Raw genomic sequence first — 144,179 nt, 5'->3', positions numbered from 1 at the left:
TCAAGAAAGGACTGTATATTCGAAAGGCTGAAGGTGATATAACGTGGCTACAAGGGGTGCCTCAAATCATCGGTCTACCTTGTGTTTAGCTCAGCGTGAATTTTTTTTTTTTTTAATAAAATGCAATGCAATGCAATGCAATGACCATATGCAAGGAAAGAAATACTCATTTTATTAAAATGGAAAAGGTAATGACAAGCTCATGAAGTAAATCTAAGGAAAATGATAGAAAGTGTCTATGCTAGACTTATTAAGGGAAAGGGGAAAACAAGAAAGAAATAATAAATCATGAAAATCCTATAATCGAAGTGCCTTGTGCCTTGTCTCATTATTACTCGGTCTTCTTGCTGGCTGGAAGGAATTGAAGCTTGTTTGCATCAATAAGATCTTGAATGAGGTTTTGAAACCTGTAACATTCATCTGTAGTATGACCATTTCCTCGATGGTACTTGCAATAAGATTTGGGATTCCATCTCGAAGATCGCTTTTCTGGTGTGGGATCTTCAGTGAGACCAATAGGCTTGATTAAACCCCGATCGTAGAGACAATCGAAAGCAACATCATAGGATATTCCAATAGGTGTGAACTCTCTTTTGGGTTTCTTGGCATTTGAAGCATCTTTATCAAGGGCCCAGATTACATCGGCATCGATGTTATTAATGTAGTTGATATGGGAAGAAGCGGAAGAAGGATTGTCGTTCTTCCTGCTCTTTCCATTGTAGCCGTTGTGGTTAGCCTTCAAGAGGTCATCTTCAATGTTAATGCCTATGTCATAGATAGGCTTGAAGGTGCTTAAAGGTTGAATTTTAGGTGCTTATAATACTTGTCTTGAAGGTTTTTTATGAAAATTCTTATAGAGTCTTTTTCATATGGGGCCTTGATCATCTTAGCAGAAACTTCCTTCCACCTATTATAAAATTCGGTGAAGCCTTCATTGTCTTTTTGCTTAAGGATTTCAAGCTCTCTATAGTCAATCTCTACTTGTATGTTGCACATGTACCTGCCAATGAAAGTATGCGTAATACCATTCCAAGTAACCATTTTCTCATAGTCCATAGAAAAGAACCATAGTTGACATACTGGTTCCAAGGAAAGAGAGAAAAGTGAGGGGAAGGCTTTCTTATCAACCCCCTTGATTCCCATGATTGTTTCAAAAGCTCTCAGGCGGGAGTAGGGGTTATCTGTGGGTTTGAAAATAGGAATGTCAGTAGCTGAGAACTTGTGCGGAAGAAGTTCTTTAACCAGTGAGATTCCCTTGGTACTCATATCAAGATACTTATAACTATTGGAAACTTGGCTTAGCGTCTATTCAAGGCGTTTGATTGTCTCAGGTGAAACTTTTTTATTAGGATTTTCAACTTTCTCCATTCGAATGGTGAGCCCTTTGACCATCTCGGCGAGATTTTCCATGGTCTTTTGAAGTTTGTCAACATCTTCCTACTTGGCTGTCATTGGTTACTTCCTCCTTCGAACCATGTTCCTAAAGAAGATCTCTTGAATGTAGGAGTTGTCTCAATCTAATCGACCCTATTTCCTTGATCAAACACTGTAGAAAGGGAAATCGTGGACACTTATTGTCAATTACTTGACTCAAACTCGATTCAACATGCATAGTTGTGGAAAGATCATAGTGTATGAGGGGAAAGCATGTGAATGTGGAAAGTGTCTAAGAAGGAAGGTGTATATTCATGGTAAGGTATGTGATGTATGAAAAGTTATGTAAGGAAAATTATGTATTTGTGGAAAGACATGAAAATTTCCGAGAATAGGATTGACCCTCAACTCGAATGACGGAAAAGATGACTTATGCATGGACCTAAGACATGGTCATGGTGTGAAGAAAGTATGTACAAAGTGTGTGCAAAGACTCTTGTCATGACCATGTGACTAGAAATGTGGTTAAAACTCATACAAGACCAGGGAAAGACCATATACTGTCATTAAACTGGTTAATCGTAACAGTGGAACTCGATGCGAAGACTCGGAAAGAAGTAGCCAAACCATCGCATGGCGTTGGTTCCAACGCAAAACGACAATATTGTCGCAGCGCGTTGGTAGTTGATGTCAAGCGTCAAAGATTAAAATGGCGCGCCAAAACTGGAACGTCACCGCAATCTGTTTTCAGCCATTCTTTCGAAGGTTTAAGCCTATAGTCTTCTAGGTCGAGCATATTTTAATTAACCAAATTAATTAAGAAAAGTCCTTTGGTTAGTAAATACAAGTCATATGTACAAGAATCAAGTTAAGACAAAGGTTATTTTAATCATAAACAAGCTATGCACAAGTAAGATATGCACAAGTAGTCAAATAGTGACACCGTGATGCAATGAGTTTGCCACCTAACCATGGCTCTAGTTCTCTAAGGTCAAGGATTTTGGTGTCCAGGAAGGTCCATGGTTAAGAGTCCAGATGCATCGCGCGGAAGCCTTACCTTAGAAGGGTTGGCACGATGGACGGGACCCCGCGAGTTAAACTCAACTCCATGGTTTGGTGAATTCAACAAACTTAGATGCACCCATTATTGCATGGAGCGTTTATTAGGGTGGAAGGAGCGTGAATTCCCAAGGGATAAAACCATATAAAAAAAACACATATGGGTTTAGAAAAGTCGGAAAAACTTAATCAGGAAGTAAAATCGTCGAGACATTACTATAATCAGGCAAAACACGAATACTGAATTATGGCGCAATATCGCTGGACGGCAGGGTCCAACTAACGGCGACACCATTGTTGCGATGCAATAGTGCTGTCGTGCGGCGTTGGTCACTGATGCCTCGCGATGGTTCTGACGCTCTGAGGAATTTCAATCTTCAACAATTTTTCTAAATTTTCGTAGCATCTTTTCGATTTTAGTTGTGAAAAATATTCCCAGCCTTTCCTACGTGTATGTCCTATGTTTTGATGCATTACAGATGGTCTTTCCAATGCGTACCTTTTTTTGCTTATGCTACAATGTTAATCAAAATTACGCACATGAATATCTAGAATCTTTCAAGTCTCATCCACTCATTCTAAATCAATTGCTAAAATAGATTAAGAATCAATTTAGAAATCCTCCCTAGTGGAGACGCCAAAAACTTTAGGGAATTTTTCAACCCTCGCCCTACATGTGGTTCATGCTTTTAGGCATGACGACGTTCCAAGGAAAGGAAGCTAGAGAAAAAGAGTCGTCAACAAGTTTTAGGAACTTGTAGATCGTTCACGGGAGTGAAGATTACACCCTATTCACGATCACGAAGATCGCTAACTACATAGTGGTCCAGAACCATGACTGGATGTTCGGGGATGATGGTACGCATCCAACCTAAAAGAGATACTAGAAATCAAAATCAACATCCAAAACATGATACTAAGAATTAAAGTAACATTGTAAACATGATTTCTACTCCAAAATCAAAGAATAATAATAAGGGTGATTGAATTACTTACTTTGATGCCTCAACCTTCTTGCTATCAAAACAATACACACGTTATTAAATCAAAGAAAGTTAAAATCAATAAAGTAAATAAATCAAAAATGAATTTACATAGAGATTTGGGACCAAACCCTCAGGACTATCAACCTTTCACGTCGAGGTCGAAGGCAACGTCGAGGATGGCTTAGAGTATTCGAATCTCGCGAAGGAGGTATTATGGATGATTTAGATGTATCAAGGATGTGTTTAGGCTAAGAACATGGATGATAGATAAGATTGATGATGATTGGAGCTAGATGGTTGTAGCTTATAATTGATGGTTTCTACCCGTTTTAAAAGCAGGGAAAACGACCTCTATTTATAAGGAAAAAAGAGAGTATGGACGATCAGACAATATCATAATTTGGAACGTAATAGAACTGGTTTTGACGTGAAGCGAAAGAATTGTCGCGCCCCGCTGAATTCTACCGCGCCGCGACAGGCCTATCGCTATGCGATGGTCCTTACGTGGCGCGATGGCTCTAAAAGATAATCTATTTTATTCGAAGTTTTGTTTCCGATGGGTTTTCTACGCAAAGTATATCTGAACGTAGATGAATTTGTATAGAACAAGGATTATCAAAAAGAGAAGTTTTATTTGATCTCAAACTCTTTGATCTTTATCTTTTCGGAAAGGATAAACTAAAACCTTCTAGAAACTTCTAAAAGAGTCCTAATTGATTTAGGATTAGGAGTATGACATTTGGACCCTCATATAATCATTGGTTCGTTGGTAAGGTGGACCTAGGCTCGGTTTGGGCTCGGTTTAGTATTTTGGCCATAAGTTATTCATTTTAAGTCGAATTTGGGCTTATAATATATCATTAGAAAGCTCTTTTTAAGCCCCATACAACTAAGCAACAATTGGAATAGAATTATGGATCAAAATAATCTATTTTGGACGTTTTTATGACTTGGACACGAAACGAATTATTTTTAAGGACACGAAATGGATGAAATGGTCTAGACTTAAGGAAACTTCACGAGACTCTTCAACTCTTTATCGAACTCGTTAATCAAAGACGTGAAAGATACTCATCACTGAGTTTGGTTTTTGGGGAGTCACAATCAGGTGTCTAATAAATATTATTTTCCGGATTTTTGTACTTAACAATTTCAATAGCGTTACAACTAATTTTGGCTTTGATATTATCTAAGGTATTTTATTTAATTTATTTAGCAATGATAAACTTGATTTATTTACCAAAATTAATTTTTTTCTTAATTAAATTATGATTTTCGTAGGAATTAATTAATTAAAAAAAACATATTTTATAAAAATCAGTAGCTGGCCGAAAAACTTGGGAAAAAATATTATTATTATTATTATTATTATTATTATTATTATTATTATTATTATGTGATTTTTATCTTATTTTTAACTTAACATTAAACCTTCTTCATTATCTTATTCTTATTCCTATCTTCCTCCTTCCAATCCTCTAATCAAATGAACTTTTATCTAATTTTTCTACTCATCTTTTATACCCAACCACTAAGCTAGACTTAATTTGATTCAAGTACTTTCACAAACCCCAAAACTTATCATATTTTCTAGTACTCATACCATACCTTAAGCTCTATCCTTTCTACCCTCTAAACACTATAAATAGACCCTTAATCCTCCACCCACACCAAAATCAGAATTTGCTCCTCTCTTATTCACCCAAAACACACGACCTTTTCCCCTTCCTTCTCTTCTTCCTTCTTCTGTTTTCCTTCCTGCTTTCTTTTCTCCTTGCTGCCCACCGAACAACCACCACTGTCGCCACCTGCAAGCACCACTACCGCCTTCGCTGCTGCCTTGCCCCCCCTTCGCCTACTGCTACCAGGTGCTACACAACTTTCCTTCCCCTTTCACCCTCTTTGCCGCATGCACCTTGTTTTATAAAAAAAATAAAATTAAAAAAATAATAAATAATCCTCTCTTTCTCTTTTATTAATAATATTATGATTACTTGTATCAATTTCCGGTACTAACAATACTATTATGATACTAAGATTGTTATTTTGATACTAAAATAATTTGTTATTTAAAAATAAACAAGATTTGTTCTTATAAAGGTTAATTATATTTAGGTAGTTCATGCACAAGTAGAATGGTGTTTATGGTTTTGTGTTTATTTTGTTAACCTTATATTAATTAAGGTTATTTTAATTGTATAGGAGGAGTCCCTCGATCGTGGCCTGGACAAGCGTAGTAGTCGTACCTTAATTATATTTCTCGTGACCAAGGTACGTATAGGTGGCTAGGTCCTTGATACAAGTTTTGAATGCATGTTTTGGTGAATGTTTATTTTAATAATTGTTTAAAAAAATGTTGCGTATGAAAGATTTGAGTTAATGATTTTTGTGATGAGTTAAAAATATAATTTTATGACTTAAATGTTTGATCTTTAAAAGTGTTGATTAATTTAATAAAAGTTGTTTATGAATCAATTGATTCAAGCTATTGAATTAAAGGAATTAATTTAAAATTTGTAGCTTATTATGGGCCTGAGTATTTAATATTTATTGTCCCTCTACCCGGGATTGGTTAAGTAGAACCATAAACTTTGTATGATCTAGTCTTTCCTCGAGTATAGTTTAACTTGTTTGGAGGGTGTGCACACTTATGTTAGGAAAATTGGTTTTGGAAATATGTCTTAAAATGGAAAGTTCATAAATTTGGAAAGCTATTGATTTGGAAAGTTTCTACTAATAGATATTACTATACTTGGAAGGTTTAATTTTGGAATAAATTTGAAAAGTCTAATTTTGAAAAGTGATGAATATTGATAAAGTTACATTTTGGCATGTTTAAATAAAACTTAAAATCTCAAAAGCATGTTTGCCTAATAAAAGTATTTACATGCCTTATACTTATATGTACTTAGCGTTTTTGCTAACCCGTATTTCTTTTTGTTTTGATTTGCCCTGTATACCATTATTGGTAAGCAATCTTAATTTCAGGCGTGGAGTTAATCGTGCGCATGCTTAAGTTTGGATTGGGATCATCTAGTTAGGAGTTAATTTATATATGAGTTAGACATGTTTTCATTGGAGTATTTCGGAACAATTATTATGGTTATTCTCATTATTTTTAATTAAAGTTTGTTAATTTTTGCTGCCATTTTGAGTAGTTAAATAAGCTTTACGTTTTCACGTGCCGGTAATACGCTCAAGTCTATATCTACGGTATCTGTATATATATAAATATAGTATTTACGTAGAGGGAGATTTGAGGATGTATTAATCTTAACGAAAAAACATCATATTTTATGAAGGGAAACTTTCCAAGACCCAACTAAAAGTAAAACCTCATTCGAAACTCCTACTATTACAATTCGATCTTTACCTCAAGAATGGAAACTTGTTTAGCTTGTCCCTTAGTTCCTAACCGAAACCCAGTAGGAACTAACCGTAACTTTCTCAATCTGAATCTCATATTCAAATCCCCACCTACTCTCTACAGTCTCTCAATTATAGTAAAGTGAACATTCTCGAATTCTCGCAGCCCAAGAACCAAATACATCAAAATGAGTACGTTACTATAATTCTAATACAAGTATGGAAAGCAAGACGACGTGAAACCCGAAATTAATATGAATAGCTTGATAACTTACTCAAAACTGCTCTCTAGGTTAAAAACAAAAAACATAGAAGTTTCTTATTTATAGAGAAAACATTAGCAGCTTCCTATGTTAAAAATAGAAAGATAAGCATAGAAAGATATCAATAAAATCAATTTCACATAAACATAATTTACAAATTTTCATATGTGGATGGCCACACCATGTGGTCAGGGTTACTTATTCTGAAGTTACTAATTTAGGGGTTACTCGGTCGGTTAGAGGTTAGTCTGTCAGGGGTTGCTTATTCAGGGGTTACTCGATCGGTCAGAGGTTACTTTCACACAGAAAACGCGTTAACCGACTAACTAACCCCAGAATAAGTAATCCTTAACCGACTGAGTGACCGGCCACCCAGAAAAAGCACGGAGCTTATTTTTTTTGCTCAAAATAAACCAAGAAAACAGATTTTGACACCCCTACTACTGCCCTTTTCTTAATCATTTTTTAATTTCTTAACAAACTCCACTTATACATTATTTAACAAATATAACTCAATTACATAATACTTTGTAACATTCACAATGTTGCATTAAAAAAAACAAAGGGAGTTCATTTTTGCTTTGGAAGTATAAATACTGTATTCCGTATAAGTTCATTTTTGCTTAGGAAGTATAAAAAGAACAATTTTGTAACCTTCACCTTCTGTCGTTCAATAAATATGTTCATCTGGGCCATGGACCGCATGGTACGGCCGTGTAACAGATTAGTCAAGATTTAAACATGGATCTTGTTTTGATGGGTTTATGGACCAATTAATGGACCCTCAATGATTAATTTGATAATATTTGTAGCCCAATTAAGAAATTGCTGGATTGGATTAGGCCCAAATTCAATCTAAATTTGATTGAATAATCGAATAATTCAAACTTAATGTTTCTAGTTCCGATTTGGTGTAGGGCAAAATCCAAGTGAACCCAGCACTTTCTTAGTGAAGTGGAAGAGATGGTATATGGTCAATGATGGTAGAAGGGGTTAATTAGGTAGTGAATGTTGATTGGGAGGATACAAGATTGACTAAGGCCATGTTCTTTTGAGCTGCTCTGATCTACTACTCTGTTCAAATCTGCTCTGCTCTGCCTGTTCAAATTTGTTCTGCTCTGTTTTAAAATAATAATAATAATAATAATAATAAATGGGTTTAAAAACATAATAATAATAATTATTAATTATTAATATTAATAATAATTAATATTTAATAATAATAATTAATAATTCACAATATAAAGAATTATAATTTAATAATAATATTAATAACAATTTCTAATATTTACCGATCATAATAATAACACTTAATAGTTTTTTTAGGGAATAGTAATACTTAATATTTTATTTTTTTTGAGTAGCAATACTTAATATATAATAATAATAATACTAAATACATAATTTTATTTTATAATAATAACTAATGATATAAAAAGAATAAAAAAGCTGCAAAAAAATTGAAAAACTGTCACCCTTTCATTGGTACATCTTTCGTTGTTTGGGGCTTCAATCCTCGAAGGTACCCTATGCTTTTTTCTTTATTTTTTTATTTTTATTTTTTTATTTTCTAATTAGTGTACATCATTTACATCTGGCCTTATTGATGACCATGATCAACTCTAAAGAACAGGGTCTAAGAGTTCAATTTCAGTCAGATAGAAGCCTAAAAGCCCACAAACTAGAGCCCACAATGAGGTTTCATCCTAAACTCAATGGGTAATAGGAGGAGTAGCTCGTTTGAGTTTCAAATGAAAAGCCCTATGCTTTCTTTTTTAATATGCGGCAAACACTACTCACACTTGCACCTAATAAGTTATATTCACAAAGCAAAATTGAAAAAACTCCGATTTTAAAAATGTATTGATTATATGCATGCATTTTCATTAACCAACTTAGCAATAATTACTATAGAGCTAATTAAATCTTTGTATGCATGTCTCTATGAATTGCAAATAAGTACATGTTTTAATAAGAACTAAGTAAAGATCAATGTATCAACGGGCTTGATTTCATGCCTTCATCCCCAATTTGTAGATGGTTTTGGACCATATAGAGTCAATAGTCTCTAAGGGGTGCAACTTTAATGGGTCAATTCATATTGTCTTCGAACTTGTCTTGATCTAAATTGTGGTTGTCTTTGTCCTTTTATTATAATGATCATTAACACGCCTTACAAAGTTACAAGGTCCATTATAGATTTGTTGGGAGCTTACTTTGCAACTTGTCCTTATTAATTACATCATGTCAAATCCGCAAATTCTGCTAATTAAGTATATTCACATAATCTGAGATAAGCTAACTCATCGACACCTACAGAACCTTAAGCTAAAATGAGAACAAAGAATTAATCTGGACACTTAGATCTACATAATCGGATGACCAAGATTTTTCTCGTTCTCATTAATGACATGTTTGTAATATTGCAACTTCTCAAAATTCTAAATTTTCTCGTTCCCTCATTAATGAACGAAAATTATGTAAACCTTTATATTATTTTCCATTTTATTTATAAAAGATGGAGTATTTGATAGTTTTTTACTTAATGCTACTATTTGAAATGTGTTTTGTTCATCAAAACTTAAACAAAATCATCTACTACTATAAAGTTTTGTACAAAAATGTTTTTACTTCAAAAAAATACGATTAACTTTACTGGTTATTTGCACTTCAAGTAATAATTTCAAAACAATCCAATAAATTGGTTCCCAGGCGAGTTCTCATTTACTCATTACCAGGTCTCATTATACGGTTTATACCCCATTCCATAACATATCATTATTATCAAAACAAAATAAATAATAAAAAAAATTAGAGAGTAGAAATATTTATATCCGTAAACTACTATAAATAAAAACTAGGTCTAAATGCAATAATCCAAAAGAAAATAAAATAATGACGATATTAGGAGTTTAGGACATATATACATGCCAATATTTGATTTTTGAAAATCATATCCGATCGGACTCAAATTTTCAAAATCGAATTTTAATTCGTATTGGACCCAATCAAATCGAATATCAAGATGACGAATAAAAAAAAAGGTTTAGATTTGATACCCTATATTTTCTACCAAGTCAAAAGTCTAATGGACTTGTTTTTTATGCAAACTACTATTTTGCATTGCACTTGACCATTATATTTTCCACGAACTCTCCGATGTGGTTCCATCATAATTAAACACTTCGTATTATTGTAATTGTTAAATACTCTTTGAGTTTTTTTTTTTCTTCGAATATTCAAATATGTATGCTACTGTATATAAGTTCCCACAAAAATCAGATTATCATTCATTAAAAAAAACACACAAACATATAAAAAATAATTCTAAAAATATCAATACCATCAAATTTCAATCTCACCTAATTTCTTTATTTCTTTTAATACATATTATAACAATCCCAATAACCATCCACGGCCCTATATTATTTCTTATGAATTCATTAGTCGAAGTAGGTCAATTAAATAGTGCAAAAGTTAACCCTTTTGTTTCCGATCATTCGTCAAATTGTTCTTTTGTTTTTAGATAATCGTTTCTACATTCACTTGCTATTTAACTTTTTACTTGTTATTGTTATTCTACTCAATGGATGGAACAGCGGCCGCAACTCGGACGACAACCACGGCAATACGCCGTCGGTTTCCGAGAATGTTTGCGGTGCTAGTACTGATGATGATTGTGATAATGAGCGTGAACACTTAATTATTGACATCGAATCGTACGGTGAAGATAGTTATGAAGATTATTCTTGTGGTTCTGATGATGATGTCGACAGTGATAATGGATCCGATGGTTACGACGAGGATGATGACGACGACAGTGATAATGGATGGAGGGAAGAATGGATTAGGGACAACGTGATGAACTACTAATAAAATTGGGATACGTACATGTAGGAGTATTTTTTTAGTAGGAGTATTTTTTTTTTTAGTTCTTTGTATACATATACTAATTTTTGCATCATTAATTTTTTTTAATATTTTGTAAATCTTTGCTGGCTAGGTTGCTAGCTATCAGATCTCTTTGTTTGTCATTTGGAACTAATGAAGTATTTTACTACCTACATTGTATGGTACATCTTTACTAGACATTTATATTAATTTTTTATGACTTTGAATTCATATTAGACTCTGTACTAAAATGACCCCCAAAATCTAAAACAAGTAATTTTATGATTAGAAATAATGACATGCAAACCGATACATTTTTTAGCACACAAAGCAAGACATTTATAGTAATATTTTGCCACTTTTTTACTCCCAAACTCTTAACCAAACAATTATTTCAACCCGTAAATCGAGGAATTCTATAAAAGTCCTTTCTCATGAAGTCGACCTCTAAAAAAGTCCTTTCTAACAAATTTTCGTTCTTCATTTCACCTCAATATTCATATTGGACCATAAACACTTAGACATAGATAGAACACTTGGAAACTTCATATTAGACCAAAATTATGAAAATTCTTCAAAAAATAGCAGGGACTAGTATCTGTGTTGATTGTGTAGTAGGAGTGTAAAAAACTTACCCGATCCGAAAGGTTTACCTAAATCCGAGCTGCTTTCGAACTAGTTGGACCCGGGTATTTTTTATCCGAATTCGATCTGGAGTCGATCCGACGTTATCTCGAAACCGATTCCACCCGATAATTTATGATCTAAACCCAACTTGGAATCGACTCATATTTAATCTGAAACCAATAAGACCCGATAATATAAAATTCGAATTCGATCTAGCCCGAAACGAAATCTACCTGAAACCATTTAGACCCGAAATATACCTCTTTTTACCCAACCTTTAATTACCCGATTTGAAACTTCCCATGACCCAATTAAAACCGACTCGAAATAAAGAGTGGTGCGGCAAAGCAATTAGAGTGTTTGAATGGAGACAACATTATACAGACGGTACAATGATGGATATATTAGTCCATGATTTTAGTATTCTTATGTCAAACAATCTTAAATTATCATTATACCATAATATATATATATATATATATATATATATATATATATATATATATATATATATATTTCAACTTAATTTTCTCTTATCTGAATTTATTTTAACTTAATTTTCTCTTATCTGAATTTATATAAACAACTCTGAATTTATAAACATATCTGAATTTATCTGAACTCATATCAATCTGAACCTATCTTAATTTATTTGAAATTCTGAATTATAAGAAATAATTTGAACTTATATTAATTTATCTGAACTTATCCGAATTTATCTGAAATTAAATTATCTAAACTTATCTTAATTTATCATAAATTATTTGAACTAATAATATTTCAAAAATTATCTAAACTTTTCTGAAGGTATCCGAAATTACCCAAATTTATCTGAATTTATTTGAACCAATTTGAATTTGTCTTAACTAATCTGAATTTGTATAAACCTATCTAAAATTATATGATATTATCTGAACTTATAGTCTTGATATAAGAGAAAATAAGATGAATTGAACAAACCCTTATCTGAACATACTTTAACTTATTAGACCTTATTATAGCTTATTTTAGTTATAATTTATTTAAATTCGGATAACCTTTATGAACCTTATTAAAACTTATTTTAGTTATACGTCAAACTCAAGTAACATAATGTGTCCTTACTAAATAAGGTGTTAGAATTATTATGAAACCAACGTAAAATAAATGTGTTGCAATTATTACGAAATGAAGAGGTATAACTTCATTAAGAAATTCAAACATTACTAAAATTTGAAAATCTTGTATTCTTAATCACGATTTAGATGCTAATATAATAAACAATCTTAATACTTCTAATAATCAAGTTGTCAATGAATTGACGACGATAAATAGCCGCAAAGACGGCGATAAATGCAAAACGGTAAGGAAAAAGATATTTTACAATGATGCGATAATCACCGATCAAGGCGATAAATAGTCATTTTCAGTAATAATTTGAGTTGTCAATCTTATAACAATTCTAATAAGCCAATATGAAACTTAATTAAATGAAACCCAAAACACTATGTATGAATGAAAAACTCCAATAACAAAAATGACATGACATGTATTCTAATGTAGCTAAAACGACTTAAACTTAGATGGATCTGAATTCAAATTAGTCGACTCAAAACCAAAACTAAAGTAATTTTAACTAAGAATGAGCTAATAATCGAAGTAACTAGATTCAAATTTTAATCGAAATTGAATTGATTTGAACCGAAATCTAATTAAATTCAAAATGACCCGTTCCAAAGTCAAATAAATCTATATTGACCCAAATAAACCCGATAAAGTCCAAAGCCAAGTTCATCTTAACTCGATATGACTCGACCCGAATTTGACTTGACCTAAGTTTGATTTGTATCCGACCATGCTTGAAGTCAACTTTAACCCGAATCTAACTAAGCTTAACCCGATTTAATTTGGTTTGTTAGATTAATATAACCCATCCCGATCCGTCGTGGATCAACCCAAACTCCATCTAGGTACCCGATTTGACACCTCTACCGTGTAGGACATGAATATCTGAGTTCAAGTAAAATATACTCTGTATAAGGGTATAAGGGGAATCGATTAAAAAAAATAACAAAAAAAATATTGTTCAACCATCACTGCAGTCCAAGTAATTATCTTGTTAAGCATAGCTTAGGCCCTGTTCTTTTGAGCTTCTAGGCACAGCAGAGCAAAACAACGCAAGGCAAGGCAGGGCGCACAGCAGATTTCAGCAAAGCAGGGCAAATTATTGTTGTTATCACATTATTTTATTATTATTATTATTATTTGATTTCTTTTTTTTAAATTAAATATTATTTATTATTATCAATTAATATTATATATTAATTATTATTATTATTATAAAATATTAATTATTATTATCTTTAAATATTAGTTATTATTATTAAATATTAACAGTTATTATTATTATTTTATTAAATATTAATTATTATTATTAATAATTATTATTTTTAAGCAGTATTATCATTAAATATTAGTTAATATTATCAATTAATTATTATTATTATAAAATATTGATTATTATTATCTATAAATATTAGTTATTATTACTAAATATTAATAATTATTATTATTTTTATTAAATATTAATTATAATTAATTATTTTTAAGGAGCAGATCAGATCAGATTTCAGCAGACTAGGGCAGGGCAACAGGGCAAAGCAGAACAGCTCAGCTCAAAAGAACAGGGCCTTAGTTTATTTTGACCAAGCCAATGATGCCTTAACTTTGAATTAAACAACAAAACAGCCTAACCCCCGAGAAACAAAACACAGCTGATTTGAGGGGGTTGGGGGAGTGGATGCATCAATGACCGAAAGAGGCATAGACCTAGAGTCAGCTAATGATGCCAGCTAGATGACAATGCATGCTAACATAGGCTTTGGTCGTGATAGTACCCTTGGTAGATGAGGGCTCTAATGATGGCTTAGCAGGCTAACAACAATCACGCGACAAGAGTGCACATATATTAGCCAGTTATTTCAAACCCATGTCCAAGTCCTAATCAATTGATTAATAAATTATGCAAGGAAGAGGAAGACAAGGATGTATTATCCAACAAAAAAATGACTATAACTCTTGAAAGATTTGAATTACGAGATATACATTGCAAATTCATTAATAACTAAACATCATCCACAAAATCCGATTGGTAACACAAAACAGATATGCAACAGGGATAACTACATTGCTTGACAACACACACTAACCAAGACCTGCTGTTGAATCTTTCCGAGGTGAATCGGCCTTAATCCGAGGCGGCCGCACTATACGATCAATGAGTCCATATTCAAGAGCCTCCTGAGCATTAAAACGCTTCACCCGACTTAAATCTTGGTGAACCTGCACAGGGCAAGCAACACGCTTTTCAGAAAGATAACAGAAATCATACAGCAGGATGTGCACTCGGTCATTGTTGTGGTCTTTCATATATCATCTGTAAAAACAGGTAAATTAAGAAGAAGTTGGTGTACCTTCTCTACTGGTTGACCTGTGTTTTTAGCCAACTCACTGTAGAGATAATCTCTGACCCGAAGAAGTTCATCAGCTTCATTACGGATGTCATCAGCCTGCAAAACGACAAATGTAAGCAGCAAAAGGGTATACCACTTGTCCCTTGGAAAGAACACCTTCAAAATAAATATGATGCAGGTATACCTGGCCACGAGCAGTCCCAGCAGGAGATTGCAGTGCAATTCTTGAAAGAGGCATTGCAAAACGTTGACCCTGAATTAATTTTAGGGATAGTTACAAATCACTAGATCATGTTTGAGCAACAAAAAACGTTTGATAGTATATCGCATATAAATAGGAATACAGGGCCTTCTCAGATTCTGTGAGGTCTTCAGAACAGCTGCAAGACCAGTTCTTTTAAATCATGAATTTTCTGAGTTGGAAAATTAACATATGATGCTTGAACATTAATATATTCTGAATTTCAGATTGAAGGAAAAAAAAAAATTCAGATGGAAGGAAAAAAAAAAAGAAACCGAATTGATTCATTGCCATACATTAGATGATCCTGCATCATGATAAAGATAAAAGGTTACAATTGTCTAAACAGGAGGAACAGAAAATTATTACCTTCTCTCCAGCTGTTAGGAGAAATCCTGCAAGATTATAGGCATAACCAACACAGTGCGTGCCAATAGGACTTTTTAAGCTCGCGATTGTATCATAAATTGCCAAGCTTGGTGTTAGCTGCAACAAGCACCCACCGAACTCAAAATGAGTGAGACGTCAAACCCAATAACTATATATTTAAACAACCAGTTCTATATATTTGGCAAGAACAAAACTCACATCCCCACCAGGACCATTGATGTACATATAAAGTCTCTTGCCATCATCAATACTGTCCAGATACAACATGGTTGCCAGTATTTGGTTGCTGAATTCTTCATCTATATGTTGCCCAATGAATATGACACGCTCACGGTACTGTAAATAAAAGGATACAGGTAAATAATAGAGAACTGGAAACAATGATATTTATTACAAAAGCTTTTCTTTCCATTTTACTACCTGGGAAACCTATGGTACAATTCTCATACATACATATGATTAGTACAAATTTTGTGATGGATACATGTACTCTCTCTGTCTTCAGATAACAATTTCACCCAAAAATCTTGTCCTGAGTCCAATTTCACCTTTATTTGTTATTGAACTACCTAGTTATAAACCAAACCCCCACTATCTTCTTTTCTTATTCAATTTTAATCAATCAAACCCAGTTATCTCAATTTTTATTCACCCCCTAAAAATGTGTGCAAAAGACTGACATTACTTGATTGGGGATGCAAATTCTATCATCACAAATGATGAAAGATATACTAGAATAGTCAAGAAATATCAGACCTAAGTAACAAAACTTCTGAATGGTGAAATGATGAGATGCAACACACATTACACAACACAAATCATTCTTCCTAACTTCTTTAACACAAGAGAAACCCTTAAGTTATAGGAATAAAGTGAAGTTCTGAAGACATACAAGGGCATTCCATAAATCCACCCATTGCCAACTTCCCTCACCAGGGGTTCTATAAGGTACTCTGGGTGTTCCAATAGGCATCATATTGACCCTTCCTCGTGTTGGTTTAGTATTACACCTGAAACAAAAATATAAATATGTCTCATGACTCTCATCCTATAAACAAAGGGTATTAACACATAACTCTTCATGACATTACTATAATATTGATACAAATAAGATAGCACAATTAATCTAATCGTCATGGGGGATAAGCAAGCGATAAACTTTTGCAATACTTTTAATTCATTTAAGATAATGGTAACATGTACAAGTTTCTTTTTGTCCTTTAATAAGAGTCTCATTTCACTACAAGATTTAGTACCTATCTTTACTTAACTAAAAGATCTTGTCCCTTTTTACCTCATTTCACTATAAGAATTTGTCCTTGTTTAAATTCTCATTTCTCTTCTATTTGTATACGTTTATCCACCTTTAATCAACCAAGCCCCATTTTCTTCTTGGTTTCTTCACGCTTCACCTTCAATCAACTAAACCCACAATCTTATTTTCTATACACCTTTACTAAATATATGCTCAAATTGAACGAATGGGGTTTATATTTAGAAGCGGAGTGAGTAATTCACATATATGGATTACTACATTACACGAATGAGGTTTATACATAAAGGTGGACTAAGTATTTCACATGTATCATATCAAGTAATCCATCCAAACCTTTGTATCATATCATGTAATCCATCCAAACTTTTGGATATAGGACTTTGAAAAGTACATCCAAAGTTCGAACAACATTGTTAAGTACGCTGGGTATTGCAACACAGCAATTAATTTTACACGTCAAACAGAAGCGAATTTCCCACAAAACATCACAATGTGATCCTCATTGATGAACAATTCAAAACAATCCAATCTATTGTACTCTACCAATTGCATTTGTAATGTCATTACTATCCCAAAAGCACAAATTAGCAACCATATCGATTGGTGATACATATAGTAATAAATTTACGCAATCTTTCCAATCGGTTACATCAAATTTGCAAAATAGGTGAATAAATTAATTTGCTAAATTTTCGACAAAAAAAGCAAAAAAGAAGGGGAAATTACGTGTAATGTAGACTCTTGTGAACTTTGTCATAGAAATCAACCGTCAAATTAGGTCTGGCACTTCCAAAAAGACCTGAAACACAATTTCATCGATTATAAATAAAAAAAATTCCACAGAAATTAAATTCATTGATATAAATTACAAAAAAGAAGCTGAAATTTGGAGGAATTACTTGAAGATTGGGGCTTTAATCCAATAAAAACTCTGGTTGCGCAACTATAATTGCAAAAATTGAAGAGTTACAGTAAAAAAATAAATAAAATTGAAAAAAGAGGAGAGAGAAAAAGAGGAGAGACCTGAGAGGATGGGGAGAAACGGAAGCTCTAGCATGGAGGCAGGACGTAGAACCAGTGGATTGAAGAGATACTGCCAATGCCATTGATACCAAATTGAGCAACAGATTTTAGTGGAGAGAGAAAATGAACTAAATGAGAGAGCATAAAAGTGTGAAGATATTCAGGATGTGATTTTGATGTTGGGCTTCAACGCTTCATAGCCCAAATATTGCAAAGTTTTTTTTTTTTTTTTTTTTTTTTTTTAACATTCAAAGCAAAAGCTCAAACAGTTTGTCCTTTTTTTTTTTCTTTTTTTTCTTTCCTCATTTGATTTTTCATGGTTTACGACACGCGTCTTAAAATGTATATATCTCTATTTTCATATGCGTGAAAATTATAATAACTTGATATGTTATTAAAATAGACTAGACGAATCCAACAAAATCTCGCATGACTATATTAATGAAAATGTATGGTCAAAGTTTTTTAAAATCTTACCCAAATCTTATCAATGGGGAAAAATTAGAGACGAAGGGAGTAACATTTATAAATTTCTTATTCGCTCTCCACATTCTATTTGATCACTAGTTTGTTTAAGTATAAAATTATACTTTGTATGTTGTAAAGAAAGGCTCCCATTTAAAAAATTAACTTACCATTGTTAATGAAAATCTTTAAAAAAAAATGCGACAATATTATTTTCTTGAACTTATTACATAACCCTTATCTAGACTTGTACGAAATATTTGTTCAAAAAAAAGACTTGTACGAAATACTTCCTATAAAAAATAGAAATAAGTTGACCAAAAAGAAGGCCCAAGACAATGAAGGATGATGAGGTGTCAAAATGGAGAATAGACGGACATAATGGTGTAACAAAATACTCAAACGAGTGAAGTAAATAATTTACCACAATAGAATTTTGAATAAGAAACCAATAATACACAGAAGAAAATGAAGGAAAAAAGGCTTCATAAACTAGGGATTAATCTATATAAAATGAAAGTCTAATTTCAAAAGAAAAGTATGGAATATCTATCATTTGACATATTTCCAAATACATTATCAATTATGAAGTGAGTGCCTAATGAACTAGCAGCCAAATCCAGAAACGCCTCAAGCACTAGCAGTTGCAGGAAAACCCGGTCCCTGAAGAAGCCGCAAGCTCAGTCTTGATGTTGCAAGACTTAGAAAGGGACAACAATAAAATAATTGTGACCTAATAGAGTTCTTCGTCATCTTCCAACGTAGTCCAAATCATCCTGAAATATTGGACAATGAATATGCTTAATTAGTTATTGGTATTACTAGATTACCAAAAAAATACTTTCTGACAATAAATGATCATTCACGATTTCAAAAGCTGGAGCAAAAGGTCATTACCAAAATAATGAGAGGAACAGGATAAGCAAAAGATATCCAAGTTTGATAAGACGCTTCTTCTTTTCCCAATTTAGCAAATTGAAGATCTCGGTCACATCTACAAGGTGCTTCTTGTCCATGTACCTAAACAATGCAGAGCAATGAGTTGAGCTAAAATCAAGCTTGTATTTGTGGAATCACAACATTATATATTCAGCACTGTGGTTACGAATCAAACTTAACATTGATACGGTTGACAGTAATGTCTATTGCAACTTGCAAGCCATGATCACCAAATAGGAGGTAGGTTTAATAAGCTATGCCTGATCCCATAATGAGACATTTTATCTAGCCAGATACGTTTTACTACAGATAAGCACAGATTATGTACCTCAACTCAGGTACAAGACCCATTTTATAGAAAACTTCCATGACACTGGTCCAAAAAGAAGTGTAAAGTGTCCATACCCATACCAGAATATAGAGGATCTAAAATAGGTGCTTGAGATGAAATAGAGAGTCCGATAAACATAGAAAATGATAGCAAACAACACCTAAATTGCTTAAGAATTTACTCATTGGCTTAAGGATTTATTCTTCTAGTCAATTAAATCGGCATATCTGCAGCAAGCAACCATCTCACAGCATATAACAATATAAGTAGTGAACGACTATAAATTGCTTTATTCTCTCACTGTCACCTTTCTCTATTTTCCTTCATGTTGATTTCAACATTCTCCTCCTTTATGTTTTCTACCAATACTTCAAAAAATCTTACCAGATGAGACAATACAGAAATGTAAGACAAATTATAAACTGATTAAAAAATATTTCAATTGTTGGAATCCAAAGAGAGATCCCAACTTCATTATGTAGAGCTCATTTTTATTACCAGCATTTTTTTTGTAAATTTTTAATACCAGCATTTTTATTACCCGCCATGATTGAATGAGAATGAATAAGAGAGTCGTGGGATTGACATGTAGAAGACTGAGAAATAAGAGCAAACATATGAATGGGAGAAAGCTGGAATCTAAGGTAGTTTTATCCTACAATTTATTGGAGTTGATCTCAAAAGGGTGGAGAATGGGAGAACAAATATAGATAGAGGATTTTGTATATCTTGCTTTGGCGTGAGAACTGTGGATGTCTGTTTTACACGTTGACAAGACCACTAAAAGTGGTTTAGACTTTCCACGTTACCGAACGTAATATTATTAATGGATAGAAACGAAAAAGAAAAAAGAAATAAAATCATTATGGAGCAACCCCTTAGCATAATGTCCAATTGTCCACAAAAACCTCTACCAAGGCATTAACTTATATTTGCTGTAAGCCTGTAAGGCTGTAACGAATTTATTTTGCTGAACTTCTATCTAACTTGGCTTATTTCTTTTGCTTAAATCAACTTATCTTTACCGAGATTTAAAAAATATTTTTGCTGAAAATTGCTTAAAAAAGCTGAGGATAACAGAAGCCAAGACTAGGTTAATATCTCGAAGGAGAGAAGGCAAAATTATCGATCGAAAGAATAAGTTAACTCAATTTCTGACATGTTGTCCCATTATTTTTTGTAAAGATAGCAACTCAAATGCTAGCATTATAAGAATTGTGACCTACAAGGGCTACAACTCATTTATATGAAGCTACACAAAATGAACAAGAACTTCATACTACACAGCCACAGTGAAATGCAATTGAAATATAAAGTTGCAAAGAGCATCCCCCCTTCCTCCCCTTCAACAAAACAAGAAACAAAAAAGCAGCAAAGAAGCTTACGTTTTGACATTGTAGTAGAGGTACGGGGCACATAAAAGTGCCATAATCCAATGACCCGTCAGAAGAAAAAGGAGGGTAAGTCCTGCTTGGATTACATATTCTGGCAAAACTACTTGATTTATCCGAATTGCAGAGTCATATGGGTTGATGTAATCAAACTCAAGGTCTGCCAAGCACATAAGCTGCAAGAAACTTCTGAGCAGTAAGAACAGATCTTTAAACATATTTCTTAGGTAAAACATAATCTTCATCACTAAGGCAAAGCAACTATAAAAAAAAATTAAAAAAATTAAAAATAAAATAAAAACTTATGTTGAAAAGTGACTATATTCTGGCAAAACTAGAGCTGTACAGTGTCACCATAATTATGTTATGGACTGATTTTCTGGTTTGTGTATTATATGGATAATAAGATGAAAGCTTGGAATTTTGGTTTGTATATTATCACTCTCCTTGATAACTTTAGGTTATCACTCATTCACTCTCCTAGTAACTTGAGGTTACCATTCTCTCAACATATTTTCTCACAATTTACATAATGTCCTACTGCATATTCTATCCCCTATTTATACTAAGGCCAAAGACTTCTAACCCAAAAATACTAGACTTCCCAAATTGCCCTTCCTAAGGTTAGTCTATTACAAATTACTGTAAAGCATAGCAGCATACAGCTATCAATTTCATCTGTACAGCTGAAAAACAGGTAAAACATTCTGTGTCCATTGTTTGATGAGAATTTCAAAATTAGAAGGTATAAAAAATCCTCAGACATTCAAATAAAACATCAAATGATTTTTTTTCTCTTTAAAGATAATAATCAATACGAAAAATTATGTAGGAATAATCCCAAAAAAAAAAAAAAACAAAAAAAAAAAAAAAAAAAAAAAAAACCCTTATACACAAAGACAGAAGCAAGTCAGAACATAGCATTAGTCAATCCTTGGCCAACATATCAAACATTTGGAGGAGAAAACAGACGAGGAAAAGATATACTTAGGCTGATCCACAGAATGCTTCAAAGGGATTAATGAAAAGAAAAGCTTCTATTCATGAAATGATGAAACTATAAGTGTTGACACTCGCACAATTGATATCCTTTCAACCTTAATTATAAGCGCAGCCACCGTCGATATTCTTACAGTAACATACTTTTTCCATTTCTTTGCACAACCTAAGAGATGAAATATTATTTTTAATTTAAACTTCACAATATCATAGACAGCTATACTTCCTCCCCTACAAGGCAACAATTACATAGATGATTTGAAGCACCTGACTATATTTGCTATATTTTCAAGTTTTTTCTTCAATTGAATTGTCAAACTAACCCTACGACTCCATCTTACGTTCTTATAACAAAATACTCCACTTATGACCTTGCTAATCAAAGAAAATTGCATCTTGATCTTGCACTTAATTGTCTTAAATCAAAAATATGAAGAGCTTTAAACACAGTATGTCATAAACATGAAAAGGTACAAAAATAAAAAGTTGTAGCTGCCCCTATAAGACCATAAAAGCTTCCAAATAGACACTGGCCATGCCTTACTTTAATATGAAAACAGTTTAAATCAGCACATCATTATCCCAATTACCACTCAGAATCTTCCTTTGTTACTTTCCATCAATACACTTATGACCTTCGACTAGCTAAGAGATTTCCCACTCAGAAAACAAAATTCAAACAAAAAAGGACATTAAAGTTGTCCTCTTCCAAGTTCCTATATGAGCTGCTAAACAGACAACTTGCTTGCACTACCTCCTGTGATATGAATACAATACACAAGCTCCTTCACAAGCACATCATCATGCAACTTCCTCACTCAGTATCTACTTTTGTTTCTTTCCTCCCATATGTAGTAGATCTCAGCTGCTAAGAAAAACATTCTCAGAATCTTCTGTAGCTACTAAAAGAGAAAATAACAGACCACAATTTCAGTATAACCTCCAAATCACTTAAACAGAGGAAAAACTCCAAACCCAAATATTTCAGTATAACCTCCAAATCACCTAAACGGAAGAAAAACTCCAACCCAAATATTTCAGTATAACCTCCAAATCACGTAAACAGAGGAAAAACTCCAACCCAAATATTTCTAGAATATATGTAGGAGACACAAAAGAGTGAGATTGCTTCCAAAGCAATGTATAAAAAAGTATCAAGGCGTTTCAGAGTTCAGGTGCGCCTCTAAGTGCCTTGGTGCGCCTCATTGAAGTAAGACGCACATAATAAACATTAAATAAAAAAATTGTGCGCCTAAGGGGGTGCACCTTAAACTACGCCTTGGTGTGCCTTATAGCTGCAACTCATCAAAATCGCCTCGCCTAGACCACAAAAGGTGCATGACCCTTAACGCCCTGCGCCTCAGCACCTTCAAACACTGTTCCAAAGTCCACATACATCTTTCCATGGAAAAACACTTCACCAAAGGTTACTTCAAGATAGGGTATGACTTCGTTCGGAACACATGAAGATGGAAACTCTATCTCATATTCAATTGCAAGTTTCGTCAAAGTAAGGTTTGTATATCAGCTTCAATAAGTTTACCCTTAAACCATAAGGATATTTACATTCAAACAAAGCAGATGTTAAATCTCCCCCCGTACAAGACATATTAGCCCTTTGAGGTTTACCACCGATTCTTTCAGATGCTTCAGTTTTTGCAACAAAAGTCCTCCCTCTAGCAAACTTTTTAGTTTTCACACTATGAGCAAATTGTAATGAATTTGTGCCTCAGAAATACAATGCTTTTTCTAGGTTTAAGCCAAAAGTACCTCCCCCCCCCCCCCCCCCCATCCCCCCACCACCACCACTCTTGCCTCCGGGGAAAAATCAATACTCAAATTGACTGCAATAATTTGCTACAAAAAAATAGCAAATAAAAGTCCTCTACAAGAATATAAGATAATGCCATGACCAAAATCTTCTACCTTCAAGACTCAATTCAATCTTTTATCTTCAAGAGCTTGATTCTCAAGAGAAAGATATGTCTTAGTAAGAACAAGTTGTCATTTAGCAAATCTCATAGATCTTTAAAGTAAAATTAAATAGTTCAGCACTAATAGAACACTTCGATGCAAATTAGTTAATTGATTCCATATAAAGGTTAGAGAAGACTTATTTAGCAAGATAGTAAATTTTCCTTTCAATGGGATGAGGAGATTTAAATTCAACAAGTATGATATGGATCAACAACACTCTTGACCCGGTGAGAAATTCAGCAGATGATCTACCTCAAGCAAGAATAAGTTGTCTGTAAAATAAAAAATGAGGTTCAAAGCTAACTGTAACTTGTCACTTACATGATGCAAGTGAAGCTAAGATCAATAAGAAATTGTGTGAGATTGTTTGCATGTAGAATGTAAAACAATGGCATGTTGATGAATGACAAGGGCGGCAGACCAAGAGATATGGATTACACCCTTATATTCCACACATCCAAACGAAACCGAGAATAAAAAGCATGCATTTCTTCCATCAAATTCATTTACTCTCCAATACAACAGCCAATAGTATTCCCCACCGAAATCGTAATCTTTTAATGCTTTTACTAATAAGTATCTCAAAAACCCATCTACTTACAGAACCAACTCAGAATTCACCTAGCAATACACCATCTCTATACTTCTTAAATCACACAGTATGTAACTTCGGTCGACAAGTATCTTTAATTTTCCATCAAATCAATCAATTTAATCAAAACCAAACCTTTTCTCCAATTATACTCAAGAAAAGTCCAAATTCCACATCACAAACCCGAAATGAACAACCCTTAAGCAAAGGAAAACAACACGGCAAAGTCCCCAAACTGCCCGTTTTATTAAACAAAGATACTCCTCCCAAATAGCTCAATCAAACCATAGTCTCGACATAAAGCATTCCCGGTGAGGATATATCCAAATATACTGAAGAAACAAGCAATACCAAGTCAACTGAATTCCCTCACTAATTGTCAAGACTTCCATAGTTTATATCAACAAAATATATCATCCCAAATTTAACACGAATACACGATTCATCAATCTTCCACTATCCCAACCATTTCCAATTTTGGTTGCCTCCTGATAAAGTAACTCCATATCACCTTTCTTTCTCCTAATCAGCAATCTAACCAAATTACACACCCAAAATCCATAGCTATTTTACAGTGTTTCAATTCAATTAGAACCCATGAAAATGTATGCATTCCCACACTTATCTACATCCTAAATATAACGCTTTTCCCAACTTAGAATTCTAATTCTAACCCCAAAAACTTGAAATGAACATCTAAATTTCTAAACAGGCAATGAATCAAAATCAGATAACGCAACTTCAACCAATATACCATTAAAATTCTCAAAATCTAAACCTTGTATTCCCAAATTTGCTATTGCCATTAATAAACAAAGGATCACAATAACTAAATAAAATCAAATTAATCAAAAAATTAAAACAAAATAGAAACGCGATTCCCAAAATCAAAAAGGGTTTACGAAACTCAAATTGAATTAAAGAGGAGAGAAAAAAGGGAACCTGGTAAACAACGACGACAAGAAGGGCGACGACGACAAAGAAGGAAATCAGCCATGCGAAAAGAGCGAGCATGATCTTATTTCTTCAATGGAACTCTCTGTCACTTTCTCTCTCCTCTGTCACTCTGTTAACGACGATGACGGTGTTTTCCGTCAAGAGGAGAGAGAAATTGCGACGGAAGATTGGGCAGTGCTGGTGGTGCGAAAATTTCGACGACGACCTTGGGGGGGTTTTGCCGTGAAGCCGTGGGAAAGAATCGTGTGAAGGAGAGATGAAAGACAGGTAATTTGTTCTGTTTTTAGTAAGGAGATGAGTTTAATACTATTAACGGGGTGTTTTACAACTTTGTAAGTAGTTGCTTTCCATTTTTATTAAGTGGAGCTAGTCTAGGTTTAACGAATTTTAGTTTTGGGGAAGTGGACTAATCTTAAGGGAGATGTTGAAGTGGAACTAGTTCACAACTCTCTTCCATGCCACCATGCACATTGGGATACTTACTACTTCTATGCAAGTGCTTCTTATGAAGTTATGGGAATTACTAAATCCATATTATCTCCAATCAACCAACATTGACTAATAAGTTAGCTATCCGATTTGTCTCGCAATAGATGTGTTGAATACTCCAATACTAAAAAGCAAAATTGGCTTAAAAATAATATCAACTATCAACGGTGTGTGCAAAATAATAAGAACTTAAATATTTGCTATTAGCGGTATCACCTTTTGTACCATATGTGCAAAATAGTACACCGGTCACCAGAAAAGAATGACGAGGAATATTCCGTCTATATTTTTTATTATTATTTTTTTGTTAATTTTTGTTTTCTTTTCAAAATACATACTTGTATTATGTTAACAATTTTCTTTACAATACAATCCAAATTAATAATGCCCCACCGCTTTGTTAGGCTTTTTTTTCTTTTTTTTTTTAATTGTCATCAATATGTATTTAAATATTTATTTTCAAAATACCGCTAGTAATTTCTACTACCACACTATAGTAAATATGGTAATTAAATGCATTATTTTTTTGATATAATTAGTTTCAAAATTTCTAATGTGGGGATTTTTTGGATTTTTTAAACTTTTTTGAAACTAATTATATCAACAAAATTATATCAAAAAAAATAAAAAATTATATCAACAAAATAATGCATTTAAACACCCTATTTACTATTGCGTGATAGTAGAAATTACTACAAGTATTTTGAAAAAAAAAAATATTTTAATACACATTGACAATTCAAAAAAAAAAAAAAAAAAGGGGTGGGGTGTTATTAATTTGGATTATAAAGGAAATTGTTACATAATATGTATTTTGAAAAGAAAACATATAAATAATAAAAAAAAATAATAAAATATTAAATATAAATGAAATATTCCTCGAATAACTTTTTCGGTGACCGGCGTACTATTTTGCACATATAGTACAAAAGGTGGTACCATTAAAAGCAAATAATTGAGTTCGTATTATTTTGCACACACAGTTAATAGTTGGTATTATTTTAATCCAATTTTCCTACTATAAATTGTTGAGAAGAAGACGAATGTTGCAATAATATATATAATTATAGTGTTATAGGGCTACCCAAAAACTTTTAGCCAAGCATAACAATGAGGTTGTTTTTTTTATTTTTTATTAAAGGTTAGATGAAGGGCCCGGGCCGGAATCCCTCATGGGTCAACTCGGCTCGGGTTAGCAGGCTAGACATTTTGGGAGAGTAGGGGAAGGGTAAGGGAATCTCGCCCCCCAAATTGTCACTAGTGGGGATTGAACCTCCAACCTCATGATTGGAAGGTGCTTTTCTTTTCACTAGACCAAACTTAGCTTGGGTATAACACATTGAGGTTGTTGCCTTCAATGTATTTGATGTCTTGTTCTACCACAAGAAAGATGACCTTGTGAAAAGAAAATGCTTCTGTAACACCCCGTATTTTCGAATCATTATTTTATGTGCATTTCAACCTATAAACCTAATTTCTAATTTAAATCTCAATTTCTAAATTGAAATGTTAATTTAATTATAAAAACCTTTATTTTGATTTATGGGTTGTAAACTTAATTATAATATTTTGACGAAAAGATTGAAAGTTATTATTTAAAAGGTTTTATATTGAATTTTAATCATTTCAACTATATTTGACTTCTCTGAATTGATATTAGCATTAAAGGGTGATTCCTTAAGGTTAAGCTTAAGCGTCAATTCAGTAAGTGTTACACTTACATTATATGTAATTTTGATATTTTGCCTATTGCAATTGATACGAGTCATCATGGGTGATTCCTTGACCGGAGTGCCAATTTGATAGGTATGAAATGATTTTAAGGTTTTAAGACGTTTTACATTCAATCATATCAATATCGATAAATAAAGTTGAAATGGGTGATTCCTTCAACTCGTTTATCAAATTGATATTGTTTATAAACTATTCTTTAATTTATATTTATAAAACTCATTATAATGTCCTTTTATTAATTAGGTCATTATAAGTAAATAATATTATTGGTTTGCATTTCGTCTTTTTAGGTCGCTTTTCTGTAAATATGAACTTTATATATATTTTTGTATTTTGATTTAAATTATTGTTTTCATTATTACTATTTAATTATTATTGATATTATTGTTTAAGTTTCAATAATGAAAATTATTATATCATTTTATAAAACGCATTTTCAACTCGCTTTTCGCCACTTTCTTTTCCAAGTCTAGTTTCGGGCCAATTAGATTATTGTTTATGGATCGGGTTTATACTACCTTACCATTAGCCACTTGGTTAATTTGATGATTAGTTAAGCCAATCCTTAATTAGAAGCCTAAAGTAATCACTTAATTAGCCCATTATGTAAACCAATCTAGTGTTGCATGGAGGCCTCTTTATGCCCAACTTCCACTCTCTTCACAAGGCTGCCTAGGGGGATTATTGCTGCACTTCTTTGCTCTAGTAACCCCCCTATTCATACCTCTATCATTATCATTCAATCACCAACTAATGCTGCACAAAACCTTTCACTTTCCCTTCCCCTTTCACGTACAATAAGGCCAAAAGTCATCAGTTTTTCTCCACCAAAAGATGCAGCAACTCACTCCTCTTCTCCCCATATTTTTCATGGGATTCAAGGTGGAAATCAAAGCCTAATTTGCTGTCATAATCTCTTCAAAAATCGTGCTCCATCGCTCCTCTAAAACAACATAAAAACGAAGCAAGAACAAGGCTGCTTGGGTGGGCGTTTGTGCGTCTTGTTGCTGCTGTTTGTGCGTGGTGTTGCTCTCCTTTTCTTCTGATTTTGGTGGCCTATACATCAAGGTAACTAGCTTTACTCCCTTGGGTTAGAACTATTGGGTTTTAAGGTTGAATTGATAGGTAGAAACATGGCTAGGATTAGGTTTATTTTCTGATTTTCATTCACTTTGTGGCTGCTGTAATTTGTGTAAGTGTAGAGCTTGAATTGGTGATTTTAATCCATGTTTATGTGCCCTAACTTGATTGATATCAAAGCCTTGATGTTGTATGATCTTTGAATGATGTTTTTAATGAGTTTATACATGGTTTTGAGGCTCAAAATGCACCATAGGCACTGCTGAAACGTTACATACCTGTCATGAGTTTTGTTGTGGTTGTGAGGCATGTTTAACCTATTTTCTTAGGCTTATTCTTGCTGGTTAATGTGTAGTAGCATATTAGGGAATGTTAGGTGTAAGTTTCATGTGTTAAACCTTGATTATGGACATGTTTTGGACTTGTTATTGAGCATGGGAAACCGAAATCCGCGACTGAAGTTACAGCATGTTATGCGTGAGTTTGAGGTCATAAATCTGATTAGTTTGATTGGTTTTCTTGCCCAAAATAAATTAGTATCATGTTAGGATATCACCTAATTAATTTTGCACGATTCCAATCAAGTTTAATTAGTTTTAATGGCCTAAAACTAAGAAGAGGTGTTGCTGCCAGGTCTGTTGTGAACTGTGTGAAATGAGTGAATTAAAGTGATGTGTTGCCTAATTTTTAAGCCTAATCTTGTGCCTATCTTGACCTATAATGTTTTTAGAGTGTATACCATAATGGGCTAAGCTTAGTTTCATGTTTAAGGTGGGTTTTGCGGGTGATTTGTGTGAATGGTGCTGCTGTAACGAAACTTGGGGCTGATGTGTTTGTGTTTTTGTTTGAGCCTGTTAAGTAATGAATTTTAACCCCGAAATGGTTTTATATGATGTCTATTGAGTATATGTATGTGCTCTAATTTTTATTTCTCATTTGAAGCATGTTTGGTTGGGTTTTTATGATGATTTTTGGACTGATATGTTGTTGTCCCATTTTGGTTGTTTTGTGAAATGGTCGTTTGGATTTTTGGTTTAATTGAATGAATTTATGGAATTTTTATTGTAAGTATTATATACTAGTTGAAATTACATTTTAAATAAGTCATCATATGTGAATTTTTGGGTATTATAAACCCCTAAAGTAAAATATTTCGATGTGTGATTGAATATGTGTGAGTTGTAATTGTATTGTCGACGTCGTAATGCTTTAGAGAAGAATAACATTGTCTTTAGCATTACTTCGCCAAGAGTTGTGAATGCAGTTAATTGTTAATTCTGATCATTAATTATATTCTCGTACTCAGATGATACCTTTTGTGGTTTATTAAGCCGAAGTGTGTTTTGAAATGGAGTTTTAATTGAATTTAAGAAAAATGATTTAATATGCAATTTTAATTGAGTATAAGACCATTTATGCTTCTCTGCAGATTTCTAAGTGAAATATATTATATTAAATATTTCAATTGATTTTGAATTGTGTGTGGGGCCGTATATAGTCGGGTGTGAGATCGAGTTGCTTCCCGATGGTTAATGAACATGCTAACTACCTTGATTGCGAGTCTTAGGTAGCTCAACTTAGGTTAATTGTTGTCGTCTGGGGGTAATGTGAGGCCGATTGGAATCTACCCATAGCCGGGAGTTTAGCCAATCTTAGACACGGTCTCTGCGAGATGATCGGGGGTTCGTCCTAACAAACCTTAGGAAGTGGATTGCGAGGCCACTAGCGATCCCTGCGTGCCAGTTCTACTGTTTTGAATGTTTTGAGATTGAAGTATTGAAACTATGAAATTATTACTTATTTTGAAGTTTATATAAATTATGATTAAAATTAAGTGATTTAATATCGATTTCCCGTTTTAAGTTGATTATGAAATATTTCATAGTTTGTGTGGTTTGATGGTTTTAAGTGATTTCTTTTGGGTTTTCAAGTTAATTGTGGTTGTGGTTTCTTTCTATTAATCTAAGTCTGAAATCTTCTATTTTTGATTTGAGGGAGAACTGCTAGTTGCTCCCCACTAATTGTGGAACGTTGTTATAGTTTGCAGGTTTCATTTGTTTATTTGATCTATGTGACGATGGGTTGGGAATTGAGAGTTTAGAACCCGACTTTTGGGCTTGTGTGCCTTTGTTGTTAGTTGATTGTTTAATTACTTGGAATTCGGTTTAGTTTGATTTCAGTTTGGCCGATAAGGACTGTTCTGCCCTTGGCTTTTGAATGTAATTGATTTTCCTATATTTAACACTACTAGAAATACGCCGATTTCCGACGGACTGTTTCCGACGGAGACTTAATTCCGTCGGAAACGCCAGAAGTTCCGATGGATTTTTAATTCCGACGGAATTAAAATCCATTGAAATATAAGGGTTTCCAACGGAATATTCCTTTGGAAAATTACTTTTCCGGCGGAATTATAATTCGTCGGAATATTAATATTTTCGACGGAATTAAAACCCGTCGGAAGATACCGACGAAATATTCCGTCGGAAATAAAGTAATTATTAAAAAAAAAATCCTAAAAAAGACGTTCCCCTAATCCCTCCCTCTTTCTCTTCTAATGTGCCTCTCTCTTCCCTCATTTCTCTTTCTCTCTCCTCTCCTCCCTCATTTCTCTGTGCGCCTCTCTCTCCTCCCTCATTTCTCTTTCTCTCTCCTCTCTTTCCTCTTCTCTTTCCCTTTCTCTTTCCATCAACGAACCACCTTGTTTTTAATTCGATCTCCCTCCTCTCATGCTAGTTCGAAAATCACAAAAATTCAATGTTTTTGATCTCCTTTTTTTGGGCGAAATTCATAAAATAAGGATTTCGATCTCGGTGCATTCATCATCATCAACAACAACGGCGCATTCATCAACAACTACGACCAACCAACATCAACAACGGTGTAAGCGTTTTCGATCTCGGCTTTTGCGCGAAAGTTTCATATTTTTGTAGATCTAGTTTAAATTTAAGTTAGATTGTAGATTAACTTAGTTGTTTATGTAATTGTAATTTTGATTATAAATTTCATTAGATAATTGTATTTTCTTTAATTTTTAATGTATAATTGTCGGGTTTTTTTTTTTATTTTTTTTCATGAAATTCTAATTAAATATGTAAAATCTACTGGTTTTGATTTGTTTGTGTTTAATTTTTCGATTTTTTTGGCTTAATTTCGTAATTTGTTTTGATTTTTTACGAATTTAGTGAGTGATGTTTTCGTGTTTTTTTTATTTTTTGGGTGAACGGTGGTGGGGCTGAAGTGGTGGGGGCTGGTGGTGAGTGGCGTTGGTTAAGGGGAGGGTGGGTGGTCTGTGTGGGGGGATGGGTGGTGGTCCTGGTCTGTGGGGTAGGTGGTGTAGGGTGGGTGTTGGTGGGTGAGGTAGGTTGTCTTCGTGGGTGGGGGTGGTCTGGTGTGGGTGCGGGTGCGGGTGTGGGTGGGTGGGGATGGGTGGTCAGGGCAGGTGAGTGTGGGTGGGGGTGGGGGGCTTTTTTTTTTTTTTATTGAATTTTCCAGCGGATTTGAATTCCGTCGGAAATTTCCGATGGACTTTCCGGTACCGGAAAACTTATTCCGGCGAATTATTTCCGTCGGAAATAATCGCTCCGACGGAATTGGCCGTTTTTTCTAAAGGGTGTTCCGACAACCCGTTCTGACGGAAATTCCGTCGGAACAGTGTTTTCCGACGGAATTTAGGGTGTTTCCGACGGAATTTTGCCGTCGGAAATGGCCTATTTTCTAGTAGTGTAAGTTCGTTTGTTATTTTCTTTTTCTTCACTTAGTTTGCGCTTAGGTTAAAACAACTTAATTTGGATGTTTGAATTACTTAAACTTAACCTTTAGACCTAAGTAAAGCTTGACTTTGTCAATCAAAGTTAAGTAGCCTCCCGTTCAGGCGTAATTCCGTTAACGCTTCTAATTCTAAAAGAACGGGATGTTACATTTTTGGGAGAGTGGGGGAAAGGTAAGGGAATCCCCCCCCCACCCAAATTGTCGCTAGTGGGGATTGAACCTCCAACCTCATGATTGGAAGGTGCTCTCCTTTTCACTAAACCAAGCTTAGCTTGGGTATAACACATTGAGGTTGTTGCCTTCAATGTATTTGATGTCTTGTTCTACCACAAGAAAGATGACCTTGAGAAAAGCAAATGCTTCGGCTAAGAAAATAAACTCTAGTATTCTCGAGGTTGAAAGTGTGCGCAATTAGTATATTGCTAATGATCTTTAGAATGATAATTCTCAATGTTGGTGAATTATGTTGAATTGAGCCGTTGAAGTAAAGTTTGGAAGAAATGGTGGGTTGTGCCTCCCAGGTGAGCAAGATGGAGCTTGTTGATGAAAAAGATGAGATAGGGTGGGATTTCAAGAGTGGAGACATGTGCTACCCCAGAAATTTGGTATAAAATTTTTAAATTGCAGATTTATAACAAATGCCAACTATTGTTGCAGTGTAAAAGGAGAGTTTACTAAAATTTTGGTTGTGCAAGGCCATTAGGGGGTTCGATCCCCACTTTTCTATTTTTTTCATTGTCTTTTTCCTTTCTAAGCACTTTAACTTATCCTTGCTCTTTGTTCCAAATCGATTTCCCCTTGAACTGTATTTCTTTTACTACGTACAGATGTAAGAAAAGTATTAATAAGATTAAAAATAATTTAAAATTTTCCATTACTCTTATATCATCAATATTTTTTTTTTTCATTTTCACAAGTTATATACTGAGTATGGAGTATTTTATTAACTATAATGATAAATTAGATACGAATTGTCTGGGAAAAAAATTACTAGTATTAATTTTAAAATTTAAATAATTGATACTCCATACCATTATGCAAATTTTTTTAAAAAAAAATTATTGTAATTATTTTTATACAATACTTGTATATCTTAGTAATTGTTTTTTGAATAAGTTCTCATGTCAATTGTAATTATTTTGCTAATTGTTTTTGGGGGAATTTTTCAATATGAATCCCTAAAATAGAGTTCGGTTTTAATTTCAGTTTTAAATTTCTTAAACAACCACGCGCTACCCCTGATTGTAAATCCTGGATCCATCACTGAGTGGAGATGCAATGAAGTTTGTCTGAATCATATATGCATGTTTTGTTCACATTATTTGTGTACTTAATAATTCAAGAAAAATAAGCCTTATGAGAGTCAATAAGGGCTATCTAAGCTCAATTTACAACTAAGATATATTATGATAAGTTTATGCAAGTTCTCATAAATTAAATAAGTTAGATAAGTGATACCCTTAGATGCTTTTTACTTAACAAGATGCTTAAAATAACAAACTACAATTTAATATTGTCGAAAATGATTCAAATATTTTGAAATGGTTTTCGGTACAATGTCCCGTGAATTTCAAATGTACAGTCATTTCTTCGTGTCCGTATTGTATCCATAATCGTATTTGTTTTCATGCTATATAAGTCCAACGTATCTATTGCACGAATCAAGTATAGCTTGATCTAGTGGTAAGGTTTGCATCTCACAACCTTGAGCTTGTAGGATCAAACCCCACTAGAGGCACTTTAGGGTGAGGATTCCCTTACCTTCCCCCCCCCCCCCACTTTCAAAGTGTCTTGCCTGCTAATCTAGGTCGGGAGAACCTGTGAGAGGTTCCGATCCGATAGAGCCCTTCTCATTACCAAAAAAAAAAAAAAAAAAAAAAAAAATTATTTTTTTTTATTTTTTTTATTTATGGTAAGAAGAACGGGCTCATTTAAGAGGGGAAATAAGGAAAATCTCTCAAATGAATCCCACAAAATTTGATCTCTAGACCTCACCTCAACCTATTATAGGATGAGATTATAAGAATATGATTAATGCTTATTAATACCACTTTTAAATAACAATATACGAAGTATTGTACCTCGTTTATGATATTGATTGCTAAAATAATGAAAGAAAACAGAATTTAAACCTCCAATTTCCTTTTTCATTCCTAAAACAGGGAAAAGTTGATCTCTTGCTAGTTGCTAACTTAATATATATATCAAACTCTTCTAATTGTATGTAAATAATAAGATAAATACATATTTATTGGTAGTTTGGTACAATGTTATTATTGTGAAATGTGAATTGTGATTCCTATATAAATTTTACATAATAGTAATACTGTATTATTAAAAGCTACAATATGTCCTATATCAATGTATCGTCTAATATTAAAAAAGCTTACTATGGCTTGGTTGCAGTGCAGAGATTTCGATATTAATATTTATAGCAAGAGCTCCATGAGCTTGGCCCATAGAAATGGAAATAAGTCCATCTTTTCTGATTGGTTGATGCATGTTCCTGCATAGCATTCTTTAACAGGCTTCTGACACAAAAAGAATTTCCTTGAGCCCAAATTTATCAGTTCTTCCTCTTGTTTCAGGCCTGCAAAACCAACAAATTTGTGCACCATTATATATTTATATATTTTGGAGTAGAATGCAGTTTAGTACTCCGTATATACTTCTTCAATTTCATTTAAATTGACTCGTTTTAATTAACTTTCACCATTATTCGCATAAGTTAGTTTGACTTCATTTTGTGATTTATTCGTTTAAAAATAATGTAGTAAAGTGTTATCTTGTTAGATGCATCTTGACATTTTTTATTTCCAAACATTAGATTCTTATAATTTTTAGTTGTACATAATTGAAGATATTATTGTTTGAATTATGCATCGATGAATGCACCTAAATAAAATGTACGTGTCAACTAATATAAATAATGAAGTATAATGATATGCAAACAAAGGTGAAAGCAATTATATCTAAAAATATGTGTTTTTTAGTTTATATTTTATAAAATGTTTTTCTCCCTCAATACCACAATTACGTAGTGAACAACAAGAAAAAGAAAACACTTACTCTACCTTTTACTCCGTAAACATTTTTAGATAGTCATTGAAACTATTCAAAAAAGAACACAATACACATGATAAATAAAATTAGTATGTTAACATTTAAGACAGAAAAACTTACAAATTTCTAACTTGTCCTTTATTAATTATATAAGATTATTATGCAATGTTGAGGAATTAAAGTATACAATAAATTTCATGCAAGAATAATTAAGGAATTTATTAAATTAGTCCATAAACTTTCACTTGAGTAAGTGGTCATTTGATTAACACGTTAAATGGGAAATATAACTCGATTACCTTCTTTATGTTTTTTTTATAGGAAAAATAGTGTTTTTTTTTATAAGCAGTCGTACAACATCTAATGTTTTTGATAAGCAAGTCATAGGATATCTACAAGATATGAAGTACTCGTATATGAAGCTCAAAGCAACTAGGATGATTCTCCTCACTCAACAAAGGCCTTCTCCTCTCCTTCTGATACACCTCCAACACCGCCTTTATCAAATGTCCTACAGTATTCTCCGATGACATAATCAGCTGAACCGACCCAACTCTTCCCTGAACCGTTACGCTTATCAGCAACTTCGTCAGCCGCCTGCGAACAAGCGGCTTGGCAGGATGATTATGATTCGGTATGGGACGGTACATCATTATCCTAGATTACTAACGTATCGTATATTCGTAAAATCTCGATGCGAATTATTGAAGCGATATATGTTGGCCACATGTTTTGTATGATAGTTTTGATGTACATTGCCTATTTGGTGTTTATATAGTTGTTGTATATGGGAGAAGAGCTTAGGAGGCGAAGTTTCGTCGAAAGTGATGAGCCAAAAAAATAGAGGCCAACGGTTGTTTGATGGAGTTATATGGCGAATGAACGTGAAATTTCTGAGTAGCGTTTGTTTGTTGTTACAGATTTTGTTGATCTTGTCATCTTTTATTTATGTGTTTAAAGGACAATGATAGCACATAGCATCATAGAGTAATTTCAAAAATTCAATGATACTCGTAGCATCATATATAAAGTGATAGGGATGGATTGCTTTGTTTGTCAAGTTGTTATTTCTTTTTTTTCTGGTTTTTCCTCTGTGGTTGGGGTTACTTATTAAGGGTTACTTAATTGATCAAGGATTACTTATTCTAGGGTTACTCAGTCAGTTAGCGCGTTTTCGCCGGAGTTACTTATTTAGGGGTTACTCAGTTGGTTAAAGCTAAGGTTATTTATTCTGGGGTTATTCAATCGGTTAGCGCGTTTTCTATGTGAGAATATGTAACCCCACTGACTAAGTAATCCTTGATCAACTGAGTAACCCCTGAATAAGTAACCCTGACCACATGGTGTGGCCAGCCACTTATAAAAATTTGTGTTCTTTTTTTTGACAGAAAGTTTGTTACTTATTTGTAAAAATTTGTGTTATTTCTTATTTGTAAGCTTAAGCTAAAATCATTGAATCTATTGCTTTGCTTGTTACTCTTCCTTTTTTCAAATAAATGCATCAATTTGACTTTGCACATTATTTATTTATGGAGTACTATCTATAAACTGACTTTTATTACCAATACATGAAAATTGAATATTAAGGAATATTGTGTCATATTTTGTTGGATTCATGGATTGGTTGCAAACTCGCCATATATGATATCACAAATTCTTGATTAAGGCGGACTTTCATTAAGTTATTGTAAGACGAGTTAAAAATTACCCTAAAATTATTTAAAGTTACTCTTATATTAATCATATTAGATTATTTTCCTACTTTTTACCTTTATGAATGGTAATTTAGTTAATTCAGATGGTGATTTTAGGAGGGGAAGGCTAAAAGTGGGACCTACACGCCGAAGATTCTAGCCGGAATTATTAGAGTGGTAGTGCTAGTTAAACTTTTAACAACTTTGTAGTAGTTTTTTGAAAAAAAAAAAAAAATTATTAGGTAGTTGTTTCCAAAAATACGTGCTTTGATTGGTAATTCTTGACAAAATTTCCATGTAATAATTTGGGATGGGTAATGGCCAAAGCCAAATTTAGGACGGATCTAAGATTGTTAGTCCCATATAGAAAAATTGGCCAAAATAGTATATATGGTGCAGCCCAATCAACTTTACACAGTTAGTGACTTAGTGTATGATCCAATTGCAACCTAACTTGATTTCTTTGGCTTGATCCCAATTCAGCCCATCATATGTCTTTGCCCCGTTTTTCCCAAGCTCAAAGATGAAAGTTGCATAATCGGGTAAGAAAAATTGTCCTATCAGGCCAATCGAGATCGAATCTCAACCTCACTGTCAAAAGGTCCTTGACTCCTTTCCTTACCGCTTGACCAACACTTCTTTATCTCCCAAATAGGTATTGACATAATTTGGCTCACTCTGTGTTAGTGGGCTAAGGCATAGGCTTGGATCAGTTAAATGATCAATCTGGGCCTAATCACAGACTAGTCTCATTCTTATCTTCTATTTGTACTACATATTTCAAAACCACTGATAAATCTCAATATCTTATATTCAACGTAATTGACTAAGCTTCATATGTCCTAATGTCCTACAGCTTTACTTAGTATTGGATTTGAAGGCGTTTTATTCACAATAGTCTTGATGATACTCTCAAATATGAAGGAAGAGTTTAGATTAGTAAAAACAAAACATAATCTAATGCTTATTTCTTCAAACAAATTACAATATCTAATTAAAGTGCCTCAAACATGCATGATTTAGGGTTAGTCATTACCTATAACCGATTACTCATACTTTTTACCAATTTTGATATTCTAGCAATGTTACTTCAATATATATTGCCTAATATTTAGTGACATGGATTAATAAAATAAAATAAAAAAATAAAAAATAAATAAAAAGTAGAAAGCTATACGTATCATTCAAATGTCATGTGTTATTATTATTATTATTATTATTATTATTATTATTATTATTATTATTATTATTATTAACGGATTTGAGATTAAAAAAAAAAAAAAGTAAATATACCATAATTATTTAGCATTGGTGTACCATGCATAGTTAGAAGCTTGGAGCATAAAGGATTAAAGGATACACAATTACACATACACTAAGTTAAAAAAAAGAAATGTTTGTTTTAATTGATGTGGAGTTTCAAATTAAATTACTTTTTTTTCGTTTCAAAATAATTGCTCTAATTTAATTTCACACTTGCTAACATAATGCTTTGGTCAATAATACATTTAATTATGCGTTTTCTAAAAGTTATAAAAAAAAAATAATACATTGAAAATATACCTTTAGACAAATGCACAAATCACATAACCTTTTGACATATTAGTGCAACTATCTTAAAATGAATGTAGTATATCTCATAATCAATTGGTTTGACCTTAGCACGTTCAATACTTTATTTCGTAAACATATCCGGTACGATGTACCCATATTTAGATAGAGTAGTAGTGGACATCAAATATTTGGCACTCAACGGTCAACCCCAACATGAATTGCGCAGAAAAAAAGAAAATTTTGATTTTTATCACTATAAAAAAATTTAATATTACCATCGACTCTATATTTTTAATTTTAACAGAATCTAATGACTGGTGGTGAAAACCAATTTTCAGATTTTTTTTGTGGTGGTGAAATAAAAAATAAAAAAAGATAGTAAAAGCCAATATCGAATTTTTTATGGCAGTAAAAATCAAATTTTCCAAAAGAAAATGTTCAATCAACTTGTAAGAACTTCATCAATCTTAAATGAGAGATGCAAACAATTGTATGGTAAGATAAACAAATAAACAAGCCAATCATATAGCTTGCTAAGAATTTGCTCATTCCAGTCTAACTACAAGTAACTAAGTACAATGTTTTAGAGTCTGGTTGTTTTAACTTACTTTTTTATTTTATCTTAATTCGGACAAGACAAGTTATAGATGGAAGAATATTTCACTATTAAAATTTTAAAAAATAATTTCATAACTGTCTCCTATCAATACTTTGTACTTGTACATGATAGTGGTAATGAACTAATGATGAATAGAAATGTGAACAAACACAAACCTAGCTCAAATATTAAACTTGGTGAAAATTTAATAAGTACAAATTAGTAATTAAGTACAAATTAATTAATTAAGCTCATATGTCTATCTATAAATAATAAATGAAAATTTATGTGAATTGAACACACTCATAATTGTCGTGATCATTCAATTCTAAAAATTCACTCCGTAGACTTGATACCTTATTTATACAGAAACGTTATTAGTTTTTCAATTAGGTTGAAATTCTAAATAAAATAATTCTTTTAAATATGTTTCCAAATGTTGCTTAGAACCTTCATCCAATACTTTTAGGGGGTCTATAAGTTATTTTATACTTGTATTTTGTTTGAGAGGATCTATAAGTTACTTCGTATTAAAGTATGCAAATATGCATGAATCATTGTATTTTAAATTTTTTTTTAAATGGTACATTGTATTAATCAATAAACAGTGATTTTCGAAATCAATTTATTTTCAAAATTAGATTTTAGTCGACAACTACCTAACACTACAAATCCGGCTAAAAGCAACACTAACTCCTCAACTTTTATACCTATACCATTAGCGATTATCAATATAATTCAATTACTATGGCCCTACAAATGATCTACCATGTATGGACCAAATTGTAACACAATATATTTATTGTCTAAAGTATGATTTTATAAATGTAATTGTATACTTTATATTATATGGTTTAAGTTGTATAGTACATCTATATACAATCATGTATAGACAAAAAGGAAGATGATAATGAAAAAATTTTAAAAATCAAAGCTAGTTCATATTACAATGATAATAATAATTGCTAATTATATAGAATAGATGGAAAAATTAGTAGACAAGATGGTAGCAATGATGTGTTTTACTGTTTATGAAAATCAAGTTCCAACTACGAATCTAATTAACAAATAACAAATATTAATATTGATATTTATTTATTTGCTATTGGCTAAAGAGAAGACAACATAACAAGTTAACAACTCCCATCATAACCATGTTATGAGTGATATTGTGATGAGAGAGAAAACTTCATCACGTGAGAACATGCGTGGGAGCACGTGACCATTTGAAAAATATTGAAGAGTAATAATACTTGTATTAGAAAACCTCCCCACGTGTTAATAAAAAACTATCAAATTAATATTTAGGTGCAAAAAAATTTGGATAAATTGTGTTATTGTGTTCGTTAAAACTACTTATTATTGCATGTTATGGGCTACCTTCTTGCATATGATAGAATGATTGCGAAATTCAAACTATTGGTATATGCTTCATAAATCACTCCTGAGAATCCTAAATTTTGATGAGATATTTTTTTTTTCCTTTTATTCTTATTTCTTGGCTTTTATTTTGAGAAAAAAAAATATTTTTTTTTACTTCGTATCAGTTAAAAGTAATATTGTCAATTTAACTACAATTGTGAAATTAAACAAAATAATTTGGTATGTGAATTACGGAAGTACAATATTATTTTATTATTTTTTTTTTATTACAGAATGTCATACAAATAAGGTCCTAATCTATTAATCTCCGAATATGAATCTGTCTCAACCGCAAAGTCTACAATAAAATGTCTGAATACAAATTGGTCCTCAACCGTGAAGTCTACAAATGTACCTTACATTAAATCGAGAATGATGATGATAGTAGCACAATTGTTATTTTGTTAATCAGATATACCACTAAACATATATTAGTATGTTCTTTTATTGATCAATTGATGCATTAACAATAACCTAATACTTACCCTAGCTGCCCGACCTACTAATCATTATTATCGTCAATTCTATTTATACATGGTCAATTGTTAACAAATTTATACATTGCTATACACCGTTAATATTCCTACTTGCACGGAAAAAATCACACCATTTGGGTGTATCATAATATCATTACTTGCATGGGCAGAAATAAGGGGATCAACGGAATTCTGACACCCTCAATTTTCATATTTCTTAAAAATTAAGGTAAAAATGTTTAATGTATCTTTGAAACTAGGTTAAATTTAAGCTCAATTGAAAACTTTAACCCCGAAAATAATTTTCTGATTCTGCACTTAGATTATTTGAATGCTGTTTAACCCTACCTCACGCCATAAGAAGTAAGGAAGGAACGAACTGCGCCAAAGACCATTACATTTACACATTCAGGGGAAAAAATGGCTTATTGTAAAGGCTTTTAGAAGCATTGTTGACACAAATTAGCGTATATGCTTAACCCTAAAAGACTAACATAAAATTTATATACCATGTGAAAGCACAGTTGAACACATAAAAAGCAGTTACTCTTTTAGAAAGATAATTAAGAAATTACTCTATGGATGCTCCATGATTCTAAGTCAATGCACCAAAAATATTTCTCTAATACCTAAAAAAGAGAGATCAAATAATTAAAAAAATAGGTGGACCATCAACTATACTATTGTAGTTGGAGTATTACATTATTACTAGTCATTATACTATTTAATATAAATTTATAATATACTCATATACATTTATCGATTAACCACATTCCAAAATCTGATTAATTAAATTAAGATTGTGCTTTTTATACCTAATATATTTAATTGTGTGGTTAAATTAAAGGGTACTTTTTGTTAGTGGGACATGATCGAAGATTTGTTACATAATTGCTAAGAAAATCAAGGTTGCTTAATTAACAGATGGAGACCTTTGATTTAATGACAAACCTATCAATTTTAATAGATATAAAGGTAGATTTTTTTTTTCTTTTGATTATGTATGTATGATGTATCTAGTATTATTGCGTACAACTTCTTCATGAAGCAACGGAAAGTGGGTGTTTTTTTTTGACAAATTATATGATCATGGCTATATAATTACAACAATAGTACTTCCTAGTAAGTAGTAGTCCTAGTCCACTTAATTCTACATATCTTATGACGTGTATTTTACTTCTTGGTGGTCTGTGTGAGAAACTTGGGGAAAAATAGTTTTGTCAACATTATCTGTGTTAACATACGGGATTTATTCTTATAAAAATAAACAAATTTTAATTATTGAGGAAATTAATTGAGTGAATTGTTATTGAAAAAGCTAATTTAATTTTATTTTTATTATTTATTAAAGATGGACCGTATAAAATTCAAGTATTGAGATTTTGTTATTAAAGTTATAAATAAAACCAAATCCTCAATTTATACACACCAAGCAAGGTTATGCTTGCTTAATAGGTTCAAATCTTATCAATTGAGAGTGTGTGGGGGTAGAAATTTTCTTACCTTTCCCCCTACTTCGTCCCAATTAGTTAAGTACTTTTTTTTTTTTTACAACTTAGTTAAGTACCTAATCCGCAGATATTGAATCAAAAAAATCCTAATGCCGAGTAGAGGCGAATGTTTTAATGTAAGTAACCTTCTCTCTACCATTAAAAAGCTTAGCGTCTACTTCATCCCAATTAGTTAAGTACCTAATCCGTAAATATTGAATAAAAAAAATCCTAATGTCGAGTTGATGTGAATGACGTAATGTCGAGAACTTTCTCTCTTCCGTTAAAAAGCTTGGCGTCATTAAACCTAACCTACGTACATATCCACATTTAGCTATATATATGAGCAAGATATATATATATAGTTGACATTCCCCTATTTGTCATTCTAGAATCTTTGGACGATTTGAAATACTATTTGATAAATCATTGCCATTGGAAGAAATTGATTGTGACCTATCTATGCATGCCAAATACTTAGTCTCTTAGCCTTGAAACTATCTATTTAAAATATGAGCTATGTTACACAAATTATCCATTCATACATACATACACTGATACACTAGCTATACACTATATAATATACAGTACACATATAAGTCTTCTCAGTTTGTTCGATAAATAATTATTTAACCATATCATAAATATAAAAGTTGTCGAGAAGACTCTTCTTTGGCAAATATATAGATTGCAAATTTGTGATATGTCGAAATTAAATCATTGTCGTGAACTATATATCTTGGACATTATTGCAATCAACTCTAGCTAATATGTTTGTCATCACCAAATTAAATAAATACTATACCTAGCAGTCTAGCACTACTATTATTTCACTAAACATGAGTTACATGTTGCACTCACTCCTTGATGGGGGGATGGCGCAATTGCATGACCTTCAGAAGGAAATTGATGTTCTCATTAATTACATTTCTACTGATGTATATAGGACGTAGGAAGAAGCTTGTACATGTGGCGAGATTAAGAAGAATGTTCAGCTTATATGTAATCGCTTCACGTCTAATCTAAAAAATACAGTGTATTTCTAGTTAAACTTGTGTTGCCTCCAACGTACTAGATGTTTGTCTTAGTACAACACGTGCTCATTTTGTTATTTACTTGATGTTCATAGGCTCATAGCAGAGCTAGACATAGTGTTATCGTAGCTAGAGGTTTATATCTTTTGTACGTAAATTTAATTTGTATTTATATGTAACTATGTAATGAGTTTGTTTCGAATTTTTCTGTTAGGGCTTAGCCCAGCTTAGTGTTGTTAATTGGTTGTATTAAAGAAGAACATACTAAAATTAGTTATACACCATATATACTACGTACGGAGTATATAATTTAACTTGGGAGTTACATGACAAATTATGTTGAAATAATAAATAATATAAAATCGATAATAGTTAAATACTTAATTGTAGTACCACTATACCAACTTAAAATAGTTGAATTCAAAGGTACCCCTTAAAAAATATATTACTGATTTCATGAGCTCATATTCTCATGCTCTGTTTGGTGGTAGCGTTTGAGGTAGCGGTTAGCGTTTTGATCAGTTAAAACACTATTAAAAAAAATTTGAGAGTGTTTGGCAAGGTAGCGGTTCTAATAGCGGATAGCGATAGAGGTAGCGTTTAGGTAGCTTTTCTCAAACGTTAAAAATAGTAGCGTTTAGAAATAGCGGGTAGCGTTTGACAAATTTTATTACTTTTTAAATAATATTTATATGAATTTTGATGTATTTTAGTATTGGAACCGCTACTTTTGCCAAACACTCATACTATCAACTGTTACTTTGACAGCTAACCTCTTCCCACTACTAATTGACAGTTACTCGCTAACTTAACACCTACCCGCTAATCGACCGCTAAAAGCTACCCGCTACCGCTATTTTGCCAAACAGGACATAGTATAGTATTATTAAAGATTCTTTTGATTAGTTCAAAAAAAAATAAAAAATAAAAAATAAAAAATGAAGGTAGCAATGAATTGGTCCCTGGTACTACGGTAGTTGCATTGATTGGGTGAGTAAATAGTACAAGGTGACATATATTTGAAAATGAGGTTAGCAGTTAGGAATAACTTAATACAACATTTTGAACATGTAGTAATTTAAGGACCACATACACAACAAAAGTTGTGACTGTGTATAGTAGTTGTACACCTTTTAGTCAAATATTGTGATATCATTTTTAAGAGTGCATATCAGAGCATGACACCTATTGACAAACGAAGTGTATAAGAGGGTAGAAGCGTAATTTATCAGACATTAGAAAACTTGAATATTCCACTTAACTGTGCTAGTGGTACATTTAATACTCCGAAAATGTATCACTGAAAGCACATTGGTACATTTAATCTAAGTGGTACGTACATTTTGTACTTTGAATTGTACCATTAGAAAACCAGTGCCATTTTATACACTTTCTAAGCACATAGATGCTATGCGCTAATACTTATTCCATTTTTAATTTGCGTCATCCTTTCTAACTTATGGTTATTTAATTAATAGCTTAGGTTAATTGTTGTTTTTTTAGTATGGCAGAGTCGTAAATAATAGACTTTAAAAATAAAGTACTGTTAGATGTAGCCATATAGAGATTAGACGAGTTGAGCATTACTACGTTTATATAACCTAGGTGAATCCAAACTTTCAAAGCTGGTTCATTTAGGAAATTATAATGTTTGTCAATGATTTGCCATAGCTCTCTTATTAGTCGAGTTGAGATTAGGAACGATTTTTTTTTTTTTTTTTTTCATAAAGGGGATTCTAAATTTGGCATTTGAAAATCTCAAAATCAAACATATATAATACTACATATTAATTATTTCTTGGTATGTACATCTATAACTGAGAAAATTTTTGTGAAATGGAGAGAGTGCAACATCATTATTTAATAATAATAATAATATTGGAAAATTCTCAATGGTGACCCCAAACTTCTATTACGCACCAATGGTAACCCTCTTGAAAATTAATTATACAAAATGACCTTTTTAGAGAATTTTATCCCAAATATGACATTAATGAGTGTTTTATCATTTAAAAAATTAAACTATGGTTAGATTTTTATTTAAAAATAAAAAAATAATAAAAAAAAAAACCAACCAGCCACCTTCAACAAGCCGTTGCCACCTCGTCAACCAGCCGGCGCCGCCCCCTTCACCATCAACCGGCCGACGATACTAGCCGCCGCCGCAACCTTCACCTTCAACCAGCCACCACCACCACTTCTACCCTCATTCTTACCCCAAATCGAAACCCCCCACCAGACCAAGACCCGACACCTCCTTCAAACCCAGAACCAGACCATAACTTCTCCTCCCACCATAACCCATAACCCTCCCTTCCCCTATCTCCTCTGAGTCTCCTCTCCGCCAATAACAAACCGAAACCACCCCACCTACCCAAATCTGAAAGTGATTTCGGTTCAGGTGGGGGTTACTGGGTTTTGGTTTCGGGCGAGGGTGGTTTCGATTCTGCTAGTGGCGAATGAGGGGAAGAGGAAGGAGGCGGAAACTGGTCAGGGTTTGGGGCGTTCGACGATATAAAGTGGTCATGGGGTTTGGGTTCGACGGTCTGGGGGTTTGGGTTCAGCGATCTGGGGGTCTGGGGGTGGTCATCGTTCCGATTTCGGCGGTCTAGAGGTGGTCAGGCAGTAGGTCGCCAGCAGGAAAAGGGAAGGAGGATAGGGTGGCTGGTTGGTGGAGATGGTGGTGTGGGTGGATGGGTTGGTGGTTGTTATTTTTTTAAAAAAAAATTAACCATAATTAATTTTAATTAACTATTTAATGAAATAATGTTATTAGGGGGATAAAATTCTTAACTAAGGTCATTTTGTATAATAAAAAAAGGGAGGTTATTATTGGTGCGTAGCAGAAGTTGGGAGTCACCATTGAGAATTTCCCATATTATTATTACTAGATGGAAGCCCGTGCGATGCACGGTTTTTTCATCTAATTTTTTTAGTTATTTGATTTATTGTATTTAATAATTTCAGACAAAATTGCAAAAGTTTAATATTTATTTATTTTTACTCTAATTTATAATGAATTTATTAAATATAAATAAATTGTAAATATGATATTTTTTCCGTCATATAAAATCTTTGATGTGAAATGATAAATTTTTAATAATTTAAATCCTAAATCATTATTCAGTGTTTTACCATATCTTTTATTTCGATAGAATCACCAACCTTGTCCACAACCAACCTACTACATCAATGGATAAATTGAACCGTGAAATGTTAGCCAAACTGAAATTGATAAAAATTAAATCTTTACATGTATATAAAATAAATCAATATATTTACCAATAAATGAAAAACTGTTGCAATATAAAATCAAATCTATGCATTGGAATTTTTTCATCATCTCCAAAAATAACCAAAGCCATCCATATGTTAAGTATACAACATCTAATCGTATGCCATTACATAAACAAATAATCGTCAAGTATCCTAAATAAATACAATGTAACTAATAATTACAAATATAAATTTAAACATAAGATTTTAAAAATAACCCAGACATTGATAACCTAAAACTAACACAAAATTCGCGTGATGGGGTTTTGTATTGATACGAAATTTTATTTGTGTCGTATGATATGTTAGATCTGCATGTAAAAAAATATTTAGTAAATAAAACATAAATATATAATCGTTGAGTATCCCAAATTAATACAATGTAAGTAATAATTAGAAATACTAATTTAAACATATGATTTTAAAAATTAAGCTAAAAATTACCCGGCCATTGATGATAAAAAATTAACACAAAATTTGCTTGATGGGGTTTTTTTATTGATACAAAATTTTGTTTGTGTCGTATGATGTGTCAATTTATAATGGTAGGTATCACAAATTTTAATTTAATTATAATTAACGAACAATTTGTATTTCTTATCATAAATACTATCAAAATTTATCTTATAATGATAGGTATCAAACTTTATTATAAGCGTTTATCATTTAAATATTTTTTAGAATATTTTTTTTGGATTTCTTATACTCGTAGTATTGAATTAATATATTTATCTTTTCCTATATTTTTACTTTATTTTTTTCATTAAAATAATTTATATTGTGGATTATAATCTACGTGGCATTAAAATTTTAGATATATCAAATCTAATTCGTTACTTTTATCTAGGTTGCGACATAATTTTATAATTCAAAAATAAAATAAAATCTTTCTTCTTATTGGTCGAAATAAGTATATTTTTTACGTGGCGCTCCGAATATGGGGTTTTTTATTGATACGAAATTTTGTTTGTGTCGTATGATGTGTCAATTTATAGTGGTTGGTATCACAAATTTTAATTTAATTATAATTAATGAACAATTTGTATTTCTTATCATAAATACTATCAAATTTATCTTATAATGTAGGTATCAAACTTTATTATAAGCGTTTATCATATAAATATTTTTAGTATATTTTTTTTGGATTTCTTATACTCGTAGTTTTGAATTAATAAATTTATCTTTTCCTATATTTTTACTTTATTTTCTTATTAAAATAATTTAATTCGTGGATTATAATTTACATTGCATTAAAATTTTAGATATATCAAATCTAATTCGTTATTTTTATCTAGGTGGCGACATAATTTTTTAATTCAAAAATAAAATACAAATCTTTCTTCTTATTGGTCGAAATAAGTATATTTCTTACGTGACGCTCCAAATGCTCTCCAAAAATGCCTACTTTATTTATATATATTAGATTATTATTATTATTATTATTATTATTATTATTATTATTATTATTATTATTATTATTATTATTATTAAAAATCCAATTATTATAAAATTATTATTAGAAATCCTTATGTAGAAATTATAATTTTAATTATTAAAAACATGTTTGATCAATAATCAGGTGAACTTGGCCTGATCAGTTGCTAAACTAGGAAATGACATCATATATATCAATTTTTAATTGATAATAATTTCAAACAGAATGAAAGTTTTGAAATCGAATTAAAAATAATGAACTTTATAAATACACCAAAACTAAGCTGGATCGTACTATACCATTAGTTGTTTCATGTCAAAAATTAACCCGGTCATTCATATAGTTTGTATTCTTGTTGGTTTTCATCAAACGACATAATAATTAAGATGGGAAGGAGAGAACTTCTTAATCAAAGATTAGTGTATAAATTGAAGATTACATCTAAGACTTATGCTAATACATCCAAGGAGCCACATATCAAAAACTTTATAAATAAAAACAAAGATCTTAAAAAAACAAAGTACTAGAAAACTAAATATGGCACTGTCCCATATTATATGTAGACATATGTGTGCATGAGAGCCTGCGTAAAATGTTGATTGAAACTGATTTTAATTGATAGATAGTCGTATAACTTAATTGTTGAAATCAATTTTCTTTTATCTATAGTGTTCCTAATGATCAATATTATCAACTGAATTATATGAAGTATTGATTATTAATGATCAAAATTTGATGATTATATATATGTTTAAACTGAAGAAATCAAGGCCCTAGATGCGTACGTATTCTATTAGATTATATTTAACTTATTAAAATTTATTTTATCTATGAAAAAAATACAGTGGTAATTTTTTGGATTAAACACAACGTTTATAACCGGTGCACAAGTGTGAGTGCATTTTAGATTATTACTAGTTAATGCCCCTTTTAGGAATTTATTATAAACTTTATAATCAGAAGTTATTGTAACATATATGAACTTTTTTTTTTAATACATATATGAACTAAGTTGACCTTCACACAATCACACCCTAAGATATAGGCTTAAGCACAACTTGAACCACCAAGGTTGTTCCTCATATTGTCATCAAAATATGACTAATCTCGTGATTTTAACCTATACTTCCTCCGTTTCTTTTTAGTTGACACATTTCTTTAGTCACGTTTGCTAATGCACAAATTCAACCATTAATATCTTTAATTACCAAAAAAGAAAAATAATAAAAAGTTGGTATTTTGAAAATATATATTGTGACGAATCTAACAAGACCCTACATAACTATATTTTTCATTACGAATAAATCACAAAACACGGTCAAAGAAAAGTGTGTGAATAGTGCTAAAGTCATAATGTGGCAACTAATTAAAAAAACGGAGGTAGTATAATATAAGCCTCATCTTATCCAATCTGACTTTTGAAAACCATACAACTTACCACTATGTCACTATGTGTATGTTTATACATAGACACATTTTAAATGATTTGGTGAACCAAATTTATTCTAATCGAACACACAAGCACGAGATTATTATCAAATTGAGGAAAATGCACAGAAGAGTTAAAATAAATCTAAGGACACAAAATAATCTACATCATATTAGGACCACTTACAATACAAGGTAGATTTTATACAAGAATGTGAATGAACAGGCTGTTTTTATTAAGGACCATTTCAACTTAGAATGACATATATACTTTCTCCATCCGTTGTTATTTAATTGCAATGTTTGGAGTTTACACTTGCTAGTAGTGTAAATCTTATACTATTAATATTTTTAATTGTTTTTTAGGTAAAAAAATTAATACATATTATGAAATTATATATCAAGACAAATCTAATAATATGATCTCAAACATGAATCTATTTTACTATTTCTTAACACAAAAAATCATCGAAGAGCTCTATCAAGACAAAATAAATAGGCTAGGAGGGTTTGACCGAGTGTTGACTTTTCTCTCTTCTCTCTCCTTCCATGGTGAATTGACTTTGCCAGTTTTTCTACAGCTCAATTGGTTTCAATGGCTCGAAAGAAGAAGCAAGCCACCCCAATCCCTCAAAACACTAAACCTCAGACTAATTTAGCTCCTGCTGATGCATTTCCTAGAACAATTGCGGAATTCTGGAACTTCTTTCATTCCGGGTTCCATTGATGAAGTCGATGAACTTGTAACTCCAGCTCCTGGTACAATTCATCCCTCAGTTGGCTTGATACCCAGAAGTGACGCTGAAGTGATTGCAGCTTGCCATGGGATCAATTTTGGATCCATTGCTAGGAACTCCAATCGAACAGTAACTAGGGTTTCTCCGGTTATTGTTCCATTGGATTCCAGACCCGATTCTTCATTGATTGCTATTGTGAGAGTTTCTGCAAGTGAAGAACAACCTCCTGAACAACCTGTGCAGGATAATCAAGCTTAGAATAGTAGTTTATGGAAGGGGGTATTTTAGGGGAAGTTTATGTGGCTCAGTTGCAGAGTGTTGAATTGGAGCAGGGTAACATTAAATGAAGAAATGCAATTGTGTTCTATGTAGTCGGATACTACCCAACCATAGCTGCTATGCACAGGTACATTTTTGAAAATTGGAGCAATGTTTTGAAACCTGAAATCTTCTGGCATGATGATGGATATTTTATTGTCAATTTGCAAAATTTGGATGATATGAATGCTATAATGAGTGATGGACCCCATATGTTCTTTGGGAAACCAACTATAGTTAAGCCGTGGTCTGAAAAATTTAATTTCAATGCTGAAATCCTTAGAACAGTTCCTTTGTGGGTGAAACTACCTAACTTGCCTCTGAATTGCTGGGGGGGCTGAAACTCTTAGCAGAATTGAAAGTGTGTTAGGGGTTCCCATCTATGCAGATTAATGCACATCAAGACAGTTAAGAGTATCTTTTGCTAGGTTGTTAATCGAGGTGGATATCACTAAGGCTTTGCCTTCTAGTGTTTGGATTGAAAGCCCAATTGGGGAGCTATTTGAACAAAAGGTTGTGTTTGATTAGACACCACCCTTTTGTGAAAAGTGTAACAAGGCTGGACATGATTGTTCTATGCCTATTACTCACCCAAAATCTGAGGCTCAAAAGAAGCAGGATGCTCCAAAAGCTAAGCAAGTATGGGTTGCTAAAACTCAAAATGTTGTGCCTATCCCTATTATCTCTGAGAAAGCTGTTAATCATAGTATTTTTATCATCACTCCAGGCCTTACAGTACACCAAGCTAACTCGGATGAAGGATGGAGGGTGATAAGGAAGAAGAATAAGAGTCATGGCACTAAACATACTGTCTCTGGCATTACCAATGCTAACACATATATGGTGTTTTTAGAAGATGAAACTGAAGGATTATTGACAGAGAATCAGACTGTTCCTGTTGGGGGTGAGGTTAATCCCCCTTCTGAATCATGATTCTTCTTACCTGGAATGTCAGAGGTCTGAATGCCTCTGACAGGGTAGCTAATGTTAAAAGGATACTTAAGAAACATTCAGTTGATGTAATTGGGTTACTGGAAACAAAAGTCAAGCAAGTCAACAAATGCAAATTGCAAAGAAAATTGCCACTCCTTTATAGCTGCTCTCAGAGATGTAGGATTTGGCTTGGCTGGAATTCTGACATTATTACTCTTGTGCCTATTACTATTCATGAACAATTCATACACTGCTCTATTTTCCATAGAGACCTCTCTTCTCAGATTATATTCACAGTGATATATGGTCTTCACTCTATTCATGACAGAGCTTAGTTGTGGGAGGGAATTAAAGGTTTAAATTTGCAGCAGAATCCTTGGGTTTCTGCTGGAGACTTTAATATTGTTCTGCATACTAATGACAGATTGAATGGTAATCCAGTCTTTGATTATGAGGTCAAAGATTTTCAGAGATTCATTGATGAGATGGAATTTGTTGAAATTAAAAGTAAAGGAGCTTTCTATTCATGGAATAGTAAAGCAACTTCTGCCTATTACTTATAATAGAATTGATAGAGGTTTGGTTAACCAAGCCTGGCTAGACAACTTGAGTCGTGTTGAGGCTCACTATCTTTCTCCTGCTATGTCTGATCATAGTCCTTTACTTTTTGAGATTACTCCTGCTCCTCCTGATAGGGGTAGGCCTTTTAGATTTCTCAATTGTTTATCTCAGCATGAGCATTTCTTAGACACTGTTAAGAGTGTTTAGCTTGGAAAGGCTATACTTCTAGTAATGCTATGCAAACAGTTTGGTACAAACTAAAGAGGGTTAAAACTGCTCTTAAGTCTTTGCATATGAAGCATTTTGGGAATGTTGATGAGAAAATTGAAGCTGCTAAGACTGAACTAGAACAAATCCAACAGGAATTAACCAGGAATGTTGATGACAGAGGTTTACTTGATATGGAAGTTAATGCTATTCAAAAAGTTAAGCACTAGAATAGTATTCAGGAAAGTATTTACAAGCAAAAGTGAAGAATTGATTGGGTGAAGCTTGATGATAGTAACAACCATTATTTCTTTTCTGCTATGAAACAAAGACAAGCTAGAAACAGGATTGATACTATCTATGCTGAGAATGGGGATCACTTGAAAGAACCAGCTCAGGTAACTGCAGAGATTTGTAATTTTTATAAGACCTTGTTGGAGTCTACAAATGCTTTACTTCCTGCTCTTGATATGGTAACTTTGAGAAGAGGGAGACAGTTGACTGTTAGCTCTCAGAATTTTCTAATTGCTCCTGTTTCTCATGATGAGATTGATATGGCTTTGAATAACATTGATGATAACAAGGCTCCGGGTATTGATGGGTTCAATTCCTACTTTTTCAAGAAGGTTTGGCCTGAGATCAAGAATGATGTTTATGCTAGGGTTTTAGATTTCTTTGATAAAGGTGTTATGCAAAAGGAATGGAACTGTACAACGGTGACTTTGGTCCCTAAGATTCCTAATCCTACTTATGTGAAATAATATAGGCCCATTGCCTACTACATTGTGAGTTACAAGCTCATCTCTATGGTGATTACTACAAGGTTAACTCAGGTTATTGGGGAAGTTGTTGATGATTCCCAAGCTGGTTTTATTCCTGGCAAGCATATAGATGATAATATTCTTCTGGCAACTGAACTCATTAAAGGCTACTCTCAAAACATATTACACCTAGATGCATGGTGAAGGTTGATCTCAAGAAAGCATATGACTCTATTGAGTGGTGTTTTCTAAAGACTATTCTTGATGAATTGGGGTTCCCAAGGAGATTTACAGATTGGATAATGGGATGTATCACTTCAGTCTCTTTTTCTATCCTGATAAATGGGTTTCCTACCCCTCCTTTTAGTGCTAGGAAAGGGCTGAGACAAGGTGACCCTATGTCTCCTTTCCTTTTTGCCATTGGGATGGAATATCTCTTTAGGTGTTTACATGAACTGTCTATGAAGCTTGACTTCAATTTCCATCCTAGATGTGAGAAATTATCCCTCACACATTTGATGTTTGCTAATGACCTATTAATGTTTGTCATGCTTGGCCTTGCTTAGGTTCAATTGCTCTTTCAAGCCTTCAGTAAGCTTTCTGCAACTTTTGGTTTGTCTGCTAATCTTGACAAGAGTGAGGTTTTCTTTAGTGGTATCTTTAAAGATGAACAACAGACTTTAGTTCAGGCTATTGGGGTGGGATAAGGTACTATCCCTTTTAAGTACCTTGGTGTCCCTCTTTCCCTTAAGAAGCTCACTATTGCTCAATGTAGACCCTTAGTGGAGAGAGTGACTGCAAGAACTAATGGGTGGACTGCTGGGCACCTTTCATATGCTGGAAGACTTCAACTAGTTAGAGGGGTGCTCTTTGGGATTCAGACATATTGGGCTCAGATCTTTATCTTGCCTAAGAAAATTTTTAGGGAAATTGAAGCAAGGTTTAGGGCTTTTTTCTAGACTGAGAGCTCTACTTTCTCTAAAAAGGCTTTAGTTGCTTGGGATACAGTTTGCTTTCCCAAGGTGAGTAGGGGTTGGAATGTTCTTTCTCTCACTGATTGGAATAAGACAACAATCACCAAGCTTCTCTGGGATTTAGCTCATAAAGCTGATAGCTTATGGGTTAAGTGGGTTAATGTATGTTATTTCAAAACATAGACAATGTTGGGATTTCCCTGTTCCTAAGAAATGTTATTGGGTTCTAAAGAAAATTTTGTAGTGCAGGAATATTATTGATAATTTGGGAGGCTGGAGCTCTGTCATCCATGGCAATTCTATGAAGATTAGTAAGCTATATAGGCTTATCAGACCCAGAGACCAAAAATGGAATGGAAAAGGTTAATCTGCAACAATAATGCATCACCAAAATGTGTTTTTATGTTGTGGCTTGCTTTATGGAATAGGCTGCTGACAAAAGATAGGTTAATTTCCTGGAATGTGTACTATGACCCTGTATGTCTTCTCTGTTTGCAGGAAAATGAGTCAGTGCAACACTTGTTCTTTTCTTGTGATTACTCTAGGAAGGTTTGGAAGGCTATCTTGAATAGATTGAAGTGCTACAGGCATGTTTAGGGATTCTCAGAAGAAGTTTATTGGATGCAGCAATACTACAAGAAGAACAGAACAAAAGTTAGGCTGCTCTTGATGGCTTTTGCAGAAACTGTTCACTGTATATGGATTTAGAGGAATAGTACTATTTTTAAGGGTAGTTGTAAGCCTGTTGATTGTGCTGTAAATGATATTATCTTTAATATTGCGTGTAGATGTCCTGCTAGTGACAGAAATGTTTTGATCTTGTAATTGCTAGATTTGGTTTGTCTTGCTTTGTGTGGTCCTGGGTTCAGGCACCCTTTTTAGAAGGTGGCCTGTTTCCCTGAGTCTAGTAGTGATGTTCTTAATTTTATGTAGAACCCTTCCTAGAAGGTGGCTACATTTTGTTAAGAACTTTAGGTGTTTGGTTGCCCTTTTGAGGCTTGTGTAGTTGGGGGGTACAACTTAGCTAGCTTTTTGTAAGTTGTATTGTTTACTTGCTCTTTTTTGGTAATAAAATTTTAATTTATCAAAAAAAAAACAGACAAAATAAATAATATGATCTCACACATGAATCTATTTTACTATTTCTTAGCACAAAAAAAACATCGGAGAGCTATATCAAGACAAATTTACTTATATGATGATCTCACGCAAAAATCTATTTTACTATTTCTTAATTAACACAAAAAAACATTGAAGATGTGTGTTATATGTGTGATCTGCATAGTGTAAAATTTTAACATTGCGATTATGATAAACGGAAAATGTAAAGGGTATAGAAAGCATTGGGAGAGGCAAAGATTCTTGTAGAAAAGAGAGATAAGTAAGTATGTGTCGTCCTTACACTAATGATTATATCCCCTCCTTTTGGCTTTAAACAAAAATGTTGATGTAATTGATGCAATACTACTTACATATGTATAAACTTTAGTAGGTAAGCAGTCAGCTTACTAAAACCCTTAGCTTTAATTTGCCGACAAGAAAATCGTGTCCTTCCACTAAAATGAAGAGTAATTAGACGACGACCCCCCCTTCATATCATTTCTCTTCCTATACAACTAGCTTTTCCCTCTATAATTATACTTTTTTTTTCATATTTCAATAATTCTACTTTAATTTTCTACTCTTCTCTCTACCAAATAAATTGAAAAAAGATTTAAAGATAACCCCATTTTGATTCTTCACCTTTTCACTGTTTAATTTTCCCTTGTCTTGGTGGGTGGGGTAATTATATTTGAGAATTATAAGAGTTGGAAACTATGGTTGTATTCTTGTTAGGAATACAATCAAGCACATTGGTTTGTGACTTTGTGTTGATAGAATGTATTCATGTAGTGTAGTGATGGCACGAAAATGCGGTGTAAATTAATTTAATTGGTAAAGTGTTAGAAATCGCACTCATAACACAAAATGAAATTAATCCACAATACTGTATTTGGTCAAATTCTCAAACTCGATTTCCATAGCTATCGTTGCTCCTTTACAGCTTAAACGCACTAACATAATATTGTATAAAAATTAAAGACACGCCAATAAAATAAATCAACCTATCAATAATATAATTATACATGTTCCCATTAATTAGGGCTTGTAATTTTCACACAACATTTTATGGTGTATATTTATTGCATTGTATCCAAGGTTTGGTACATTGGTGAAAAAAAAAAAAAAGAAATTAAGTCATTAGTTTGTTGGATGTTGAATTTTGTGTATAAATTTCACTTATGAGTAATATTAAAGTTTGAAAAGCTTGATGTTAAAAGTTAAAAGTAATTATCTATTTAGAATTTAATGGAAAGGGCATGTGTCATGTGTTTTATGTCTATAAGTAGAAATTGATGTATGATCCTCTTTAATTTGATAGAATTTTACACTTTTTCCTTTAAGTGATAAAAAAAATTAGAAAAAATTAATAAAGTATACTCTCATAAAGAAAAGTGTAAAAACAATTCTAATAGTGTAAAAATCATTACAAAAGTTTAATTTTTTAAAGTTTTGATTCTCTCTTATATCATGTCATAAAATAAGTTGTACTACTATTTATAATTGCCAAAATTCTAAATAATTTTTCAACAAAACTTAAAAAATAATTAATTTTTTTTGTAAAATATACAAATTATCTTTCCTACTATAGGCAATATTTTCTCTCACCACAAGGGATAGGGACAGAGAATGAGTTAAAAGTTCTGACTAATGACCACTAGAGTAAGTACATGATTACTGATCAAATTGGAGAATTTAGTCTCTAGTAAACGTTCTAGAAAATGTAAATCCAACTCTTATTCGCGCGCATTTGATGGGAGTTTTTTATGAAGAAAAAAGGTTACTCAAGTACTACAGGAAAAAAAAAAAAAAAAAAAAAAAAAATTTTGAAAATTTACCCTTTTTTTTAGTACAGTAAGAAAATAATTACAAGTAATAATAATAATAATTATTATTATTGATTGCAACCACTCAAATGTCTCAATCTAAAATTACTCATAATTTGTCCATCCCAATCACCGGGATGAATAATTACAAGTAACTAGATACAGAAATTATGTCTACTCTATCAACACATGAACTTCATCATTACTAATTAGTAATCACTATTCTTATCATACTTTTTGGCAATATAGGAATTGAATTTATCATTCTTACAAGAAAAAAAAATCTTTATTTTATCTTCATTTTGAAAGTAGTGAAAGCTAGTACTCGTATATCCTTACATTTCAATATACATAAATTATTTATTTTTCTTCGACCGAATTTCATTTATGTTAGCCTTAAATGTAGTACACGTATTTTATAAAGCAAGGAGAACAAAACATTATTTTTAATGCAAGGAAATTAGAATTACAATTTTGTGTCGAAATTTATCTTATTTGCAAGAACCGATAGGGTGATATAGAGATCAATAACATTGATATGCTTAGCACGAACTTTGTAAAAAAACAATTGAGTTAATGAGATTGATACAAAAGGAATTTTTTTTTAAATGAATTGTATTTATACATGATGATGATATGTTTATTTATGACTATGACACATATAGCTACAAGGACTATATAAAATCATTAAATACATTTACAAATGAAATAAGTAGGAATATGTAAAAAAAAAAAAAAATACGTATGGATTAGTGTAATTGATATTTAATTTATGTTAAAAAAAATTGTTTTTAAGGTTGCATATCCATTTTTCGTATATTCAGATTTAGTGATACCAAATATAGATAGGCGAAAAATGAACGAGTATGTTGACCAAATTTGGTACGTTTTTAATTTGTATTTCTTCTTTTCCTTGTCTAATCGAATCTATAATATGATTTTATAAAACTTAATTTGATTTGAAATTTTTGAAAGGTTATTATCATCATCATCTTCTTTAAAACAACACTATAATCAACATTGACAGCAACAATCATGAGATATAAATTGTAATGTTGGATTGGGATTTTCAATGATAAGAATAAATCATACCAAGTATAATTAAATGCATTAGGTTGGGTAAAATTTTCAACCCAAAATAGCTTACTTCAACCCATTTACACAAGTATTAAGCCTCCTAAAAAAATGGATTAATGCCCTTTTGAAAAATAATATAATGGGTATTACCCAAAAAAAAATAAATGGCAAAAATGACCATTAATCATTTTTTCTATTTTTTTTTTTAACTTATAACATACAAAGTACACTATTGGCAGTGTTGGCACATATTCTGAACAATAAATTAAACACTTTAATTAAAAAATAAAAAAAATAAAAAATTGACAACCTTATAGACCCAATCTGTTCTTATTGGTGTTCAAGTGATATAAAATTATAAATTACGGAGTAATTGACTGCTAAAATTCTCTAATCTACGCAATAAATAGTGTTTCCAGAATAGCAATATGTTACAAGTAAAAAAAAAAAAAAAAAAGGCAATAGCAATATCCTCAAACGAAAATAATGCCAAGTCTGGCCTTTTGAGGCAACTTTACAAAATCATCCAAAGCAAGTGGGTGTTCTGGTGCCACTTTCATGCAGGAAAAAACTTAACATAATTGGCATCAGATTTGACAAAAATTCTCCCAAATTTAGATTATTCTGATTTTTAAACCAACATAAAATTAGGATTATTAAAAGAGACCGGACAAATCTGAGATTATTCCTGTCAAAGTTTGCTTACAAAAGTATATAAAAATATTTTAAAAAAAACTGACCAAATTCACTTCATCATAAAATGTGTGAAAACCCTGTGCAGAACTGCAAGAGCAATTCATACAGTATTCTTAGCCGGAAACACCAAATATACTCGGCTAGCCAGCTCCTGTAACAATTCAAGTCTGGTTTACTGAATGCTACAGAATCAAATAGATGAACAAAATTGAAGCTAAAGCTAAACAGAGGTCCATAAATCAGAATTAGAATGACATCAGACTTCATAAAAATGCATCATCTTAACTAACAAAGAATGAAGATGACAATAATATTGACACAAAGTTAATAATGAAGCTGACTAAAAAAAGTTGCAAACTTAAAATGGAAGCAAATGTACATGGACTAAAATGCCTACTCTTAAGATTATTGACTAATCCTTCCTATCACCTGTAAAATTATCAGATTGATATCACATATCCTGATCTTCAAATCAAATTTGTTGCAAAATCTCTATCAGCTTCACTCCTCTGTTTGTGTCTTTCCGACAGTCTTTCCGTCATTTTGGGGTCCTCCGCCAAACAGTAATCACACACTATGATGAGATGCATCAACCAATCAATCTTTTGCATGAACATCATGAACTTAAGCTTAATGTTTTCAAACAGAAGCTAGCTAATTCAAAGATTGATTTGATGTAATGACCCAACTTAACTTTTTTTTCATTTTTTGATGAACCACAACAACCATCCAAAGCTTCAAAAAAGACTCCCACTTCCTTTTATGGTGGGGTTCCACACTGTGTTGTGCAGACACAAAGCTAGAACATTTGGAGAGGATATGGAACCCAGCAAAAACAAGTGCAACTCCAGCTATAAAGATTTTTTGCTTCTCGCATCCATTGCAATGCCTAAAAAACCATGTCTCCGTCCAAATCTAAAAAATTGATAGAGCAACAGGCCGCCTTAAACAAAGTGAATCTGGCAGTTCCTGTTTATTGTGCTGCTCAAGTCTTTTTCAGCTTATTCTTCCTCCACGATATACAGCAGCTCCTACTGTTTATTGACCGGGCTAAGGAGGCATTCCAAGTCCAACAATTTCATCGTCTGATGCTGCAGCTACTAAAAATGAAAGATAAATATTAGTGTTAATCTCAGCATATGTCCATACTATTCATCAATTATAGAACTTTTGATGTAAAAATCATACCACATTTAAAAAACAATGTACAGGAAAAGAATGAATATAAAGTGCAGTAAGGAAGAAAGCCAAAAGCTAGAAAAAGAAACATATGGCCTGCATTGAATAAGCAATATAGAAATGCTTCGCTTATTGACACCCAGTATAACCACTGAACCACATATTACTTATCAGAAACAAGGCAAGCTAAGGAATATATTCAAAGCATAAGCTGAGAATCATCAAGCAGCAACATTGTCTACAGATAGTAGAGAGCACTGAATCAGCAGTAATCAGCACACACTGTTCAGGATAAGCAGAAACCCTAAATGTGTCTGAAAAGAAAGAAAAAGGCAACAAATCTAACAATAATAGTAGACATGGATGTCAAAATTTTGGCCGAATTAGAAAGAACAAGATAAACTCTAAACAAAGACAAAGCAGTATGGAATTCACAAAATGTTCACAGGATGCAGACCACCAAAAACAGAGGACATAAGATTAAGTTAAGAGCTCAAAGGTCCTTTAACTTGAAGATTTTGCAATAACCATTATTATTATGAAGGTAAAGAGTGCACTAGGCCGCACAAGTCAGCTAGACAAAGCAAGATTAAGAAGAGTATCACACAAGACAGTTGTAATGGCTTGTTGCGAACATTCCAGAACACTGTTGTGGACATGACGACATGCAGATTAAGCAAGAAGAGATATGAAACTAACATAAGTTGTGATCCAAAAATTTTAATTCTAAAAAGAACATGAACAAATCAGTGCCACAAATGGTAGATAGCAGAACCATTGCAACTTACAGGTAAACTGATCAATGAATGAAATTCGAATAATGTAAAGGAGAAATGAAAAACTATTCCCCCTTAGAAAAAATCATTACTCAAAGCAACAGAACCAAGGTTACATCATTCTTCCTGCTCTCCAAGAAATCCTCACAAAGAAAACTAGTATCTTTTCTACATCTAATGGACTGAAAGTCATAGCCAGGTAGGGGCAAATCATAACTCAAGGCATCTAACAATAAGAATAAATACAAAAATTCGAAACCCTAATAATGTAAGTAGCTCCTTTCACCACAATACTGTGCCCTAAAATATCTTCAGAGTGTGAGACAAAAATACAAAGGTGGAAGGAGTAATAAAGTGGCTAAAAGAATTCAATAAATTCTGCTATGAGATTATACTTCTAAAAGAAGATGTAAAGTGCATTGAAGACATATCATGGACCAACAAAGACCTCATTTAGGACATCATCCTCACCGGTTGGCGATGCAAAAAGCTCTTCATCCTTGTCTTCATCACTAGTGAAATCGCGTCTATCCAGTTTGGAATGAGCAGCAATGAAAATCATCTTCTGAGCCCTATCCATCCCCAACCTCGAACGACCATGAGCTTGAACCCATTTCAAGAATGAAGAATTACATTTGAAACCGCGAGCAGTGGCATGAAGAAAGATAAGCCTAATAGCCACCTTCCCGAGGGACTTGAAGTCTGGAAGATAAGTTTCCCAAACAAGCTTACTGCCATGAGGATTGGCAATTTTCATCTTTCCAGAAGAGGGATCTCTCTCCCTTAACTGAACAGCTTGTGCATAAACAGGATCAAGCCCTTCAGTCCTCCATTTCATTAACTCCATTAATGCAATATGTGCTTCCTCCCTCGAAACCAGTCTAGTAATGAGCTTGTCAACATCCTTCTCTTGCTCGGGTGTCAGGTATTTGAAGGGTGGAAGGTACTTCCCACTGCTGTCCCTCACCAAATAAAGGGGGTCCAGAATGTAAGCGGCAGCCCAAGCAGGATGGTAGTTCTTCCTGAACCGTCTTTCAATCAGCTTCTCGATGAGAGCTTCAGCAATGTGGAACTTGACACACCAATCTTTAACCTTAGTCCTAAGCTCTTCCCACAGGTGAAGGCATTGTCCAACTAAAGGCCTATCAGTCACAAATTCATGAGCCATTTCCTTCACCAATCTTACCAATGAGCGCACTGCTTCCAAGTCATTCCAAAACCCTACATCTCGAATCATCTCCCCAAATTCCCTAGCAATTGGGTCCTCCATTGATACTATCTTGTAAGATTCATCTAAGAGTACCAATTGTAACACTCGAGCTGAGCTCATTATGTCTTCAATCAAAGCATAAATAGGCTCAAAATTCAAATTTTCGAGCTCTTTCGTAGGCACTCGAAGCAAACCAGCAAGACCATACTCTCTCAGTTGGTACTTGTGGAAGCTATTTCGCACTTGGGTTTTGTTGTTGACAAAGTTTGCAAGCTTAAGGCAGTTCTCAGCAACATTTTTAAACAAAGGGAGCTCCCTATAGAAATCTTTGATCAAACCATTAAAGGCCTGATACTGACAAGAAAGATTAACCATCCACTGATTCTGATTCTCTAAATTCTTCAATGCTGAGTTCTTAAACTTATCAGCTACTATTCCTACACATTGCTGCAAACCATTGCCACACATGTCTGCCATTGTCTCCCACAACACTTCCTCAGCATACTTACACGGCACCTGACCGCCCGTAAACACCGCCCTCCGGTAAACACTCACACCATTCGGCAAATTCACAGTCAGATTCACCAAATTCTCCTCAAAACTACCCTTAGGCTTCCACCCATCAGTTGAAATTTGGAAGAAGGGAGCATCCCTTATCTTAGCCTTGGATTCTTTCCTAGTCTCCTCGTACTTAAAATCCAACCTAGACCCACAAAACTCCCTCTTAGAAACCTCAGGAACACCCACTTGATTAAGGAAGGCCTTAAACTTTGGGTGCTCAAGGCTTGAAAACGACACAGACCCACCTGACTCATACACCCAATCACTCAACAAATCAAGTGCACACTCAATTTGAGACTTGCTTAAAGCAGGCCCGGGTGATGCTTTAGGGCTCTTCAATTTCTTAATACTCTTCTCAAAAGTATCCCTAGCATCCGACATTTCATCCCCTCTCCCTCCGCCACTCCCACCACTTCCCCCACCACCCGCCAACCCCAATTGTTGCTGAACATTCACCTGATTTTGCTGCTGCTGTTGTGATAGGGCTTGGTGAACCACCAATGCACCACCACTTGTATAACCCATCTCGGCCGAGAACCGAGCTGGGTCAATCACATTAATAGGAGCCACATATGGGGCATTTGTGTTCCCCATAGTGTTGGTGTTGGTATTGGGTGTGGTCGGAACACCCCCAACACCAACACCTCCCGCACTACCACCACCGGAAGACGACGAAGAACTCCTCTTCCGGTGGTTGTACTGCTGCGGCGGTGGTGTAGTCCCAGTACTGTTATTCGTCGTCGTAGTAGTACTACCAACACCACCACCTCCGCCTCCGCCACCACCTCCGCCTCCGCCACCACCACCACCACCAGATGACAAACACAGCGACTGCGACTCACCGACCGGAGGTGGTGGTGGCGAAACAGACGACAAAGGCCTGGGCGTAGTCGGAGAACTGAAATTTGGACAAGTACCCCTCTTAAGATGTTCAGAGGCAGTTCTAGATGGGTTTGAAGCACTAAACATGGTGTCACACAAACAACACTTTAACTTCACTGCCTTGGGCAATCCAGTGTCGGCGTTACGAACCAACAACGGCTCTAAATGGGCCCAATACCACGCCCCTTTCCCCCTTATCGCCTTATTCCTCACCAACACCAACCCTTCATACCTCTTATGCACTGCCTTCGCCGTCGCCTCCTCACCCGCCGTCTCCCCTGCGCTTCCCGCTGCGGCCGACATTTATCTCTCTCTTTCTTCTACCACTCTAAAAAAAAACACTGTATTCCTATTTTCTGGGGTTGTTCTTGTTCAAAGGAAGATTACGAATTCCGTCAACCACACATTCACCCGGAAAAAACCGTTACTACTCGCCGGAGTTTGCATCGCCGGCGATTCTCCATAACAGAAACAGAAAAAACAGGAGATAGAAAAAAACAACCACCACCAAAAAAAGAGGAGAGAGAAAGTAAGAAAGAAAGAAATGAATGATCTGAAAAATGGGAGAGAGTCAGTGAATTTCGTGAGAAGGGTGGTGGGTTTGTTACAGCAAATTTTTTGGCGAAGTTGTTTCGCAGTGAGTGATGGGTAATTAGAGAGGAGAGAGAAAATGGGAAAATTCTAGGAGAGAGAAAATCAAATAAATAAAAAGAAGGGTGTTTTTTGTGTTTAAGTGTTTGTGTTTGTGAAGTCCTTATTGTTTCAGAATTCAGAATTTAATTCACGCGCCTTTGTTGTTACGAGTTACATTTATACTTTTATTTCCTTTGATTATTCAAACCAATACTCAAAGTCCAACGTACGAATTCACTATACGACATTACTCCGTACACTCACTCACTCTGCGTTTCAACTTCACGCGCTTCTTTTATTTTTTTGAATTTAAATATATATTGTAAAATAAAAGAATGAAAATTCTATGAGTGTATTTTTTATTTTTATTTTTATTTTATTTTGTTTATCGTTCATTTTTTTTGTGTTGGTATTGTTGGGGTCATGTTAAAAGAAAGAGGGCCCCTCCCTCAGATAATGGAGAATAGTCCAATATTATTTTTTAAATTTTTTTTAATAAATAATTAAACAAAAAATAAAATAATAATAATAAATCTCTTTTTCAAATGTGGGATCCATCCACCCTTCTTGTTTGTTTATACCTTTTTGGTTTTATTTTTAAAAAATTCAACTTTTTGAGGGAGGTAATATTATTAAAAAAATAATAAAAATTGATATAGGAAAGATTCATCTTCGGCAAGCAAAATTGGATTTCCCTAATAGAGGCTTGTTATTCATGCGGTGATATTGAATAGGGGTATATGTAAAAGGGGTAACCTAGGAATTTAATGTGATCCCACCAATATTTGTTGGGGTTGGGAAGTAGTATTGGTGTTGACCAATTAGGTTGAAGGAGCAAAATTTTGTGTTTGAATAAGTATTACCAAATCTACATGGAATCCAACCTTGGGTTTTCAAAAGCCTCAAGAGTAGGTAATATACACAAATTTGGCAATTTTTTGCTCTTTTGCCTTTGTTTATCCTCTATTGTTCATTATACCATTATAATCATTTATTTGAGACCCAACTTGGGGGTTGGTTGTCACAAGTGAGAATATTATGTATTTTATGCTTGGATGTATTCTATGGAGTATTAGGAATTGGTATCTTTAAAACAAAGTTTTAGATGTCTTCATATTTCGTAGAATATAAAATCGTCTTTTGTAATTCTCGTATCCATATTTTTTTCAAAAGCATCACGAATAGATACTTCGTATAGCTTGTATATTAGAGATAAGGTATTTCAACAATGCAAAGCCAATTAAAGTTAACTAATATTTTTATAGATTTCAAAGCTTATTGTGTGTATGTAGTATGTTATAACAGTATGTATGTGGACTTACCATCTACACAGGGGCGGAATCAGGGGGAAGGGTTGGGGTAGGCCATGGCCTCCTTTATGATTTAGTTAAAAATTTAGGCCTCATTTGTTGCATATGGGAATTAAATGCCTATAGGAAGTTACAAAATATGGGAAATTTTATTGCCTAGGAAATACTAAAATTGTATTTGGTTGACATATAGGAAATCGTATTTCCCATGAATTAGTTTCCTATGTTTTGTTTGGTTAACTTATGTAATACCCATGTATAATTATAACTTGAACAATTTTTCCAAAATTTTGAGGACAATAATGTAATTTCACCTAAGATACATGTGGAAAGTTTGAGTGATCAAGGTAGGGTGTGGGAAATTAATTGCCATGTTTTTTAGGAATTCCAAATTCCTTAGGAATTTCCACTTCCTACATTTTTGCTATCAAACAACTACTCTTAAATACATTTCCCATGAATTTGTATTTCTCCCATTATTGAAGTGCAACCAAATAAGACCTTATTATGCATATAGAAATAGCTTATACATTGTAGTTAAGCTGGTTTGTCCTAAAGAAATTGAATCGTGACACTGGAGTTCGATTCCTAGTGAACTATTATTATTTTTTTAGCTTTAGGCTTTATATTTGCTAGTGGGCTTGCTCCATATTGGGATCTTAATATGTCCTCTTAAAAAACAAAGTTCCCTTAGCATGTACAATAATATTTTACAATTTTTTTAAAAAAAGTTTTCTTAATTATTTTTAATTATTTTTAAAAAAATGTAGCAGTTATATATATGTTAGGATAAATAATAGCTTAGTATTAAAAAAATTATAAGTTTGCAATGAGAGAATAAAACTTATTTCTAGACAAAATAAATAAATACTTCGTATATATTTGATCTTGTCCCCCTAAATGTAAAATTTCTGGTTACACCACTGCATCTACAGTTGAATTTTCTTAAAAATTATTAAGATCAATAAGGGAATGTTCGGCAAAATAGAGTTGTGGAGGTAGTTGTTAGTTGTGGTGATAGGTGTTAGCTGTGGTGATAGTTGTTACTCTTGTTAGCTGTCAATAAGCTGTTAGTTATGAAGATAGATTAGAGTGTTCGGTCAGTAATCTTTGACTAGTTATTACATATTAAAAAATATATTTTTAGAGTATATATTATATCATCATCAGGTACCTTTATTTCTCAGTGAAAATAAGGTGAATAGAATAGGGCCTAAATGTTGGTTTGTTTCATCCTATCTTAACTTATTTTAGATTAAATAAGTTTGGATGAAATAAGTTTAGAGAAAAAAAATCTTGTAGATTTCTTGATTCCTCTCTCCAAAGGGGCTAGCTAGGGTTTTGACTTTTGATATTTGTTTATAGTACGGGGCCTTGTCTGCTTATTCCATACTATATACCTACAATGTTTGGTAGTAGGGAGGAGATGGAATATTTGTGACTTATTCCATCCGAGTCTGATTAAACCCTAGAAACGACGACCTCTTTGTATAAAGAGTCATAGAGTAAAGTACAAGATAATTATAACATAGCCTACAAGATTTCGAAGATAATATATAATATTTAATTGATATTATCTCCTTATTTACATATATTTGACACTTAAAAATTAACAAAATTTAGGTGTCAACAGTCCTGATTGGACTTAAACTTATCTGAACTTAATTGATACTTTTTAGACTTGATTGAACATGATTGGAACTTATTAGACTTTATGAAATGATTGGAAATTATTAAATCTGATTGAAACTTAGTGAAGTTAAAACTTATTATTGTTGTTATTGTTGTTGTTGTTGTTGTTGTTGTTGTTGTTATTATTATTATTATTATTATTATCATCATCATCTCAAAAACAAACAAAGTTATACAACCTACAATAAATTAGTGGGAAGCCGAGAAACAATCTGGGCCCCCACTCCTCTAGCTATATCAAAGCCTACCATAGTGAAGATATGAGCTGCAGCACGAGCCCCAATGTCTTGCGTCGTCGAGAACCTCTGAACCCGTTTCAGCAACACAACATCCTCCTTCTCTAATTCCCCAAGCGAAGAAAAGGAAAAGGGAATGAAACCATATCCAATCAGCCGACAACTAGCTTCATATTTCACCCGCTTCCGATGAGCCACATCAACTACAACCCGTCCAGGAACAAAGTCAGATAGGCCTGTCTGTGTCAAAGGAGAAGATCCTGTTAAGTCCACACATACATCGTGACCACGATCCCATGAATAAAGTAATACATCAGCAGGTCTGAGGGCCCCGTTCCCATGAATAAAGTAACACATACATCGTGACCACGATACCATGAATAAAGTAACACATCAGCAGGTCTGAGGGCCCCGTTCCCATGAATAAAGTAACACATACATCGTGACCACGATCCCATGAATAAAGTAACACATCAGTAGGTCTGAGGACCACGATCCCATGAATAAAGTAACCTTTGTGAAATATATATCTGCCAATTTCTTCATGAGTTTAGGGGCAGCGACCTCACTAGGATTACTTAAAATGTCAGACTCCGCCGTTCTATTGAACAAGCCCAACGCATCCTCAAATGCTCGACCAAGGCCCACAACGCCAGTATGTTGTAGAAGTTGTGTCTGCAACCAAGCAGACTGTAACCGCAAAGCAAGAAAAGCATAATGACGAACATCACCTGCGGAATAAACACCTAGTCCGCCATACGCAAAAGGCAAGGTGGCAAGCCGCCATTGCCAATCGCCAAACCCAGGCCCTGAAGCAACGATACGCTCCAAGGAAGATCGAAGTGCCTCGTCGAAAGTGCGCTAAGCCACCTCAAAAGTACTAGGGGGATAAGTACGCAAAGCAAAGTAGAGTTTGGAAACTCCGGTACAAGCCCTAAGCAACAACAACTCGCACTGAGGATCATCAAGATTAGCAACCCCATCCATAAGCGCAATGGTCTTTGTCACCCTCTGCATCACAAGGCCACCTCCAAAACCGGAATCATAACTAGCGGGACCACCAAGCAACTTAACACCACGCAAGGGTCGAGCAATATTAGGTGGAAAGACACCCATAAGCTTGCTTCGAGGGTCTTCTGTAGGCCAAAAAACTTCAGTTTTTTCGACGTTAAGATGTAACCCAAAACGAGGCCCGTCCTCCATAATCAACTGCAAAACCTTCCCCACCACCAACGTGTCACCAATAACAGTACCGTCATCCAAATACCAAGCCTGAAGACATACATCAAAAGTGTCTCGGATTTTACACACTAGGGGCTGTAAAACCAAAGAAAAAAGCAGGGGACCAAGGGGATCACCCTGCTGCACCCCCGAGATGACCATAAGGTGTGGTCCCTGTAATACAATCTAGCTGGATTAGTGTAGCAGAATTCAACCCATCGCGAAAGGCCCGGACAATGACGACGAACTTCACGTAGCATGACAACACGATTAACTAGATTAAAGGCATTTTGAAAATCCACCAATAAAATAGAAAGACCCACATCGGAACCACGATCCTCAATCAACCGATTCACAGCATGTAGAATTGCCTCACCTCCCGAAGAAACTCCAACACCAAATTGGAGACCATCAAAGTAGCTTCCTAAAGACTGAGCCTATTTATTATTATTATTATTATTATTATTATTATTATTATTATTATTATTATTATTATTATTATTATTATTATATCTCAAAAACAGACAAAGTCATACAACCTACAATAAATTAGTGGGAAGCCGAGATACAATCTGGATCCTCACTCCTCTAGCTATAGTAAAGCCTACCCTAGTGAAGATATGAGCTACAGCACGAGCCCTAATGTCTTGCGTCGCCGAGAACCTCTGAACCCGCTTGAACAACAACCTCCTTCTCTAATTCCCCAAGCGAAGAAAAAGAGAAGGGAATGAAACCATATCCAATCAGCCGACAACTAGCTTCATACTTCACCCGCTTCCGATGAGCCGCATCTGCCACAACCCGTCCAGTCAGATAGCTTAGCCCTGTCTGTGTCAAAGGAGAAGACCCTCTTAAGTCCACACATACATCGCGACCACGATCTCATGAATAAAGTAACACATCTGCAGGTCTGAGGGCCCCGTCATTTCCTCCAAACAACCCTATGTCAACCTCCTTTCTTGCTGAAGTCCCAGATTTGTAGCAAATATCAACAAGGGTATGCGGACAACATTGTGCCGATGTTTAATACCCACAATACCAGCACACGACACCGCGTGATCACCGAAAATATCCCTGGTAAAAACCCGAGAACAAGCAGAGCACGACGTCGAGATAGAGAACAATGGAACACCCATTCGGTAGCACAACACACATCGGTAGGTCTTTGCGTTCATCGTCTGACCCAACCCAGAAATAGGGACCGCCCGAAGCCAAGAAGAGGTGTGATCTCCCTGCTGCGATTTCCACAATGCAGATTGCCGATGAGACAAAGAAAAGGCGGATTCTGCAGAAGCGGTAACCTTTGTGAAATATATATTTGCCAATTTCTTCATGAGTTTAGGGGCAGCGACCTCACTAGGATTACTCATAATGTTAGACTCCACCGTTCTATTGAACAAGCTCAACACATCCTTAAAGGCTCGACCAAGGCCAACAACACCAGCATGCCGTAGAAGCCTTGTCTGCAACCCAATAGACTTTAACCGCGAAGCAAGAAAATTATAACGATGAACATCACCTGCGGAATAAACACCAAGCCCGCCATACGCAAAAGGCAAGGTGGCAAGCCACCACTGCCAATCGCCAAACCCAGGCCCTGAAGCAGTACCAATACGCTCCAAGGAAGATCGAAGAGCTCCATCGAATGTGCGCTGAGCCGTCTCAAAATTACTAGGAGGACAAGTACGCAATGCAAAGTAGAGTTTAGAAACTCCAGTACAAGCCCTAAGCAACAACAGCTCGCACTAAGGATCATCAAGCTTCGCAACCTTATCCATAAGCGCAATGGTCTTGGTCACCCTCTGCATCACAAGCTCACCTCCAAAACCGGAATCAGAACTAACAGGATCACCAAGCAACTTAACACCACGCAAGGGTCTAGCAAAGTTAATCAATTTACAAGAAATTAGTGGGGAGCCGAGATACAATCTGGGCCCCCACTCCTCTAGATATAGAGAACTCGATCCTGCTGAAAATTTGAGCAGCTGCACGAGGACCAATATCCTGAGTCCTAGTGAACGCCTGAATCCGCTTCAGCAACGCAACATCATCCTTATCTAATTCCCCCAACGAAGTAAAGGAGAAAGGAAGAAAACCATAGCCAATTGTCTTGCAACGCGCCCCATACTTGTCCTGCTTCCGCTGAGTTGCAGCCGACACAACACGACCAGGAACAAAGTCAGACAACCCAGAATGTGTTAAAGGAGAAGACCCCGTCAAGTCAACACATACATCAAGGTCTCTGTCTTAGGAATAAAGCAACACATCTGCAGGTCGAAGAGTCCCATCGTTCCCTCCACTCAACCCAACATTAACCTCCTTTCTTGCAAAAATCCCAGACCGAAAACAAATATCAACAAGGGTATCACGAACAACGTTATGTTGATGTTTATTATTATTATTATTATAAATTAAAAAAAAACGGATAAAGTCATACCACTTACAAAAAATTAGTGGGACACTAAGATACTATCTGGGCCCCACTCCTCTAGCTATTATTATTATTATTATTATTATTATTATTATTATTATTATTATTATTATTATTATTATTATTATTATTATTATTATTATTATTATGTTATAATGGTTTCATTTTAAGAAAACCATTCTATAATCTTTGCTAATAATTTACAATAAATTATTAATAGGTTTTTAAAGTATAATAATAAATTAGTAGTATACATAATAATAAAATAATAACTATAATAGTGCAATTAAAGTGATATATAATATTTATATATTTATGTCTTAATTGGAGTTTATTATACATGATAAAAATTTATTAAAATTGAGAATTTATTGGACCTATTTAACACTTATTGACCTGATTAAAATTTATTGACCTAATTAAAATTTTATAGACCTAATTGAAACTTTTGTAAACTTATTAGACTTAAAACATTTATGAACTTATTATACTTAAAACTTATATGAACTTATTAGAACACAACTGAATTTCTTGGGATGTCAGGTTAGTAGAAGCTAGACCCGCCCCATCCCCGAGGATGGTGATAAAACCCATTACTCACTATGGGTAATGGGGCAAGGGTGGATTTTAGGTTGCACCCGTCCTATCACCACCCTATCCCCCCACCCACTTTATACCACCTCATACTTGCATCCCCACACACACACACACATATATACACTTATACTTTTTTAAAGATAAATATACGGTATCAAGTAAAATAAAGTAGTAATAAATATAATACTTTGTAATATCGTACAATAAAGAAAACAAATTGTGTAATATTACCTTATTAAGTGATTTTTTGGGATCGGATTAGGCTAGACCTAGAATAGGGAATTAGGGACTGGTTGGGATAAGGTAGGCGATGGTGCGGATATCCAATTAAGTAGGGGGTGGGACAGGGATGTATGGGTTTTGGACCCGCCGAGGGGATGGGGACGAAAAGGATAACATCCGTCCCACCTCGCTTCGCCCCATCGATATCCCTACTAATCTCTTATGCACAACTTTTTTTCCTAAGTTTTTGAAGTACTATTTCATTTAGGAAAAATCTAACGAGCACCCTCGGGACGTTAGATAAGGTAAATTAGAGATAATAAAGTAATATAAACATTGAGGGTGTTTGTTTAGAGGGATAAAAAAAGGTGGGAGAAAAATAAAAGATGAGGATAGAAGAAAAGTAGTGTTGTTTAGAGGGATGCGGATTAGAAGGGGGTTGGGGATGGGGATAAAAACACCCACTTATTCCTCCATTTCTATAACTAGGGGGGTGGTATAAGGGGAAGGGTTAAGAAATGGGCTAAAAGGTACCAAATTACTCTTAATGAAATTGAAAGGGTAAAGAGAAAGGATAGAAGTTAGTAAGGGTAGTTTTATAATTTTATTACTTATTCCATGTTTGGTAAGTATTTCCCATACTTACCAAACATGGGATAAGAATTATTTATCCTTGTCTCACCTATCAGTTTCCTATCTTTATCCTCCCTCCTTATCACTCATATCCCTATCCCTCCAACTAAACAAAGATTAATTATACCAATTGCAGCGTGATTTTGACATGCATTTTAAACTTAATACTACTATTTTTAGGTCATATATTAATAAGTTATCATGTTAATGTTAATTTTTATTTTTTTCAAATGGATTGATTAAGGCATTATTAACACCTAACATCATGTGAAGCAAATGTTTTTTTTGACAGCTAGTCCGTAGCAGACTAGCAGCTAGTCAGCTACTGCTAGTTTATGGGCTCCAATATTACATTCTACTTGCTTTTTCTAAAGACTAAAGAGGCCAATTCGCTAGCCTTAATCTTAACATTAGCATTTGTATAATTTCTCTTCTAGCTTGGTTCACATTGTGGATGGCATTAATTTACTCGCATTAATTAAACATTTGTACATAGATTGTTGTAATATATGTAAACGAATTTGAAGTTGACCTTAAAGGTGACATTTCATAGTCAACTTCAAGGAATTTAAAGGAGATGTGGAGGCTATACATATAGGATTGTTCATCCAAATTTTTATGTGGCAAATTCTTCACCATCTATCTAAGAGTTTGAGATACGAGTGTATGAAATGATACTGACTATCGATATGGGTCAGGTAAACGGGTTAGATCTTTGCAATTGAATCATATTCAATACCGACCCAATGTCTATATCGATCTACACCACCATCCATATTGAAACCTGCTTCCGACCATGTGGACACTCACCGCCCACTTGATAAGACACCTATGTGGAATTTTCCCTCATAAATAGGGTCTCTTAATGTTTCCTCCTTTACCTTATAAAACAAAATACTACATAGGATTATTCATCAATCTTATCTAACTTTAGATCAAATCATTGTACCAAAGATTGGAAATTTTAAAAAATATTAAGGTTTGGGATTTGGACAACTTTAGACCAGTTTAAGAATTTTCTTTCTATTTTTTAATAAATATTTTTATAATAATATGAAAATTAATTGTTTAATGATTTAAAAACCTATCCTTTATACGTATCATAAAATAGCATATAACATAAAATTATACTCCATAATAATCATCTTGACCAACATATTGAGGGAAAAAATTATTCATTCTAAAGATTATACGCATAATTTTAACAAAAATACCAATGTGGTTCAAGACCAATTTCTAAAGACCAGTTCCGGAGACTGGATAATTATATCTTTCAACCCACGGACTAAACTAGTTCTTTTTTAGGAAGCCCAGGTTATCTCATGACAGATAAATCAACAACTTTATCCAGTCATTATCACTGTGGGATCCGTTTTTATGAAAAAAAGTTATTAATTTATTTACAAAAATGTCATGTGAAAAACAACTATTGTGTATTTTAGAGCAGAACTTGTATTTACCCGTTCTTTTTGGCTTGATTCATTTTTCTAGTCCCGGTTGATTTCTAAATACCCCTGGTTACAAATGAATTTACTAGTGATTTTATTTACGAGGCAATTAAGTGTATAACATTCCACAAATTGTCTTTCATATATAGCCCTAAGAGAGTGAAATTTTTATTATGTACTCCATAATTACTTTTACTATTTCATTTTATTTTGACTATAATTAGAGATTGATGTAAATAGGCAAAGTACTTGTTTTTAATACTAAAATCAATCTCTTAATAAGTCATACGAAATCTCAAAAGATATTCAAATTTAAACTACTAAATAAAAAAAAGAATTACTTCATATAAGATTGTCGAGTAAATCTTACACCGTGGAACATCTATTGATTTTATTTATGAGGCAATTAAGTGTATAACATTCCACAAATTGTCTTTCCTATATAGCCTTAAGAGAGTGAAATTTTTATTATGCACTCCATAATTACTTTTACTATTTCATTTTATTTTGACTATAATTAGAGATTGATGTAAATAGGCAAAGTACTTGTTTTTAATACTAAAATCAATCCCTTAATAAAAAGTCATACGAAATCTCAAAAGATATTCAAATTTAACATACTAAATAAAAAAAGAATTACTTCATATAAGATTGTCGAGTAAATCTTACACCGTGGAACATCTATCTTCCATTTATATCGCTAGAATCTATATCCTTTTTGGAGAAACAATCTAACGATCTATTATAGCCCTGAGGATGATATTTATCTAATTCATTTTTTGTATTATTTGAGAAATTGATAAATATTGTGTCTTGCATAATTCTTCACCATTAAAACAACTTCAATGCAATCCATCAAAACAAAAAAGCAAATTTTCCCTCAAAAGAGGAGGAAAACCTTGTCTTTTGAAGGAGAAATATCCTGCGATCCTTATAGTAGATAGATGAAAATTCCTATCTTTCGATGAAGGACTTTGAAAAGAGAGTCAAAGAGTACTTGAAATTATCGGGAGGGAAGCGGATGGGGCTCACTACAAGAATCAAGTCAAATTCCGACGGAAAGGTTCCGACGGACACGTTATTCCGTCGGAAAAATCGATAATTCCAACGGATTTTTATTCCGTCGAATATTTCTGACGAATTTTTAAAATTCCGTTTGAAATTTCCGACGGAATATAAATGCGTCGGAAATTATGTACTTTCCGATGGATTTTTCCATCGGAAAGTATCTTTTTCGACGGATTTTTATTCCGTCGGAATATCATTATAAAAAAAGAAAAAGAAAAAAAAGGCTTTTAAAGAAAACCCTAAGTGTCCGATCCCCTCTCTCTTCTGCCTCTTTTCTTTCTCTTTCCCCTTCTCCTTCTCTCTGTCGCTCTCCTTCTCTCTCTCCTCTTCTCTTTCCTCTTCTTCTTCCTCTCGTTCTCCTTCTCCTTCTCTTCTTCTCGTTCTCATTCTCTTTCCTCCTCCTCCTCCTCTTCTTCTTTTTCTTCTTCTTCGTTCTCTTTCTTCTCTCCTCTTCTTTCCTTCCTCTTTTCTGTTCTCTTTCTCTCTCGTCCTCTCTTTCCTCCCCTTTTCTCTTTCCTTTTCTCCTTCTCTTTCTCTCCTGTCCTCTCTTCTCTTTTCTGGTCATCGAAATTTTTAAGGGTTTTAACCCAAAAACCCGCAACCCTCACCGGACGTCATTACCTTCACCGCCTAATGTCGCTCCGTGGTTTTGATTTTTTTTTTTTAAGGTTTTCAAGGTGAAATTCGACCATAAAAAGTCTAGATCTAACTTTTCATGGTCAAATTTGACCTTGTTAAACCAAACTCGATGTGAATTTGAAGCCTATTTCAATTTCTAAGGTATATTCATGTGTTTTGATTTTTTTTCTTTGTTTTTGAGTTTCTTTTTAAATTTATTTTTGGGATGTGGTGGCCGTTATTGGTCGTGGGCCTTCTGGCTGATGTGGTTTTTTTTTTTTTTTTTTTTTTGTGTGATGGCGGTGGTCTGTATGGTGGCTAGGGTTAGGGTTATGTGTGAGTTGGTGGGTGGATATGGGTTTGTGTTGGGTGTGGGCTTAAGTGGTTTTAAATTTGGGCTTAGGGTTTGGGTTGGGAGCTGGTGGTTGGTTGGGTTGGGAAGTGGAAGAAGGGAGAGCGAGGGGAGATGTTGGCGGGGAAAGTGGGGAGTGCGGTGGTGGAAGGTGGTGGGTTTTTTGTGTGGTGGCGGTGGTTTGTATGGTGGCTAGGGTTAGGCTTAGGTGGGTTCGGATTGATGGTTGGATTTTGGGTGGTTGGAGTATTTTTGGGGCTGCTTGGTGGGGGTGGGGCTACTGGGTAAGGCGGCTGGAGGTGGTGACAGGTCATGGCGGTGGTGGTGTGGGGTGGTTTTTTTCTTTTTTTTTTAACAACATTTTCCGGCGGACTTTTCTGGGCCCAAAAATTTCGTTCGACGCCTAAGTTTCGCCGGAAAAGTGTTTCCGATGGAAATTCCGTCGGAAAAGGTCGTTTCTCCTACAAAACTTTTTCCGACAACCGGTTCCAACATAGATTCCGTCGGAAACGGATTTTCTAGACGGAAATTTTTCATCGAAAATGGCCTATTTTCTAGTAGTGGGTGGCGATACGCCCTAGTCGGATGTGGAGCAAAAGCCTAGAATTGGAGGATTTATTATAATTAAAGAGAAAGAGTAGACAAGAAACAAAGATTGAGACTTTTCATAGGTAAAACCGATAGAAATCCCTCCAAATTTCAACAATGGAGGTTAGAGTTTTAGAGAAAGGCGTAGGAGAGAGGAGAGATGTGGAAGGGTTTTAATTATATAGGTATAGGACATACAATAGGTCTCTCCCACTCATACCATCTAAGTTTTCCACACCCATTATGACATGTTAAAGTTGTACTTAGTCAAAAATCTTAAAGCCCATTAACAAGGTATGAAGTAGTTAAGAAAGTAGGGTCAAATCCACAAGAAAGTAGTGTTCTAATAATCTTGTTTATTGGTCAAATCTACATTAGGCGAGACAAGTGTTTGAATTAAGCATACTAAAAATGAGACAAACACAAGGGGTAAATTAATAATATAAAGGCTAGGGTATAGATCCACCAATAATGAATATAACTTAAAGACAATTAACAATCATCAAGCCAGCAATGCAATTTCAATTAGGTTAATATCCTATAAGGAAGTATTGAAATTTGAGTGAACTGGAGGAAGTATAACAAGTTCAAAGCTTTGAAATACTTTTATCCATTTTTCTGTAAGTAAATAGTAAAACCTACCTCGAACACATATCAAACATGTTAAAAAAAGTTAAGTATAGTTTATAGGTCCAAAAAAAATTCAACATTATAAAAATCCGATAAAGAAGACAATTACAATGCTACATTATTATTTAGAATAAAAAACTTTAGTGAATACCTACAATGTAAAAGTACATAAAAATAAGTAAAAGTACATCAAAGACAAAAAAAAAAAAATTATTAATGAAAAAGTTCAATACACTACAAGAAATCTGCTTATTTCCGATGGACTGGTTCCGACGGACACGTAATTCCGTCTGTCCATTGGAAATTAATTTTCGACATATTTAAATTTCGTCGGAGATTTCCGACGAATTCAACAATTCCGTCGGAATATTCCGACAAAATATAAATCCGTTGGAAAATGTGTACTTTCCGACGGAATTTTCCGTCGTAAATTACCTTTTCCGACGGATTTGTATTCAGTCAGAATATAATAATTAAAAAAAAACTAGAAACCCTAAATCCCCTTCACTTATCCGCCTCCCTTGAGTCCCTTCTCCTTCTCTCTCATCATTATTTCCCTTCTCTCTCTTCTTTCCCCTTTTCTGATTTTACGCTCTCTCCTCCTTCTCTTTCCTCCTCCTCTTCTTCTTCTTCTTCTTCTTCTTCTTCTTCTTCTTCTTCTTCTTCTTCTTCTTCTTCTTCTTCTTCTTCTTCTTCTTCTTCTTCTTCTTCTCTTTCTCACTTCTCTTTCTCACCTCTTTCTTCTCTCTTCTTCTTTCTCCTCTTTCCTCTTCTCTTCTATTCTCTTCTCTTTCTCGGCGGTTTGTGGGGTGGTGTTGAAGCGAAATGGTCGTCGAAAATTTCAGTTGGTGGTCGGTTTGGTTTTAGGGATGGTGTTAAACAAATTAAGGGTTTTTTTAAGGTTAAATTCGACCATGGTGTTTTCATGGTCGAATTTGGCCTTATTAAACCAAAATCAAGGTTAAATTCGAAGCCAATTCAAGTTTTAAGGTATGTATTTGTGTTTTTAATTTTTTTGTTTTTTAATTTTTGGGTTTCACGGTGGTGATACGTTTTGTGTTATGTTTTTTTTTTATTTATTTTTTCAATTTGGGTTTGCTGGCGAAAAGGAGGAAACCGTGGTGGTGGCCTGGGTACGTTTTCTTTTTTGGGTTGTGTGGTGCCGTGAGCGGTTAGGGTTGGGGCCGAGATGGGAGGGGATCTGGTCAATTAGGGTTTGGGGTGGGTGGGTGGGGATCTGGTACTGGGAGGATTTTTCGGGGCTGGTGGGTGGTTGTGGGGCTACTGGGTATTGCGATTAGGTGAGAGAAGGGTGGAAAAAGGCTTGTGGGGTTTGGGCAGTGGGGGTTGAACGTGGTGTGGTGGTGGTTTGGGGTGGTTTTTTTTTTTTTTTTATTATTTTCTTGGTAGGAGTTTCCGGCGGAAATTTCATCGGAATTTTTCGACAGATTTGTATTCCATCGTAAATTTTCGACGGACTTTTTTGGGTCGGAAAATCTCTTCCGATGCATGAATTCCGTCAGAAAAGGTCGTTTTCCCTACAAATGCTCTTACAACGACAGTTTCCAACGGAAAACAGGGTGTTCAGACGGGATTTTTCTGTCGAAAAATGCCTGTGTTTCTAGTAGTGATAGTAATATTGAATAGGATTTTACTAACAAACACCCCCGGGGTGTTAGTTAAGCATTTAAAATATTTCCTAAAATGGTATTAATTTGGGAATGCATGTCAAAATCACGCGTCGATCATGTAATTAGTGTTCATTTTAATTTAATATTTCTACTTTTAGTTATCTTATCCAACGCCCCCGAGGCGTTCTTTAGCTTTTGCTTATTAAATAAAGTAGGAAAAAAAAGCTTTAATAAAGCTAATAAGGGAAAAGTAAGGTAATTTGTATGGAAATTGAAAAGGTGGAGGTATTTTTATCATATTATCTAGTAATCGGAAAAATAAAAGAAAAGAAATGGGAACAACATTTTCAAACGCTCAATCTGAAAATGAGAACTATATTATGGGATGGAAGGAGTATTATTTTAGGGTAGCTTTTAGCCATTTTTATTTTACAAGAAGAAAATGGATTTCATTAAAATAAAATATAGCCAAACGACACTCACACATAATTCTTTAGAATTCAAAAATTCCAACACAAGTACATAACACCTTAAAACTAAATACATCGCAGATTCGATCAACAATTTCTTTAATAAAAAACTTCATCTGAAGCAATACAATATGTGAGTTAGCTCTGATTCGGCTTGAAATCCACCGATGCGTAGTCATTTAAGTGAAAATACTCATGTGGTCCTTAGGATTCATATAGAGATTATGAAACCCTAAATATTCAATTCTCGCCATACATCCACTGGCTTACCACCGGTAAGAACACCAGTGGAAGCCCCTACAAAAACTCACAACTGAAACCAAGAGGAAAAAAGATGGTAGAGATGGAGAGAAAAGGAAAAAGAGAGAAAGAAAACTTCTAAAAAAAAAAAAAACCTAGCAATGGAGGCTAGAAAAAACCCTCCCAAAGGAGAAACCCTAGAGGGAACAAGAAAAACTCTCCCAATGAAAAAACCTAGAGGGAACTAGAGAGTTTTTTTTAGAAGTTACAATTATAACCAACTATTAGCTAATCAACTTTAAATCTTGTTTGGGATAAATTTTAACTCTACACAAAGTATAAATTTAATGTAATTATATAAGTTATAAGTTTTACAAGGGTTATATACTTACTACTCCCTCCGTCCCTTATCTACATACCTACTTTTCTTTTTGGGAGTTTCAAAATTACATGCCTATTTCTATTTAAAGAATGTACTTTTGACAATATTCCCTTTTTTTGATGAGTTGTCATCAATAATCTTTTATTTTTTTGTACTTTTGACATCATTTTCCAACACTTTCTCTCTCTATTTCTTCAATAATTACCAACTACATTTTCTTTCTCTCTATCTGTCTTTAACCCCACATGCATTTTTGTACTTCCCAATAATGAGTTTTAAGAAATCTCTAAGTTTCTTAATTTTCGTAAAAAGTGGAAAATAGGCATGTAAACAGGGGGACGGAGTGAGTATAATGTCAATAAGTTATAAGTTTAATGTAGTACATACAAGTAATTATTTCAATACATTGAAAATTCTCTGTAATTTTTACTATGTTACTCCTTTATAAAAAGGAATAAGGCTACGTTCTCTTCCTTTTTCTTTGTTAAATTGAAATTGTTTTTATTAAACTAAAATTTACTTAATATTTTTTTTAAGATAAAGTAAACATGGCCTAATTTTGTACGAGTAATATAAACATCACAAAGTTTTATATGTGGTTGGCCACACCGTGTGGCCGGGGTTTTGGTCATGGGTTATTCAGTAGGTCAGGGTAGGGGTTATTCGGTTAGTGTTTTGGTGTGTGTCAGCCGGCCGCACAGCGTAGCCAGCCTCACAAAAAAAAACGCACTGTAAAGTTGTAAAAACATAAGTATCTTTTATGTACATCAGCCGTCAGGGTTACTTTTGATGAATTTAGGGTAAGTTTACCATCAATATGTGAGTATAATATTTATTGTACAACTGTTTTATTTAAAAATTTGTGTTAATTCACCTTATTTTTTCTTATCCGATTTGATCTGATATGATCTGACCTTATTTAATTTGACTGTCTGATTTGACCAAACTTTGACCATCAGTGTATGATAAAGAAAAATATATATCAAGTGGAGTCTTGTTAGATTTGTAATGATGTATATTTTATTAATATGTAATTTTCATTTTTTTTTCATTAGAAATTAAAGATGTTTAACGATAAAAACCGCACATGTAAAACGATAAACTGTATTAGAACTTATTTTTATTGATTTAAATTTATTTTTTCTGAAATACGGAGCCAATAAAAATAAGGTGAACTAAACATGACTTATAAAAGAAATACGGAATACATACATATATACATACATACATACATACATACATACATACTACTCCTTCTGTCCCTATTTTTTGTTGGGTTTCGTAGTGTCCAACATTACGCGGAATGAAACCTTCCCAAAAGCTGCACACAAATTAAAGTAACTAAACATGCATATTAATAAACAATCACATAAATAATTAACAAAGAGAGAGAAAAAACGATCATACCCTTGATGCGTGCTTCGCTCCTTTTAGAACTCGAACTTGAAAGCGTAAAGCTCCGCAAATGCGCAAGCCTCCAACGGCTCTCACCCTCGAGACCCGGCTCGAACGGCCCCTACCCTGAAGCTTAGTTGGGGCTAAACCAAAAGAACTTAGAGTATTAGAACTAAGGTTTTCTTTTCTTGGAGATCCCTTAAGTTCATAACTCAAGTGTCCCTTCCATTGCCAAATGATTGGTATTTATAGGGAAGGGAGCCCTTGAATTCCAATCTCCCATCAATGTGGGAAGTTGGTAAAATGCATTTTATTCAATTTAATTTAATTCAAAAATCAAATTTGAATACAAATGAATCAACAAGCGACAAGTGTTAAGTGGTGAGCAAGGGGTTAGGTGAGGACCACAATGGGGGGGGGGACCACCCTCCCCTTGCTCCCCAAGCAAACCCACACATACAAGCTCCCGCACGCATAAACTCCCACACGCACAAGCTCCCACACGCAAGTGCTATGGTTGGGCATTGGTGCAAGGCCTGGCTAGCTTCCAGCCTTGCTTGCGGTATAGCCAACACACGCACAGGCCATCTTGCGTGCTCGGCCTCGTGTGTGCGGCACAGCCAGCACACGCACAGGCCAGCTTACGTGCTGGGCTTCGTGTTGTGCGGCATTGCTGCTCGCATGGCCCAGCATGCTATCTAGGCCCTCACTGCTCCATAAGGCAGCTGCTGCCACGCCCCTGCTAGCCCAGCGATGCTTGCTGGTGCTAGCTTGCGTGCGACTAGGCGCACCAGACCCGCAAGCATGCTCGGCCAGCAAGCCTAGCACGCGCATGCAAGCTTGGCTTGCGGCACAGCCATGTGTTGTTGTTGGTGCCCTATGCTAGCCTAGCCTTCGCATGGCTAGGCCAATGCAAAGCTACGAATTAGCTTAAATTTGTCGTTTGCTTGATTTCTTGTCTCGTCGAATCCTAAATTCGACTCGACTTACGACGCTCGGTTTTGACGCTCTAAGCTCGATATCCGACGTCTTTGTTCATAATACTCTAATGACTCATTTAATCCTTCGAATTAATTCGTCGTTTCGGTTCGGTTACTCGATTGGGTGTGACCCGAAGGGTTCAGTCAAGATTAAGCTGTAATATTAGTTATGCATTAATATTACTGATCGGAAGTGGCCTCCAGCTAGGCATTCTGATCACTTGACCTCACTGAATAATTAGCTTTCTAATAATTCCAAACTTTCTATCAGAATAATACACTTGTTCGAAGGACACCATTCCTTTCAATCTCCCACTTGTCCTTCATGAACAAGTGGGTTGTTAGTGTATAGCCTATTTCCTATGTCATTTAATGTCTTTTCATGAACTATAAGGTAACATTCCGAGTCTTGCATTGTTAGCTTCCCTTACTAAGAGGACCTAGCCGCCCGAGTGTTACCATTATAATCCCCATTTACGGCAGACGTTTGACAACATCAAAACAGACTAGTACTCAAACAAGAGAACTTACAATACTCATGGTCGAGGAAAGAGGTTCCGATAGCTATAATGAGCGATATACTTATGACAGTTGTCAAATCTCTTAAAGTATTCTCATAGGTCGATCCGGTATAGTTCCAAACTAATACCTGTGCAAATGATTTATGACAATCATGTCCTTGTAGCACAAGAAACGGTGCTATAAATCATACTACACACTAATCTAACGCGGTCATTAGTCGTCCAACTTTCAAATGACCTCGATTAGGGATGATTTCGATATGACATTCAATGTTCACTTAATAGGTGTTTCTTTATCTAAGACATGGTCTTGATACCCTATTGAATATCTCATTATTTAATTCTAAACCACAATTAAATAGTTTGTGGAATTTATTAGTAAAAATTTTATTCCACTATGAAACTTTTCAATGTTTCATCTTATGTTAAATGGTTTTCCCCAAATGTTTTAAGAGTAATACTTTTGACAAAACATTTATAGAAATCATACCCATATGTAATATGCTTGATTTCTTTTATGCAATTGTAAATGTTGTGGTTCACTTATTGCATAGGTTTAGTTATGATTACTCTGCAGAACTTAGCATCTTCATTATCAAAAACTCTCATAATAAGATGATAAGATTTGAGAGTGTTATGGATTATATGTGATTTAGGATTTATTGTCCAAGTGATGGCTCCCATTCATTTTCATGATTTGAGATCTTCAACTTGACAACCTACAATCATCAAAGTTCAACAACGAACTATCCATTGAACAACTTCCTTATCATTGCCTTTAAGGCAACAATGTTCTCAACATATACTTTAGTATATTTCCTAATGATGCTTTGCTTGGATTTTACTCCAACTGGCTCACAATGATTTGGATGCCCTAATCATTTGTGATTATGGAATTTACCTTAAATTTCCACACAATATACATGGACATAAGTTCATGTTGCCATTCTCAAGCCACGACGCGTTTTAACCTTGTGCTTATAAATGGCTTCCTTGTTAAGGATCTGATCCTTGCTAAGGTTGTGCTCGCAACATCAATATTCAAATTATATTTGTTTCCATGCATCAAGAACTCATCCTTTTACTTAACTAAGTAATTTTGGATGAACTTGATCATAATTAAACGATCCATTGCTTAGATTCAAGTTGATTGGTATTTTATACTTGTCATGATCTAAGCATGCAGGTCATGTGACGATTCCATATCGTAGCATACATGATGGACTCAATTGCTGAAATATTCCTATTTTCATCCCATTCATGTGACTTTTAGCTCATCTAGTTTCACTGAGTCTTGCTAAACTGTTTGCTATATGATACGATTAAAAGCCTCTACTAGAGTCTTTCTTGTTTGACTTATTATTTGCCTAAATTGTACTTAGTTCAAACATTTACTTATTTTTATACATGTGGGTCGAAAGCCTTTTCAGGTCCTTCATGTTTAACACGGTAAATTCCTTTACTTGTTCAAACATTTTATTAAGTCTATCCAATAGATCTTAATTCCCACTACGTACTAAGTATCGCCTTTAGCTTGGTGCATCATTGAAAAATTCTTTTTAATCTAAGCATTTAGCATTTGATAGTTATTTCACAACAGAGTTCGTAAACTTCTTGTTGGACATTTACAAAATTGACTCTTGCTCCCACTAAATTTCTTATCCATAAGAATTTCTATGTTTCTCCATAAGAAAAACCTTTTATTAACTTAATGAGAATACACGTTCCAATTCCTACATGCAATTCTTGTCTTAATCCACCAATGGATTTCTTGAGATTGCTTTCACATCTAGCATTATTTAGAATTACAAAACCCTTAGACTATCTCCATAGTCTCTTCCAAAATCCTATTTTAGGAATGTGGTTTTGGTATCTATTTTGCCATATTTCATATGCGTAATTTAGCTAGAATAATCATGAAAAGACTTAAGCATTCCGATTGATGAATAGGTTTTTATTAAAATCAATGTCGTGAATTAATTGTATCCTTTTCAACCAATCTAGCTATGTATGCATATACATTTCCATATTTGTTAGTTTTCCCCTTGAAAACTTATTTGCAATCGATGGTTCTTTACCCTTCATGCAAATTAAACAAGTTTCAAACATGATTTTCAAATATGGAGTCTTTTTCGGATTTTATGGCCTTTAACCATTATTCGGAATTTGGATTTGTCATAGCTAATTTACAAGACATTATTCCCTTAACATCCAATAGTAAATAGTATGCTTGTAAGTCTTAGGTTTATTTCTAACTTAATAGAAATTTATAGGATTCAATCCAATCCTTTGGTGAATTCTATACCTATATGGGGTAATTGCATCAAACACTGAATTTCAAGGTGCTTTTAAAGCCCTTTGATTATATTGATCTTACTCCAACACTTCTAAAGTTTTGTGAGTATTGAATTCTCATTTAAGGCACTTGTAAAGTCCTTTGAGTATTCTTAATCAATTAGGTTGTGGAGGTAATGCCCGTAGTCTCACTTGAATGCTTACAAAGAGACATGTATTGTCTTTGGGAAAAATTTCGTTGTGAAACAAACAGTTAGCTCCCACTTGAGCTATCTTAGCCTTTATTGAGCCACTGAGCTCCCACTGAGTCACTTAGCTCCCACTGAGCCGATGAGCTCCCACTGAGGCTAAGAGCCTTAGACATATACTTGAAAAGACGCTAGAAACTATTTCTATCCATAACTAAATATGGTGTCCTTTCTTAGCTTCGACAATTTTGTTTTAGTGTAACATTAGTCATTTGTGCAAATCTTTAAGAACTTTATAGGAAGGGATGTTATCCATCATCATTCGAGTCATTTCCAAATGGAATCGAGGTCTCCGTCAAGACATACTATATTCTTTGTGGAGCTAATTATGAAATTCCAATTTCATAACTTTGATATGATCACTCTTGGCTCAAACAAACATCGCTCGATCTAATCTAGACGTTTTGATATCTTGCCAAGTCGATTATATACTTCATTGAACTTTTGAGCTACTCAAGATCCAGTTTGTTCACATTTGATGAATATAGTCATATTCTTTGGAATTCTTGTGAAAACGTTGAAGTAATGGAATTCTCTTTAGCTTTCGGAGTCAATTGTCCATACCAAGCACAATAGCTCCTTTCTTTGTCGATTTCAACAAGTAAGACTTGCTTGTCTTAGAACGATTCCGAATCGATCAACTATCAAGAGTCTATCTAATAGAGCCTTGAGTACGTTCTTGTTGATGTGACATTGCTAAAGATGTTCGAAATACAAATCATGTCCATGACTTGACCTTTGTGAGTTTTCATGTTAGAGAAATGTTTGTTTATAATCAAGCATCCTTGACTCATGGCTTAAACAACCATGCCATTCAAACAAAACCAACGACTAGTGTTCTTTTATTTTGAATGCGAGTCTTTTCGTGTTTAAACGGATTGTTTGCTGATTATGGAACACAATAACCATTATTTGTTTCAGACTTAGCTTAAATGGTCTTTAAACAAAGCAGATGACCTTACAACTGATGTAGCACCACTTGCTTCATTCCAAGTTTGTAAGTCAATAACTTAGCTTAACTTCATTTGTTTTGAGGTCACTTCGAAAATGGAACTCTCAAGCAGTATGTAATACTTGTGAAGGTAAGTTGCTAAGTTTAACTACGATAACATGAACTTTTAAGTAGAATTGGAATCTCAAATTCCTTTTCTTTGTTCCTTGTTTCCTATATTTCTTGTCACACATCATCTCATAACTTTAAGAACCATTTCTTTAAGTGTTTTGACTTTTATACTTTGTTAGGCATAATTAAGCATCTAATGCGCCGTAAAACAAAGTTCCATCTTTTCCTTTAATTCCCACTTGAATTACTACATCAATGAGTCCTACTCGTTAGTGTATGAAGAGAAAAGATGTGTTGGTTGTCAACTATTGACAATTCGAGTTTTTCAACTCAATACTTCATGTTTATCAAAACTACCTAGTATTTTGAATACATGATATCCAACCGTCCTTTCGGACTTTAGTCATAAAAGTCAATTATGAGAAGTTGTATTTTAGAAATGTCTTTTCTTTCCTTGAGAACCATTCTCAAAAGATTTCCTTTTACCAATCGTTGGAAACATTATAATTTGATTTAGAACTCTACAAATATAAGTGCAAAGTATTGCCATTTATCAAGATAACATAATAAGCATTGAAATACATGCAAACAAGCAATTTTGATCTTATTAAGCGTTTTATCCACCCATTTAAAATTTGTCCCATTTAGGCCAGAATAAAACGATTCTAAGACCCCAAAAATCAAAAAGTGATTAAGCATGCTTTAGCTTGTCTTAACACTTAATATTTTAAGGTAAGCAATCCAATTTCTAATAGCTCTAAGCTACTCTTGGTTCGATAAAACGTCGCATTCAATGCTTTCTTGACGTTTTATCTCCATTGCCACGACATCTAAGGACTCCTTACTGATATCGTTGAGTCTAACCAAAACTAACGTGTATGCGATGCCTTGCTTTGGCAAGCCCATCAACATACCTTACTTCCCTAGGAAAGTAGTAATGTTGTACTTTGGCATAACCCATTACTATTTTCATTAGTTTCGTAAGTGTCATTTTGGAATGGCAAATTTAACTCAATTTTCTTTGGGACTTAGGGTTTCTATGTTGGTTGATTTAAGTGAACTAAACTAATCATCACAACATTCGAAATCCTAAACGTGCATCTAGCATCGCAATTATATAAGCAAAATATATAAAGCATAATAAAGATGCATTTGGCAACTAGCATGACCCCTTGAGTCTTCAAATCTTAAAGGGTCTTCATTGCATCCTCTTGGCTCATCACCACCAATTATGCAACTACTAGTAATTACGACTAGGACTAATCTAAATATTAAGGTACAAAAATACGCAACGGTATGCAAACCGTATTTAGATTTACAAAAATACATAATGGAACGCAGTCTGTATTTGCTATCCTAATCGGGCCCCACTAGTTGGCATTTTCTCAAAACCTGTGATAGAATATACATTCCATTCATCCCTTCACTATATGTGAATGACCCATGCATTTTACAACGTAAAATAAGTAACAATGCATAACACGCGCAAACTAGTAACTAACTTAGGTGGTTAATCCAATTAATGCGCCTAATTAAAACTAGTCAAAGTTGTTAACCAATTATGTGATTATACGCTATAAAATTAGCTCAAGTAATTAATGAAGCTCCCACTAAATTTCGCATCCAACTTAATTAATTTAATTAAGCCAGTTAATTAAAATTAATCCAATTAATTTAATTAAGCCGGTTTACCCAAATTTTGCCAAATTATTTTGCAATTGCCGGAAAAACCGAGGCCTAGCCTCGTTTTAATTAAAATAATTAAAACGGCAAAAATCGCAAAATTGCATAGCCCTTCGATGCCCGAGTGTCTAGCACCAAGCCACGAGGCTCGGTTTGCTAGGCCCGAGGCTCAGCTTCCTTGCGTGGCTGCTTCCCCTCGCACATCCACTTGCTGCGCCAGCACGTGCGTGTGGCTGATAGCATCGCACCAAGTGCATTATGCTTGCCACACCGTGAGGGCCTCAAAGGCCAGCTCATGTGCGAGGAGCATGTTGCCTAGCAGCCGCAAGCCGCAGCCTATGCAACAGCACTACACTTGTGCACCAAGTAGCGCACCAAGGCTCACACACATGCACTAGTAGCGCATCAACGATGCACCACCTCGCATCCTCGGCAGCCACATGTGGGCTGCGCAAGTAGCTCGGATGGCCGAGAGAGATGCTTGGGGTTTCGTGCCTCGTTTTGCGCGATTTTGCCTCTGGATTTTATCCCGATTTTTGTGTGACATAAACAATTAATTCTAAATTAATTTTAGAACCAATATTATGCATAAATGAAAATAAAATAAGTCCAACTTAAATAAATTCAATTTTTAGTGCACAAACCAAAATTAATTCAAGAACTATTCTTCAAATTATCTTTGGCTCAACTTGATGCTACAGAATTGAGGGCTATTCTCACAATTAATTTAACCAAACATAAATTAATAATGAGATTTGACAAAATTAAAGGGGTTGGAAAAATAAATACAGTCATCCAATGAAAAATTTCAAGCACTAACTTGTGTAAACTTGAAAAATTACATCTTCCAATAAGATTAATTAAATTCAATCACAAGTTTTGAACTTTTAAGACTTTAATCAACTCAAAATGATTAAATCAAATTAGTTCAATATGGAATCTAGAAAGTTAAGTACTAACCAAATAAACAATTAAAGATTGGATCTTTAACATTTTAAGGGACTTCAAAATTACAAATTCACCATAAATATTCACACTTGAAGCAATTAATTTGCAAAAATGTGAAATTGCAAGTTTATGTGAAAAATGAACTCACCAAATTAAGCACCAAATATGGCTTCATAAACATGCTTAATAAGGTTTATTATTGCAGTAGATTAATGGTGTAACCATACACATAATCTAACATTAACATGACATAATTAATCAAGGTTTAAAGATTTAAAATTTTTCGTCAAAAACGAAAAACCCCTCGAAAAACATGTTTTTGGGTGGATTTTGGCTTCTGGATAGCCCTCGAAGAAAGCCAAAATGATTTAGAACATTGATTCCACCCAAAATTCACTATTTTTGGGTCGAAATCTGGGTTCTTTAGCCAAAATCAGCATTAAAACGAGATTAAAAATAATTTAAACGAGATTCTAATTTAATTAGAAAGCAAAACCAAAAATTTTAATCCATTTAAATCACCTTAATTAATTATTAGTTACAATAATTAAATGAGCGCGGCTCCGATACCGCTGTTGGGTTTCGCAGTGTCCAACACTACGCGGAATAAAACCCTCCCAAAATCCGCACACAAATTAAAGTAACTAAACATGCATACTAACTAACAATCACATAATTAATAAACAAAGAGAGAGAAAAAACGATCATACCCTTCATGCTTGCGTCGCTCCTTTTAAAGCTCGAACTTGAAAGCGTAAAGCTCCGCAAATGCGCAAGCCTCCAACGACTCTCACCCTCGAGACCCGACCCGAACGACCCCTACCCTGAAGCTTAGTCGGGGCTAGACCAAAAGAACTTAGAGTATTAGAACTAAGGTTTTCTCTTCTTGGAGATCCCTTAAAGTTCACAACTCAAGTGTCCCTTCCCAATGCCAAATGATTGGTATTTATAGGGAAGGGAGCCCTCGAATTCCAATCTCCCATCAGTGTGGAAAAGTTGGTAAAATGCATTTTATTCAATTTAATTAAATTCAATAATCAAATTGAAATGCAAATGAATCAACAAGTGACAAGTGTTAAGTGGTGAGCAAGGGGTTAGGTGAGGACGATCGCCGGATAATAGGTCGTGTCTACTATCCTAAATCAAATCAACAATTTATATTCCTAACCTAACTCTATCAAGTTCACACTAGATAGTGGCAAGCTAGGGTCGAACCATAAGGAAACGGGGCATTGCACAATCAAAGTGGAGTTAAGAATCTATTGCAAGTAACAAGGGGTATTTTGATTGTTTTCGTGAATTTCTATGATCAAATTATCTACTAAAAATATTAAAGCAAGAAATATAAAAAAGTTCAAACTAGAAACATTAAAATAAGGATGGAAAACTATATTTGAGAGAAATATGATCAAAACACTAGGGAGAGGGGGTTCCAATCATGATCAACTAAGACAACAATGATAATTAACATGGATTCATACCAAGGAATACAAATTCTACTCAAATAATTCATTCCCATGCAATTACTCAAGCAAATTGATAAAATAGATCAAAACTAAACTAGATCATTCCCATGCATCTAATTTAGAACTCAAATATTGAAATTAAAGGTGCACATCAATAACTTCAAGTAATTTAAGCACAAAATCATCAACTCAAGGATAAATCTAATCAATCATCAATATAATCCCAATCAATCATGATCTTCACCACCTTCCCTAGCTAGAAATCTAAGCTAGAGAAGAGAAAATAGCCATCACAACTACACTAAGCTTGGATTCAATCTTAACAAAGCTAAACATGATTCAAATTCAAGGAAAAAGCAATCAAACAAGGAAAATCAAGGAAATAGATGGAAATCAACACTATCAAAAGTAATTAAACCAAACATAAGGTAAGAGTAAAGAGATTACTACTATGAAGCTTGATTGATGAAGAAAACATGAAATACTTGCATTGAATTGAGGAAAACTTGAAGAAATCTTGATTACAATGATGAAACTTGAAGATTAAGCAACTTTCTCTCTCTAAAATACTAGAGTTTCTCTCACTACAAAATTCTAATTATTATTGGAAAAAATAGCCTCCCTTCATAAATTCAAGAGAAAGTCTATTTATAGTGCATAAAAAATCCGGAAATAATGAACTAAGGAGAGCCCACTCAAGCAAGGCCGCGCCTTCTCCAAGCTGGGTATGGAGTTGCAAAACCCACGAAGCTGCGCCCGCGGGTTACTGATGGAAAGCCCTCTCCCAGTTGGGGAGAGGTCGTGACTGGGAAACAGAGGAAACAAAGCCACGAATAGCCGTGCCCGTGGCCTTATGTGCGGCGTCCGCGGGTGACAGGGGAGAGCCCTCTCCAAGCGCGCGGCCAACCTTCTACAGGTTCTAAAGATGAGCTCCAATTCATTTTGTCCGCGCCCGCGGCCTGGACACCTGCACCCGCGGCTCCCTGTAGAGCTGCACGCCCTCTCTCTTGAGCATCTCCTCCTCTTCCTTAGCCCCATTAGCTCCTTTAACTTCATCCAAGAGTGCCAAAAACCTTCAAAATCAACAAAGAAAAGAAATAAAACAAAAGAAAAGATAAAAGAAGAGGAAAATCACGAGAAAGAACAAAAATAACCAAAACAAGGATAAAAACGGCTAGAGAAGGTGCAAACAAGTGACAAATAGGGGAAAATCATTAATAAAAAGGGCTAAATAATGGCATAAATGCCACTCATCAAAGCTCCCACACGCAAGTGCTATAGTTGGGCATTAGCACAAGGCCTGGCTGGCTGCCAGCCTTGCTATGTGGCACAGCCAGCACACGCATAGACCAGCTTACGTGCTTGGCCTCGTGCCGTGCGACATTGCTGCTCGCATGGCCTAGCATGCTAGCTAGGCCCTCGCTGCCCCACAAGGCAGCTGCTGCCACACCCCTGCTAGCTCAGCGATGCTTGCTGGTGCTAGCTTGCGTGCGACTAGGCGCACTAGCCCCGCAAGCATGCTCGGCCAGCAAGCCAAGCACGCGCATGCATGCTTGGCTTGCGGCACAGCCATGTTTGCGGTTGGTGCCCTATGCTAGCCTAGCCTTCGCATGGCTAGGCCAATACGAAGCTACGACTTAGCTTAAATTTGTCGTTTGATTGATTTCTCGTCTCGTCGAATCCTAAATTCGACTCGACTTACAACACTCGATTTCGACGCTCTAAGCTCAATATCCGATGTCTTTGTTCGTAATACTCTAATGACTCATTTAATCCTTCGGATTAATTCGTCATTTCGGTTCGGTTACTTGATGTTCAGTCAAGATTAAGCTATAATATTAATTATGCATTAATATTAATGATCGGAAGCGGCCTCCAGCTAGGCATTCCGATCACTTGACCTCACTGAATTATTAGCTTTCTAATAATTCCGAACTCTTTATCGGAATAATACACTTGTTCGGAGGACACCATTCCTTTCATTTTTTTGCCCCATTGCTAAAATATGGGTCAAACTTTAAAAATTTTGACCATTAATTCTTGTTTTTCAACAAGAGATAATATAGTCAAATGAGATTTTGTTTGATTCGTCTCAATGAATATTTTATTAATATCAACTTTTATAATTTTACACTTATAAAAATATCGATATAAACGTTTTGACACTTGTGTTGGAGACTATGAAAAATCAAGTGAGGCAAAAAAAAAAAGGGGGCGGGGGGGGGGGGGGGGTGGAAGAGGGAGTATTTCTTACAAAGCACGCCCCAGTTGATATATTTGTTAAACGTTTTTCGTTTATAAAGTGGTTCTTTTGTAAATAAGTCAAACAATATTAATTGTCAACTCATGAGTATGATGTCAATTATTGTTGCGTGGCAAGATTGGTCATTTAACTTAGCCAACAATGAAATAACTCCGTGATAAAGCTTCATTCATTCATCAATGGCGGCCACAAAACCACCACCACTCTAACCAAACATGAACCTCTGTGAAGATCATCTCAACTCAACCCATCGACGACATCACCATTATCGGTGGCTTCGCCGTCGAATTAAACGAAAACCCTATGAATAAAGGGTTAAATTAAGGGCATGGTCAACCCCAAAGGATAGGGGTGACCATGTCCTCCATTGAAGCAGTTTTCTTTGCTGATTTTCGAAGGTGCTGTTGAAAATCGTGAAAATTAGGAAAAATTTCATAAGGAAGAGGAAAGAGGAAGAAGTACTTCAATGGAGCAAACAAATTTTATGTTGTAACTCTTTGGTAGGTAAGCATTAAGTGAGTTTCATGACATAACATTGTATCCATGTCAGTCATGATAAAAATACAATCTTACCCCCTTTAAGGTAAGAAAATTGTCCAAAATACCCCTTGATATGTTTTTTTTTTTTTTTTTTGATCAAATTGATGGACTAGTATTTTCTCTTAAATTAGATTGAGTAATAAAAAACTGATGAACGTAAACCTATCTGTACTCAGTTTCCCGCTCTCTCTCGGTTTCCCATTGTAGCGCGCTGAACGCTCTCCATTGAGGCGACTTCTGCAATCTCTATCCTCCATTGAAGCAGCTTTTGAGGTAAGCTGTTGTTTACTTTTGTATTCATCGAATATTAATTTCACAATCTAGGGTTTATTGTTGATTTTATGTTCAGTATACTCAATTTAGGGTTATTTTAAAGTCAATTATCATAACTAGCGATTTTGTTGCTAGAGAAGAAAATTATGAGATTATTCGACCCTAATTTGCTGCTTGAATCAAATTTTCCTTTAATATTAGGATGGAACTATGAAATTGGACCTTTTCTACCAAAAAACATGCGATTTTTCGAGCCTAAATTGATAATTGAATCAAGTTTAGTTGCTATTTGTTGCGAACCTTTAATGCTAGAATGGAACTATGATATTGGACCTTATCTCACTGGGCCCGGGGCAGCCGCCCCTTCTGCCATGGCTCAGGGACGAGCCTGGTTTTAATTGTATTTAGTTTTTACGGCAAGTTTTTTAAATAAACTTATTTTAATGGAATTAGGGAACTTGTTTTGAGCGGGTTTTGAGGAGGCATTAGGTCTTAAGCTTCTAAACGACGTATTGTTCATGTTTTTTGTATTCATGGTTAGAGAATCTTGCTTGACTATGAAATTTGTAGAAGAGCTTGTGTTAAATTGCTGGTTAATAAACTTATTGGTGATGTTGATATTTACTTATTATAGTAGCTATATAAATCGGTTGTTCTATGACGCTTGTAAGTTGTGATCCAGTGAATTATGAAGTTATATTCCATTGTGAATAATACCCTTCAATGTTTGTTATATATCCTTCATCATTGATAGTAGTTGATGTTAAGCGTGGTGATACATTCCTATTTCTAGGTGAACCCATTTTTTGGTATATATATTTGTTAATTTCTTGTGTTGCTCATATGGAGATTTTTTAGGTTGATACTAATCTTGGAATAAAGATTAAATTTTGCTAATATAGATGTGGAAAATGCTAGGTTGAATTGGAAGTAATATTTCGGGCTGATTTGATTTGGTAGAAAAGTGGAAAATTTTGGATTGTTTTATTTTGGGGTTTAAGGTATGGAAACCAGGGGACAACTCAAAACCAATCCCCATCAAGAAATTCGGTCCAGATTCAATAGTTCTAATGTTCTGGTCCAGAAAAAAGGTATAGAGGACAACTCAATTAATTCAATTCCCTACTATCTTCTTAGCTACTATTTGAAAGGAAGCTTCTAAGGAAAACATTAGCTCTACCAAATTCTTAATCTAGGCCCTAGATTAATATGAAAAAAATTTGAGAATTAATAATGTAATAAGTGGAACATAAAGCAGAATAATGAATGCCAAGTTGCTTAGTCGAGACCCAAGAGTAAGTCAAGGGTAGGCCATGAGCCATTGTCAGCGGTGAAAACAAAGAAGCAGCCAATCCAGGGCCAGGTTGTGAGGTGACGCAGTATAACTTAGAAATTTAGAATAGTCATATGTCTCTTGTTTCTTGGCCTAATTTTGCATCTGACATTTCGACCTCTCTTTGGAGAGTTTTTGAACTGTAATTTCACCTTCAAGTGGTCTATTAGTCTTTCACCTTGTCCAGTTTTCCCTTGAGACTTGAGTCATATACGTTCAAAGTTGACCCTTGTGTATTTTACCTTGTTTTTTCTACCTTTTGCCTTTTCATGACGATGTTTAATCCCGGAATGGCCTTCCCTATGGCTCCGATTGTCCCTTATCCAAAATATAAGCATGCAAAGCTCTAAAGTGAACTTATTACATCTCCAAAACACATGTTTTGTCTTCACATGCTTGCCAACGTAGTACTTTAACCATTAATATTTTTAATCATCAATAAGTTAATACTAGTAAAAGTTATTAATTTGAAATATATTATAATGAATCTTTTTTTTTTAAAGATATTAAAATGAATCTTTCTTTTTTTTTTTTTTTTTTGAAAGATATTAAAATGAATCTAATAATATCTTTTATGTATATTTTAAGCGTAGATCACCGATGATAACCTTATGAGTATTCATAGATATATATATATATATATGAATTTATTTAATTGTGTTGGGCTTTGTTGTTCGTGTTGATGTGTAGTTTGAAATATTAACTTTTATTTCCTTTGAATTCATTTAGTTGCAAAAATTCTACTTTTCACGCTTGCTAATGCACAACATTAACTCTTAAAATCTCTAATTATTAACAAGTAAATATTATATAAAAAAAAAATATTTTGAAAATATCCATTTAAACTAATCTAACAGGATTCCAAATGACTATGGTTTTTCTTAAATAATGATCACCAAAGATAGTTAAAGTATATTTGTAAATTGTGTAAAAAACAGAAGTGTTGCAACTAAATAAAAATGGAAGAATAATTTTTCATATACGAAATGAAGGATATTGTTGTTCAAAGATGTGCGTTGAAAACTGTTAAAAAAGATAGAGAACAATCTTTTAGGAACGGAAGGGGTACATTTCTGGTTTTATTGTTCGTTATCACATCGGAAATGACCGAGTGTACATTAGAGCATGTAAGTGTTAGTGTGTGACTATAGACACCTCAGAGATAAGCTGCTCTCGCAGAATGATGCTAATAATTGTGCAATAATCATGTGTGGTTTTTTTAGAGCTTTGCTTTTGGCTACTTAATTTCTGTTGAAGGTTGGTGCATTGTTGTATACAAGTTTTTTATTTTTTTATTTTTATTTATTTATTTATTTATTTATTTTTATCTGCCCTTTTCTAATGTGATCCTTTTTTTAACCTTTCTTAGTGCATAAGAAATTTATATTGTAAACTAAGAATATAAAGTAAGTTTACTGTTACCTTGGTGTCCTTCATGTCTCATTAACTTTCGATATGCAAATTACCGTGAGTTTTGGGCAGGAGTAGAACTGGTATTGAATTAGGAATACAGCTTTTTCCTAATTTTATGTGCTGTGAGTATGTGATCTTTCTTATTGTATGCTGTAATAACACATGCAAAAAGGGCGTATTGGTGAAACTTTTCTTTCCTTGCTTTCCTTTTTTTTTTTTTTTTTTTTTTTTTTTTTGGTACGTGGCTTGGTTACATAGTATACTTTGGAGGCGAGGAATTTCTATCAAGTCCCATCATTGGCGGGCTTCGTTTCTCTTATGTATCTTTTAATCTAGTTATTGGTCTTGTTTTCTTATTTCTCTTTTTTCCCTAATGCGTTGCAATTTCAAAAGCAGAATTTCGTGACTATAAAAATCCTTGAAGTTAGGATGCCAAATATTCTTTTTTCTAACAGATCTTGAGATAAGTATTGTAATCAACCACTCCAGTACACGATTTGAAAATTCCTATTGGACAACCAGCTCTACCAAGTGTATGATACAACCAAAGCTTTTTTTTTTTTTTTTTGGTAGGGAGCTCCACATTTAGGTTGTATCGTAGATATTCTCCTATCTTCTATGGAAACTTTTTTGTATTTTAATTCCTGCTCTTAATTAGGCTGCTATTTGACAACCTACATTGAAGATTAGCCTTTTACTTAATTGCTGAAATTGTAGAAAGCAAGAAAACTTTTGGGCATTCAAACATACAATCCTCTTTGTTAGAGCTTCTGTCTATCAAGGGAAATGCTGATATATATTCTGTATGTAACACATAATGACGTAGAGTATGTAATCTTTAACCTTATTTTTTTGTTTATTTGAATCACTTGCATATCATGACTCTTTTCTAGCATACTTATGATTTGCAACTTATGTCTATGTATATGTTTGTGAACCTAGGAAGGAAGTTTAGCATTGCTGCATGATTATATTGGAAGGATGGATGCAAGAATAGATCAGACTGTGAAATTTGTAGACGTACATAATGTTTCTAATAATGACAGCTCAGGGGTAGACTTTGGTTCTGCTCCTAGACAAGTTGGAGATAGAGAATTTGAACAACCACCTTTCCTGCTCAATTCATTTGTTGAAGGTGTAGGTCAGCAGCTTGATTATGAACCTGGCTTTTTGGTGCCTGAGAACCTGGAATATAGACCAACTACTGTTTTTCATGTTGCTGACACAAACATTGAGGATTTTCAGAAAGTGCAAGAACAAGCTGCCTATACTGAAGTTGAATCACCGGAGGAACAAGAAGTAAATAAGGAGTTAATTTCTAATTCGGCAAAGCCTTGGAGCAAGGAAGAAAAGAGTGCCAAAGGCACATATTCAAAATCTGGAAGTTTGATGATGGATCACCATGTTAGCTATCAGCTACCACCTGATCATGAAGGTAAGTTTGCAGTGTATGATTTGGTTTGGGGAAAGGTGAAGAGCCATCCTTGGTGGCCTGGGCAAATATTTTACCCTTCTGATTCCTCAGAAAAGGCTATGAAATATTTTAAAAAGGATTGTTATTTGGTGGCATATTTTGGAGATCGGACATTTGCATGGAATGAAGCATCAGTATTAAAGCCATTCAGAAACCATTTCTCCCAGGCAGAAAGGCAAAACAATTCAGAAGCATTCCGAAATGCTGTGAGCTGTGCTTTGGCAGAGGTTGCAAGAAGGGTGGAATTGGGGCTGGCCTGTTCTTGTGTATCTGAAGAAGCCTATGGCAAGATCAAATATCAAATGGTTGAAAACTCTGGGATTAAGGAAGAGTCGAGTAAGAGAGAAGGAGCAGATAGATCGACAGATGCAGATTCTTTTCAACCTGATAAATTTACTGAATATGTAAGATCTCTAGCACTTTTTCCAATTAGTGGCGCCGAACGGCTTGAGCTTGTAATAGCAAAAACTCAGCTATTAGCTTTTAATAGACTGAGAGGTTATGTTGCTTTACCTGACTTCCAGTATTATGAGGGGTTGGTGGAAAGTGATGCTGGTACATGTCCTGGAAATCAGGGGATGTCTATTGAGAATGAACATGTAGATTCAAAGACCAGAGTCAATTCCAAGACAGGCCCTCGTAAACGGAAACACAATTTGAAAGCTGTTGTGTACCAAAGGAGAAAAGAGAAAGGCACTGAATTAGTTGGTGAGACGATGTATGACCTTGATGATGAATTTGATTCACCTGAGGAAGATGATATTGTTTTGGTCTCCCCTACAGCTGGTGCTGGGAAAAAATCTCCTGGATTCTTTGAAGACGATTTCGCAGCTCCTCAGAAATCAAAAACTGTTTCTGTGGCCAAGGTTTCACATACTGCATCTCCAAATCCGCAGCAATCCTTTAAAGTTGGTGATTGTATTCGCAGAGTTGCTAGCCAGCTGACTGGATCATCAAGAACCATCAAAGGTTGCAGCGAGAAAAGCAATGACAAGCATTCAGGAGATGTTGCTGATGAAGTTTTGGAACCTCTTAACGACACTCTGACTGAAAGCACTGTGAAGCAAAGCTCTTTGGTTGAATTCCTCGCACAGCTTCACTTATCTGCACGTGATCCCATGAAAGGATACAGCTTCTTTAATGACATTATCAGCTTTTTCTCTGAATTTAGAAAAGTAGCTGTCACAACTCAGAGGAAAAGATTGCGTAAAGGGTCTAGCAGAAAAAAGAAGCCATCTATTCCAGTTGTTGGGTCCCCTGAGACTTTTGAATTTGATGATAGAAATGACTCCTATTGGACGGACATGGTTGTCCAAGATAGTGCAGAAGCTAAACCAGCCCGACGTAGTCGCAAGAGAAAGGATAAACAGGTTGTTTCTGGTGATCATGAGAAGCCCCTTCAACAGAATCCTAGGAAGCTTTCCAGGAAACAGTTACATCATAGTAATCATGTATCAACTCCTGTAGTATCAACTGAGGACGAGAAGCAGCTGGACCTGCCAACAGAGCTCAGGCTGAACTTTGGTGAGATGGATTCTGTACCTTCAGAAGTGAATCTGAACAAAATGTTCAGGCGTTTTGGGCCTCTGAAGGAATCTGAGACAGAAATAGATGTGCAAAGTAGTCGTGCTAGAGTTGTATTTAAGAAGCGTTCAGATGCTGAAGTTGCTTATAGTAGTGCTGCAACGTATAACATTTTTGGGTCAACTCCAGTCAATTACCAGCTCAACTATACACCTTTTGCTTCCTTTAGTACACCCCTCGCGTTGACTAATGGAATAGAAAATACGACTTGATGTCCTGTGAGCTCCATTCCACCAGGTAGAGATTCAGGTATGAGCTCTACCCCTCTGGCTTCCCCACTAAAAAAAAATGTTGGCGTAGGAAAACATTGTTTTTTTTTATTTTTATTTATTTTTTATTTTTTTTATTTTTTTTTTAATATGTGGATTTACCTTGGCAATTGGTGCTCTTAACATATTTAAATTTTTGCAGACTGACAATTTGAAACTGATGAACAGAAGGATTGCTGAGTAAGAAGGTTCCTGGATTTCATCTGGTTAACGGTATTACACTTCCTATTGTCTCTGCTCTTTTGTAATTTCAATGATGGGGTGGGTTTCTTGTTTCCTTGCCTTGAAGCTCTATGCTAAAGCACATCATGACAATCCCAGTGAGGACATTGTTGCATCTAACAAATTATTTGATTTTTTGACCATTTGGGTGGTTGAATGAATGTATATAAGTCTAGAAGATAGTTAGGATCTAATCAACTCAATACAACACATTTAGTAGCTACTGCAGTGTCATTTCATGAAATCACTTGCTTGTTTGTCTTGCCCCCAAGAAAGCTTTTCTACAAATCAACTGAATGTAGGTTATGTAGCGATTGTCTCAAGGGCAACTTATTATCTCCCAGAAAGCACTATAGTAATGTTTGTGTTACCATACTTCTATATGAGTATACATTGCTGGCCTGAATATTCGTCCCCAATCCTTGTGGCCTCTTACTTTCCAAGTCCAAATTGTGGATCGTTGGAAGGAGAATGATTAACAAACTGCCATCCTGGAGTACCTCAGTTACCTATTGAGGGATATATCCTTGGTAAGTACTACTTGAGACTGTTACAATCTCAGTTAGTTCTCTACTTTTTGCAATCCCTTGAAATGAACTCAACGTCAACATCCCAGTGCCATCTTTGAAAATACACATACCATCTTGTTATGTTGTGCATGTTGTTTTCCCTTATTTCAGGTTGTGCTATTCAAAAGACCTCTTGACATCCCTTTGTCAAACCATACAAATCCCATCATTGAATGTACACATACCATATGAAATCCTCTCGCGTCACATATTCCCTATGGCCATATAGGTCATGCCCATGTATTGGATCATTCTGTTAAATATAAGTATCGTAGATATATATTGCACGTTTTTTGCATCACGGTCTACTAGTTGCTTCACTAGCTATCTATTGCTCATATCATATTGTCAATACTACGTAACAAGCACTACTATATGATACTCTACTGTTTTGTATAAGTTTTATCACTTTGGAACTATTGGACCAATTTTTCACTTTAAAAAGCAAAGCACCTAGAAATTTTTCTAGTAGACCTCATTTTCTGTTAGTTTTGTTTAATACAACCCACCAAAACCCTGAGCTAATCACAATAAAGCCTAGGTTTAGACCCTTACCTTGCTTCTCTCTCTCTCTCTCTCTCTCTCTCTCTCTCTCTCTCTCTCTATATATATATATATATATATATATATATATATATATATATATATATATATATATATATATATATATATATATATTTTAAAAAAAGAACCACCAATATGGCCGATAACTCAAATTACTTGGGACAATTCCCTCAAAAACATAAAAATAAATGGGTCAATGGGTATAGAGTAATTGGTGTAGAGGATAATTGGCAGAGAGTAATTTGTGGAACTTATGTTTGGTAAGCAATTCCATGATTTTGTGGACTCATTTGTTAATATATGAAGTAGGTTTATACTCCGTAGAACTATCTCAAATGTACTTATCAATGTTGATGCTTAAACTTATTTGTACTTGGTAAAACTTGTTATGGAGTAGAACTTCCTTGTGTTATTAATTGAATTTGGGTAGCCTTATTTTAAGCCGCCTAAAATTGCTTTGAACATATTTCTTTTTAATTTATTTATCTAAATTTAATAACCCTTGTGGTCTTGTGTGAATTTATATTTCCTAACATGAGTAAAAATAAGGTAATTAGAACAAGACCTAAGGAAAAAAAATATCCTTTGGATAAAAGAGGTTTTTATTTATTTATTTTTATTAAGAATGAAGTGATGTAAATGTACTGGTAGTTCAATTTCAAATGGGTACTGGACTGTATCAATTTACAACACTGAGCAATTTCAGCTTGTCTTATTGTCTTTAAGTGGTCAAATACTAATTCAGAGGCTGTTTAAATTTTAACTAAGGTCAATATAGGCTATCCCACATGGCAATATGGCACTTTCACGGTTCACTATCTTCACATAAATTAGACAGAATCCCATAGCAATAAGATTAACCATAATAAAATCCCAACTCTTTGGAATTCTCCATTGAAAAAAAAGGTGATGTAAATTATTTAAAAAATTTATACTCAAAATGGATATTATTCAAATACTAATAGACCTTTGAATGAAGAGACTAGAAAGATTGCATCTTTAACTAACTAATTATAGCAGAATATAAAATTACTCCGTAGTTTTTACACCTATTTCGTTAGATTTGTTCTGCACTTAAAAGTTGCCTAGTATCTACTTTGTTTTTTCTGTCATATGTTATAACATCATATTAGAATACCTTTATCTCATCATGTATTCAACCCCATATTAATCTAAAACACCCTCTTAGAGATCTCATTTCCTCTATTCTTGAGTACTGTAAAAAAATACAGACTTTCCATGGCTCCTATTGTTTGATAAGCTTCGCATCTCTTTTGTCATTGATGATATAACAACCCTAACTACATCCATGCGCATACACAAACACAATCCCACTCCCACAAAACTTTCACGACCACCCTTGCACACACATATGCACTTCCATTGGCGCTTACACAACCGTATCGTCTATACGTTCTGCACCCACTTTAGTGATAGCTCCATTGTTCATATGCTACTGTCCTTGTCGCAACTTTATTACAAACCTAAGTACAATATTGCCCAACTTTATTACAGACCTTGCTTCAATCCATGCCCGATATCTTCCGATGGAGATCCACTTACCATGTTATAGTTTACTTCATTTTGGTTGTAGGAAGTTTAGCTGCATAGTGATATATACTCTTTTCAACAAAAAGTTAGATGAACATAATAATAATCGAACATAACAAGTATTTGAAATTTGGAAGAAGAATATATAGTTGTACTTTCGTTTCTTTTTATTTGCAACAAATGATTTTTTTTTTATTTTTTTTATTTACTGTATTTCTTACATTAAGTATCCCTTTGTTGCAAATAAAAAGAAATAGAGGTAGTAAAAAAGACCATAATTTATTTTATTTAGGTAAGGATATTGATGCTAATTAAATCTCAACTTTCACTGTTTTTTTAGTATAGTATTTGTAGGCCATTTGTAGGCCAGACATTTGATAATGAGAGAATTGGTAAGGTATAATCCCCCCAAACACTTGTACGGAGTAGACTTATAGTTGGCAAGATTTAACCTTGTGAGTTGTGATCCCAAGATTATATGATAAATCCCTAATCCTTGCTTATTACAAAAGACCATAACTATATGGAGTTTGAAATTTGGTTATTCATTGAGTTATTAGCAAAGGTAATTAGATATTGGGGCAGTTGCAAGAGAATTTGTCAATAGTATAGTACTCTCTCTGTCCCTATTTTTTAGTCCTATTTGACTGTGCACGGTCTCCAAAACACGTTTTAAAAAGTCTATATTTTTATTTCCAAACCCGTAAAAGTTATTATAACGTGATATTAATAAAATATACAATGAGACGAATCTAACAAGACCAGTCATGATCATATTATCTTTAATTAATTAACGGTAATTGATGGTCAAAGTTTTCAAAATTTGACTCAAAAATGGCAATGAGGCAAAAATAAAGGGACGGAGGGAGTTATAAGTAGAGTACAAAAAATGTGGAAAAGGTACATAAATCCCCTATAATTGGGTCCCATGATTACCAATAAGAATGTTGCCACATGTTTGGCAATGGAAAAGAGGAAAAACATTTGAGTGAATGACTTGTACCTATACCTATGATAATTACTTTTTATAGAAAGCCAAAAGCTGGATGAAATAATGACCAAAAGTCATTGGGTAAAATTCGTCTTTATGAAAAGCCTTGTTGAAAAGAAATATGGGTCCATTAACAGGCAATTTACATTAAAGGCTGTTACTCAGTAATGGTGGATTTAATACAGCTGGCTGCTTCATTTACATTATTGTTGGACCCGTCGGGTGGAAGAGTACGAATTTTTCACATTTGACACTCCTCCATGTATGTACAAATAGTACAATCAACAACCCGAGACATGACTCGTGCTATATGAGTATACTATATACATCATTGTCGCACATATGCCTGTGTGGTGCACGAGACGCATGGCGATGCCATATATGTATACGTGCATATGAACAAAATGATAATTAATATTAATGTGTTTGCTAAAATCGTGTTGAATTGAATTAACAGTAAGGTTAATAACAGAGATTAATGGTCACACAAAATTGAACAACTCGGGCCACCATCTTTTGTGGAAGACTTGGACACAATAGGTTGTTTCTTGGAGTGCCAAGAAATGAGATTTTCTCGTCAAAATATCAATTACAGAGTGTTTTTTAAAAAACATACATTTGATCAAGAAGGAAATAGTCCATACAAAAAAAATCCAGTTTGTGCTGTAGTTGGCGTTCATATTGTGGGCTACAAAATCTCAATCCAAAATTAAGAAAAGCCCATACCTTACAGCCTTGTTGCGGAAATACTCATTTTGAATGGAAAACAAAAACATAAAAAATAATCGCCCACCGTGGGGCTCGAACCCACGACCACAAGGTTAAGAGCCTTGCGCTCTACCAACTGAGCTAGACGGGCTTGTTGATTTTATGCTGATTTATATTTATATATTACAAAAATCTACCCTTTAAAGCAGTTTGGAAAAAGCTTATTGTTAGGGGAATAAAAAATTCCAAGTAAAATCTTATAGTACTGTATATAATAAAAATGCTATCCTTTCAAAAAATTAAAATAAAAATGTTTTGTTTAAAGTTTAAACCACGTCACTCAAAAACTCCAATTAACCGTTTAATTTATAAACAATCTCTTCAAAATCATTTAAAAAGCTAAAACTATCACAATTCATTCAAAATCATTCATTAACTACCCTTTTTTTTTTTTTGAGGGATCATTTATTCATTAACTACCTCAGTCCAACAATCCTTGAAAAATAAAAGAAGTCTTATGTTATTCCGTATCATACAACTATAAAAAAAATACAATAATATCTCACAGATACACTCCAATACCAAAAAATAAAAAAAGGTAAAACAACAGATGGATGTAGGGGTGTTTGCGGTACGATTTGTATTTTTTTCAAACCGCAACGCAAATTGCGGTTTGGTGCGGTGCGGTTTAGCCATATTTTTCAAAATTATAATCATTAAAAAAAAAACTTTTATTTTATTATGTGATTATCAATTTATAATTCAAATATTAAACTCTTTTTTTTAACCTTTAATTACCTAATAGTCAAAGATTATATAGTATAAAAACCACAAACCGCATCTTTTGATCTAAATTTTTTTGGAAACCGCACTAAACCGCAAATCGTGGTTTAATCATTTTTAAAAACCGCACCGTAATTTTCAATCCGCAAACTGCACCAAACCGCAAAATTGCGGTTTGGTGCGGTCTCTGAACAGCCCTAGATGGATGATTTTCTTGTGAAAGAAAAAAAAAAAAAAAAAAAAAAAGGCATAAACAGAGTTTGAGATTTTTTTTTCGTTTCTTAACAATAAACTAAAATTATCATTGAAAACTGAAAAGGGTTGACATACGGATAACGGAGTAAGAAGGTTTAGAGAGAGCAGTTTGAATGGGGCTAATATAGACCAGGCCTAGTTGGGCCTGCAATGTCGGTATAAGTTAATAACATGAAATTAGAACTCTAATCTGTGGATCATGTTATAAGAGCCCCATTTTACCTCTAGCATGTAAATTTTCCCATGCACAAGTCCCTTAAATTTAATCATTTAAAGCATAAATGATGCAAAAGTCCACATCTTATGTATAAATTAGATTAATGCCTGTGCGATGCACGATACTAATAATATTTTTCCTATAATAAATTGATATATAATAAAAAAAATGAGGCAACTCATGTGGAATATACAAGTACAATACATATAGAAAAATAAAATGGTAAGGCAAAAAATTTTAATCTACAATTGAGAAAAGAAAAAAAAAAATTATTGTTGATTAGTTGCGTTGAAAATATTTAAAATTAGTATGCATTATATGACATTAATGATGCATATTATTTCCCAATAAAACTAATATTAATCAAACAACAAATCGAATAAAATTTACAGTAAATTTATTAGCACAACATACATGTAAATATATAAATTCAAATAATATATTATCTTTATATCCAATAAAATAATTTCAGTGGAAATAAATATTACTCGAATCATTAAAGACAATAATAATCTACAATTAGGCAACACTAATTATTAATAGTTTATTTTCTGTTTATGAATTGATGCTCTACATGATATCATCGTTCTTCGTTATTATATAAAAATGTGTTTGAAGCTATCCAATAATTGTAGTTGGATCATTGTTTGTTTATTGCCTTAAAAGTTTATTTGTAGATGATAACTATTTATTGAAAAAAAGGATACACAAGAAGATGTCACTTGTCTCTATATTCGACGTGTCTTTTACTATGCACCTTATTTATAATGTCGAATTTTCAGCAAAAGATAATTTTTTTTTGTATTTACTAAAATATTAATTTATTTAATTACGTAATAACAAAAAATTGATTGATATTTCACATTTTCCTAGAATTAGACATATGATATGATATAGTTGTCGAACACAATTTTTATTTTACAGACATATCTAATACTCCATTAGTCTAAGAAACAAAATATTAGAGGTATTTGAAAAAAAAAATAAAGTGATGTTAAAGTAATTTATGTAATATCAATTATATGAATCAATTTATTATTACTTTTTGGGCAAAATTCAATAATTAATTCGTCTAAAAGATGTGCCGACGGTAATGATGGTATCTTGTACCTAAACCAGTGACCCACTTTTTCTATGATTAAAATATAGTCAGAATAATAATATTTTAGGTAAATGTGTATGGAAGAATTAAGAACACGAATAAAATGAAATACATTTTATGTAAAGATAATGTATAAAATTTGAAATAATATTATTATAGTTGTATTATACAAATATTCTTACTAATAGGGGAGGGGAGTTTTGGAGGGAAAATACAGCACCAAGAAGTGACACGTGTCATTCCTGGTGTCTGTTTTAGTATTATGTTATGTTATGTTTTAGTATTATGTTATTGATTGAAGCCCAACTTTATCAATGTTTGGTAAATAGTTAAAAGCTCTAATTATTGTTTTACTCCCAGCATAATTATTTTCGAGGGAGCTCCAGTATCTCAACATGAGATACAAGGCTTGTATCTTAAAATGACAATTATGTAAATAAAAGAAACTTTTATGAATATTATATAAATTTTGATGTACTAAATTTCTCAGTTGGTCTTCTTCTTCAACTGACAATCTGCTCCATTTTCATTCCCCTCCATTTTCATCTCTTTCTTCCTCCTCATTCTCCCTCTTCCCAATAATTTTGCTTCATCTCGTAAGCCACCAACGTTCATCGTCATATTTTCGGCGGCGAATTAAACGAAAACCCTAAGAAAAAATGGAGAAATAAAGGGTACGGTTAACCCAAAGGGTATGAGTGTTGTTTTCCTCCATTGAAGCCGATTGTCGAATTCCATTTCATCATTAAAGCTCTTCGTTTCTCCATTGGTGCTCTTCTGATTTTGCTTTGAATACAATGATATTTTAGAAAATTTTATAATTTTAACCCCATTTGACAAATATACACCTTTGAGATACATGATATGTATCTCATGTTGAGATACTTGTATTTTCTCATTATTTTCCCCATAATTTTTAGCAATACATAATTAAATATACATGACGTCAAATTTGTGCATTGGCACATGACATGCCAGTCACGAACTCAAGATGATGTGAGTATTCAGAAACAGAGGAATATTTTTTTACTTGGTTTTTATTCATTTTGATTCAATCAACCACACTATAATTTTATACTATAATTGACCTTTATCAACCAAACTTTACTATTCTATTTATCTTTTCACATCCATTTAATTGTGTATTACTCCTATTTTGGGTAAAAATACCCAAGCCACGTGGCACAATCAGAGGGTAACATGTGTCACCTTAGGAGAGGTTCAAAATGAACCAATCCTCAGCTGACACGTGGTACCCCCAATCAGTAGGGAAAAAGACGGCTTTCAGGGCCTAATTCCTGCTAAAGCCGCAAAACGGCGCAGCCCCCCAAATCTAGGTCAGAATGACCTAAGTAGGGGCACATTGACCAATGACCCTATAATTAGGGAGATTTACCCCACTTTTGGGGCACGTTCATTTATTACACAATCAATTCTCTCTTATCAGAGAAATCAACTGATCTCGAAATCCGAGAAGATCTACTTTTACTTTTTCACACCTTTTTACTTTCTCCGTACACGTTCTAACTTGATCGTCGGAGGCGAAACTCCATCCAACCGGAGTCTCCGTTATTTTGCAGGTACAGCCGGCGGGAAATCAGTCTTGGTGGAATAACTCTCCCGAGGGACAAAAAACCCCGAAACATTTGGCGCCGTCTGTGGGGAGAGTACCTCTAAGATGGTTTCTCAAGAGACTGTACCGCCTCCTGAGAATAAGCAGCCTACGACTGAGGTCTATTCAGACCATGATACGGAACCAGAGGTCGAAACATATACGGCTGCAGATGGATCCCTCATTACAAGGCGCATCCCTTCCAACGACAATAAGGAACAAGGCGATGCTCAGACAAGTCCGAGTAAGTCATCCGGTCATCCCCAGGCGGTAGGACAGTTTGCTCACATCACCCGAGACAAGTTCATGAAATTCATGACAAGTTTCAAGGGAGAGATGAAGGAACTGATCTCCAAGAAGACGGCTGGTCACAGCAAGGGTCAGTTGACCAAGAAGCCTTCTCATTATGAGAAGAACAAGTCCGTCAAGGATTGAGAGCCCACTCCGCGTCCTAAAATAAAGGAGGGGACTTGGCCCTTGATTGATCTGTCTAAATTCCGCTTCCCCGAGACAAAGAAGAGGAAGGTCATTCGACATGTTCAGCCGGATGGCACCAAGAAGACATTTCCTGATGCTCGCCTTTACATCGAGCAAAAGAAAAACTAGCAACTGTCTGAGTCGGCTTCAACTTCGAGTTTCCCAGACAGCTTCAAGAATACCTCGATGAGGTATTCTCAATCTGTTCAAGAGAGCCTGTCAGGTGGCTCATCCGTCCATACAGGTCCTCAGATGATTGACTCGGCCTCGTATGCGCCCCAACAGCCATACAAGCCGTATGCCCATCCTTACATGCAGCCTGCCCTATTTGGGGGTCAGGCGGCATATAACGTCCAGCCATTGGACTGGCAGCTCCGTCTGCTAAAACTTGGGGAACAACCTTCTGCGTTCTCCAAGGAGATAATCGAGGCGGCACAACCGGCCAAGGTTAAGAATGTCATGGTGGGTACTTATGATGGTACCACCAACCCAGAAGACCACCTGTTGGCATACACCCACCTCATGTACTTGCAGGGGCTAGATGACGCTGCATGGTGCAGGTGCTTCCCAGCCACACTGAAGGGCATTGCCCAGCAGTGGTTCAATAATTTGCCGGCTGGGTGCATCAACAACTTTAGGACGCTTGCTTTCTTCTTCGTCTCCAACTTCTCCATGAACATACCCGCCAAAAAGACAAGCCTTAACTTGGGTGCGGTACAATAGGGAGACAAGGAGGGGCTACGCTTATACGTCAGGCGGTTCAATTTGGTGAGAATCCAGATCCAAGGACTGTCTGATGATTATGCTTACACAGACTTCTTCAAGGGTCTGAAAGACAGGTCAGCCTTCAAGTTTAACATCATCCGGAAGAGGATCTCCACTCTTTAGGAAGCGTTAATGGAGGTGCCTATATACAGGCGACCGAGCTCTGCTCCACTAGCAAGCAGTCGGACTCAAAGAAGTCTGACAAAAAAAAAGGGAGTCGGCAAGAACAGCCAGCCCACAAAGCTGAAGAGAGAAAAAAGAGAAAAGAAATCCGGGCGGCTGAGGATTTTGATCAGCCGGCCTAGAAGAAAAGCAAAGAGTTTAAACCATACGTTCCAAGGTATGAGTTTAACAAAGACTGTTACTCCATCATCATGGAGATAAAAGACCAGGTGACCATAGAGAAGCCCGCAGCAATGAATGGTCCAGCAAAAAACCGGAACAAAAACAAGTACTGCCACTTATATGAGGATATTTGCCATGAAACCAACGACTGTTAAAGCCTCAAGCGGCTGTTGGATAGATTGGCTAATAAGGGGGTGTTGAAATCTTACATCCTCAACTCTAAGGTGACCCTGAAGACGGACTCCAAACAGCCGTAAAAACAGCCAGCAAAGCCTACTAGTAGTTCGGACACTGACAAGGAGCCGATGGGGTACACCATAGCAGATAGCTTTGCCGGTGGGGGGCCAATAATCAGGGGCACCAAGGACCATGTCAGACGGCTCGATGTCATCTCCGTCGATGAGGGCCTGGCGTCTACCGACACATTCCCTGAGGTCATCATCACTGAAAAGGACCGGGGCAAAGCTCGCCGGCCGCATGATGACCGCATTGTCATTGAATGCAAGGTAGCCAACCAGAAAGTTGCTCGGATCCTCATTGATACTGGTAGCTCTTCTGACATCATCAGCTACAAGTGTCTGTCCAAGCTAAAGTACAAGCCCGACAGCATGCACAAGGTCACTCACCCCTTGGTTGGTTTTGGGGATGGAGTTGTGCACCCAGCCGGACGGATTGATATACCCGTTCGGCTAGGAGAAAAAGAAGAGGGGCGCCACATGGTCGTCTGGTTCTTGGTTGTGGAAGAGCTGACCGCGTATAATATGATTTTGGGATGTCCAACTCTGAAGGAATCTAAGGTCGTCATCATACCATCCCTCATATTGGTAAGAAAAGAAAGGCCGAACAGCTGGTGGTTGTAAAAAATGAGAAGCAATAGCAATCACTGATAAGGAAACGGTCAAATGACCTCCGTCCCCAACCGGATAGAGAACATATGGACATCGTTCTGGATGACACACGTCCAGAGTGTACCGTTAAGGTTGGGACGGTTGCTTTTGCAAAATTGGGTGCAGACTTACACCATCTGCTGAAAGAATTCAAGGAAATTTTGCCTTTGAAGTGGAAGAGATGCCAAGCATTAGCCCGGATCTCGCTGTCCACAAACTCGCCGTGGATCCAAAAAAGAAGCCTGTTAGGCAAAAGAAAAGAAATCATGGCGAGGAGAGATCTTAGGCGGCAGCTACCGAGGTCAAGAAGTTATTAGACGCCGGGTTCATTCGACAATGTCACTTCCCAGATTGGTTGTGAATGTTGTGCTTGTAAAGAAACCGAATGGTACCTGGAGCATGTATGTTGATTACACTGATCTGAACAAGGCATGTCCGAAGGACAGTTACCCGCTTTCAAAGATCGACAGTCTTGTCGATTCAACAGCCGGACATGCTTTGATGAGTTTTATGGATGCCTATTCCGGCTTCCATCAGATACCCCTGTGGAAAAAAGATCAAGAGAACACGACATTCGTCACTGATCAAGGGTTATTCTGCTATACTGTGATGCTGTTTGGGTTGAAGAATGCGCCTGCTACCTTCCAATGTATGATTAACTCGGTCTCCATTAATCAGATTGGAAGGAATGTAGAGGTGTACATTGATGACATGATAGTCAAATCCAAGCTACAGACAGATCACCTTGCTGATCTCCGAGAAACCTTCACCACACTCAGGCGGCACAAGGTCATGCTCAATCCCAAGAAGTGTGTCTTTTTGGTGTTGAGTCTGGAAAGTTTCTCAGATTTTTGATTGATCAAAGGGGGATAGAGGCCAACCCAGAGAAGATACAGGCGGTCATTGACATGAAGTCTCCCCGCAATGTAAAGGAAGTTCAGAAATTAACCAGCTGCCTGGCGGCATTGGGGAGATTCCTTAGCCGGTCATGCGGCAAGTGCCTTCATTTCTTCCAAGCGATCAGAAAGAAGACTATGTTTGAATGGGGGGATGATGCTGAGGGGACCTTCCAAAAATTGAGCATTTTCATTTCTTGGCAAGGCTTGTCAGCCCTTTGCCCAAGGAGATGCTTTACATGTACTTAGCCGTCTCAGATCATTCTCTTAGTGATGTCCTCCTTGCTGAGAGAGACAACAATCAGCTTCCGGTCTATTTCATTAGCCTTATGCTTTGAAATACAGAGCTCCAGTACTCTATGATTGAAAAATTCGATCTCGTCTTGTTAATGGTAGTTAAGAAGTTGAAACCTTACTTCTTGACACATCTAGTGGTAGTCTATACAGACCAACCCCTCAAGCGGCCAATGACAACTTTAGAGTCATCCGGCTGAATGCTCAAATGGGCTATTGAAATGCAAAGTCTTGAAATCACTTTCGAACCAAGGAATACAGTGAAGGGTTAGGCGTTCACCGACTTCATTGTTGAAATGAAAAAGCCGGTTGAACCGGAGAATCTTGATCAGGTTTGGAGGGTGTATGTAGGCGGTAGCTCTACTATGAACGGCTGTGGTGCAGGGATAATATATTAGTCTCCTAAGGGGGAAAAATATGAATATGCATTACGAGTGAAGTTTCAGGCCTCGAATAATGAGGCAGAATATGAAGCCTTGTTAGCCGGTATCTAATGTGCAAGGCGGCAGGGGCATGAAAAATTGACGCCTACTCTGATTCTCAATTGGTTGTTAGCCAATACCATGGTGACTATGAGGCCACCCATCCACCTATGATCAAATACTTGCAGGCAGTCAGGACAGAAGTTGGGACACTCGACGAATTCAATTAAAGTCAAGTTCCCAGGTCAGAGAACAATCATGCAGATGCTCTTTCTAAGCTGGCATCATCCGCTTCCTATGATACGGCTCGGTCAGTTTTTTGGGAGGTAATGGAAAAACGAAGTATTGAGGAAGATCCCATTGGAGTTCTTAACCGGAGTTCAACCTGAATGGATGGAATCCGGGCATATTTGCTAGACGACACACTGTCGGATACATATCCAAAAATGGCTGCAATGAAAAAGCGTGCAACCAACTTTGAGATCCGTAAAGGAGAACTTTTCAAGAAGGGCTTTCTTCAGCCTCTTTTGATATGCATCACCCTAAAGAAGGGACAGGAAATTCTGGAAGATCTACATTTGGGCTTCTATGCTTCACACATAGGCGGCAGAGCTCTAGCAGAATGGGCCAGGCGGCAAGGCTACTTCTGGCCCACTCTTGAGGCAGACGCCATGGAAATGGTGAAGAAGTGTGATAAGTGTCAAAGATTCGACAAACTCATACACCGTCCGGCTACATATTTGAGGGCCATTCATAGCGCAGTACCATTCGCCAAATGGGGCATGGACATTCTGGGTCCGTAGACGCCTGCACTAGGCGGACGGAGGTATATTCTAGTTGTTGTGGACTATTTCACCAAGTGGGTGGAGGCAGAGGCGGTCAAAGGCATCAAGACAAAGGATGTTATCTCCTTCATCTGGAAGAATGTCATCACCCGGTTTGGGGTACCTATGTCTATGGTCTTTGACAATGGCCCTTAGTTTGGGACGCCTACACTCAAGAATTGGCTGGGAGACCAAGGGATCTCCCACTATTTGCATTAGTTGGTCATCCCCAAGCAAACGACTAGGTTGAAGCCTTCAACAAGCTAATCTTAGACGACATAAAAAAGAAAATTGAAAGGGTTGGCGATCTATGGGCAAAAGAGTTAACTTATGTCCTTCGGGCCATCAGAACAACAACAAAAGGGGCAATCGGTGAAACCCCGTTTCTTATGGTATACGTTGCTGAGGCTGTCTTACCCAATGAGCTTTATGAGCCAACTCTTCGAATCATGTTGTATGATGATGAGGCAAAGTGGGAGGCCATGCGACTTGCATTAGACTCACTTCCAGAACGCAGGGGAAATGCTGCCTTGCGCCATGAGATATACCGTCTGAGAATGACAAGAGCCTATAACAAGAGAGTGCACAAATGGCCCTTGAAAGTAGGGGACTTTGTGTTACGAAAAATGGAGGCAACCGGTAGGGCCAATGAACAAGGCAAGATAACGCCCAATTGGGAGGGTCCTTACCGAATCTATGAGGAAGTAAGAGGCGGCACCTACCGCCGGGAAACTCCAAACGGCAGGAAGCTAGCCAGAACTTGGAATGTAGACAATCTAAAAATGTACTACTTCTAAGACTTGTAAATTTTTTGTAAATAAAAAGCCTATCAATGAAAAATCGCCTTTTGTTTTCTATTTTGATTATATGCCTTATTAGATATGTCTCCTAATGGGAGCATCGCCTGTGCAATGTGCAGACGGCCAAATCTAAACCAACCGTCTGCTCCAATATAAGTACGACATCCGGGGACGCCCATTCGGGTGATTTCGTCGTTGAGAGCATCTCCCATTTGGGTGGCATATTGCTCTATAAAATCAAACACAAACGTTAAAGACTGACTAACCCAATAGGGGCTAGTTCATAGCTGTTTGAACTGAATAATCTAAAATGGAACCTAGACGGCGTAAGAAAACCGCATGTCCTATTGACACCACCCGGTATCCAGCCGTTATTTCAACTTAGATTAAAAACCTATAATTTTGTAACTCGAGAAATCCCGCTAATGGGGCAAAGAGACGCTTGAGTGTATTCATGGACAATCAAGTCCAATTTCACAAATGACCCAAACGGTGAACGTCTGGGTGTTCAAGATAGTACCGCCTGAATCTTGGATGGCTGTGTGCTTGGTTTGGGGCAATCATGATAGTGATTGATTGACCAAGGAACCTCTCATACTCCTTGAAGTATCAAAAGTTCCTCAATCAATCAATCTATTTTGAAACTAACCACACAGCCGCCTAGGGCAAAGGCCAGCCAGTTTGTTAGTTGTCGTATGCATTTAATAAGTTGGGCAAGATTGAAGCATATATATAGCAAAAGTCAAAAATTGCAAGAATTGAAAAAATTAGTCGGCAATTTCATAAATAAAACCCGTCCGAAAGGCCGGGGGAGCAATTTTCATACCAGATCGACATCCGAGAAATAAGAAAAGATTCATAACATTCAAAATACACAGCACGCAGGCCGGAAATGCAGACGGCCAAAGGCCGAATAGAACTGAAGACATTAAAGCTAATTTTGCTGAGAGGCCTCCAGGGCATCCTTCCCATCCTTCTCAGGTGGAGGTAGAGCAGAGTTCAATTGGGCATCTCCTTGATGTTCTTGCTCATTTTCTCCACCCTCTGCAACCTAAGCCGGTTCCTCTCCGTCTAAGGCCTCCTTATTTGCCCAAACATCAAACGGAACAGGATCTAGCTTGCCTTCCTCCCTTGCCATCAGGACCTCATCGGCGTACTCATAGGCTAAGGCCTAGATGCCGTACTCAGAACCCGGATGTATAATCTCCCATGCCATCTTCATCCAGGCTGCACAGTCTTGCTCATTCTCCTCGATGAGGCGGTCCTGCTCGGCTGCCATAGTTGCCTTGAAGATGGCCTGGGAAACAACCATCTCGTTTTTCAGCTGGTTGACGTCTGCCCGGAGATTGGTGTTCTCCTTGTCGACGTCCTCCAGGACCTTGAGATCTGCCTGGGCGTTCTTAAGGGCAGCCTCAAAGTCGGAGGATTTCTTGTTCGCCTCATCCAGAGCAGTCGTCAGACGCCTGATGCTCTCCGCCTGCGTTATCAGCTTAGCTTTAGTCTCAAGTTGATTTATTGTATTTTGATATTGGGCAATGTCGGCGGACTTAGTCGCCCGTTTATTGGCCTGTCTTACCTTTTCCTGCTTACGAGCATACGGCTTCTTCAACCCATTAACTCTTAGCATCGGCTGAAAAAGTGTGAACGGTATGTTACAAACACAAGTGGGATTATACTTTATAAAATCTGAATTAAGTTACAATACCTCAAACAGCAGGGAGAGGATACGTTCAATGTTGAACGTCTGAATCCCAGGAATGGACTTCTTCTTCTTCTTCTTGGGGATACACCCCAGCATGGCCTTGGAGTATTGCTGCACATTCGGCCACCGGGGGGATTGATCTGCACCATAAGGAAGATGGGGTAAGTGAGCTATACAGGCGACACCAATCTGCCGGCGGCTGCCCGATGATCCCTCTGACGTCTGCTGGAAATGCGACTCATACCTTGGGATAGAATCTGCAGGCTATCATCACCTACAGTCGCTGCAGCACCGCTTGCAGCTTTGGGTGGCTCGCCACCCTTCGGTACCTCAAGGGCACCCGACTTTTTTGCTAGGTCTATCCCAAGACCAAAATTCGAGATGCTCTTCCCCCCAATGGTCAGATGGTCTTTCCTAAGTGGAAACTCAGGAGCTGTCTGAACAGAAGACATTGTTCTGGACTAGGCCGAGCTTGTGACCTCGTCATCCGGCTTCTGTTTGATAAGCTTGGTAAGGGATCTGGGAGCCCCCTTGTCTCCATACTGAAAAAAAAAATCAGACATTAAGCATACAGTCGGTTAAAACCGTCTCTGTATAAATAAACTTGAAATTGAAGAGAGGCTGGGGCAGGCGGTTTATACCTGGCCCTTATCCGCCAGTTGAGCTTTCTTCTTCTCCGCATTATCCTTGCGGATTTGAGCTGCAGAGCGGGCATGCGTCTTATCTTGAGGAAGCATGCTTCTGCCGGTTTCCTCAAAAAGAGCTGTCTATCAGATCATCAAGCAAACAAGAGTTCACAAGTTAGAAACAATAAAGACGACATAAATATTGTCGGATGCATGCTCTACGTACGTCTATCGAACATGGTGCTCAGACCGCAGGCGGACAAGAGCGCCTGGTCTCTCAGCCACTCATGTTTGGGTACCCAGTTCTTGGGTACACTTATTAACTCACCAGTTGAGGGGGGGGGGGGGGGGAGGGGGTGGTACCCAATAGATCCGGCTTTTTATTGTAACAACGATACTTAAAGTCATCTCGCCGTTTGGGGGCAGAAACAAGGTAAAACCTGTTATTCCAGTTAGACCACTTAGAAGGTTTGTCTAAGGTCATCAGATAATTGGGGTAGGTGGTCAAAGTGTACCACGCTCGCCAACCGCCTAGGCTACGGGTAAGGTAGTGCATATGGGCAAAAGCCTCCCAGCCGGGATAGAGGCCCTGCATCTCACAGGCGGCAATGTAGCCCAGAATGTTAACCCAAGAATTTGGGGTTAACTACCACACACCCAAGCCATATCCTTGAAGGATATCCTTTATTGCATCATGGAGGGGGAAGCGGAGACCGGCTAGGAAGGTCGCCTCGTAGCAGCCGAAGTAATTGTTGGCATTCGACTGGTCATCCTTCCAAGCAATGGTGCCTAGTGTAGGCGGCACCCGGATTTCATAGCCCTCGCCAAGAGGACGTTTTAATTTGAAGTCCTCCAGGCCTTTTCCATGTTCGCCCCATCTTTGACAGACACATGGATCCGGAACGGATCCCCCTCATTGTTCCACTTTTTTCTCTCTTCTGCCTCACTATCCTCAACCGGCGATAGTGAGCCACTACTGCTTTCCCTAGAGCTAGACCCAGAGGCGGTCTCTCCCCCATCTCTCTCAGGGATAGCTTCATCATCTTCCGCAGAACCAGATACAGAGATGGCTTCTTCACCATCTCCTCTTCTGATTCAAGGATCCCATCACTAGGAGTGCTGGGTGCACCCGGAGGAGATCCTCCCTCCTCTTCAGCCGGTGCCACCACCTTAGCCGTCTCTTCCTCAGGCGGTACACCTTGTGTGCCTTCTTCCATATATTTCGGATCAGGTGCCGTCCACATCGTCTGAGCCATAGTGTCCTACATAGACACGGAGATGGTCGGATTTGGAGATGAGCAAGGGTGATCCAAACACCCAGAGACGGCACCCCTAGTCCTAGACTCAGCCGTACTAGGAGATCGGCTGACTATTGACCTAGGCTGTGTCGTGTGTGCTGATGGTGAATCCATTTATTGAATGATATGTACACAAATGGAAAAAAGTATGAAAGAGATGAGAAGGGGAGAGACGGTACCTCAAAGATTTGTTTCTGAAAGGGGTGTCAAGCACTGACGCCGGCTATATCAGGCGGGCAGAAATCAAGCAGCCGTTTTTGAGATTCATAGACGGTTGACCGGCTATAACAGGCGGTTGTCAGATTTTCTTTCTCTAGAACGTTTGACTTTCTCTCTCTAGACTTTTTTGAAAATGTTAATAATGAGGGAGGGGTAAAACCATATTTATAGAGGGGCAAATTCAGGGGAATCCCCATAATTTCCCCCAGAAGGTGAATAGTTAAAATTGTTCACCAATGCCTAAGTGACAAGTGTCACAGGCGTCACGTGGCACGCCACGTCACCCCTGTGAGATGCAAATGTTTTGGGTAAAAATACCCAAGCCACGTGGCCCAATCAAAGGGTGACACGTGTCACCTTAGGAGAGGTTCAAGATGAACCAATCCTCAACTGACACGTGGCACCCTTAATCAATAGGGAAAAAGACGGCCTTCAGGGCCCAATTTCCGAGAAAAGCCGCAAAACGACGTAGGCCCCAAATCTAGGTTAGAATGACCTAGGTAGGGGCACATTTACCAATGACCCTATAAATAAGGAGATTTACCCCACTTTGGGGGCACGTTCATTTATTACACAATCAATTCTCTCCTATTAGAGAAATCACCTTAACTCGGAATCTGAGAAGATCTACTTTTACATTTCCTCACCTTTTTACTTTCTTCGTACACGTTCTAACTTGATCGTTGGAAGCAGAACTCCATCCAACCGGAGTCTCTGTTGTTTTGTAGGTACAGCCGACGGAAAATCAGTCTTGGTGACGTAACTCTTTTAAGGGACAAAAAACCCCGAAACAACTCCCTCTGTCCCACGTGGCCATATTATATTTCCCATTTGTCAAATTTTATGGGAGATATGGGAGAAGGATATACATAAAAACTATATTAAAAAGAGAGAAAAACACAAAAAATTGTGAGAAAAAAAATACATGTACATGAGTGGGGGCACTAATATATAGAGAAAATATGAAGGTATTTTAGGTAGTTGAGTGATTAAAAAGAGAAAGTAATGAAAGCAATTTGGTCTTTTTATAGTGTCTAAAAATGGATTAAAATGAAATGGGAAGATTATTTTGAAACACCCATAATAGAAAAAATTAGGGAAAATAATATGGAACGGAAGGAGTAGAATATAAGACTTTTGTATGGGGACATATTAATCACTATAACTCCAGACTCTACCAGGATTAAGGATACCAGGATTAAGGATACAAAATTGTAGAACAACTTGGTGGTATGACCATAACATTGGTGGGAAAGAAATGAAAGATTTGCCTTCTTTTTGTAAACAATGCTCTCCTTCCATAAGTACAAATAGACAAATTATCTTACATTGAAGATTTGCTGATGATATTACAAATTGTCTCTTTTATGATGGTTGATTTTATGGACATTTCTCTCCACCAATGTTTTAAGTGGCAATTCTCTCTAAAATTGTTGGAAATGAACTTTCAAACATTATTCATTTCAAAGACGTTGTTTTTTTTTTTTTTTTTTTTCATTTTAAATTAACATATGTGACTATTATTTATGTACGCTTTATAATTTTTTTTAGGGTATATATTTTTGAGTCATACAGGATAATATTAAAAGGTGGGCGTAGATTGTATAATGTAGGTCACATGTCGTGCTAGTGTGCTTCATGCTCAAGCAGATCGTGTTTTGAACGGGCCAAGATAGTCAGTTGCGTTATGTTGTGATCATGCTGATCTTTTAAAATTGGAGCCCATGCACGACTCAAACATGTCGTGCCATGCCAGTGGTTAGTGGACCCTCTTAATAATTTTTACATATTTGTTAAATTGGTTAAAAATAAGCGGGCCAACATCAATCCCGCCCGTTGGTGCTTGTGTCGGGTTGATCCGTTGGTGTCAAATTTTGAAAATGATCTCCAAGCACACAACCATAACCCATTAGGCCATCAGCGTGCGTTTCGTGTCGTGCCGTGTTGGGTTATGACGGGCTCATGCCTTATCAGACCATGTTCATACCATGTCTAATTGACCCATGTGTCTTCCCGTCCCATTCCATCTTATGAAAGTATTAGTAGGACTATGTTATGTGGGTGGTATTCGGCCAAAAATATTCAACGTTAAGTTGCGTTCTCTATTTGACTTAGCGTGCTGCAATTAAAACAAAAATCAACATATTCACGGAGGTGGAGGTTTGAGCCGTTGCTGTTTATACTGTTGAATTTTGGAGCCATCTCCCAAAGTTGTCCTCTCTCTTTTTTCCATTAAAATTGGATCTTCCAAGTAGTAATCCACAATTTTTAAAATTGGAATTTATAGTGATCCACAATAACCTAATTTTCAGCATATACTTTTTTTCTAATCTAATATGTTAATTGTTTGATTTGATTTAAACTTATATATTCAAAAAAAAAAAAAAAAAAAAAAAACCACATACATGCTACTCCGTAGTATTAATGTGTATTTTCCAAATATTTAATTTGCGTAACACAAATTCTTATACAGTATGTGGTACCGCTTTTGCACACATAGTTTAAAAGGTGGTGCTGCGATAGCAAACAGCTGAAGCCGTATTATTTTGTACACACCAATAATAGTTGGGATAATTTTAAATCAATTTTTCTTAAATATATCTTTACTAAATATACATTATATTTTAAAATTCACTCTATAATCTCTACCCTATAAATTTCCTATAACTTTATGCAAGCCCTACTATTGTGATTGTTACGAAAAGGAAGTAGTAATACTCCGTATTTCACAAAATAATTTAACAAAAATACTTTTTTAGCATAAAAATAACTTAATTACCTTTTAAAATTAAAGAAATAATTCAATGTTAATACTTTGTGTATTATGAGAAAAAATGTTGTTGAATTTCAAAGCACACATTGCGCGCATGTAAAAACTTTGTAATCGTAGTATTCACACACAAATCGTTTCCCAAGATAGACACAAAAGGCTAGTTAAGCCCACAAAAAGGGACTATGTTTTTACATTTTTCACCATTTGAGTACTCATGTTTTTATTTTCACCGTTTTGGTACTCAACAGTGAAATCCAGTCAAAAACAGATAATTATCACCAAAAACTTAGTATCTTGGGTTAGAAAGCATAGTACCCTTAGTTAACATTAAATGAAGGTTTTTTTTTTGTTTTTATTTTTTTTATTTTTTTTTTCTCTTTAGGGAAAAAGGATAGTATATTGTAATTAAATAATGTAGATGTGGGTATAGGAGATGATTTTACTTATGTAGCTTCCCTGAAACGAGTCGTCTCCCGCAAAACAAGAGGACCATAAGCATTTCTCTTTAACTCCACTACAATTTCTACTGCTCCTTCTGTATTAACTTTCACATTGTATTCTTCAAAAAAATAAACCTTTCACATTGGTTCATGTAATGCCATTTTCATCCAAAAGCTTGCTTTTGTTTTCTAGCTCAAAGAGGAAGAAAATCACATTATTAATTGTGTTTGCACGAGGTATGAATTTCATCTATATTTTTTTTAATTGGACAATAGTCTTTTTTTTAATGATTATGATTGTGTGTGAAATCAATAATTTGTAAGTAAATTGGACTAATTTGTAGTGTATTATGATCACTTAATTTGGTGGTGAAAACATGTGTGTGATTTTGTAGTTGTTGTAATGGATAATTGTGGTTGAGTTTTATTAAAAAAAAAATTAAAAAAAATAAAAAATTAAAAAAATTAAAAATTCAAGTTGATTTTTCTAGAAAAAAAAAGGGAAAAGGGATTTTTTTTTTTAGTTGTTTTATTGAATAGTTGTGATTAGTTTACTATGTAGCATTATTAATGGTGTCATATTTGCATAAGACATACCTTTGTCTATTATTGTGCATTATGGAGGTTCTTGGAATTACACACCATCATTAGCATACGTGGGTGGGAGTACAAAGATCTTTGATGAGTTGCCTTTGGACATGAATGCTGCATATTTTAGGAAGATGATTGACTCTTTAGGATATGAGGACATAGCTAAATTACACTACTGCGATCCTTTGAAAACAGTTGATGTAGGAGTGAGGTTTCTTGCTTATGACGATGCAACATTTTTGAAGTTCATAAGATTGCTCCACTTATACAGAGTGATGGATGTTTTTATCGAGCATGAGTTAGACTCAGAGGATGAGGTTAATGGTATTAGGGGGGGGGGGACCTTTTCTGCTTTATTAGGGGGAACAACTGAGTTACAACCTACCTACCATGATGAAGAAACTAAAATAGAGTATGATGATGAGCGGACCGATAATGATGATGTTGAGGTATTAGGGGCAAGGAAGCACACAGTTGATGACAAGAAGGCCGAGAGGGAGTTGGTTGATGAGACTGAGTCAATTGTTAGGCTTGGGGGCAGAAGCAGTCAACATAATTTAGGGGAAGAAAACTATGAGTCATATAGTGATGAGTGTCCAGAGAGTCCACAAGAATCAGAAGGAGAGGACTTTGATAATCTAGTCTCTAGTCCAAAAAAAGAAAAAAAAAACAAAAAAGAGCAAACACTATAAGTGAATTTGGTCAAATGCTGAATGCAAGGGCAGAAGATGACCATAACTTTTTCCTAGGCCAACAATTTGAAGATGTAAAGGAAGGGAAGCAATCACTAATTTTTGTGTGAGCAAGGGAAGGGATGTGGTGTTCACTAGAAAGGACAAAACTAGGGTAGGGGCAAGGTGTAAGGAACATGAGAGAGGGTGTCCTTGGTACATTTGGGCTTCTGCAAAGAGGGAGAAGGAAAGTGTCATAGTGAAGACCTTAGTTCCACACCACAAATGTGGCAGGCAGCCAAAGGTTCTCAAGGTAAGGGCATCTTGGATAGCTAAGACCTACCATTCCAAGTTTAAAGTGAACCCTTATCTCAGGTGTCAGGAAATAGTTGACACCATTTGGAGTGAGTTTGGCTTAAAAGTGAATATATGGCTTGCCCTCAAAGCTAGAAGAAAAGCACAACATTTGATCGTTGGTGAGTATAATGAGCAGTACTCCCTTCTACGTAGATATGTTGCTGAGATCAAAAGATCTAATAATTTTAACACAATTAAGTTAAAGATGGTAAATAATGTGTTTTAGAGGTTATACATTTGTTTTGAATCTATAAAAAGGGGTTCATTACTGGGTGCATGCCTTTTTTTGGTGTTGATGGTTGCTTTTTAAAAGGACCATTTGGTGGCCAATTGCTAGTTGCTGTAGGTAGGGATGGAAACAATCGGATGTTTCCAATTGCTTGGGCACTTGTAGAAACAGAAGACACCGATAGTTGCCGGTGACCTAGACACGTATAATGGATTTGGGCACACTATAATGTCCGACCAACAGAAAGGACTCCTTAAAGCTGTGCCAGAAGTGTGGCCTAGGGTAGAAACAAGGTGTTGTGCAAGGCATGTTTACTGCAACTTCAGAAGTAAGTTTGGAGGTGGATTGTTGTATAGAAGAGGTTTTTGGAGAGTGGCTAAAAGTAAAACTGAGAATGAATTTAAGGAAAACATGAACAAATTCAAGGCTTTAAATGCTGATATAGGGAATGATTTGATGAACATGAACTATAAAAAATGGGTAAGGGCTTTTTACACTAGTCAATCACAATGTGATAGTGTAGACAACAACGTGAATGAGGTTTTTAATGCCTACATCCTCTCATCTAGGCACAAACCCATTATAACCATGCTTGAAGACATTAGGGAGGCTCTTATGGAAAGAATACATAAAAAAAATGGTTTCATGATGAAGAAAGAAACAAACATATGCCCTAGAATACAGACGAGGCTTGAGAGGGCAATGGTTGATGCTAGAGAATGGGTGACATTTTGGGATAGCAAATTCTTCTATGGAGTCGGGGTGGGGGGGGGGGGGGTTGGACTCAAGCTAGGTATGTTGTGAGCTTGCTAGACAAAACATGTAGCTTCAATGCATGGCAGCTTAGTGGGGTTCCATGCCACCATGCAATGACAACAATATGGAAATCCAATGAGCTCCCTGAGTCATATGTTTCCCATTGGTTTAGTAAAGAAACATACTTGAAAGCTTATGAGTTTCCTTTAGAGCCCTTAAATGGACCTATGAGTGGCCACATTCAATGCAAACACCCATAGAACCCCCTGCAATGAAAGTTTTGAAGAATAGGAGAATGACAAAGAGAAGGCCATCTGTTGGGGAAGCGGAGGGTATTAAAGTCACAAGGGTAGGACAACCTCACAAATGCAGTATGTGTGGACTAACAGGTCACAACAAAAAAACATGTAGAATGTCGAGTACTATACACAGGCATCATCAAGCACCCTCGTCTAAAGGACAGGCCAGCAATCACACCAACACATACTACCCTACACAACAATCTGAAAGCATTGTACCAATGCATCACAAAGGTGTAGGAGTATACACCAATCTTAATGGCCATCAAAGACAAGCACAGGTACATTACTACATTCACCATTTCCATATTTAGACAATATTATATATATATATATATATATATATATATATATATATATATATTATTAATTATAATTTTTTTTTTCTTCAGCCATTACATGTTCAAGGTAGGAAGATTTGTGAGACTCCTGCTGCAAGACCATTTCAAAACAATTAGTGAAGATTGCAAAAGAATTTAGAAATTGAAGGATAAATAAAAAAAAGTGTAGAACTTCCTATATAAATATTCAAGTAGCCTGCTGTGCCTTATTTTTTTGGTCAAAGGATGGTGTATTAAATTTTTTAAGAATTGAAGTACATTGTGTATTTGTGCTAAATTATGCCCAAACAACTATTTTTTGTAACTGAAGGTAAGTTACATTTAATAATTTTTGTTTTTTTTTTTTATAATTTTATTATGTATGGTTAACGGTGGGTTAGATCATGGTTAGTTGGCCGGATTTTTGACCTTAGTACCTAAAGAGTGAAAAAAAAACATGAGTACCTAAAGGGTGAAAAAATGTGAAAACTTAGTACACTTTTATACGCTTAACTCCACAAAAGGCCATAAACACTTCATAAATATCAACACATTATGGGGGATTAAAACATATAACTACATAACAAAAAGTAAGTATAAAACTACATATTCTAACAACCCTCCCTCCCTCCCCCGAAGAAAAAGAAAGAGGAAAAAAAAAAAAAAAAAAAAAGGAAAGGAAGGAGCAACAGCTGACTACACTACATAGGGCACAGTTGAACATTCAGCTCAGCATAGCGAGCATCATCTACCTTAAAACTATAGCTGAGAATGCACCCACAGAGAGAAACTAAGCATGCCGCGGAAATCCCTAATCATATTTAAGCCCATTTTGTTGGCCATTACTGCTTGATTCTTCTTTCAACTGCATGGAAAATAATTCACCAAGATTAGTTATAGAGACCAGACACTTAGTGTGAAGGTAGCAGCAGCATCTACAAACTGATCTGTAATGTGACTGAAAAACTATAGGCTAAGAAAGATATAAACTACATAATTAGACCTTATTTTGTTGTTTATGAGTACAATTCTAGACAGATCAAGGTTGTTAATGCCAACCTAATATTAATCTAATTTTGTTTGTTAATTGTTAACCAACTTAAGATAAGCTTCCTTTATCAACATAGATAAGTAGCAAACATCAAGCACATAAGACATGATGTCGAAAGTGTACCTTTGCAAGGAGCTTCTTCTGGTAACGAAAGCCCTGTAAGACAATGGATAGAAAGGAATAAGCAGTGTTCATCACATTTAAGATCATTTGACTAGAAAGCTAATAATCACTGGAAACAAAATGTAATCACCTTATCAGTCCCATAGATGTAATCACAGTAGGTGAAGACTGAAGCAAAGTTGCTTTGGCTTTGTCCTCCAACGTAATGATGGTAATCATGGTACTCAGCACCACCATAAAAAGGAATATACTTGGTGGGGCTCCAAGGAAAATCATATCTGCAAGAAAACAGTTAATCGAATTCATATCAAGATAAGCAACAATGAAGATTTAGCCAGAATTTCCGACAAAAAGCTCAAAAAGAACCCATACACAACGGTGAGTTACATGATGGCAAGTAGGAATAATAAAAACCTTCCAAAGTTGAGACACCAAAGCAGCTCGATTAGGAAGTATGCCACTATTTATACAAATGTTATGTCTCATCTCTCATCTAATTGGCACTAGAAATCTAAAATCATTTCATTCATCAAAGCTTATGCCTTTGAAGAGGAAAAACAATTAGTAGTACTGAACAGAAATTAACATAAAATCTTATTATTGAAAGCCTCTAGTCTTTATGAAAAAAACAAAGTGATGTTTGTATTATGGGCGGGATACAGGAAAAATCATGCACTACAATGTCCAATATCCCCATCATGACAAATTTAAATTGAACAACCAAAAGCTAGTAACATGTGAAATGATCCAAAATGTATCTTAATGCACAAAATAGAGTCAAAGCAAACAGAAAAAAGGTATCCAAATATACCACACTTGTTCAATTAAAAGCTAATCAAGCGTATTTAAAGCACAAACCCCGTCGCAATAATTTGACACCAGACAGCCAAAAAAAATGAAAGCCAGTTCAGGATCATGCCCCCAGTCAGATTAAGAGGAGGTTCAAAATCTTTCTGCAGCCCCCTAAGGGAAAACTACAATTACTATTTTCCACATAAAAATAAACTGAGCGTTTGGTTCGTAGAGTGGTATGGGTTTGGAATCAGGAATGGGATTATGATGGTATCGAGTTGGAACTTGATACTTAATACCATGTGTTTGGTTCAATTATGTAATGGAATCTCTCACTATTCCCTCCTTTTATTTGATACCTAAGGGAATGGAATGAGCCAAACCCACCTCCCCCCAAGGTTTCTAAAACCCATACCTCACGGGTTTGAGGTATGGGTTTAAAATTCATACTTTTGACAACCAAACATCTGGTATGAGTTTTAGTCATTCTAAACCCATACCTCATACCTATATTTCGCGAACCAAACGCCCCCTAAAGGACTGTAGGGGTAAAATGAAAATAGCGCTAATTGCATTGTAGCCCTAAGATCAGGAACTCATCATTAAAGGTCACAATTCCATCCCATCCCCCTATTCGGATTGAATAACCCCTGATATCTTAGATGTACAAAAACTTCAGAGCCCAACACACGAAAAGTGTATCTGAGTTTATTTTTTTCGTCCATCAGAATTAAGATCCAGTTAAAGATGATAAAGTGTTGAAAATTCTATGTAGATTTCTCTGAATAAATTCATCCTTTCCAACATAACCTTTCTATGACTTCATTACTAAGAGTTCATACACACAAAACATGTGACTGTGTAGCAATTTGGCTTGTATAGGCAGCAATGCATGATACTTGATCACATCGCTTAGCCTTCCATTTACATTACACGAGGAAACTAACTAAACAGCCATTCAGCAGCAGGCAGAAAGTAGAATCACCAAATTAATTCATAAACCAACGACAAGAGTAAGCTGTGTGCATATTTTTTTTTTTTTTAAAATTTTTTTTTTAATATCAAGAAAGAAGTAAAACTAGCCATATTACTAAATTTGGCCAGTTAAATGCTGGAAATTAACACAGCTAACAACTAAAGGATAACGATTACTATCATGATGATTCAGTCATGGCACAATATACAAAAACTAACATATCAAACATATACTTATCAAGGATTGACTAGGAATATGCTATTGAAGACATGAAAGCCATACATTTTGCTATAATACTTAATACTGACAAGTGACAGACCATGTCAATATTGATATATTATAGTACATAATTACAATGTCAACTTCTACTTTGAGGCCAGAAGAGAACAGTAAGCTACAAAAATCTAATGCTTATACCCACATCTCATTATTAAGTCAATGATTAAAGCTAAAGCACTAATTTTACAGTTCATCAACAGATACAGTTAGGGAAGCAATGTGAAATTCAAAAAGTGTACAATGAGTCAAAGAAAAAATCAGGCTTGTGATTGCATTCACAGTGGATAAGAAGCATGATGCTAATAAAGATCCATTAAAATCAAATCACTTTCTTGATCGTCTACTTAGAACATGAAATAAAAGAGGCATAAAAGGTGATAATTAACTGTTTTTTCATCATTATGTTAATATGAATGACCATTGCATAAACAAAAAGAAAGAGAGGAGGGCCATAAGCATGCGTACCCACTGTGGGTTTCAATCGCCTCAATCTGTCTCAATGCAATCCAAGACCAAAACGTAATCATATGGCCCGGAACCATTGCAGGGCCAAGAAACGATGGAATCCCAAGGATCAAAATCTCAGCCCAATGTGCATATGGGGCTGCAAAACCAATCGGCGCAGTGTACTCATGGTGTACCTTGTGAATCTTCTCGTACCCCCATTTGCAATGTAAAAATCTATGCACCCAATAGTTTGTGTAGTCCTCAACTATGAAATATACAGCTAATTGGATCAACATCTCCCATCCTGATGGCAATGGCAGTCCCGTTCTTATCCCAATTAACTGTCACATTTCATTATCAATCATTTCAGTTCTACTAATCATTATCATCTTACAACCACTCAATACAAAAATATTCACAAAATCATAAGCTAATTTTAGCATTTTTTTTAATGTCTTGTCCAATCTATTATATTCCTTCTCTAGTTGCACAAAAATATGATCATAATTCTCCAATCCTCCACCAAATGCAGTAAAAATCAACCTTGTCAACAATATCAATCCCCAAATCTAATGAACATACATATCAATTTCACATTATCAAACACAACAATTCATCAAATCTATAACAAAAATTACTAAAAAAAAATCCAAATTATCTCAAAAACTTAATCAAAAACACCAACATAATCATCAAAAAATCAATACAACAGTTTATATAAAACATGATAAGAATCATCAACATGCACCCACAAAAAAAAAAAAGGTAAAATTACAAGAACTTTTCCAAGAAATCATCAAAAACCCACTTCAGATTAAACAAAACCCAGAAAGAAAATGACTAAAAATCACCTGAACAGAAGGGTAGGAAACGAGTTGAAGAGGACCCACAACAAAGAAGAACATCTTCATAACAGTCTTATAACAAGCAATGATCTCAGAAAACGATAATCTGACTTTAGGCTGGATTTTGTAACGCTCGACATTGGCAGCGCGAAGAAGCTCGGCAACAACAAGAGGGATTGGGATGAGAGAGAAAATCACAAAAAGGAAGAAAATGTTGTGACAGTACAAAAAATAATCTGATTTATTAGCAGAGTAATTAAACCAAAGAGTTTCTGGGAATGTTAGTGTTCGATTTAAAACAGCTTCGGCTTCTCCGATTGTAGAGTATGGCAACATTGTATGTAGAATTTTCCAGAAAACCAGAGTATGAATGAATTGAATGAATGTGGTTTTTATTTTTTTGTGGAGTTCTGATTTTTATTTTTGGGTTTGTTTTATGTGTTTGATTAGTTTTTTGGATTTGTTTTGTTTAGGGAAGGTGTTTTTGTATGGTGTGCTGGACTGGGCTGGCAAAAGGAGAAGAAGTGATTGTTATTTAAAGGGAAGGGGGTGTTTACTGTTTGGGTTGGAATATTATTTATGGTGGCAAAAGTACAAAGAAGTGAGTGAGACGTTGTCTTTCTAAAATCGAATTCGCTATCTCGGGTGAACGGATTGCGTATAAGCATTAAATATATCATACTCCCTCTGTCTTCAAATGATTTTCCCATTTGACTTATCACGATCTCCAAAATGTGTCTTAAAATGTCTATATCTCTATTTCTATATATGTAAAAATTATAAAAACTTGATATCAATAAAATATATAATGTAATGAATCCAATAAGATCTCACATGAACATAAAATCTCTTTATAGATTAATGGGAATTTATGGTCAAATTTTAAAGTTTGACCCAAATATTGACAATGGGAAAATCATTTGGAGACGAAGGGAGTATATGATTACTTTAGACTTTATAAGCATAAAATATATTTATATAGTTAAATTAATAATATTTTCATTTCTTATTATTTGTAACACTTATATTTGCATGTATGTTAGGAAAAAAAAAGTAAGAAGTACATGAAAAATGATATACTCTCTTTGTGTCTAACTAAGTTTATCAGCCAATGCATAATTTTGATAACTAATATCTTTTATTTTGTATTAATTTAACTTATAAAAATTTGATGATGATATGAATACATATATTGTGATTAGTTCAAAAGAAGTACTTTGTACTACCTCCGTTGTTTCTTATTATTTGCAACAAAAGAATATTTTAGAATCAACTAAAAAGGACAAGAGGCACACATTGCGAATATTAAAAAAGAAAGGAAGTATTGATTTGGTAAACAATGATATAGTATAATAATTCATCAACCAAGAAAAGTATTAGATGAGTCAGTTTTACCGTGAATCTATCCACCCAATACATAGAATTCCGTTTATATGAAATTTTAATAAACTTACATGAAATGTCCAATAACTTATACGAAGTATCTAATTTTAAAAGTCGAGATATTTAATAATTTATATGAAATGTCTAATAACTTATTTATATCCATCTCACCGTGAGTTTAGATTCATACAATACTTTTTCATCAACCAATTTTTAACGATGCTTAATTATCAATTTCTCATTGTTCATGTTAACTTATTCATACACTTTCCTTTATCATTTTTTATGATTAATATGTAAAAAAATTCTCCTGTTAGATCCAATTAAATCCGTTTCAATATATACTTTCAAATTTTCAATTATTTTTTTATATAATCTAAGAGATTTAAGTTGTACATGAAGAAGTTTTAAAAGCGAATTAGTAAATATTATGGACAAGTACTCCTATATAATTGTGGTGGTAGTGCCTTAGTGAAGTAAGGCAAAGTGAGAGTAGGGACCAAAGCTCCCAAAAGCAAAATATGTGGACCCTATGTAATGTTGAAATGGGGGGCAATGCCCAAAAACCTTGAATATCTTAAGTTGGGTGCTCTAATTGTTTAGGGTTGTTGCAATAGGATGATGGATCATGGGATTGGTGGTTTTAGTAGTTATCTAGCATACGTGATGTTTGTAGGACTTTATCAAAAGTTGTCCTCCCTTTTAATATAAAATTAATGTTGTTAACAATAAAATTAAGTTCAATGACATCGAGATTGGATTGTTTAAGTAGTGATCCACGTGGTTCTTAAGATCTTGATTTGATTACAAGGTTTTGTTTAGCATATAATATGTTGTTTGATCAATAAATCGATTATATGTTTTTTGTACTCCACTACTTGTACTATTAGGTACTTTGTTACAAAAATTTCTTCATGTTTGCTTTTTAGTTAGGATTACTTTTTAGAGGAAGTTTAAATGTAAATATGTGTTCTTCAAAAATTATAAAAGTGCGTTAATAGTAGGAGTACTCTTTTATTTCTAAAGGTTTTTCACAAGTTTCATTGCTTTCTTCTATTTCTAAAGGTCTTAAGAATTTCGTGCACTAGCATAACTGGTTTTTTACTCCTCTTATCCCATACTCCGTAATATTTACACTTTTCTACTCAATATTTTTTTTTTCTTACACATACCATTACATTCTCTTTTACTGTATTCATTTTCTTACACTTAATCACCACATCATCATTCTCTCTCATTTTAGTTAGTGAGCAAAATAATAACAGTTAAAAGATTTCAAAAAGCAGTTGTTCTCAATAGTATCTGAAAAATAAATATAAAGATGAATCTATATTAAGATATCAAATGGTGAGAATTTTTTTCAATCTTATGCACTGTAATGGTGAAAATTATTAAAGGATTGCTTTGAAATTAAGACATTCTAAATAAAAGCAAAAGAAAACAAAGGGAGTACTTGTTACTACGTAGTAATATATCATGGTAAAAAGAACTTAACCTTTTACCGTTCAATATAAGACATTTATTGAGGTTTTTTCTGTTTAGTAAAGATCTTCCTGTTTGTATTTTGCACAATTTTGAGTAATTTTTGTTTTAATCATGAATAACTTCAACTTCACATTAGTAACAACTAGAAAAGTAAATCCCTAAACACTGCCAATAATATTTATCACCACCGCCAACATTTGGTGTGAATGGACGGTTATAATCTTACGACTTCGATCACCACCACCTCATCCTCATCAGTGACCCACAACCTCCCCTCACCTACGCTGCACAACCTCCCCTTCACCAGCGAAAAAGTGGTGTTTTTTTTTTATTATTTTTATTATTATTATCGGCAACCTACCCAACTGGCTCCCAAAATCGGCGGCCAAAATCGGCTCAACTGATGCCGAAAATCAGTTAGCCCTCGAGGAAAATTAATAACCGATTTTTGGCACCATCGGTTTTTAATTTCCCTCAGGGATCTTCAAGTCAGAAAAATAAAAAAGGGTTCCCCCCTGTTGAGGTAAATATTGCTCTTTACCAACAAGTTAAATACTCTATCTTGTTCTAGAGTATTAGGGGGCTGCCCCTCGAGTTACCAGTTTCAAAGATTGATAAGCTTGCTAACGTAAAACAATACAATAAGGAAGCTTTCCCAAAAGAAGTAAAATAGGTTAGATTGCTCAAAGAAACGAGTAGATAAACATATGACAAAAGATACAAATGCATTCCATAATTAAAGGATAGAGTCAGGTCTACAATTGTACACGTTGGAGGAGAGGTTACCTCAATGATCATACAATTGGAAAAGACGAACGATTTTCAATACATGCTACGTGATAAACTACACTATCGCTTGGCTACTAAGCCAAGGAAAACTATTAAAGCTAAGAAGAAAGCTTAAAAGAAATGAAATGCTTGTTGTTGATTGATTTGCTGATGTCCTTCCTCTGATCCTTGTGCTTCTATTTATAGGCGAAATGGAGCGGTTATGGCTGACTCCCATAACTGTTGTACAGTTATGCTTCTTGGCGCCAACACTTCTTCAAAAACTAAAAACATCTATTAGCCTCCAAAACCGGCCTTTATGTATTAGGCCTTTATGTGATGTCGACCCAGTTGCTTTTATGTCTTGGCCAGTTTAGCCCAAAGACCTTTTACTGACTTTAAAAACCTTTTACATTTGGTCAAAGTCAAGAAGGTCAAACAAAAGTCAAAAATCTGATTTTTTGGGTGTAACAAATGCCCCACTAATTTGGGTGGTTGATGGCGTTTGAAACCAACCAAATTATGACTTTTCAAGCATAAATATAAAGCATTGTGTATGTCTAACTTTGTAAATATTAAGAACACAGAATGTAAAAATTACTTAATATTTATAAAGATAAAATAATTACAAAAGAAGAGCATTTCAAAACTTATAAGATTTGAATTGTGAATGCCCTTTTAAAGGATTTAAGGCTAAATATATACAACGATATACTTATTGAGATCCCTCTAATATGCTGGGTCATCTTGGATCATTGCTACACTATTTTGTAGCTCGGGGTCGTCGAGATAATCTTCGAATTCATCGTCGCTAGGCTCTACAAGGAGCTAGTTGATCCTATTATGCTTGAAAATCTCTTCGTACCACAGTTGGCAAGTGCATTTGTACATTAGGGTGTGCATTTCCCCTTCTATACCCCTGGTTACCTTGACTTCATAGTACGTCTTGGAGTAAGGAATAGACCTTGCCTCCAATTTTCCATCGAATGTGGGAGGAAAGTTCGTTCTGATTTCCTTGGCCCATCCTTTGCAAACAAAGGCGGCGTTCGCCCAGTCCTCTTTCTCCTCCAAGTAAGAATGTATGAAATTCTTTAACAAATCAGCGTTTGCACCCACTTGAAAAGCGCTAGGCCTAGCAGGTTCGTCTTCATCTTCAAGGATTGCAGGTCTGTCCCCCCATCGCTTCTTGATCCTCCTGTTGAGGCGATTTCTCTTCCGATTCCTGTAGTTCCTCCTCCATTTAGCGCATCTATCCATGGCTAAATGGCGATTTGGGCACTCGTTTGGATACTCAATAGATCCATGAAGTATATTGTCGACATGGAACATACCAACTCCATAAACTTTCCCATTATGCCCAATGTGTAGCATCTGAATGAGATTTATAAGATCCTCCATGATAATTTCAAAATTCAATATTTAGAAAGTGGTTGAAGAATTATGACAAATTAATTTCTTAGAGAGAGAAAGTAAGGTAGAGAAATAAAAATTGGCTTATAAAGAAGGAAATTTTTGAGTGAAGTGACTATTCGTATGTATAATCACTCTTGCGTCACCCCTTGACGGTTAAAATTCTCAGTTACTTCAATACTTTGTGGTAAAACTACGTAACTCTCCATATTCTTGAAAGTCGTTTATCCAAAAATCATATTAAGGGGAATGAATTTGAAATAAAGCGTCACAGAAATTACATGGTAACTTCCTTTTTCAAGTTAATAAATTACTGATCATTTAACTTTATTGGGAATTTAGAAGTGTCTTTTCAATTAAATGTCTAAAAATATAGTTGTCTATCACTTGGTAAATCGTGAAAATAATTATAATTACTACCCATATATTTTAATTTCTAAAAATTAAAAAATATATTTGTGTGGGTACAATTATAATCAACCAATTGCATCGCTTGATCAAATGAACAAAATATTCATAACTTGCATTGAACATATATATAATTTAGACAAACCCAAGATCAGACAATATGAAATTAAACTTTAAAGAGTTAAGACATGATTAAAAACATGTTTAAGTACTTAGTTTCAAAGGAACTAAGAACATGAAACACATCATGTTTGAGCACTTAACTCCTTAAACAAAAGTTAGTTTAATTAGACAAAAGAAATCGAACCAAGTAATCCCTAGCCTTTGATCAATCCCAAGTGTGATTGGGGCTTTTAGGGCTTTTATGAGCTGGTTCAAACATATCAGAGGATAAATCAGAGCTATCTCCTTGCTTTATCATCATCATCCTCCCCAAGCTTCTTGGTGGAGACCTCTTTGCTTTCCTATGTCGCTTCCTCTTTGAAGGTTCACCTTCGTCTCTCCGGCGCCTACGGCTTCTCTTCCTCTTTATTGGCTCATCTCTTAGAACCAGATCAGGGTTAAATCCGAAACATGCATTGCCAAATCTAGGTTGGCGATGAAATTCAACGTCCTCTGCCTTTTTAGCATCATTCTCCATCTCGTCTCACTTCTCTAAAGCTAACACTTTTAGCTTTTGGCTATCTTAGGGAACTCCAAAGGTAGTTTAATTATGTCTAGATTCACTTTTGTTGTTCCCTTAGGATGAGACTCGGCTGTGCTAGAAGTTGGACTCTCCATAGCTATGGTGAAGGAAAGATTTTTAGGAAGATTTTTGAAGTAGATTTTCAGACAAAAGATTTTTGTTGAGAGAAAAGATACACCTTCCGTATTTTCAGTAAAAAGTGATTTAATGATCTCAACCTATATTTATAAGTTGACATAAATGTTCTGATCACTTTAAAGATTATATAATTTTCAGAAATTACCTAGCAATTACCTTATAAAAAGCTATCAACAGTGTTATTTGATAAGCCTTGTAGAAGGGTAATTTAGTAATTTCTTACTTTCATCGCTTGATTTCCAATTGCCAAATCGAGCCTTTAAACGCTTCGTTTTAGGTTACGCATCTCAATTCCAATTGAAAAATCAATTTCTTTTTTAACAGACTCTGCCAAACCATTTGTATCGTTTTTTGTCTGAACGAAATCAAACGGCACAATTTAACTAACTCTCCAATGCTTGGTGATTTGGGTAAAAATACCCAGGCCACGTGGCCCAATCATAAGGGGACACGTGTCACCCCAAGAGAGGTCAAAAAAGGACTAATTACCAGTTGACACGTGACAATCCCAAAGGGAAAAAGGCGGCCTTCAAAGGCCCAAATCTCGAGAACGCCATAAAAACGGCGCAACCCATTTACCTACGTTGATGACCTAGTAAAGGGGGGTACTGATTCCCATAACCCTATAAATAGGGAGATTTACCCCAATTTGAGGGGGATTCATCATTTTTACATCACACTCAATTTTCTCACATCAGATCAGAGAAAACACCAGACCTCGGGATCCGAGAAGATACTTTTACTTTTCGCACATTTACTTCACTTCGACCATTTCTATCTTGATCGTCGGAGGCGGAACTGCGAACCCCTGGAGCTTCCGTTTGTTTGCAGGTACAGCCGGCGAGGACCCAGACTTAGTGACGTAACTCTCACACAGGACATCCAAAAAACCCCAAAACATTTGGCGTCGTCTGTGGGGAGAGTACCTCTAAGATGGTTTCTCAAGAGACTGTACCGCCTCCTGAGGACAAACGTCTATAATAGAGGTCCATTTGGACCATGATACAGATTTTGATCTAGAGGTTGAAGTATACACGGCCAAAGATGGATCCCTTAAAACCTGACGCCTCCGTTCCAAGGATAATACGGAACGGGGCGATGATCAAGCGGGTCTGAGTAAGTCAACCGGCCAACCCCAGGCAGTAGGACAGACTGCTCACATCACTCGAGAAGAGTTCATGAAATTCATGACGAGCTTCAAGGGGGAGATGAAGGACCTGATCACCAAGAAGACGGCTGGTCCTAGCTAGGGTCAGTTGGCAAAGAAGCTCTCTCACTCTAAGAATGCTAAGTCGATGAAGAACAGACCGCCCACTCCGCATCCCAATACAAAGGAGGGGGATAAGCCTTTTATCGATTGGTCCAAGTTCTGCTTCCCAGACCAAGGAAAGAGGAAGCCCATTCGGATATTGAGCCAGATGGCAGTAAGAAGACTTACTCTGATGCTTGACTTATCATTGAGCAAAGGAGAAACAGGCAACTGTCTGACTCAGCTTCAACGTCGACTATGCCAAACAGCTTTAGGAATACTTCAATGAGGTATTACCAATCTGTACAGGAGAACCTGTCAGGCGGCCCGTCCATCCATATAGGTCCTCAGATGATAGGATCAGTCCCGTATGTGCCCCAACAGCCATACAGACCGTTTTCCCAGTCATGCCAGCAACCTGCCTTCTTCGTGGGTCAGGCGGCATATCAAGTCCAACCACTAGACTGGCAGCTCCATCTGCTAAAACTTGGGGAACAACCTTCTGCGTTCTCCAAGGAAGTAACCAAAGCGGCTCAACCAGCCAAGGTTAAAAATGTCATGGTTGGTACCTATGATGGTACCACCAACCAAGAAGACCACTTGATGGCCTACACCCACTTCATGTACTTGCAGGGATTGGATGATGCCGCATGGTGCAGATGCTTCCCAGCTACGCTGAAGGGCATTTCCAAACAGTGGTTCGACAATCTGCCGCCTGGGTGCATCAATAACTTCAAGACACTTGCGTTCTTGTTTTCCTCTAACTTCTCCATGAATATACCCGCCAAAAAGACAAGCCTTGACTTAGGCGCGGTACAACAAGGAGATAGGGAGGGGCTCCATTCTTACGTCAAGCGGTTCAATCTGGTGAAAATCCAGATCCAAGGGCTGTCTGACGACGTTGCATACAGACTTCTTTAAGGGTCTGAAAGACGGGTTAACTTTTAAGTTTGACCTTGTCCGGAAGAGAATCGCCACTCTTCAAGAGGCGCTGATAGAGGCGGAAGCTTATATACAAGCGACCGAACTCTGCTCCACCAGCAAGCAGTCGGACTCAAAGAAGTCTGACAAACAAAAAGGGAGTTGGTAAGATCAGCCGGCTCAAAAAGCTGAAGAAAGAAAGAAAAGAAAAGAAGTTTGGGCAGTTGAGGACTCTGATCAGCCGTCCAAAAAGAAGAAGAAAAAATTTAAACCGTACGTTTCCAAGTACGACTTTAACAAAGACTGCTACACCATCCTCATGGAAATCAAAGATCGGGTAGTGCTTGAGAAGCCCGCGGCTATGAAGGGTCCGGCTAAAAACCGGAACAAAGACAAGTACTGCAATTTCCATGAGGATATTGGCTATGACACCAACGACTGTTATAGCCTCAAAAGGTTGTTGGACAGATTGGCTGATAAGGGGGTGCTAAAGTCCTACATCCTCAAGTCTAAGGTGACCTTGAAGACGGACCCCAAGCAGCTGTCAAAAAAGTCAGCAAAGGCTGATAGTGGTTCGGACACTGATCCGGACATGATCTGCACCATTGCAGGCGGCTTTGCCTGTGGGGGCCCAACTATCAGAGGCACTTAGGACCATGTAAGACAGATGGATGTCAGCTCTGTCGATGAAGGCCAGACGTCTGCCGATACCTTTCCTGAGGTCATCATTTCTGAAAAGGACTGCGGCGAAGTCCGCCGGCCGCATGATGACCCCATTGTCATTGAATGTAAGGTGACTAACCATTTTCATTGACATAGGTAGCTCGTCTGACATTATCAGATGGCGTTGTCTGTCCAAGCTGAAGTACAAGCCAGGCAGCATGCACAAGGTCTCTCACCCCTTGGTTGGTTTTGGGGGTGGAGTTGTGCACCTAGTTGGTCGCATTGATCTGCCCATCCGGATGGGAGAGAGGAGACAAGGTCGCAATATGGTCGTTCGATTTTTGGTCGTAGAAGAGCTGACCGCCTACAACATGATAATAGGTCGTCCAACTCTGAACGAATCCAAGGCCGTCATTATTCCATCCCTCATGCAACTGAATTTTGAGAAGGATGATGGTTTTGCTGGCTCCCTGAATGGGGACTAGAAGACGGCCTGGGAGTGCTATATCTCAAACATCAAGCCCACGGCAGTTGGCCAGGGAGTGGAGCCGATAGACCTGGACGATGTCAAGGAACCTGAGTCTGTTCCACCAGCAGGCAACAAGAAGAGAAAGGTCGGCCAACTGGTAATTGTTAAGAAAGAGAAGCAATAGCAATCACTAACTGGGGTACGGTCAGATGACCTCCGTCCCCACCCGGCTGGTGAACACATTGACATAGCTATGGGTGACACACGTCCGGAGCGAACTGTAAAGGTTGGGACGGTTGCTTTTGCGAAGCTGGGGGCAGACTTGCACAATCTGTTGAAGGAATTCAAGGAAATTTTTTCCTTTAAAGTGGACGAGATGCCAGGTATCAGCCCGGATCTTGCTTTCCACAAACTCACCGCTAATCCAAAGAAGAGGTCGGTTAGGGAAAAGAAATGAAATCACGGCGAGAAAAGGTCTCAGGCGACAATCACTGAGGTTAAGAAGTTGCTAGACACGTGGTTCATTCGGCAATGTCACTTCCCAAATTGGGTTGCGAATGTTGTTATTGTAAAGAAGTCGAATGAAACCTGGCGCATGTGTGTTGATTACACTGATCTGAACATGGAATGTCCAAAGGACAATTATCCTCTGCCAAAGATCGATATTCTGGTCGATTCTACAGCCGAACATGCCCTAATAAGTTTCATGGACACCTACTCAGGCTTTCATCAGATACCCCTTTGGAAGAAAGATCAAGATAAGACGGCATTCGTCACTGATCAAGGGTTGTTCAGTTTTACTGTGATGCCGTTTGGCTTGAAAAATACGCCTACTACTTTCCAATGAATGATTAATACGGTCTTCATTAATCAAATCGGAAGAAATGTAGAGGCATACATCGATGATATGATAGTCAAATCCAAGCTACAGACGGATCATCTTGCTGACCTTCGAGAAACCTTCACCAGACTCAGGCGACACAAGGTCATGCTCAATCCCAAGAAGTGTTTCTTTGGTGTTTCTGGGAAGTTTCTCGGATTTTTGATTGATCAAAGCGGGATAGAGGCAAACCCAAAGAAGATACAAGTGGTCATTGACATGAAGTCACCCGGCACTATTAAGAAATTTTAGAAATTAATCGGTTGTCTGGCAGCTTTGTGGAGATTCCTTAGCCGGTCAGGTTACAAGTGCCTCTATTTCTTCCAAGCAATCAGAAATAAGACTATGTTTGAATGGGGAGATGATGCTGAGGCGGCCTTCAAAAAAGTGAAAGAACATTTGCACTCCTTGCCAAGGCTTATTAGCCCTCTGCCCAAGGAGACGTTCTACATGTACCTAGCCGTCTTAGATCATGCTCTTAGCGATGTTCTCCTTGCTAAGAGAGACATCAATCAACTCCTGGTCTATTCTGTTAGCCATTTGCTTTGAAATGCTAAACTCCGGTATTCTATGGTTGAGAAATTTGCTCTTGCTCTTTTCATGGCAATCAAAAAGTTGAAGTCATACTTCTTAGCACATCCGGTGGTAGTCTACACAGACCAATCCTTCAAGCGGCCCATGACAACCTTAGAGTCATCCGGGAGAATGCTCAAGTGGGCTATTGAAATACAAAGTCTTGAAATCACTTTCGAACTAAGGAAGGTAGTGAAGGGTTAGGCGTTCGCCGTCTTCTTTGTTGAAATGACACGGCTGGTTGAACCGGAAAATCTTGATCAGGTCTGGAAAGTGTATGTAGACGGGAGCTCTACTATGAACGGCTGTGGTGCAGGGATTATCTGTCAGTCTCATGAAGGGGACAAGTATGAATATGCACTTCGGTTCAAGTTTCAAGCTTCAAACAATGAAGCTGAGTATGAAGCCCTGCTAGCTGGTATACGCATGTGTAAAGCGGCAGGAGCAAAGAAATTTGACGCCTACTCTGATTCACAGTTGGTCGTTAGCCAATACCATAGTGACTATGAGGCCACCCATCCGGCTATGATCAAATACTTGCAGGCGGTCAGGGCAGAGACGGAGACACTTGATGAATTCCACTTGAGTCAAGTACCTCGGTCTGAAAACAATCAGGTGGATGCTTTATCTAAGCTGGCATCATTTGCCTCTTGTGATACACCTTGGTCAGTCTTTTGTGAAATGATGGAAAAACGAAGCATCGAGGAAGATCCCATTGGTGTACTTGATCGGAGTTCAACTTGGATGGACGACATCCGGGATTACCTGCTAGATGGCACTCTGCTAGATACATACCCAGAAATGGTCGCAATGAAAAAACGTGCGGCCAACTTTGTGATTCGTAATGGAGAACTCTTTAAAAAGGGCTTTATGTTGCCTCTTTTGAAGTGTATCACCCAGGAGAAGGGGCATGAGATTTTGAAAGATTTACATTCGGGTTTCTGTGCCTCCCACATAGGCAGCAAAGCTCTAACAGAAAGGGCCAAGTGGCAAGGGTACTTCTGGCCTACTCTTGAGGCAGCCACCATGGAATTGGTGAATAAGTGTGACAAATGTCAAAGATTCGACAAGCTCATCCACCGTCCAGCTACTAATTTAACGGCCATTCATAGCCTAGTACCATTCGCCAAATGGGGCATGGATATCTTGGGTCCGTATACGCCTGCTCTAGGTGGACGGCGGTACATTCTAGTTGCTGTTGACTACTTCACCAAGTGGGTAGAGGCCGAGGCTGTTAAAGGTATCAAGACATGTCATCTCCTTCATCTGGAAGAACATCATCACCCGATTTGGGGTACCTATGTCTATGGTCTTTGACAATGGCCCTCAATTTGAGACGTCTACCCTCAAGAATTGGCTGGAGACCAAGGGATCTCTCACTACTTTGCACTAGTCGGACAACCCAAGCTAACGGCCAGGTTGAAGCCTTCAACAAGCTAATCTCAGATGGCATAAAGAAGAAAATTGAAAGGGTTGGCGGGGTATGGGCTGAAGAGCTAACTCATGTTCTATGGGCCATTAGAACAATGGCAAAAGGGGCAGCCGGCGAAACCCTATTCCTCATGGTATACGGTGCTGAAGCCGTCTAACCTATTGAGCTTATGAGCCTACTCTTCGAGTCATGTTGTATGATGTAGAGGCCAACTGGGAGGACATGCGGCTGGTATTGGACTCACTTCCAGAACGCCGAGGCAATGCCGCCTTACGTCATGAGATATAACGTTTGAGAATGACAAGAGCCTACAACAAGAGAGTACATTCACGCCCTTAAAAGCCGGGGACTTTGTGTTATAGAAAATGAAGGCAACTGGTAAGGCAAATGAGCAAGGCAAGTCGACGCCCAATTGGGAAAGTCTTTACCGGATCTATGAAGAAGTAACAGGCGGCACCTACCGCCTGGAAACACCAAATGGAAGAAAGCTACTTTTGAGACTTGTAAAAATCTTTGTAAACGAAAAGCTTATTAATGAAAGTTGATTTTTGTTTTCAATTTAATTTTATTGTCTTTTACATTACTAGATATGTTCCCTATGGGAGCACCGCTTGTGCAATGTGCAAGCGGCAAAATCTAAACCAACCGTTCGCTTTTACAATAGTAAGACATTCGGCGACACCCATCCGGGTGAATTCGTTGTAGAGAGCATCTCCTATTCGGGTAGACATTGCTCTATAAACTTAAACACAAACGGCCTAATTGACTTCCTTAATAAGAGTTAGTTCATAGCCGTTTGACCTGAATGATCTAACATGAAACCTAAAACGGCGTAAGAAACCGCATGTCCTATGGACAACAGCCGGTAACCGGCCATTATTTCAACTTAGATTAAAATTTCATAATTTAACAGTCCTCCCAATGGGGCAAAAGGACGCCTGTGTATATTATTTTTTACGGACAACAAATGACCCAGACGGTGGAGAAGGTTTTCCTTTTCCAATGGACTAGGTAATCCCAAGAACCGCCTAGGTATCTAAGTTCATACCACCTGAACCTTGGACGACTGTGTACTTGGTTGGGGGCAATCACAGTAGTGATTGATTGACTAAGGAACTTGTCATACTCTTTAAAGTATAAAAAATTCCTAAGTCAATCAATATACTTTTTGAAACCAACCACACAACCGCCGAGGGGAAAGATGCCAGCCGGTTTGTTAGTTGCCGGATGCAATTAACATGTTAGACAAAAGTCAAGGTATATATAGAGAAAATGCAAAAAGCAAGCAACATTGAAAAATTCAAATTAAAAAATTAAACTCAAATTGAGATAAAACCGACTCATTCGGCTACTTCATTAATAAAAACTCGACTTCAAGGCCGGGAGAGATACTGTTAAACCAGATCTACATCCAGTGGAATTAAAGTGTTGGAAATATTACATAAATACTCGGCATACAGGCTGGAAAATCAAATGGCCAAAGGCCAAAGGAAAAGACATAAAGCTTAATTCTGAGGCGGAGCCACTGACGAGTTTTGCCCAGGCGGAGGTAGAGTAGAATTCACTAGTGCATCTTCTGCCTGCTGCTCTTTCTCTTCCTCGCACTTTTCTGGCTCCTCGTTTTATGAGTTTTCCCCTTTTTGTGCCCATGTATCAAACGGCTCAAGCTCCGGCTGTCCCTCTGCCCTTGCGATCAGAACAAGATCTACATACTTGTATCTCAAGGCGAAGACACCCCATTCGGTTCCCGGATGAACGAGGTCCTATGCTATCTTCATATTCTCCTCGCAGTCTTGTTCATTCTCCTCTATGAGCAGGTTTTGTTCAGCCTCCAGAGCTACTTGATAATTGTTGTTTGATGCGGCCAGCTCATTCTTCAAACGGTCGACGTCTGCCCAGAGAGTGATGTTCTCCTTATTAGTTCCCCTTAAGTCTTTGAGGTCTGACCGGGCATTCTTGAGCACCGCCTCAAGATCAGAGGCTTTCTTGTTCACCTCATCCAGTGCAGACGTTTGCTGTTTGATGGTCTCCGCCTGCGTCAGTAATTCTGCCTTAGTCTCAAGATCATTTACTGTACATTGATATTGGGCAACGTCAGCAGACTTAGCCGCCCGGACTTTGGCAACCCTTACCTCTTCTTGTTTGCGAGCATATGACTTCTTTAGCCCATCAACTCTCAGCATCACCTGTAAGCACGCAGACGGCAGGGTAAGCACTCAACCGGTTATTAATTGGGAAAAATATTAAAGGCTTGAGTTAAGCTAAGATACCTCAGCCAACATAGCAGTAATGCAATCAACGTTGAACGTATGTACCCTAGGGATGGCCTCCTTGTTCTCCTTGGATATGGACTTCAGCATGGTCTTGGAATATTGCTGCACGTCCGGCCATCTGGGGGAAAGATCTGCAGCACAAGGTAGAGTTGGTGAGTAAGCTTTATAGGAGACACCAATAGACTGCCGGATGCCTGAAGAATCATCTGACGGCTGAGAACATGACTTAACCCACATGGACCAAGGAAGTTCAAAGGGACCAGCCGTACCTT

At 35.7% G+C, this 144,179-nt stretch overlaps 5 protein-coding genes and 1 non-coding gene across 11 annotated transcripts; 1 reads left to right on the top strand and 5 right to left on the bottom strand.

The window, feature by feature from the left end:
- Positions 1-14,593: 14,593 nt before the first annotated feature.
- LOC110719382 (ATP-dependent Clp protease proteolytic subunit-related protein 2, chloroplastic-like) lies at positions 14,594-18,125 on the bottom strand. The gene is made up of 9 exons (XM_021898310.1): positions 17,949-18,125; positions 17,825-17,868; positions 17,652-17,724; positions 16,542-16,659; positions 15,848-15,985; positions 15,629-15,745; positions 15,203-15,271; positions 15,019-15,114; positions 14,594-14,887 (listed from the first exon to the last, which is right to left on the bottom strand). The coding sequence occupies exons 1-9, from the start codon at positions 18,029-18,031 to the stop codon at positions 14,750-14,752; spliced, it is 876 nt and encodes a 291-aa protein (XP_021754002.1). The 5' UTR covers positions 18,032-18,125; the 3' UTR covers positions 14,594-14,749.
- Positions 18,126-18,798: 673 nt separating this feature from the next.
- Positions 18,799-26,016, bottom strand: LOC110719381 (protein cornichon homolog 4-like). The gene is made up of 4 exons (XM_021898309.1): positions 25,585-26,016; positions 21,069-21,250; positions 19,311-19,433; positions 18,799-19,189 (listed from the first exon to the last, which is right to left on the bottom strand). Exons 1-4 carry the CDS (start codon positions 25,654-25,656, stop codon positions 19,147-19,149), a joined length of 420 nt encoding a protein of 139 aa, XP_021754001.1. The 5' UTR covers positions 25,657-26,016; the 3' UTR covers positions 18,799-19,146.
- A 33,489-nt stretch (positions 26,017-59,505) lies between these two features.
- LOC110719380 lies at positions 59,506-64,690 on the bottom strand. 5 transcript variants are annotated; one of them, XM_021898305.1, is made up of 3 exons: positions 64,316-64,690; positions 61,738-64,285; positions 59,506-60,431 (listed from the first exon to the last, which is right to left on the bottom strand). In XM_021898305.1, exons 2-3 carry the CDS (start codon positions 64,243-64,245, stop codon positions 60,366-60,368), a joined length of 2,574 nt encoding a protein of 857 aa, XP_021753997.1. In that variant the 5' UTR covers positions 64,246-64,285; positions 64,316-64,690; the 3' UTR covers positions 59,506-60,365. The 5 variants fall into 5 exon arrangements, with proteins under 5 accessions (XP_021753997.1, XP_021753996.1, XP_021753998.1 ...); XM_021898304.1 differs by having other exon boundaries at positions 61,738-64,690; XM_021898306.1 differs by having other exon boundaries at positions 60,248-60,434; positions 61,761-64,690.
- Positions 64,691-93,621: 28,931 nt separating this feature from the next.
- LOC110719379 lies at positions 93,622-100,689 on the top strand. 2 transcript variants are annotated; one of them, XM_021898303.1, is made up of 3 exons: positions 93,622-94,019; positions 97,712-100,072; positions 100,235-100,689. In XM_021898303.1, exon 2 carries the CDS (start codon positions 97,747-97,749, stop codon positions 100,033-100,035), a length of 2,289 nt encoding a protein of 762 aa, XP_021753995.1. In that variant the 5' UTR covers positions 93,622-94,019; positions 97,712-97,746; the 3' UTR covers positions 100,036-100,072; positions 100,235-100,689. The 2 variants fall into 2 exon arrangements, with proteins under 2 accessions (XP_021753995.1, XP_021753994.1); XM_021898302.1 differs by having other exon boundaries at positions 93,623-94,019; positions 97,708-100,072.
- Positions 100,690-104,775: 4,086 nt separating this feature from the next.
- Positions 104,776-104,848, bottom strand: TRNAK-CUU. The gene has a single exon. It is a non-coding gene; the product is annotated as a tRNA-Lys (tRNA).
- A 20,282-nt stretch (positions 104,849-125,130) lies between these two features.
- Positions 125,131-129,874, bottom strand: LOC110719378 (methylsterol monooxygenase 1-1-like). Its single transcript, XM_021898300.1, has 5 exons — positions 129,177-129,874; positions 128,344-128,666; positions 125,962-126,109; positions 125,832-125,864; positions 125,131-125,522 (listed from the first exon to the last, which is right to left on the bottom strand). Exons 1-5 carry the CDS (start codon positions 129,504-129,506, stop codon positions 125,469-125,471), a joined length of 888 nt encoding a protein of 295 aa, XP_021753992.1. The 5' UTR covers positions 129,507-129,874; the 3' UTR covers positions 125,131-125,468.
- Between the last annotated feature and the right edge of the window lie 14,305 nt (positions 129,875-144,179).

The sequence above is a fragment of the Chenopodium quinoa genome, unplaced genomic scaffold (genome assembly GCF_001683475.1).
Source record: "Chenopodium quinoa cultivar QQ74 unplaced genomic scaffold, ASM168347v1, whole genome shotgun sequence".
Taxonomy (NCBI): domain Eukaryota; kingdom Viridiplantae; phylum Streptophyta; class Magnoliopsida; order Caryophyllales; family Amaranthaceae; genus Chenopodium; species Chenopodium quinoa.
The sequence above is the reverse complement of the archived record's forward strand: the minus strand, read 5'-3'. Positions and strand labels throughout refer to the sequence as shown.

Excerpts from the sequence above, each read along its gene's own strand:
- LOC110719382 (XM_021898310.1), bottom strand. The coding sequence starts at position 18,031 with ATGGCATTGGCAGTATCTCTTCAATCCACTGGTTCTACGTCCTGCCTC. Across the intron at positions 15,986-16,541 it reads TGGATTTATGGAATGCCCTT|TACCGTGAGCGTGTCATATT; the intron begins GTATGTCTTCAG and ends TTTTATTTACAG. Across the intron at positions 15,115-15,202 it reads CTGGGACTGCTCGTGGCCAG|GCTGATGACATCCGTAATGA; the intron begins GTATACCTGCAT and ends GTCGTTTTGCAG.
- LOC110719381 (XM_021898309.1), bottom strand. The coding sequence starts at position 25,656 with ATGCTCGCTCTTTTCGCATGGCTGATTTCCTTCTTTGTCGTCGTCGCC. Across the intron at positions 21,251-25,584 it reads TTGTCGTCGTTGTTTACCAG|CTTATGTGCTTGGCAGACCT; the intron begins GTTCCCTTTTTT and ends AGTTTCTTGCAG. Across the intron at positions 19,434-21,068 it reads CTCTACTACAATGTCAAAAC|GTACATGGACAAGAAGCACC; the intron begins GTAAGCTTCTTT and ends TGCATTGTTTAG.
- LOC110719380 (XM_021898304.1), bottom strand. The coding sequence starts at position 64,245 with ATGTCGGCCGCAGCGGGAAGCGCAGGGGAGACGGCGGGTGAGGAGGCG. Across the intron at positions 60,432-61,737 it reads AGGATGATGTCCTAAATGAG|CTGCAGCATCAGACGATGAA; the intron begins GTCTTTGTTGGT and ends CATTTTTAGTAG.
- LOC110719379 (XM_021898303.1), top strand. The coding sequence starts at position 97,747 with ATGGATGCAAGAATAGATCAGACTGTGAAATTTGTAGACGTACATAAT.
- LOC110719378 (XM_021898300.1), bottom strand. The coding sequence starts at position 129,506 with ATGTTGCCATACTCTACAATCGGAGAAGCCGAAGCTGTTTTAAATCGA. Across the intron at positions 128,667-129,176 it reads TTTCCTACCCTTCTGTTCAG|TTAATTGGGATAAGAACGGG; the intron begins GTGATTTTTAGT and ends GAAATGTGACAG. Across the intron at positions 125,523-125,831 it reads AGAAGAAGCTCCTTGCAAAG|TTGAAAGAAGAATCAAGCAG; the intron begins GTACACTTTCGA and ends TTTTCCATGCAG.